At 40.5% G+C, this 144,179-nt stretch overlaps 5 protein-coding genes across 8 annotated transcripts; 3 read left to right on the top strand and 2 right to left on the bottom strand.

The window, feature by feature from the left end:
- Positions 1 to 16,453: 16,453 nt before the first annotated feature.
- Positions 16,454 to 29,710, bottom strand: tes (testis derived transcript (3 LIM domains)). The gene is made up of 7 exons (XM_080874498.1): positions 29,509 to 29,710; positions 25,152 to 25,237; positions 22,339 to 22,915; positions 20,535 to 21,371; positions 19,072 to 19,287; positions 18,772 to 18,930; positions 16,454 to 17,648 (listed from the first exon to the last, which is right to left on the bottom strand). Exons 1-7 carry the CDS (start codon positions 29,533 to 29,535, stop codon positions 17,457 to 17,459), a joined length of 2,094 nt encoding a protein of 697 aa, XP_080730624.1. The 5' UTR covers positions 29,536 to 29,710; the 3' UTR covers positions 16,454 to 17,456.
- A 1,317-nt stretch (positions 29,711 to 31,027) lies between these two features.
- On the top strand, positions 31,028 to 42,828 carry cpa5 (carboxypeptidase A5). 3 transcript variants are annotated; one of them, XM_080876115.1, is made up of 12 exons: positions 31,028 to 31,101; positions 35,798 to 35,996; positions 36,855 to 36,936; positions 37,136 to 37,270; positions 37,365 to 37,466; positions 39,542 to 39,643; positions 39,819 to 39,920; positions 40,054 to 40,164; positions 40,418 to 40,508; positions 40,744 to 40,943; positions 41,070 to 41,154; positions 41,604 to 42,828. In XM_080876115.1, the coding sequence occupies exons 2-12, from the start codon at positions 35,929 to 35,931 to the stop codon at positions 41,789 to 41,791; spliced, it is 1,266 nt and encodes a 421-aa protein (XP_080732241.1). In that variant the 5' UTR covers positions 31,028 to 31,101; positions 35,798 to 35,928; the 3' UTR covers positions 41,792 to 42,828. The 3 variants fall into 3 exon arrangements, with proteins under 3 accessions (XP_080732241.1, XP_080732243.1, XP_080732242.1); XM_080876117.1 differs by lacking the exon at positions 31,028 to 31,101 and adding an exon at positions 31,886 to 31,973; XM_080876116.1 differs by lacking the exon at positions 31,028 to 31,101 and adding an exon at positions 34,776 to 35,055.
- A 184-nt stretch (positions 42,829 to 43,012) lies between these two features.
- Positions 43,013 to 57,593, top strand: LOC308392842 (carboxypeptidase A1-like). The gene is made up of 11 exons (XM_080876114.1): positions 43,013 to 43,150; positions 43,747 to 43,828; positions 44,004 to 44,138; positions 44,245 to 44,352; positions 46,815 to 46,916; positions 47,206 to 47,307; positions 47,435 to 47,545; positions 49,781 to 49,871; positions 56,558 to 56,754; positions 56,913 to 56,997; positions 57,249 to 57,593. Exons 1-11 carry the CDS (start codon positions 43,074 to 43,076, stop codon positions 57,434 to 57,436), a joined length of 1,278 nt encoding a protein of 425 aa, XP_080732240.1. The 5' UTR covers positions 43,013 to 43,073; the 3' UTR covers positions 57,437 to 57,593.
- Positions 57,594 to 61,402: 3,809 nt separating this feature from the next.
- Positions 61,403 to 69,683, bottom strand: cep41 (centrosomal protein 41). The gene is made up of 11 exons (XM_080876118.1): positions 69,599 to 69,683; positions 69,221 to 69,284; positions 69,071 to 69,118; positions 66,271 to 66,332; positions 65,952 to 66,021; positions 65,724 to 65,859; positions 63,901 to 64,067; positions 63,750 to 63,817; positions 63,525 to 63,639; positions 63,055 to 63,270; positions 61,403 to 62,695 (listed from the first exon to the last, which is right to left on the bottom strand). Exons 1-11 carry the CDS (start codon positions 69,629 to 69,631, stop codon positions 62,577 to 62,579), a joined length of 1,098 nt encoding a protein of 365 aa, XP_080732244.1. The 5' UTR covers positions 69,632 to 69,683; the 3' UTR covers positions 61,403 to 62,576.
- A 491-nt stretch (positions 69,684 to 70,174) lies between these two features.
- Positions 70,175 to 121,063, top strand: poc1b (POC1 centriolar protein B). Of its 2 annotated transcripts, none has more exons than XM_080864537.1 (12): positions 70,175 to 70,486; positions 71,013 to 71,097; positions 71,502 to 71,673; positions 71,827 to 72,006; positions 73,200 to 73,307; positions 73,675 to 73,790; positions 73,985 to 74,118; positions 74,203 to 74,271; positions 74,381 to 74,533; positions 74,705 to 74,782; positions 116,568 to 116,876; positions 119,227 to 121,063. In XM_080864537.1, the coding sequence occupies exons 1-12, from the start codon at positions 70,472 to 70,474 to the stop codon at positions 119,383 to 119,385; spliced, it is 1,578 nt and encodes a 525-aa protein (XP_080720663.1). In that variant the 5' UTR covers positions 70,175 to 70,471; the 3' UTR covers positions 119,386 to 121,063. The 2 variants fall into 2 exon arrangements, with proteins under 2 accessions (XP_080720663.1, XP_080720664.1); XM_080864538.1 differs by lacking the exons at positions 116,568 to 116,876; positions 119,227 to 121,063 and adding exons at positions 84,468 to 84,557; positions 84,642 to 84,851.
- Positions 121,064 to 144,179: the final 23,116 nt, after the last annotated feature.

The raw sequence follows: 144,179 nt of genomic DNA on the forward strand, positions 1-144,179 counted from the left end.
CACTGACAGATGATGCAGAGCAGGTTGGCCCAGATGCAGTCAGCCAGTGTTAAACACATGGATTTATAAAGCACCGGATAAACATGACGAGAATTATAAGAATGTGAGACAACAACTGCAGCATAGTTAGGTTTACCAGTTCAAAGGTTTATGTATAGTTCTTTGTCATGCTTGTGTGCGTGTTTGTATGCATATATGTTGCACCTATGCACGACCTTGTCAGATTTTCATATTACAAAACTTTCTGGCTATGGAGCTTAGCTGATAATTATTTGAATGGAAACATGCAGTTGCAGAACTGACAGCAGCCGGACAGTTGAGGTAAAAGTTGAAGTGATTAAATTAAAACATAGAGTACACTGTTATCTTGTTCAATTTCAGATGCATCTGGTAACATTAATAAAATAGTTTTGGAGGCTAATCTGCGTTTTACCTGTGTGTGTTTTTTAATCATAACTCTAATAATTCAGTTGTTATTCAAAATTAACATCTGTATCTAATAATTTCCTGTGTGAGAGTTGATTTAGATTACGGAGCTCTCATAAAGCAGGATTGGTATCTGGGAGACTGTAGGTTTGACTCGTGCCGTACAGCATTCAGCTTCTGTTGTATTTGGCAAAACAGCCTAATCTGTGCCAAAACAGATAATACCACAATGTGACAGCGGTTTATAAAACTGAAGAAACATTTAAAAGATGTGAAGTGAAAAAAAAAAGCACCTCAGGCCCCTCTACTTGTAATACAGACTTGATATCAATTTGTATATTATAATGGAACACATTCCATAGAGTCTTTTATGGGAGCAACAGTAATCTTTTCACATGCTCCTTACGCAAGATAACTTGTCCTTAACTCTTTAAAGCCAAGAGTATCGTATTTGATACGTGTTTTTTGAGTTTTTGAGACTTCTACATCATCAGCGTTACTTTGTTTTACCCTAAAAAATAATATAAATTGCATGACAAATTTTCAGTGACTAAAATGCAAAAATATAGCTTATGTAGCAAATGTGATACAAATTAAAACTCATATATGCTGATTAAAATTTGAAGTATTTTTATATATTTTATCTAAAGGTTCAACAAACACTCCATTATCAAAAAATTAAAGATTTCTGAGAGTTATTTCATGTTTCAGGTTTTAAAGGTTTGTACATGCCCATAAACAACTAAAGCTTCATGGGAATGTTTTGCAGTTGTAAACATCTTCTCAGTTGAATCTCAGTGTGGTATGTAAATTGCTTTAGACTGTGTGGAGTCGCTGCAGTATCTGTAAGCCACTTTGCAACCCACATCCTAGATGCTGTTTTTGACTTAAGCAATGTTATTTATACCTGATGTGTTCGCTAAGATCCCATGAAAACATCCTTACAATATACTCAGACTGGTACACATGAAACATATAGTATAAGTCAGATCTAGACACTGTTCATTGGAAAGCGTGAATATAAGCAGTGTTAAAACAAGTCGATCATTTTGATAACGTCACCTACATCTGCAAGCTGTTCAGCAAGTCCTGTAATTATGAAAAACTAATCTCTTACAGAGATATGACTTTAGACACTACTTGTGCCAGGAAAATGAGCTGCTCCACAGAGATATATGAAGCAATTACATTGCTAAGTGTTCAATCTATGTCTTCTTATCCGCGTCTACATTTCTCTTCACTTGCCAACAAACAGCTGATAAGTGCACACGGAATGGCTCATTTGTTCCTTTTCACTCAGTGTGCATGTGGGCTTTCCTCCAGCTATTCATGAAGAAAGTAGTGCAGGGCTGCCCATGGAAATCTTCACTCACTCAAACAGGAGATGTCTGATTTTGGCAGGTCAGTGCAAAACTGCATCAGCCGGAGGAGGTTTGCAGGGGATGCTTTGTAATGATTGGTGGAGAAGGATTGGGTTAGTGTGGGCTGGGTCAAAGAGCGGAGCTGATTAAATCTAGCAGCAAAGATTTTGGCATTGGTTAGAAGCAAGTAGTAGTGTGTGTAGTCAAAGGTCAGAAGGCGAGTGCTGGGCCCACTCCCTGTGAAAGCAGCGAGTGAAGAGGGATAAACCATTGCAAACACACTTTAGAGTAAAAGTAAAGTCAAATGCAGGGATAAGCCTTAAACAAATTATTGCACCTGATTATTGCAGAACTGCTCTACAAATCTATGTGAATCTGTTTATATGGTGGAGTTACGTGAAAGAAAACAAAGAAAAAAAACAGCAATGTAATAGTACACTGGTTTCCACTGTCTTTGCAATACAATCTGATAAGTAGACGGGAGCCTACACAGGCTTAACAAACTCCTATACACAGAAGCTGTAGGTCAGATTCTACAAGTTTATTTTCAACTACTGCCTTCCTGTTAAGATGCGTGGTATCATCTCATTTGCTTGTTTAATAGAAGCTGATTTAGAAAAGTTTTTTTTTTTAAGTTGCCATTCTCAGCTGTATCTTAGTCTGGCAAGTTTGTACCTTTACGGGCAGAGACAACAAAAATGTATTCTTCTCTCTCGCTGCTGATCAGGATGACAGTGTAAGGGATCATATTGTTACTTTTATGCCTGTAGCAATGGTTGTACTTGTTAGGATTCAGGTGGGGGTTTCCCATGGGTGTAATTAACACAGTTGGCCTGACTAAGCCTGTTGAACCTAATGCATTCTTAAATTTCTGAGGTATTCTGGTAACACATCTGAATCTGGAAACGGATAAACAGAAGTAGGTGGAGTAAAAATTCTATGGCTATATCCATAGCACCATTGATTCAGGTATAACATGCTCTGTATTCTGTGCAAGAACCATATCAAGAGCTATTGATCTAGTATATATATCTCACTGTGGTGAGGCTAAATATACTGGCCAGTCACATTAAAATGATTAATTGGTGGGACTGGAAAGTCTCCACAGTGTTAAGTCTTCACTTTAGGGAACAGAATATTTAGTGCATGCGTGGCACTGGGAGGGGACAAAGTAAATAGTGACACTAGAAGAGAAGTAGGTGTTATGGAGCCATGATCTTAGAGTTATCTGTAAACATCTCACACTCATTACCATCTAACTTACATGTATAAATGACACATTATGTGCTGGGTAAAAGGATTGGCCAGACAATGATGAAGAATTGGACAGAATATTTTAGAGAGAGTTAGACAGAAAGAGGGTTTGTTTCTATAAATGCATTCTTATGATTGACAATATTAAACATGTTGCTGTTGTTGTTTTAATCTAAATCAGGCACCGACTGTAACCAATCCCTATTTGTTACTGTATTCAATTCAATTCAATTCAAGGTGGGACACGTATAGATGAGAACCAGAAGGAGCGTGTTTCTCGCTCCTGAAATTCTGATACTTAATCTCCAAGAGTTTGCCAATTAATAAGAAACATGTAAATAAAAAGTGTTGGAAATGAGGATGTGTTTTTAGTTTTGATACTGAATGACTGGCTGCACCTACCACAATGTAATGTTTGCATGATGCAGTTTGATTGGTTAGAATATGCTTTGGAAGGTTTTAATAGACATAATTTTGAGTGGCAATCACCTGAGAGTTAAAGTAACAGGCCCGCACTTCAGTTTAGGAATCCCCAACATCACACCAGTTCAAAGTGAGTGTTATTTAAAGCCTGCGACGTGTTTTGTCCAGTCGCTTTCTGCTTTTTCTTTTTCCCCTCAACTACCCCTTGCAGCAGGAGTTTTTTTTCAGGTGGTCATGTGATTGTTGGGGTTTCTTTCCAATACTGTAGGATTTTTACCTTGCAATATAAAGTGACTTGAGGCAACAGTTGTTGTGAATTACGACTATATAAATAAAACTTAGTTACATGGGGATAGTATAAGTCCTAGACATTCTTTATGTGGTATCTTGTTATGTTATGTTCTCCTTATTATACAAATCTTTTTCCCAACTGTATGAAAAAGACACCAAAAGTACAAAGACGGTCGAAAGGAGTAACACTGTGTCTTTGTGTATCTGGACCAAGCATACAATAAGGTGCTAAGACAGGAGCTGTGGTACTGCATGAGGGAGTAATATAGAATATAGATAGTGTGTGGTTGGAGAAATAAGTGATGGTGAGATTACATAAGGGACCGGCTCTGAGCTCCTTCCTGTTTGCAGGGGTGATGGACAGGTAGACATAAGAGTGTCTGTGCACTTTGATGTTTGCAGATGGCAATGTGGTTTATAGTGAAACCATCATGGAGAGCAGTATAAAGAAAGCCTTCGAGGGTGGTGGTAAAGTCAGTAGAAGCAGGACAGAATACATGTGTGTGAATGAGAGGGAAACAGGTGTAACAGCGAAGCTGTAAGGAGCTGAGGTAGTGAAGGTGGATGAGTTTAAACGCCTGAGATCAACTATCAACCAAAGCAATGCGCAACGCTCAAGAGAGGTGAAGAAGAGGGTGCAGGCTAAGATGGTTTGGACTTGTGCAGAGGGGATTAATAGATGGTGAAGAATGCTGAAGGAAAAAAAATGGGAAAAGTAATAAGAAAATATATCAATCTGTAAGACCTATACATGTAACTGCAAGCTATTGAATTTATAACTGGAATAGCAGGGAAAAAAACTTTCTTATGGTAGCCTAACTGTTCATTTGAAATATAAATATAATAACCAGAAAAAGTGATGGGAATGGTCAGGTGACACCTCTTTGCTTTGCATTCGTTTACCTCCCATGTGGGCCCACTTCTTCATGAAAGTGAAACAGAACTAGCCCATCCTCAGTGAGGAGGGGAAAAAAAGACATGAGTATAAAAAAAGAACTAGCAGTCAACTTTTATGACCATACAAGGCTGCCACATTCCTGCCTCGGACATTTACAGGCTCTTAAACTGGAGCCTTGTGCTTGCCAAAAGTGAAGAGAGGAATTCTTATCAGTATTTTCATAGTATATGGAGGGAGTTATGGGAGCATGATGAGTAGTGGAAGAAAGAGTAAGTTTATATTAAAGGTTAACAAGAACAAATAATTGTGGAGACAAAATGGGATCAAATAGACTAATGGGAATCTTGGTCTAAAATAAAAAAATTCCTTGCCTGAGGGTTCTATTACACTTTCATAATATCCAGTACTGTGTGTAGCTGAAAATGCTTATAGACAAAAACAGGGAAATTTTTTATTAAAGTGTCTTCATTTTCTATATTTAAAAATTTGCTTCATATTTCATACTGAGGAAAACCTGTTTTCAATGCATGCGTAAAAGAAACTTGACCACAAATGTCTGTACTCAATATTTTTATCATCAATCAGTCTGTGCGTATCATTAATCATCACCAGTATTTGTTTAATTTTAAATTATGTGCAAGAAGTAATAATTTCAAATGCTGTAGCAGGTCATTAGGTTAATCCATGCTAGTCTATGAAGAGATACCAGACTGTCAACTAACACCCACACACTGGCACACTTCAATATCACAGTGCTGTTCTATGTCATGGGTTCAACATTTCATCTGTGAGTGTGTGAGTGTGTGGGCTTTAAAGTTAAACATCTTTGTTGTAAATATGTATTGACAGATTATACACTTTTTTCATCATTATTTATAACTTGCTTCTTGGAGTTCTCATCGTTGCTATTTCCAGCTTCAGAAACCAGCAACAATTTCAAATGTTCTCTACTTAGCACCAGTTAGTACCAGGCAGACAACAGTTGTTGTGGAGACCAAAATCAGTGGAACAAAAGTAAATGTTGCCCTTATACTGTATTTTGGTCAAGTGGGCTGAGTGTCCTGAGTGTCCTGAGTTTGATTCCACCACCAGGCCAGAGCCTTTCTTTGTTGTATTTGCATGTTCTACCTGTTTGTGTGGCTTTTCTCTGGGTAGTCTGGTGTTCCCCCGCAGTCCAGAGACATGCAGTTATTTGGGTTTGGTTAATTCACCCATAGGTCTGAATGGCTGTCTGTCTCTATGTGTTAGCCCTGTGACAGACTGGTGACCTGTCCCAGGTGTACCCTGCCTCAATTGAATTGATAGGCTGTGACGCTGACAAGGATAAGCGGCAGAGGATGGATGGATGAGCCGAACGTCCAACTATCTATCCATCCAGCTTCTTTCAATGTGGGGGAGTAACAGCTCTACACTGAGCTGCTCATCCTGTCTTTTTTTTTTTCTTTCTTCTATTAATCTAGCTAAGTGTAAACAGCAGTAAATACTAAATATTCAATGTTGTTGTGCAGCACGCAGGACAGACAGCGCACAATGTGCTTTGAAGTAGCAGCCAAGAAAGGTGTAATTTAAGTCTACGAACAGTGAACACCCATGTGCACACCTGTGTGGATCAGCGCGCTTGTATTCAAAAGGTTTCCCCCATGTAACGGTCTGCTAGAGGATGTAGAGATCCATAGCCCAGTCCCCCAGGGCATGAAGCAGGCATGGAGGAGATCCAGGCCCCAGAGTGCGAGAGCCCAAGGAGGACCACCGGAGGGGCATCTGTGCCACCCTCATGGGAAGGGCTGAGGATCCCCAGACGAGGTGTCACCCAGTAGCCACCGAGCAGAAGCTAGAGGGGGCTGCACCGGCGTGCCCGCCGGCTCTGCCGGCAGCCAGCTGTGCCAGAGTGAACCGAGCCGCAGGCCCAGAGGCCGGAGGCCTGAGGGCCCCCGCACCCCGGAGGAGGCCTGACCGAGCAACAGACGCCAGGCCCCGCCAAGTAGCCACCGGGAGTGAGCTGGTACATACCTGAGCGCCCAGCCCCGGACACCAAGAACCACCAATGCACCGACCCCTGAGGGCATCAGTCACCGGCAGGGAGTGTGGTGAGGGGAGGCCTTGGAGGGCCTGGGAGTTCCCAGAGAGGTGGAGTCTAAGACCCGACCTGACATATAGACACAGACAAACAGGCACACACAGACACAAACATGCATTCCCACCCTCATGCACACATATACAAACACTCAGCACTCACCCAACGTAAGGATTGACATAAATGGACATGTACACACAATCACACTCCCCAAACATACTCTATATCCCGGGTCCAGGTACCCTCGCCCCCAGAGGGGGAAACAGAACCCAGACCCAAGAGATGTTACCCTTCCCCCCGGGGTGGAGGCAAGCAGACCGTCCCAGGCTCCGCAGCAGCAGGGAGGCCAATCGGACAGCCAACATCTCCTCCCAGCCCCCCCGCCCCAATGGCTAGTAGAGAACGGGGGTGTGTGAAGACCCCATACCTCCCTCCTCCCGCTCATGTGTAGTGTTGCTGCGTGTTGCTCTAAAGTGCATTTAAAACAAGGGAGAGCATGGTGCTGCTGCCAGAGAGCAGCAGGTGTTAGCACGGCCCCTCCCGAGAACCCTCAATGTCTACATGGATTTAAAATTGAGAGGTGGGCACCGGTGCCAGAGGTAGGTTTGAGTACACAGACCGTCCACTGGACGCCGTTAATGTGCCCACCCTCAAGGCCTTATATATATATGTGTGTGTGTTATGAGAGTGTAAGTAATGTGGATGTCTAAGTTGTGAGAAAAAATTGAGGCACAGGTGGCCAGACGGGGACAGGGGGGGATGTCTCCCCTGCACCCTGGTGACACACCCGCACCCCAAGGCCCTACCTGTGTGGGTGAGTGTGGTGGAGCGGGAAGAGGGAGGTAGCCGGGGATGGGGTGGAAAAGGAGGGAGGGGAGGATGCCCCTCCCTAGGGCCAGCTCCCCCGCTGACCCCAGTAGGCACCCCCGTCCTCTGGTACCCACCAAGGCAAGGGAGCCCAGGTCCATCCAGACCGAGGCCTACGGTAGCAGCACTGCCAAGCCCCACAGGACCCGGGGCAGCCCACCCTACCCCACTGCAGAGGAAACTGTACCCACCCCAACATTCAATCATCTCCCAGACTACACACGACAACAGACACCCAGGTTAAGTTAAGCTCATCCTGTCTTTAAATGAGAGCACTTCTCACTTTTCCTGGCAGAGTACTAATTAGGGTTGCCAATTCCTATCCCAGCTGCAAACCACAGACTGTCAGTACACGATCAGCACTCAATTAAACAACAGAACCACATCATCTGCAAAATGCAGGGATGAAATCCTGTAAGGCCTTACTACTTTATAGTTAATATGCTAGAGGCAAGTGTCTTTCACACTGCTGTACAGCTTTTACTGGTCCGAATCGGTAAATAAGTAAAACATAATTTTTGCTATTCTTCCTATTCTCTCTAATATGCTTACAGTTTTTTGGGGAATCAACAGAAAAATTCCCAACCCCAGCCCACTGGAAGACGTGGCCTTAAAATTGCAGATAAATAATGTAGATGAAACTACTTTTGCAGGTATTATTAAGTAAGGGTTGCAGATTGTCAACTTTTCCTTCTCCTTTCTTTGAACTAAATGAAAAGTCAGTGTTAAGGGGGGGAGGGGCATGTGTATAAGGTTGAAATGAGTCATGCACATAAAGTAATGATGCAGTCAGGACGTGATACTGCTTCCTTTGTTCTCAAAATGCTGCTGTTATCCAACAGTAAATTAAAAATTCCAAAATGCCATTTAGCAAAGACAGAAAATTGATGCATATGTGAAAGCCAAACCCATAAGGACCTGTTGAGAGAAATTAAAAGAAAATACATAATGGCCCTCAATTTAACATTTTTAAATCATCGTTTTGATTAATGCCCTATAATCCTGAAAGACTATCACCATCATCATGGTGCACTATAACCTTGAGTGGTATTCTGATTACCTCTGTGAGAATTTAGCTCCAGCCTTTTCGAGCTTGCAGAATGGAAAGGAAGAAGTCTGTGGTTAACAATGGCAGGAAAGGGAAACTTGTTTTGAGAAGCTTGGCACATTAATGGCAGTGCAGGCTTAAAATAATTGGAGACACTGTAAATGTTAATTTCTTGGTTGTAATGTGGTGTCGGTAGCAAACCTATACTTTGATGTCTCATTATATTTTTAGTATTTTGTTCCCTTAATCTCATTCTTGTAGGCATCTAAGTAGATTTAAATCAAACTGGTCATAACTTAAAGTTTTAATTATACTTTATCCTGAGGGTGGAAAAAATGCACAGCTTAACTTATTTTGCAGTACAAACCCACTCAGTTACAGTGCATCCGGAAAGTATTCACAGCATTTCACTTGTTCCACATTGTGTCATGTTACAACCTTGTTCCAAAGTGGATTGGATTCATTTTTCACCTCAAAACTCTCTACGCAGTACCCCATAATCCAGGCAGGCAACTCTTGGTGTTCAAACTTCGCCCATTTATGGACGATGGAGGCCACTGTGCTCATTGCAGAATTTTTTTCTTTATCAGATCTGTGCCTCAATACGATCCTGTCTCTGAGGTCTACAAACAATTCCTTGGACTGCATGGCTTTGTTTATGCTCACTGTCAACTATGCGACCCTACATAGACAGGTGTGTGCACAGGTGGACTCCAGTCACTTCAATCAGACAGGTCAGTGGAAACAGTATAAGCTCATTGTTGTGCGTCATAGCAGTGCCTGTGAATACTTACATACATAAATATTAACAGGCACTATGTCTTCATTTTGCAAGAATTTTAAGCAAACATTTTGTCAGTTTGTCATCATGGAGTATTATTGTGTGAAGAACTTCGAGGTGAAAAATCCATTTAAAACATTTTGAAATGAGGAACATGACACAATGTGGAACAGGTGAAGTGCTATGAATACTTTCTGGATGCACTGTATACCATACTGCTGTCTGAAGTATTTCCACAGTAACTCGAATTACTGCTTTCTCACTAGTATCAGTTTTACTCCCTCTTACAATGTGTAACAGTCCCATGACATTTGACTTAATAAATGACGGATCTTATCTAAATATGAAACAGAAGGCACCAGGGAGCACCCAACTCTAAGAAACCTCACTTGAACACAGACATGCGAGTCCTCGCAGAGCAAATCATATTTCGAATGGCTCTAAACACACCTTATCAGCATGTGTAACTGAAACAAATATTGCCAGCTGTAAGACACAATCATTAACTGGTGACTTATCGTGAAATGCAAACAGTAACCAAGCAACCCAGACTCAATGTGAAGTAGCTGAGAGCCAATAATCCTGCTAAAACAAGCAGGGCTCTTTCCACTCACTATTTTTCTACAAAAGAATAAATTAATTACTTGTTATCTTAGAGACAAAAAGCAAAGCTTGTCAGGTAGAGCAGCACTGTAGAAAAAAAGGATGAGCAGGTGAGATAATGGAGATAATGTTACAAGCTGTGAAGAGAAAGCGCTTTCTAAAAAGGTGCTCCTACATTGTCAGACATTCTTTGAAGTCTTGAAATCCTTCCCTGAAGAAAGGATTTCCAACACAAAAAGTTAGTCCAACAGAGAAACTCCAAATTATAAAGCACAAGCCTATAGGGAAGAGTGACTCCTGCTGGAAACAACAAAAAACTGACTGGTTCTAATGTTAGCCCATAAATGTCTCTTAAAATGTCCTTTGGGAGAAAAATGCCTAATTTTAGGAATGGTTTAGACGTTTATCTTTGTTCCTTCTCACCTAGGCATCCTTTTCTTCTTTTCCCCCTTTCCTGTCTTTCGTTCTATTATTTGTAAGAGCTTCTAAAATGTTCAGTAGTACCAGTGAACTCTATATTCTACTTCAATTTTAATTGCATTCATAGATAAAATCATGTAAGTCACAATGCTTAACAATATGTAACTACAAAACATAGCTAAGCAGCTATACAAAGAAAGCATATTGGAGCTGAATGGTTGTTTTTTGTTTACCTTTGTTTGCATTACCTTCATATAGTGTCAGAATGTTGACACCCTGGTGAACAGGTTCAGTGAGACTGATCACAACTGGGATCTCTGCTAAGGATGATTTTAGCATGAAGAAGAACCATGTGAGCCATACATATAACTTGTGTATCTGGAAGTATCTGTGCATGTGTAATTCACACCAAAATAACCCTGTGAGGCTTCTAGCACTTTAAAAACGAGGAAGACGTTGAAAGTTGATTACAAAATGTGTTATGGAGAAGATGGTAATGATCTGTATAATATTCAGATAGACTATAGGAGAGAGGTTAAAAAGAAGGACGGATATGGTGAGGGCAGATGGAAGGTGGCAAAGATACTAAAGAAGATTTGTAGGTTGGATGATCAGATAAGAGAGCAATGACTATAACTGGGGATGGAAAATAAAAATAAGATGGATGTCTTAGCTTCAACGAGCCACTAAATACTCAGGCTTGACAATTCCCCAATTATTTGACCTACTTTCTCAAATGGATTGGATGGATTATATGGAAATAATCCCTATTCAGGATCAGTGCTGTTTTGTTAGTTTAATGGAACATAGTTTCTTTTAAATGAGATTTATTTATTACGCATATTAGCAAGGATAATGGCAGATATCTCATAACCTTTGTGGATAAGCAGATTTCCTGTTATCCTTTAATCTTGTGTTTTTGTACTACAATAATGGCAAAGGTGAAATGAATCTCAACTGAAGTCTGAGTTTGTGAGCCACACATGAACATAACTTGTCTGATGCTACGATTAAACATGACTGCTCCTGTTGGCTGCTGTTAGCCTGTAATGCCAGGCCTGCTTTATAATGACATTCCATTAAACTGAATCACTCCTGCTCACTGGCTCCCTCCTCATAGGAGGAATGTGGGTGGTGAGTTATCGAAGTTTCATGTATCTGGCATTTATACCATCTGGGTTAAAATGCCTGCCCTGGCTGCTTTTTCTGCTCATCTTCAGCTTTAAGATTCCTGTGTGCAGTATGTCTGGGTTCAACCTGAATTATCCACAACTGGATGTTCTTTTTTAAATAGGAAGTATGAAGGTCTCACATTCTCATTTTTAATATCCTTACAATATTTTTTCCACAAGTTCAGTGAAAAAAAAAAGTATCAAAGTGTATCTCTGCATGTCTCTTCTTTCCACATCTTCTCAAATTCTTTATCATAGTTATAACAAATGTTTTGCATACAGAAACTGCTACCTCAAACATATCCTTAAGTTTAATGACTGGTTTTTATTTTGCAGTCACGACATGAACTAAAGAATGTGAGATCAGATGATCTTCAGGTGCTCTCACCTCAGCGCATTTGGGGCAGTCCCAGTTAGCTCTCAAAGAAAAAACTCACGAGAAGCAGCACTTGTCTGAGATGTGGTATTCATCCAGATGGGCATCTGTGAAACTACACAGTTAGTCTAGATCCTGTGTTGTGTTTAAGGCGCTTATTTTTTCTTTTTGTTTTTTTCTCGTTGACATTTCATATAGTTCCTCCCTTAATTTTAGTTTATGAGGCAGTGGAACTTGGATTTGACTTCAAGGTTTGTTGCCAGTGCAGCTGAGGTGTGAAATTAAAAATATGGATGTAAGCAGGAAGATTTCATCTGAATATATCTCCGAATAATTTTTCTGGAGAACAAAAACAGAGTGAGCATGGGTTATCTAACTGAGCTAAGGAAAACATTTACAAGAGCGCCATTTGAAGGCTTGTGATAAGCTATGGAAGTGGCTCCATGGAAATACTGCAGGTGCTTCCTTACAGTAATTAGAGATGTTAAACTTGAGCCCGCTTATTTGCATTTGCCACTGGACTCAAGCATTACTCTAGAGTATATTCTACAGAATGCCGATTTCTGAAACTGAAGAAATGTAATCTATGCATAGACTCCGTTGCAAACAGTCTCTGGTGCTTTCCATGTGTTTCTCCTCACCGCTCTACAATTCAATTCAATTCAATTCAATTCAATTTCTTTATTGTCCCACAAAGGGAAATTAGTTTAGCAGCAGGAGGATAAGAACAAACAGAACAATACTATAAAACAATAATAACAATAATAATGATAGAAAATTCAAGGACAATTATTTGCCATTAAGGAGACAAGACGCAGTAGGGATAAAAGAGACCTGGAGTCTTTTAGTCCTCCTCGGAGGTACTCTAAAACGGCGGCCGGAAGGCAACAACTCAAACTCACTGTGAAGTGGATGGTTCACACAATTAATAATAGAATGAGCCTTTCTAAGCACATTTCTATTGTAAATGGCCAAAAGTCCATCTTGCCAGCACCCTGAAATTTTGCTAGCAGTTTTTACCAGAAGTCCCAACCGATTCTTATTCTTCACCGTCAGGTTACCAAACCAGGCAGCGATACAAAAAGACATCACAGATTCGATAAAACTTCTATAAAACAAGGACAACATCTCAGATGAGACGTTAAAAGATCTCATTTTCCTTAAAAAGAACAGTCTTTGTTGAACTTTTTTAGTAGTGGCATCAGCATGAGATTCAAAACACAGTTTATGGTCAAGTACCACACCTAGATATTTATAGCTCTCAACGATCCCAATATCGGCAGTTTTAATGATAGTGGGTGATGAGCTATAAGAGGACTTCCTAAAATCAATAATCATGTCTTTAGTTTTTGACACGTTAAGTGAGAGGACTATGGTGAAAAACTACACAAACAGAAAACTCCAATTCCAAGAAGCTCATAAAATCTCATCTTGATGCAATCTTGTATGTCTCCTCATATGAATATGACTTACTGTTTGCATATTGGATAGACATAGATGCTGCCCTACATTCATGCATTTGAGGATTTATGATCTGTAAGCAATCAGTCTGAATTATGGAAATCAGACCTGAGTCAAAACTATTCTTCAACTAGACAACAGCTTTTAAACATATACTCCAACACACAAATGTGTTATTATAGAGACACAAATGTTTTTATTAAAGTATACTGCAGCTGGTTCTATAAACAGACTGACTAATACGAATTCTGGTGACAGCACCATGTAAATTCAGTTATTTATTTAAAAATAAAAAAAAATAAAAAAAATCACATTCAAGTTCCATCCTGTACGTATTACAGGAAGGTGACTTGTCCCCTTTTTTTCTGCTTCTTACAGTTTTAACTGTTTCCTTACTCAAGATACCACGTAAAACAAAACTTGATCAACACTTCAGTGAAATGCCAACAATGACCTGACTTCCTATGACAGAAGAAGTGGCCATGGAAGGAATCTCTGAAATGAGAAAATCAGAACAAGGTCACGGGAAGATGTTGGAAAGAGGTAATGAATGTGTGACCCTGGCCAGGCAATTCAGTCACATGAAGACTGGTAGAGTTGTGGCTGAAAGGGGGGAAATAACAGCACAGTTCTGGGCCGACTGCCATTTAAGACAATGGGCCTCCTCAGAAATGGCACTTCCTTGAATTGTGCACACTTTCCATATTGTAAATGAAAATACAAGCCCCTCAGTGGTGTTTTTTCCATCATGGCCAACCTACCACTGACTTCCCAGAGAGTAACAGGTGATTCATCAGAGAGAGCAACATCGGTCCTGTAGGAGTTAAAGTGAGCTGTATTTGGATTGCATACTGGTTCTCCTACAGCGGATAAATACTGTTCCTAAATGTTTGTGTACACTGATCACGCTCTGCATACTGTAGCATTTAGTGTACAGCACATGTGTAGTGTGGAACAGTGACAACACCTTTACAGTATCTTCATCAGGAGTAAATCTGCATCCACAGGTACTTGAAACCATGCTGGAAGTTACACGAGGCCAAGACAATAAATCTAAAAGATCCTTTTCACACAGAAAAAGCATCACTGTAGTTGGCAATTTATGGTAAGCAGCATTAATGATGCATTTAGTGAGTCACTGTGATGATTTAACATTTCAAAGATCAACCTGTAATTTTGAGAATGTGGCTGTACAAAGCTATTTTCACACATAAATTTCAGAAAATGTATTGTAATGCAGTTGGGATACAGCTTTAGAGCCACTCACAAACATAAAACTGAACACACTGATCAATGTCTCATCTGACTGACTACACAGGACATTTGCATGCACCTTTGACAAGAGAAACAGGAGTGTGCAAAAGTCTTGAGCCACCCATGTCTACTTTATACTGTTGAGGTCCATGCTCACGGGGAGACCAACCCATGACTGAGATATGCTTTTACTGCATTTGCAGTGTGTTAGGGATCATTGTCACACTGAAAAATGAACCTATTGTCAATCAGAGGCTTTCCAGTGAATGGTGGTGCAAACTCTGACTGTTCTTTTCTGTGTTCATAATCCCATCAATTTTGACAAGATCCCCAACACCACTCGTTAAAATGCAGCACTAGACATTTACAAATAGCTGTAAGCACCATCTCCTGACCTCCTCCATACGTGTCATCAATGATTTGAACCAAAAGTTTAAAATTTGGATCGACCACTCTGAAGACCTGCTGCCACCGATTTTCATTCCAGGTCAGTCATATAGTCATACACTATCCTTTTCTCCCTGGTTCCCAGTTCAACAATATAAGCAGATGGTTAACAAGCTATATAGCTGATTTCCATCCCCAGACTTTAAAACTAGTATAAAAGGAAGCATTTGGTGAGTAAATCTAATAAACATAACCTTAAAGATACATTTATGTCTGCTACTGGTTAATGTAACACTGAACAACACACCCTGCTCTGCACCAGTCCAACATCACGGTGAGCGTCACCCTAACCAGTTTAGCCTTCACTAAGCTGTACCAAACTTCCTAGTACATTTTCCTGCATTCTTTAAATAACGTATAATTATTATACATCACATAGTTTCGCAAGACCTCTCACAAAAACATAATTCAGTAACACATAGATCCAACATCTGACATAAAAGCTCTAAAAAATGGGCCATTGCATGTAGGCTTTAAAATTCCATTGTGTAAAATTCTACTTTGAGAGCAGCCCTTACCTTTGAACATTGTATCTCATCTTTAAAATTTAATTTTTTTTCCTCAATGTAGGCAAAACAGCAACAGTACATAATCTAGCATACACGTTGTGTGACAAGAAACAGTTTGTGTTTTTTTGATATTTGTTATCTGCCACTTAAAAATACTTTACTCCATTTATGCATGCTGTTCTTCTGTGCCGCTAGATGGCTGAAGTACTGCAACTTTCTATACTACGAATGCATCACAGTGATAACAAATGATGTTATTATATTCTCATTACTGAGCAAGCATCTCCATGCCAACACTGGAAGAAACACCAGGCAGCAGCACATTAAAATGAACTAGTTTGACAGTACCCTGATTTAATTGCTGGTTAATTGAAGGTTTCACAATGTCATTCCAGATAGTTTCAGCTCACTTTAATCCCTGGTGCTGAGGTCCCTTCCATGACAAGATAAGTATAATGCAAAAACCTCTGGGTATTGCAGCCTGGATACTTTGGTTAAACTGCTTTTTTTCCTATAACAGTAGGAGGTGAACAAACAAAGCACGTCTGAGATTCAGTGTAAGGTATGAAGTCACTCCAAACGAGAGTTTCTGGAGATATTTTTATCTCCTAAAAGCTTAATGCCTCTGACAACCAGTCAAGCTGCAGTTCATTTGTGTAAACACTTTATTACTGTATCCTTTGAGACATTTGTGGGATTTTCATTTCTCATAAACTATTGTGATAGTTTCAAGTTGCCTCAACATTCCTTGTATCCAAGAAAGCATTGTATTAAATGTGACAAAACCTCCTTCAAGGTGCTCCTGAGATACTGTGATCAAGAGCATGGAACAGATGGATAATCTGAAAAGAGCCACATTAAAGTCTAAACTCCGTAACAACAAAGTGCTCTTCAATTGTTGTCATCCAATAGTTTTGTAATCCAAGGTCATCCAAATAGAAGAAACAGCAGAACAATCAAAGGTTAAAGCTGTAACTATATTTGTAGAGATCCTATTAAGACCTTGAAAGGCAGGAATTTAACCATTTTAGCATTTTGTTGTATGTGAGAGAAGTAATTTTAGAAAAACCTGTTTTTAATACCACAAATAAACTAACAAGGAGCTATTTGCAACACCTTGTTGCCTTGATATAAGTATGAAAATACTATGATATAACATTGCTGGCTGACAATAAAACAAGACAGTATATGCCATTTGTAGACAGAGATGGAAGAATTTACTTTTAATGTCTCGTTGAAAGCACAAATTTAATTCATCAAAACTTCAAATTTAGCTACAGACTGCAAGTTTGATATTACATTGATTATTTACTTTCAACCAGCCTCAAATCTGGCTAACACTGACAGTAACGTTGGTGCATGGAAAGGGAATGTCAGTAGTTTTTATATAAAGTAGTAAAAAGGTGGCAAAAAACAACAACAAAACAAACAAAAACCCAGCAATAGGTTAGTGGTCACAGGTTTAACAAGAAAGAAATCTCATCTGTAAATAATAACAGTGCACGAAAAGCAAACAAGAAATTTAAGGCTGGAAAAAAGTGGAAACCCCCTTTTTTTTTAAAACTATCTGAGACTACAAGATATATCAGTGCTGCGATCTTTCTGGACTTACAATAAGTACCTGAATTCAAACGGTTTCACTGTTACAGTAGATCTCCATACTACAGAGATCAGGCACTATTTCTGTTAAAAGAACCATAACAGACTATTGTAGCTGTACCAGTGTTCTCTCTGTACGATTCCTGGTTTCGCAAGTGATCATGAAGAAGATGAAGGACTTGTCTTGGCCCTTTAAGCCATGATTTTCTTCTTGCACTCCACAGAGCAGAACAGGAAGTTCTTCACTGCCATGAAGCGCTGGCCAATCAGGCATTTGGAGCAGCCGGAGCACTTGAAGCACTGTGGCTCGGCATGCCAGTGATAATCACCATAGGAAACCCTCTGGGCCTCAGGCTCTACTGCATTCTGGCAAGATGAGCATTTCTGGCAAGAGGTAGGAAATAATGATGTCAAGTTTTTTTAAGTTAAGTTTCAGATATCTAGGTTTTCCACAATTCATTTTAAAATTATTATTCAAACTCTTCAAGTTTCTATATTATTTCTATGTAGTTTCTTCCCCTAACAGCTTTAGCCTCCACTGCAGTCAAACTATGTATGTATGTGGTTTAAACTATAAGGTGTCCTCATGGTGCCTAATTAATACCTGACACGTTGAAATATGTTTCGTTTAAAAACTTTTAAAAAATGCTTGGCAGCACAGTGTAATTACTATCTCAAACAAAAAAGAGATTCCTCAACTCTTACAAGCAAAGGCAAGTATTTGGTTATATGACAACATAAGCTTTGCTGTGGATTATGTTGGAAAAAACACAGTAAACACACACCGAGCGCTTCACATTCTTGGCTTAGGGTGGCCAGCATATATTCCCCTATCAATTTTTCACAAAGTTTGACTTGGGTGAGACGATTTTGCACGAAGCCCTAAGAATCCCTAAGTAATTTGCTTTGGTAACAAGTAAAATGCTATAATCATTGTTGGTGTGTTATAATGGCCTCCAAAAGAGAGTGATCAGAGTGAAATGTGACAATCTTCTATTTTAAACATCTGGTTTTAGATCAAACCATAACATTCCACTGTGTCGTCCAATATAAGATGTTGTTGTTCTTGTTAGAGCTCATTAGGGTGTTTAAGGCCAAAAATATGCACTCAAGAATCTGAATTTTGGTATGGCTACAGCTCCCTGATAACAAATCCTTCAAGTTCAATTGCACTAATCAGCCAAAACAATATGACCTTCTACCTGGTGTGCTCATTTGTGTGCAACAAAACAGCTCACTGCGTTAAAACTTCAAAGGTACCCCAAGACATCAGCACCATAATTATTCTTATAGTATTGTATATAATGAGCTGTAGCCTCTGCATATCAGACTTGCTGACTAGTGGCCATATTCAAAATGTTGATTACGCAAACAGACTACCCACTTATGTTCTACTGTATCCCAGACCATCACATGCATCTCTGAGAGGTCATAATGTTATGGATCATTGGTGTATTTAAACCAATGAGCCAATTAAAGAAAGAAACCCAGAGCAACAAAGACTTACCACAGCATAGTTCGTCATGTAGCAGGGCTTGCAGACAGGCTTGTCATTCTCCATAACATACGTCTCTCCAGCCAGAATGCAGTCACATTCAAAACAGCAGAAATGCTTCAGATGCCAGTTCTGGCCCTCAGCCTGAGTGTACTCGTTACTGAAGATCAGCTGTAAACAGACATGCATCAGAATGTAGCATCAACGGTGCTAACAAACTCTCAGCTATGAATGGTCACACAGATGTGTATGAAATGCAATTTTTTTTAACCAAAATCAAAAGAGAAGCAAATGATCATATCCTCATCTCACCTCATCACAGCCTCCACATCGTGGCTTCTCGCTGTCTCCATAGTGCCGTCCACAGTACATCTTGCCTTTCTTCCAGAAGTAGATCATGTCCACCAGCAGTTCGTTACAGGTACAGCAGACGAAGCATGCTGGGTGCCACATCTTGTCATAACCGGCCCGCTCAGCATAGACAGCTGGCTCACCCTTACGCATGGGCTGCTGGCACTGATGGCATGACTTTAAGGGAAAGTACAGTACATTAGTACAGCTGTATAGTTCATTATGAAAATATATTCTATTGATATTTTATTATATAGGAGAAAAAAAATCAGAATAGTTTGTTACATCCTCTCCTAAATATTTGATTTGAACAAACTATCACTGCACAGTATTTCATAACAAGTTTCCATCAATGGTAACTTTGCTCTTTGAATGTTGTTGGGTTTGTTTTTATTTTACATGAATTGTAGTAAAATTGAAAGCAGGATGAAATAAAAATCCACAAAAAGAATTAACTGCACATGGTAATGATAAGAAAAACAGTACTGCATTAAATAAAAACCCAGCATCCTCAAATGGGATGGTTGGTCTATGGCTCCACCTAGTGTTAAGTTTGGAAATGACTGAAAACTGATAAATAAACCAAGTCATACAAAAGTTAAGATTTGAACTTAGTCAAATGTATTAACTTGAACTATGGCTATTTACATATTCTATTAAAAATCTATTTTTCATATATTACCAGCAATTCATCACATCTTTAAAGAAACATTTTGTGCATGATTTCTAAGCTTAAGACATCAAAGGGTTTCCAGATGAATGGGATGAGCAGAAAGGGAAGGAAATGTGAAATTATAGAAACATTATATTATAAAGGTGTGTATATAGGTGATTTGTATTGCAGGGTGGAGTGGGTCCAACTCTTATGAGATGTGAAGGTCACAAGTAGACGCTATGTAATTTCAAGGGTTTATATAAGTGTTGATCGGGCTTCCCGATGAGCCCTAGGGCAACTGTAAGAGGAGTGTGGCTGACCAAAGGAAAAATATATTATGAAACTAAGTTTGACTTACACACAGGAAATAAACTAGAAAACCACTAAATGAAACTACAACATGTGTAATTCCCCCGTTTGAGGGTATGCTAGAAGATAGGAAGGGAACAGGTATTCTGACCATGTTTTATTTTATTCATGATATTATAATAATATATATTTTTTTTTAAATAAAGTTCCTCTTAAAATTATTGTCTCCATCTATTAACTAGATGTCAAACATATCATTGTGTTCTTGGAACTTGTTCTATTGGTAAAGACTTTCATCTTGTATTATGCAAAACTGTGAGTGAGGATTTTTTTTTTTTTGCTTTGTATGTTTTCCTCCCATCTGTTATAGTGTGACATGTCATGTGTTTACCATATACATTTTTATTTAATTTAACTTTAGTGCAGATGGTCAGTGAACTGAGGGGGGGAAAAAACTTACAAAGTTCTGTTGTGGTAGTCCAGCTTGCTGACCTCCAGGGACACTCATGGCTCCAGCGGTGGCAGTAGTACCCATGGCTCCTCCAGCTGGTCCAACGCCAGGCCCTGAAAGTGGTCCACCACCAGCTCCAGCTCCACCAGCTGCAGGTCCAAAACCACGACCAGCTCCAACTCCACCAGCTGCAGGTCCAAAACCACCACCAGCTCCAGCTCCACCAGCTGCAGGTCCAAAACCACCACCAGCTCCAACTCCACCAGCTGCAGATCCAAAACCACCACCAGCTCCAGCTCCACCAGCTGCAGGTCCAAAACCACCACCAGCTCCAACTCCACCAGCTGCAGATCCAAAACCACCACCAGCTCCAGCTCCACCAGCTGCAGGTCCAAAACCACCACCAGCTCCAGCCCCAACACCAGGTCCTGCAGCTCCAGGCCCTGAACCAAATCCAACTCCAGCAACCCCAGCCTCTGGTTTATAGCCAGCACCTCCACCCCCACCAATACTCCCAGCAGCAGCACCACCTCTAGGTCCAAACTCAGCCCCTCCTGCACTAGGTGCCCCTCCAACCCCAACACTAGATCCACCCAGCCCTCCTGCCTGAACCAGAGCCATCTCTTCAGGCAGCATGACATCTCCAACCCCCAGGGCTTCATCCTTGTACTTGCGAACGTATTGCTGCATCAGCTTGACCTCAGCAGGGCTCAGCTCATGACACCTGGACGGGTCCTGGTCGTGTTCAGGTAGCTGTCGGGCCATCTGCTGCCGACGGTAAGCAGCTCCCTCTGTACCAACCACTGGGCGTTTCTCTGGTGGGAGCAACTCAATATAACGCACAGCCTACAGAGAGACAGACAATAAAAGAGTCACCTCAGAGGGAATGAAGAAAAATGCGAAGGACAACCAGAAGAAGATCAGAGAGACAGATTAGATATAGACTAACCAGAAAGAAAGTGAAGTTTTGTTTTTTAGTGAGAAGACAAGGAATACATGGGACAGATACAAAAACAGACTAAACAAAAGACGAGAAAGTTGAGTTAATGTCAAACATAAGATTAATGTGGTGGTGAGAGATGCTGGCATTAAAAATGACATCCTCTTTACTGTAATCACCAGTGCTTCAAAAGTCCCCGCCACACATTTAAGACAACTGAATAAAACAACATTTTGTAACATATTTCTGAAAGAAATTGCTACTGAGAAGAAACAGACCTTTTAAACAAAAAAAAGACCTAAACAAAAACAAACAAACAAAAAACTGTTGATTCAGTGACATCAAATGTGCAGACCTTCTGTTCTGCAGTAGCTAGCCAAGGGTTTTCTAATACCTTGAACTTTAGGAGGCATAAACAAACAAAAATGATTCGGCTAATCTCCCCTTCAAGGTCGTCTTTCTCTGTGCACCTGAACAATGCCAGGAAGTCTAATTCTAACCATCTACACTCCAGTGTGTTAAAATGGTAACATCTTGCCTTAAATTTCACTTTGGAGACAAGCACAAGGTTACAGGAAAGTGTCATAAAGGAAGAGGTTGACTTTGTTAGTTGACTACACCTACATCGATCTATGGTTCATGTGTTTTTGCCTATTACCAAATCTTAAATGATGCAATACCACCAATACTTCCTGATCAAGGCAGGAATATTATCTATTAATATGTTAATTTTTTTATACCAATGAATCCTTTACCATATGATAATGCTTAAATGCTTTTTGGGGGTTTTATGAGGGTGGGGAATGAAAAAACAAAAAACCCCAACTCAATTTAGACTTGAAAAGTTATTTTCTAACTAATATGAACTCTTACCAGGTACTTGTTAGCCACTGGTGGTGCCCACTCATAGGTGACAGTCTTCATTGGTACATCTTTAGGAACTGGCACTACGTTGGCTGATGTGGCACTGACAGTGACTGGCACTTTGCTAGCCCTGACTGGTGTGGCACTGGCTGGTACAGGCTGAACCCGAGCATGACCCTGAACCCCAATGCCTGTCGAACCTGCAGAGGCTCCAGCTGAGGGTACAGAACCAGCTGTGGCAGACGGGGACACAGAACCAGCTGTGGCAGACGGGGACACAGAACCGGCTGTGGCAGACGGGGACACAGAGCCGGCTCTGGCAGACGACGACACAGAGCCGGCTCTGGCAGAAGGGGGCACAACAGTAGAGGTCGCACTGGGTGGTACCGTGTAAGCAGTGGCAGGGCTAGGCAAAGTGATGGTCACCATGTTGCCCTGGTAGCTGGGGATCCCATCCGTCTTCAGCTTGGCGATGAGGCCGGTGTACTTAGTGTCCTCAAACAGCTTGCCTACCTTCTTGTTCTCCTCCGAGTTCATCGCCACATCATGCTCTGTGAGGCCACATTTGCAGTTTCGGCATATCTTTCTGCAAAGAAGAATTTAACAAAATGTTCAGGACTTTGACTTTTTAAACCTTGATACTAATAAATTACCATTGCTTTATTCAAACTAAACAAGCAATGTCTCAGTTTTTTTTACTACATATTCTTCTTTATAGCTGGTATATTTGATAAATTTGAATAAATCCTCACTTCATTCACCTCCCTCTATTTTTAGAATATTAAATAAAAACTCCTACACCATTATACCAACACAATAAGTTCTGTGTTAAAACTGAACTACTGGCATTTTTATCATGCCTCAACACATCTTTTGATATAACTATGACATAATTTGTAACTAGAAGGCATGCTCCAGCCCAAACAGGCCTTCAGAATTTTAGTGGAATAGGCAATACGTTATAGCAATACTCATAGGTAACCAGATGAAAACTCTGTAACACTGAAATAGAAAAATATCTTCTCTTTTCTTTATGTTTTTTTAACTTCATTTTAAAACTGATGAAGAAAGAGCTTCTCAACTTTGGGATAAATAACATATTTTAAAGAAAATGAAAGGTATTTTCATCAGTGTTGCAACAAAAAAAAAAAAAAGTGTCAGAGGATTGCTGTATTATTATACAGCAATCCTCTGACACACATAAAGTGAAATGACTTACAATAGAGTTTTGTTTTGTTTAGATTATGTTTACCTAGCTTGATTGTTTAAGACCCATTAACTTTAGAATTACAAAAAAACTCTATAACTATAATAAATGATTATGACAGGCTCTACAATCAAAACTAACTTGTAGCTTTAGAGGGCAGGTGACAACCTTTAATTATAGCGTCTTCATAGAATTATGATAAAAACCTTGCCTGAAAATTCAGCCCCGGCCGCATTAGACTAAATTCTATTCTCAAGAACAGCATGTTCCCATTAGGCCGATGGCTCCTGCTGCTATAGGAATCCTTTTAATTAAGCAAGCTGGGAAGTTGACAGACTGGGTCAATGAGTGAAATGTTGTTGTCATGCAGAATAAGCATGCTTTTTTAAATGACGGCTCTGATTCATAATGGTATTCAACATTACTGAGTTGAGTTTTAAAATATATAGTGATATATTTCTACATAAGATACAGGAGGAAAGTAAATATTTTATATAAATATAGCTTAATATTGCATCAAAATTTTTGTAAAGAGTCTGCATTTCTCCTCTTACTACAATTACCATCTCATGCAGCTCCATCTCTATTTACTGCCCTCCTGCACTGCAAGCTCAACAATAAACTAAGCTTCAAAGTTAAGCTCTGAGTAAATATTATAATTACCAGTATTTCAACAGCTAACAAACAGTATGTCATTTCTACTATATAAGTCAAACAAAGAAAGAAACTGCTCATTTCCAAAGCCACCCATCTCATTTGACTAAAACAGTAGATTCTACATTACAAAGAATAGTTTCTGGAGTTTTTGGTGTGCCGATGTGTTTTAACATGTTAGTTTGGATCTGAGAGAGTTTAATAAATGCCAAAGTAAACCAACAACAAAAATAATCAGCAAGTTCTTTGTTGTTATGAGGTAAAAGTGTTTTATCAAAGAACTTTGGCAGCTTTTACAGGAGCAATGCTGCTTTCATTGTTTTCCAACAGCACATAAAGCACTGAAAATGTTGCAAACATGGGATACAGCTAAAGCAGTAATTATTTCTTGTAGATGACTAAAATGCTGACCATGACCACACCAGCGCTTATCTTCAGCGCAGGCTCTTACTCCTGTCTGTTAGCAGGCGTGTCACCTACCATCCACTATAAATAATACGCTGCCTGCAGTTCTCAAGGGTGAACAACTCCATTTCAAAGGAAATATATTATCCTTCAATGCAAGAAAAGCATTTCAGAAGTCAAACACTAATTATCAGAATTATTATTATCAGAAAGAATAATTATCAGAAAGAGACATACAAGAGATATACTCCTGCCAAGTTTACTGAAAATGGCAGCCTACTGCCTAAGACATCTTACCCATTGCATGAAAATAAGGAGGTATATTTTGTTTATTATCATTCAGCCCAAAAAGCACTAAAATATGGTGTTTGTTGACTGAACCTTACTAAACACTATTTTTTGTTTGTTTGTTTTTGTTAAACTAAAGTCGTACTGAAGAGTTCACAGCTTTGCTCAAGACAACAGCGACTCACTCTTTAATCAGCAATTTGGACACAGGAAGCAAAGAAAAGGAAACTTGTGAAACTGTGATGATGTGCAGAGGAACTGTTCAAACCTCCAGAAATGCAGCTCAAAGCCCTCACACTTGTCCTTGCATTTCAAACAGGCAGCTCCAGCACCAAACTCATGGCCAAGCGTCACCTGTAAATAAAGCACACAAAGGAAATGACACATACTGTCAGTGTTTTGTTTTCTATTGAGCAGAATACGGTATTTAAATGAGGGAAAAAGTTTATGATGATACTTGTGGGAGAAGAATCAGAATAAGCTTCACTGGCCAAGTATATGTACACATACATTTATTATTTAAATAACAGGACAGACAAACAGACAATAGCAACATGACAGAGACAATAACATGTTTAACATATTTATATTTGCATTGTTGCAAAGAGATCAGAGTGCAACAATGTTGGAACAACTTGTGAAAGAATAAGAAACAAATAAGTGTCTACTTATATGGGAATGTGACAGCATATTATCTGAATAAATAAAGTACATAGATATTTACAACAAATGGGTTGTTTTGGTGTACAGTGCTCTGTAATGCCTATCAGAGGGGAGGAGTTGGAACCTGTTGTGTCCAGGGTATGATGTTTGTCTGATTCTGAATTTGTCTTGAAATCCTGAATGGAGAGAAAATCTGCGCCAATCTTTTTTTTTTTTTTTCTGCAGTCCCAACTGTCCGTTTGATGATTGATGTGCAAAGAACAGACTTAAGTATTGCAGAGTACATTTTGATCAACAGTGCCTGAGGCAGATTGAACTTCCTGAACTAACACAGGAAAGACATCCTCTGTTGGGCCTTTTGATCATTTTGTCTATGTTGGACGCCCACTTCAGGTCTTGGAAGATTGTAGATCCCACTGCAGAGAGATTCCTACTGAAGACAGAGCAGGAGCAGCTTAAATGAGATTTACGTTTTGCTACTTTGTAGTACCACCATAAATCATGTTGGAACAACTTAAATTGGGCTTTTTAAAATCTCCCAGGGGAATTAAGTCTCACTCTGGAAATTGCTGCAAGTTTCACTTTTAAACAGCAGTCACTGTCTGTCTGCATTCCTCAGCAGAGAATGTCTTTTTGGGTCAAAAACATCTCTTGACAGCAGGGTGCCTGATGGGATCCCACCAGCCACTTAGTGTTATTGAATAGTTGCCTATATATGGTCGCAAACCATCCTAATGGCTTAATGTGTACATGAGTGAGAAATGCAGACAGACAGTGGCTCCTGTTTAAAAGTGAAGCTTTGATGCCAGACTTTTAACATTCACCACAATTTCCAGAATGAGACGTTTGTCCTCTGGGAGATGTTAAGAAGCCCAATTATAAGTTGTTCCAGCATGGTCCTAGAAAGTACTAAACACATCAGTAAATCTTAGTTAAACTGTAAGATGTACTCGCCTCCTGTGTCTTTTGCAATGAGCAGCTTAAACAGAACTTAAGGAGCAGCCTGGAGTAGCCTGTCACAGGGAACTAGGGAAGATGAGAGTTTCTGTGTAATTAAGCATGATTCTTTTGGGGTAGGACTGTGTATGATTTTACTTGCATTTTAATACTGATGCAGAAATATTTGTGGAAGGCAGTGTTGTCTAAATAAAAAGTTTAACCTGAATTATGAAAAAGTAAACAAGATTACAAAAGGTGTGCAGGCATCCATTGCTAACTTCCAGTCCTTGATTCTCAGGGGGTTTCAGATGGTACTACAAAGATGTTCAGGCTCTTGCAGAAAGTACTTGAACTTTGAGACAAAAGAACAAATTATTTAAAATGTCATTTTACACTACCAACTAAAACATCATTTTCAACTTTGCAAATGCAAACGTTTATCGGTATGCTTTAAGGGCGGACAGGATAAGTGGTTGAAGCCTAAATATTTATCTCAAGCATAGGGAGGACGACTGTTTTTGGCAGAGCTCATTCAGCATGTATACATGCTTCCCTGGAAGGCAGCTGCACCATCTGGATTCACACTTCAAGTTAATCAATGACTTTGTTTCATGACTAAGCCTGTGGGGTGATTAATTTTGATGACAACACTTTTGCTACAAGCCAGCTTAGACACAAAGTCTATGATTCAGGTCCAGTGAGTCATAGTTCATGAGTCACTTTACTGGAGAAGGGCAGAGCTGCAGGCCAGTGGCAAGGAAGTAGTCGCTTTAGCTGGAGCTGACCAGCTACTTTCAGACGCTGGACACAGTTTCTGTAACATCATGAAGATGATGTAAGATATGTAAAACACATATTTTTAAAAAGAATGTTCAATTACTTACATGTATACATCTTGTTTCTAATGCTTTAAATAACAGACGGTGTCAAAGAAGTTTCAGTCAAACCACCCTTAAATTTATGAACAACTTTTTCTATTTTTAAGGCAAACTTTCCTCTGTAAAGGTGGAATACGGTCATAAAAAATATTACTATTTTTCAGTTCGCTTACTGCTGTTTTAGACAAAGATTTAATTGGTTTCATGATTCACTGGCTTGAACTGAAATTCAGTTCATAACACTGTAATCACTGCAGGATTTAAACAAACAGAGAAATCCTTTGGTGTGGTTCTATTTCTACCACAAAGTCATATGAAAGCTTTAATGATGGTTTAGGTGTTTAGGTAATAAATAAACCTAGCCAGACCTCCACAGACTTCTAAGAGTCAGCAGAATGGCAATGCTGTACGCCGCGACCCTATAGTCACAGCCTATTACGTCAGACGTTCTGTTAAGTAGAATGCAGCACCTTAATTGAGTATAATATCACCTAAACACAATGATAATGTTTCCTGAACAAGCGCAACACAGATCACAGCAGCATCTCTGTGAACTTGCAGCCTCCTGCAGACAGAAATCCTGCAGCGGTGGCAGGCTGATCTCCCCCAGGGATTACAGGCAGATGTCAGACTGTTTGTCTGGGTTATCCAGCTGCTCAGACCTATTTAAGGAGAGGATTCCCTCATCTTCACTGAAACAGTTTGTCCCTGTAAAATTCTCACTCTTAGTCAATTTTTCAGAGTGAAGCTGAAAGCTCTGAAATTTAATGCAGGAAAAATGTAAACCATATTTTTACAAGTGGCTGAAGACATTAAATTGCAGCTTAATAACTCATACAAAACAAACCACCAGTCTGTGTAACCACCTTCACTGCTACCAAATCTCTGCAGGTCTGTGCAAAGACCCCCCAAAGCTCAAGTTAACTTAGTAGCATAAATTAACAGTACAGTACCAATGTTTTTGCACCATGCCACCAAAACACAATCCTTGTTTGTGTATAAACTTGTCAATAACCATAAATAACAACAACAACAATAATAATAATAATAATAATAATAATCCATATAGTTTGATTCTGATAACTACAAAAGCTTTAACAGATGTTAAAATGCATTTTTCTTTTCCTAAACTACTTAAGAGGTTATAATAGCTTCTATGGAAAATGCTGACTGGTTGATATTCATGTGTATTCACTACATAAACCTGGATTCCTCGAACAGAATTATTTATACAGATTATCTATGGACCATAAGTAAACTAAGGAGAAGGGGTGCATAAGAGGAATCTAGTGAATGCCAACAACGAGTATCTACAGTGATCCATGATGATGAATGAATGACTATTCACTAGACAAAGCGTGTACTGTAAAAAGGTTTCCTGCCTGTCCTGACTCTTAACTTTTGTCTTCTCCCTTGGATGGCCAAACTCTATTTAAAAAACATTAGATTTTGATGCATCTGGCTTACAGTCTTAAGTGCATTATGAGTGACATGAGCCTTAATATTCTTGAAACCCTGCTGACAGTTCAACACTCAATTCGGCAGCTGTAACGCCAACATTTACTTATGGACAAATTAACTATCACAGCTGGTTTGCATTTTACTGTCATAGTGATTTGTTCCACTTAATAGAGAGCCGAGGACGCTGAGCACCGCGGATTAATACAGTATCAAAACCCTGAACAAGGAGGACGACTTTGTACGTAAAATGGGTCCGTTAATGGGTCAAGCTGTTCCGCTATTAAGTTACAGAGGTTGGGGGTTTGGTTGATACGCAGAGTGAGACTTTGTCACATTTCAAACGCAGTTTCTTACATCGGAACTTATTCTGAAAGGGAAGTAACTAAAAAGGGCGCGACCTATGTTTTCCAAGTTTGTAAACCGATCGACGTGAGTTTGTTCCAGCAATATCAACTACCCAATGATGTGAAATAAGCGTATTTAAGCGAACTAAGTAGATTTTTAATTGAAAAAAAAAAACATAAATAAAGACCATTAATATCTCGAAATTAAAACCGAAACTTAAACTGTAAAATAACCTGCAGTACTGTAACTTTTCTGCCACCTGTCCCTTCCTCTGCACACCTTAAGGGCGTTCCCCGAACTGTGCGAGATATCTACGAAGAACACGGGGGCAAAGCTTACCTTCTTTAGCTCCCTCTCTATTTCCATTTTTGTGTTCAACGTTTTCTTATTCCAGACGTGCTTCTCGTAAAAAAAAAAACAACAACTGTCGAATCCAAACACAGACAACAGGGAGAATGTGCCGGAAAAATGTAAAACAAATCCTGCTGCCCTCACTGATTTCCCTTTGGGGGTCCTGCTTCTACTCCGCACAGGTGATAACTTCGCCGGAATCAAGTCGATAGTTTCCGTTTGGGCATTTCAAAATAAAACGTACGTTGCCCACTAATGAGTCGGGTCTTATTTGTGTCAGTATGATGAAGTATTTAAATACTTGTGCATGTATTTTCAAAATCTATGTGATAAATTACAAATTGACTTTTTGTTTTAAACTCTAGGGGAGCCTCTAGGATTTTTTCATAGGGGTGGCCACTAAAATTACTGCAGTGGCACACGCCAGAGTGAAGGGGGCGATGAAATCACGAGGGACATACAAAATGACACAATATGAATGATAAAAATTGTATATGCAGGAATTAATAAGAAGCGAATGTTTCAGCTCATTGTAGAGTGTCTTCCTCTCTCTTGCGCTCATGTTTATTAAAATTATTACCTAATTTTGGGGCGTGGCCAGTGCTGGTCTGAAATAAGCAATGTCGTCCATTCACTAGTTTTCCATGTGAAAATATTAAGATGTGATCTGAAATTTTAAAATTAGCCTGGGGATCTGTGTTTTTAGACAAACAAATCAAACTGTCACTGCGCTCAACTGCTGAAGTGACAGTTCCATCTTAATGAATTAATGACACGTTCAGATAATTATTTAACAATGTATATATTAATTTCATTCTGGCACTCCTGGCACTCCAAAGCAACAAAGACGTAAAACCAAAAAAAGTGGTCTCAGAAAGGACTTTAAAAGGAAAACACAACAAAAATATTTACTTTTAAAGATTGATGAGGCTGCTTCATTACAGAACCCAAGATAGTGAAAATGAGGTATTGGACAAATAATAATTGGTTCTGTTGACTATATATTTATTTTGGCATGAAATAGTAAACATGGGCACAGTAATCACATTAATTAACCAAAACAGTATTTATTGTAAACACCTGTAAACACTTGGGTATGCTTATTATTGGTCAAAATTAGTATGTCTATCAATTTATAATCCTCAAAGACATATAAAAGATACACTGTGATGGAAAGACCTGCTTTAACTATCTTACTTGGAGCCTGGTGTTAACTAGTCACGACACTGCAGTTATTTAATCTTTTCCAACAATTTGGGCTCATCTGGCGCTTTTACTGTGAAAAAAACACTTTCATTACTTCCGGACTTGCCTCATTTCTTCTTTCTTTCCTTTCTAGCTTGACTTTACTTTCACTCGGGAGGTCCCGTACACTTTTCATTGATGTTTGAACAGGGCGGGACTTCCGTTTTGACAGATTTTCCGTCTTAACCAATAAGAGTACAAAAAAGAGGCACTGGAGGACAGGGTAGCCAACCAGGAAACAACAGGGCGTGTCTTTACCTAACAAAGGATGTGAGTGTATTTGACACATTCAACCTGCTGCAGTTACGGTTTTTCCTCCGACCCTCATCTTTATGTGTAAATACATTCTAAATTATTAAATTATCTAATTATACACTGATAACGGTGTGGTAATTTGTTTGTGACAAGACAAGAAATTTAATTTTTAATCACATATAGCAACTGAAATAATCTTAGGACTCGTTGTCCGCAGACTTACAGCTGGTCCGTGTTTTGAACTAATGTTTGTGGTTTGAACCGAAACAGCTGCAGTTTTGACTCAGTGACAGGAAACAATAGTCGTTATCAACTTCCTGTGTGTTGGTTTAGTGGAAGCAGCACTGTCACACCCGGCCACTTGATCTGTCGTGTTAACTGTTAAAGAACCGTGTTTTGATGCAGTTTTTTCGCCGATGCTCTCATTCCCTGTGATGTCTGATCTATGTTTTCTGGTATGCCTGTAAACTCTCAGGCAACTGTTTCATTCAATCGCTGCATCCAAACCCTAATAAAATCGCATCATGTCCGAAGACATGCTGTTAAATGTGACTCCAAGATGGAAAGTGGGTCACTTAAAAGTGACCCTGAACCAGAATACACCAACTATAATACTTTTTAAAAATCACACACATAAAATGAGAGAGTAACTAAAGTTAAAAAGTTCAAATGAGTGTGCCCCACCTTTCACCCTACAGATAACTGTATGGATGCATGGAAGGACTTACCCTCCCATGCTGATTTTCAGCTCCCCCCACCCAAACACGCAAGAATATCAGGAAGCTGTACACTCTCAAAGTGCTGCATCACTGTGACCTCAACAGATTTTACACTCTTTTGTATAGTTCACATTTCATGCACTTATTATCTCTCTAAACTTTGGTAGGGGCTAAGTTCAGTTCAAGGAAACTTTAACAGACACATGGATCAAAGATACTGCCTGCTTTGTTTTTGTAAGTCTGTGTGAATTCTGCAGATGCTTTTTACTGTTTATTTTTCCTCTGCACTGAGCTTATCAGCTTGGTTGCATAGGAAAAACTTGTAGATAGCAGACAGAAGACAGCCAATGGAGGGAGGTGGCATTAGTGAGTAACGTTACTTTGCTACCTTGTAAATTTCCTTTCAATTCTTAAATTCCCAAGTATGTCATAGATATCTTTTAAATCAGGCATTAAGAAGGAATCCAAGATGCTAGAATGCTGGAATTTTAAAGGCATTTCAAATTGTCAAATGTCTTAGCTGTTCAATACTTACTCCTCAATAGGTCAACATTCCCAAGAACTACATCCACTAAAGGTGACTGTGTAAGGGAAGAAAACAAGACAAAAGCTGGGTATTGATGCCCAGCATATTAAAAAAATGATTTTGATGCCTCCTGTCTTCACAGGGAAAATTCAACTAACATTTGGTAGGTGTCTTTTTCTTAATGCCTCACACCTGCTAAAACGCCAGATGTAAAGTTTTTGTACCATTACAAAACAAGTTATCTCATGTCTGGAAATATTTTTATTGACATGCAGGGTTCACAGTACATGTGTCCAGGCAGCTGGTTTGAATTTAGCTCATTGATGCAGTTCATCTGTGGAGCTGCTCCACCAGTAAGAGAGAGGAAGCTCAGAACACTGCTTTGTGTTGAACAATGAGATTCCTTCCTGAGCTGTAAACAGCATTTAAGCCAGCCATTCAATACCAGCTAATAGTGGATTATGATTTATTAATGTTTCATTGTTTTTTCATCCAAATAATCTGTCTATTTCACATAAAGTACCGTTTTTGTTTTTCAAACAATAAAATGGGGAAAAGCAATGAGGATGCAGTGACTAAATATGGTTGTATAAATATATTATTCAACAATAAAGTCATAAAAAAAAAAAATTCATAGCAAAATTAAAGCCGTGTATTCTGATGATGATGTCTTAGTGTTTGATTAATAAATTTTTGCCAGTTTATATCATAAACACCCACAGGTTAAATAAATCTGTGGAAACAGCTATCCTCGCTCCATCAAAAGTTAGCAAAATCTGCTGACCATCACCTCTATTTGCATATTATAAACAACAACAACAACAACACATACGCTAGAATGCTGTTTCAGTTCAGCATTCAATACAATACACCCCTCACAACTCATCAGGGAACTGACAGACCTGGGCATCAGTTCCCTCATCTGCAAATGGTTACTGGACTTCCTGACCAACCGCCCCCAACATGTCCAGCTGGATAACCACTGCTCATCTCCAATCACAATGAACACCGGTGTACCGCAAGGCTGTGTGATGAGCCCTTTCCTCTACTCCCTCTTCACCCACGACTGCAAACCTGCTGATGGTTCCAACACCATCATTAAGTTTGCAGATGACACCACGGTGATTGGCCTCATCAGTGACAACGATGAGGCCGCCTACAGGGAGGAGGTGGATCGTCTGGCTGAGTGGTGCGACAGAAACAACCTGCTGCTTAACACAGAGAAGACCAAGGAGCTCATCGTGGATTACAGGAGGAATGCTGACCCACATCCACCCATCCACATTAAGGGGACGGCTGTGGAGCGTGTGAGCAGCTTCAAGTTCCTGGGAGTCCACATCTCCGAGGATCTCATCTGGACGACCAACTGCTCCAAGCTGGTCAAGAAGGCTCACCAGCGCCTCTTCTTCTTGAGGACTCTGAGGAAGAACCACCTGTCCTCAGACATCCTGGTGAACTTCTATCGCTGCACCATCGAGAGCATCCTGACCAACTGTATAACAGTCTGGTACGGGAACTGCTCTGCCTCGGACCGGAAGGCGTTGCAGAGGGTCGTGAAAACTGCCCAGCGCATCGCCGGAGCACCACTTCCTGCCATAAAAGACATCTACAGGAAGCGGTGTCTGAAAAGGGCTGGGAAAATCATCAAAGACCCCAGTCACCCATCACATGGACTCTTCACCCTCCTGCCCTCTGGGAGGCGCCACAGGAGCCTCCGGACTAAGACCACCAGGTACCGGAACAGCTTCTTCCCCACAGCTGTCAGACTCCTGAACTCTGCCTCCTGACATCTGACCCACACTAAACTCATGGACTGAACATACACACACCCACAATGGACAACTGTACCCTCAAACACACAATAATAACATGGACTGAACCACCACTCACAACCACTTGGACTTTATATAGCCTTTGTAGAAATTATCCACATATCTCACTTATCTTAACTGCACTACTGTATAGTTCTGTGTAAATAATCATTCTGTACATACGATAATTTTTAATCCTACAACTGTTTATAACTTGCATAGTCCCCATTTCTGTATAACTGTATATCTCAGATTTCTGTATAGTTTTTTTTATTTCAGATTTATATCCTGTTCATAGCCTGTACATAGCTTGTACTCACTACAGCCTGTACATACTTATAGTTATAGAACATTCACAACATACTTCATACCGTGTACATTATAACATACCATAATAGACCCATTCCTGTAATATACTTACATATCTATATTATTGCTAATATATATTGTAATATATCTATATCACTAAAGCACTTCTGGATGGATGCAAACTGCATTTCGTTGCCCTGTACCTGTGCATGTGCAATGACAATAAAGTTGAATTCTATTCTATTCTAAAACCAGAGCATAAATAGGCCATGCAGGAAACTGAATAGGAAGTTAAAAAAGCACATTGACCGTATGCAGTGTGTGCACATAGTTCCCAGTTATTGCATGACAACATTACAGCAACTATGGGAGGAGCTAAGCTGGCTAGCTTCACTGCTTCTCATGAGAAAGCAAGTTATCTTATTTCCCAAATATCTTGTTAAAATCTCTTAAAGAAAAGTGTGACAGGTTTTATTTTTACTTTTTATTTTTTTATCTTTAAGCAACTAATACATCGACTAAGCCATCAAACAAAATTCTTGAGGATTTGCTATTTGCTTTTCTTATCATGCTTTTTGCTTTTTAAGCTGTAGAGGCTGGTGAGAAACAGTATTCCAAAAAAAAAAAGAAAAAAAAAGAAAAAGAAAAGAGAAACAGTATTCCATTTCAGGTAGGGTGTCACCATACGAAATTACAATAAACTTCTTGAGTTCTTGACTTATACAATTGTATATATATATATATATATATATATATGTGTGTGTGTGTGTGTGTGTGTGTGTGTGTGTGTGTGTGTGTATTGCTAGCATTTGTGACAACATAAACGGTTTGAAGATGTTAGAGCATTTTTTACATGAGTATTTTTTATAATAATAATAATAATAATAATAATAAAAAGAAAGTTTACAGAGTGACAAATTTAGGCATGAAATGATTAAGCTGTGTATTTCTCCCTGGTGTTTTAATGAGCTCTTTCTACACTGGACGCATTCATAATGAAGCAAAGCAAAGGAAATGCATTGGATTTTTTAAAATCTTTTCCTCCTGTGACCTAAGTTGTTGTTTGTGATGCATTTGTAATTTCTCCTACCGATTTGGGATTAGATGGACCTGATAAGTACCAAAGGTTAGCATTTCTTTCCAAGGTTTTTGTTTGTTTGTTTGTTTGTTTTAAAAATCATGGGGACAATTGTGTAACAAAGTATTAAACACTTCGTTGAGCAGAATGAAGGAGGAGGTGCAGAACAGCCTAAATGTAATGTCCCCATATGAGGACCCATGTTAAAAAAAAGTGTTTTCAGTCAGACTAAGATTGAATTTAGCACCAGTGCTTTTATTTTGTAAACTAAACATAAATTCAGTTTGTTCAAAATATGTGTGTATGATGCAACTTCTGGTTCTGGTATCTCTAGGCTGGTGTGGGAAAAGGACCAGCCGGTGACAGAGCTCTCTGAACTCTGGCAAGGTCAACCTTTGGGCATATATCAGGTGGCAGAGGCAGCCATAAACGTCTGTTTCTGGCCCAACGTTCACACTGTTGCTCATGATGAGGGGGCTGTTCGTGTTCGCTGCGCTGCTTGTGGCAGTTTTTGGCAAAGTGACATTTGAGGGGTAAGTGGACCTGTCGACTAAATCTAAGACTATCTACTAAGTAAAGACTAAAGTAAATCAGTGTTTTTGAGCAAACGTAGGCACTATCATCAGTTTCCTTAAGAAGAGTTATGAATTAGTCATGATTGAATTAATCAGTCATTAGCAATGCTTCTACTTCTTGGGTTTTGATATTGACCCAGGTGTCATCTATGTATCTGTAGCTGTGGCTAGCTGCTGTCCCTGTGAAAGACCAAGCGCTTTACTTTCAACCTTTTTTTACTTTCGGACACTCCCGATTGGAAAAAAAGAAAAGCTGCATCATACATTTTTTGATAAGGACACAAGGTTATGCATGTGTAGAGATCCAAAAACCAATATTTCAGCCTGCAAACTCACACAGATTGAAGTGTGGATCAGAGAACAGAATTCAGGTTTATGCTATCAGTCCCAGCAATGTGTGGAATGACAAACAGTTTTTTTCTCAAACTGAAAAATAGTTTATAGAGGAAACACTGGCAAGCAGTCTTTTATAACTTCCAACTTTATGAAGCTTAAGGCTTCTCACTTCCTGTTATTTAAAATAGTGCTGTATGTATGTAATTTATCCGACACCCCTCTGTTGCTACAGCATGAATAAAACCCTAAAATCTAAATTTTCTTGCAGTTTTACATAGTATATATACATAGTATGTGAAATAGCTAATATGCAGTGCCTAGAAAACCTGGACTGTTCCTGCATCCAGTTGATGCCTGCCGATGAGAACTGGTTGAGATACCTAAACTGATAACTCTGGTTTCACAATAAATGACTTTTTTCTGCACAAGCAAGATACGCTGAGTAGAAGGCTGTAAAACTTAGCTGTTTGCTGTTTGCAGGCACAAAGTGCTTCGAATTGTTCCCAAGGATGAAGTCCAGCTGTCTCTTATCAAGGATCTGGAGGAAATGATGGAGTTCGAGGTAATTTATCAGCCACTAAATGACATCACCAGCCACCACTGTTTAAAATAAACTTTAAAAAGAAGAAGAAAGAAGAAAACAAACAAAACCACAAATTTTTAAAAATGCCTTAATAGCTCTATTTTTATCTTTATAAGTTTTCTAAATTGAGTAGAAACTTCTTTTGTATGCTTTGGTTAATATATTTTTGTTCTTTCAGCTGGATTTTTGGAGGGGGGTGACTACTGTGTCTAATCCCGTGGATGTCAGAGTTCCCTTCCATGTCTTGAAGTCAGTCAAAGATTACCTTGAGACACAGAACATTGACTACTCCGCCATGATTGAAGACCTCCAGGTTGCTTATAAGATCAGAATACACCCTGGAGTTTTTTCTGTTAATAGTTTTGCTCAGTAACTCTAATAGTATGAAATCTATCATTGTACTGCAGATGATTCTGGATAAGGAGCAGAAGGAGATGGCTGCTGCTCGTGTACCTCAGGCCAAAAACACTGATAGTTTCGACTTCGCTAACTACCACACCCTTGAAGAGGTAAGTACACAAAACTCCTCTGGCTACTGTTATCCAGTGAATAGATTGTAGCCAACTGTGTATTTTCTTTCACTAACCCATGCAAAGCAGTAAGAAAAAGCAAATAAACTCTTTGAAAGTTTTTTCAAATGTGCTAAATTTGTAATAAAATATAGCATACAAATATAGCATACTGAGTGTCAGGATCCCTCAGCTGTGACATTTTTCTTTCTGATGCTTCACACACTATTACCAGTATCTCCTTTTGTCTGATTAAAAGCTATCATCTTTGGCTAAGCAGCTTAACCTGATGCTTCATTCTATGCAGTGTTTTTGCTAGCGAGTGGCATGACTGACAAGGAAGGGCAAGGAAATGGAATTGTATTTTTATAGCAATTCTCTGGTCTTAGAGACCACTGAGAGTATTTAAGATTACAAGCAGTGTTGGGACTAACGCGTTATTAAGTAACGCGTTACAGTAACTACGTTATTATTGTGGTAACGAGCACGGTAACTAGTTATTATGCTAAAACCGGGAACGCGTTACTCGTACTAGCACTTTTAAGCTTGATCAGCTGTTGTTAGAATTTATTTAATATTAATTTCTAGTATCAGCTGATGTTGGCTGGAGCCACAGCTGTAAACCTGTTGGTCATGATATCGGTTTGGATATGTGATGAGAGGGAAACATGAAGATGAAACCAGGAGATGTCCTTACTGAATCATCAGAGCTGTGATGGAGAAACAGGTTTACCTTTTAAGTGACATGAATGAGTTGAAGGGAAGTTATGAACTGTTTCTGAGAGACAAATAACACCAGGATCCTTTTCTAAGTAGCTGACAGCTGGTAACTGTGCAGGGACGGGTCTAGCAAAGTGTTGCCAGGGGTCCATGTAGGGCATTAACAGGGAAATGGGGGCACAAGGAAATACTTTCTTATTCTCATTTAAAATGTCTCACTTTTAAAAAAAATAATTATCTGAGTCTTACAACAAACGATTGATAGATTGATACATATATACCATCAGAACAGTGTACATCACTGTCACAACAGTGTTTATTTTCATTCAAAGGCTTTATGATTTTTCCTATAATCTAGTCAAAATGCCCGGGACGATTTTTTTGTCCCAGTCCAGCCCTGTAAGCAGCTCATCTGCAGTCTGGTGTTACCTACATCTTCCTATTCAGAAGGCAGAATTTCCGAGTTCTGAGTACAATCGAAAGCACCACGACTGCAGTTTTTGTGTTGGATGTAAAAAGCAGGCCAGGATAGAATCAGGTGTGGGATTTCTCTCGTGGAAATGTGCACATTATTTTTTTCTTTCTATTGGTAGGTGGCACAGTGCAGTTGTGGCAAGTAAGCAAGCTAGAAGACTGGCAATCTTGCTGGGTATCCAGTTACGGAAGCAACACATAAACAAGAGAATTCTGAGTAAAACCAAAGTTACTTTCCCTAGTAACTAGTTACTCTGAAAGTAACGAGTAACTTGAAGTAACTGAGTTACTTTTGATAGAAGTAACTAGTAATGTAACTAAGTTACTAATTTAAAGTAACTTACCCAACACTGATTACAAGCCACATTTAACCATGCATTAATACAATGCCTTATACATTTTAAGAACCATTGTACCTCTCATTCATGGCCAATTTAGAATCATCAATTTACCTAACATATAGAGAGCATATCGAGAATATCTATAGGGAGGCCGTGCAAACACCCCAGTTGGGGTTCAAAGCAAGAACCTTATTGCTGTGCAGCGACAGTACTAACTACTGCACCAATCACTATGGGAGGAACTTACTTGTACTCTATCTGTTCATGTGAACAATGTCAATTACATTTTTGAAGCACAACAAAGGACATTTATTTCTAAAAGTATGGGGCCATGTACAGTGTGTAATGTGCCAACACTGGAAATTTGGTGCTCAATATTTCAGTGACATTTAAACTGAATGTTAATAGCAATCCTAGCATTTAACATTTCCCTATTGATCTACATCATGTTGCAATCCCCATGACATTTGAGGCCAGACAGTGGTACAGAATCATGTCGCACTCAACTGATGCTTATGCATTATTGTGTCTTTCATTCAGATCTACAGCTTCCAGGACATGCTGGTGGCTGAGAATCCCAACTTTGTCAGCAAGATAGTGATTGGGCAGAGCTACGAAGGCCGTCCTCTTAATGTGCTCAAGGTAAAAAAAAAACAAACAAGCAAAACTACAACTGCACAATAGAGCTGAACGAACATTAAAATAAAAAAAAAAAGACAAAACCTCCTATACTCTTCTGGCAAGAGTTTTCACCCTCATGCTGCTCTTCATTTTTTATTTGTAATGAAGTTTGCTACTTTCCTTTCCTGTCTTGTAGTTCAGCACTGGTGGAACCAACCGTCCTGCCATCTGGATCGACACTGGAATCCACTCCAGAGAGTGGGTCACTCAGGCCAGCGGGCTATGGTTTGCTAAGAAGGTGGGTTTTTGTTTTTTTTTTTCATTTTCTTTAATAATATTATTAACATTTGTTGCTTTTGTCTGTGTCTCTGCCACTTCTCACAACTTACAGGTTGCACTGAATATTGTGTCCTCTGCTTTCCTGTCATTAGATTGTGACTGATTATGGAACGGATCCCGCCCTCACTGCAATCCTCAGTCAAATGGACATCTTCCTGGAGATTGCCACCAACCCTGATGGATACGCCTTCACCCACAGCAGTGTGAGTCTTTCATACTGTCTACTGTCTGATTTGTTTTAGAGTAATTTGCTGTACAACCAAATGTCTGTTTATAACCTTCATTTTACTTTTAAACATTTTTTTCAGGGCTTATCCCAATTAGCTTAAGCTGACAAGATGATACAGATGAATTAGTAATGGTGTATTTAGTCGGTTTTGCACAATGAATTAAATTTTGAGAGTCATATAGAATAAAATATCTTTCTTCAAGCAAAGACTAACATTACTGTTTCAGAATCGTATGTGGCGTAAGACCAGGAAGCCCAATCCTGGTTCTTCTTGTGTGGGAGTTGATCCCAATAGGAACTGGGATGCTGGTTTTGGAGGTAATATTTTCCCCTGCCATTCACTTGTATTTAAAGCCACTAACAGCCACTGTATGAGGTAATAATGATCATGTGTGTGTGTGTGTGTGTGTGTGTGTGTGTGTGTGTGTGTGTGTGTGTGTGTGTGTGTGTGTGTGTGTGTGTGTGTGTGTATTGCTTATGTCTTTCATATTTTTACATTCTAATGCTTTACCACAGTGTCTGTTTGTCTGGTTTTCTTTATATTAATAAATAGAACCTGGTGCCAGCAGCAGCCCCTGCTCAGAAACCTATCGTGGACCCAGTGCACACTCTGAGTCTGAGGTCAAGTCTATTGTGGACTTCGTGAAGTCTCATGGCAACATCAAGGCCTTCATCTCCATCCATTCCTACTCTCAGATGCTCATGTATCCCTATGGCTACAAAAGCACTCCTGCCAATGACGCGGCAGAACTGGTATAAAAAAGATCTTTCTGATTTAATTTCTTTCTTTAGAATTCTTATTTTTATGATAGTTCTTATATCTTCTTTGGGCTCTGTCAAAAGTCCTTATTAAAAAGTATGATAATATTCTTTCTACAGCACAAGGTGGCTCAAAAGGCCATCAGTGATCTAACCTCCCTGTATGGTACCAAATACACATACGGCAGCATCATTGACACTATCTGTAAGTTTAAGCAACACTACTTACCAGTACAGACTTCTTTTACATTATTTTGCCTAATAATGACCAGATATATGAATATTTCTCTTCTTTTCCTATAACTTTAATTTCTTCAAATGCAAATATAGTGGTATTAAATAGTGTATACAAAAAAAGTTGTGGCAGGGATCTCAAACTTGCTTTAAATTGTAGCCATTTGTATAAAAGTAAAACGACACAGGTCTGTACTTCAGACAGTTTTTTGGTGTTTATGAACCAACCAACCACCACTCATGCATAAGTATAAACTGTGCTAAAATTAAATGTACAAATGGTGCAAGGTTTTTTTTTTTATTTATTTAAACATTATTGCCTTGAAATTAAAAGCTTTTTCAGGATCTCCATTTTTTTCTTTCTTTCTTTTTTTTTACAGTACCGTTTCATTGTTTTAACAATGCCTATTTTAATTTTAGACCAAGCCAGTGGTAACACCATTGACTGGACCTACGAACAGGGCATCAAGTACTCGTACACCTTTGAGCTGAGGGATGAGGGTCGCTATGGCTTCCTCCTTCCTGCATCTCAGATCATCCCCAACGCTCAGGAGACTTGGCTGGCTCTGATGTCCATCATGGATCACACCTCCAAGAACCCATACTGATCTGTGTGCGTGTATAAAAGTGGAAATCCTACATTTGGGAAATGTGCCCCCTTTTTTCCATCCTAAGAGTAATTCAAACCCATCACGATCGAGGGCTGTTCAAACTTTCTCAAAACCACAAGACAAATAAACACAATCCAAAATCAAAGCTGAATTTCTTTGTGATCCTGCTTGCACTGTAGCACATTCAGGCCTCAGGAGTGTCCCTACACTGTGTGCTGGGTTGCGTGCTTCTTTTATTATTTTTCTCAATGTAATGTGACTTTTCAGACGTTGCAAAGCGTAGCTGCAGCATCATTGCCAGCTGCTCAGCATACTGTATCGCCTTGGTCCCAGGGCACTACTGCATAAATAGGAGAGGCAGAATTAGAAAACATATCCCACCTGTGCCAGCCAGGCTCTCCACAGCCCCCCGAACCTTCCACTCCACCTCTCCCTCTGCAGCTGAGACACCACCACACACCACCATCCAACCCATGTATTTCATGCACTTTATGCCACTCACACAAAACTGCAGCGCCACCGTGATCATTGCAAAAAGGAAGATGAAACATTAGACATATACAGGAACTTTTGTGGTCAGCAGTTTATTTACATTTTGAGCTCCAGACAAAATATTTTCAAATTCTGAACTACGAAAACTGTTGCTTTTTTTATGGCAGGCCCATGAATGCCGTCTGTTAATATATTCTGACAGATGAAAGAAAGCATTTAAATACATTTATCCCCCTGATAAATTCTATTAAAGCAACAACAATAATAATAAAACATGTAACAAAAATCTATTGATTGAGTTGCAAATTGTTCCACATGTCAATGCAATGAAGAGGCCTTTAAAAAGAATGCAGATCTTTCTGTTAATTATTTAGTTAATCGTATAGCTAGATAGCTTTCTACTGAAAAAGCTTATCTTGGGGTCAAGCTTGTCAGATATGACAAGATATGTCAGATATTTTTTTTTAGATGTACATATGAGCAATTTCAGGATGCTGATTAATGATCAATTTATCCACAGATTAATCAATAATGATGGACTTCCACATAATCCATGTAGTACGTCACAAGCTGTCTGTAAAAAAATAAAATGAAAAAAGCAAAAGAGTAATCTTCCCTTTTTTTCAAACTGGTCAGAACTTCACTGTGTCAAAATCCATGATGCAATCGTTCTTGTGAGTCAGCCAAAGATAAACATGTATAACCATGAACTTCAACAAGGCTGTGGCTTGATCACATGACTCTGCACACTTAAAAAGATGGTGTTAAACCCTGAACTGGTCGCACAATGCTGGCCACGATGAGGAAGCTCCTCGCATTCGCTGTGCTCTTTGTGGCTGTTCTTGGAAAAGAAACGTTTAATGGGTAAGTGGGCCAGCCCGAACCTCTCGCTGCTGTTGGAGTAGGGTGAAAGTCAGCTGTATACATGGGAATGTGTAAAAGCTGTGAGCATTAGAAGTAAAGTAAGGATGTGTTAAAAAATAATGACAGCAGCATTTTTGATTTAAACCACCCTGACTAGTCACTGCATTTAAAACAGCAACATATCTCCTGGGTGCACTTGTGCAATTTTTGCGTTTGAAAACTTTAATAGAGTACTGTCGCTATATTATATGTATATTTGTACATTTAATTATTTAAAGTGTAATGCTTCCCCTTTGATAACCTAATGCAATCAGCTGAACACTGGGAAGTCATGAATTCCCATTCAAAGCAGAATAGTTTTATTTAAAGAGCACCTTTCATACAAAATGGCAGCTTGAAAGAGCCTAGGACATTGGAAAACACTAACAACAACAACAACAACAAACGACAAACGACAATTTCTCACAGTTCAACTTTTGAAGAAGCAGCACCCACCAAGCTTGAGAAACCATTATTTCACCCTCTCTGTACCAATTTCTTAGCAAATGCTTGAGTTGAGTAAAAAACGGTAAAACAGTGTGGTTCTCTTTTTGCAGGCATCAGGTCCTTCGACTCGTTCCAAAGAGTGATGGCCATCTGTCTCTCATCAAGGACCTGCACAACATGATAGAGCAGGAGGTTATTTATCACCCATGACATCACTGTCAAGACAAATCTAAAAAAAATTTAAATAGAAAGAACAGATTCAGTTATGTCACATGACACGCCATTTTTTTTATGCCGAACCTTTTTTTCTAATAAACTGATTGCAATTCAACTCAGTTTGGGGAATAATGACTGTTTGTTCTTTTAGCTTGACATCTGGAGGGAAGTGAGTGATGTGGGCTTTCCTGTGGATATCAGAGTTCCAGTACATCAATTAAAGATGGTCAAACGTTACCTGAAAGCCTACGATATACAGTTCTCCACCATGATTAAAGACTTGCAGGTAGCGTATGACACCTGGAATCAACCTGGACTGACTCATGCACCTGGATTTGAGATTGAGAGTACCTCTCTGATAGAGGTCATATAACTATGCTACTGTCCTGCAGGTGTTGCTGGATGAGGAGCAAAAAGCAATGGAGTCTGCTTTAGCCCATGTCCCTGAGCCCAGAAACACTGATAACTTTGACTTTTCTAGCTACCACAACCTCAGTGAGGTCAGCAAACACTTTTCCTTTTCATAAGTAAAAAGTAAAAGGATAATTACAAATATTTTGAGACAGCAACTTTTTAAAAATAATTTTGACCTTAGTCTTGGCACTAAAGGTGATGAGTATTGTTTTTTTTTTCTTGGTTATATACAATAACATATGCAATATATTCTTATATGTCTGAGAATAGCAGGTATTGGAGCCCAGTGATTTTTGAAAAGGTGACGTTAACTGCTTATTATTGTTGTATGATTTTTTCAGACTTGCAAATAACTTTGTTACTCACTTATGTTTACCATATTTTTCTCAACATATACACTATATGGACAAAAATGTTTGGCCATTTCGCTCAATAGTTGAATTCAGGCGTTTTCATTCCAACTGTCACCAGCAGTGTTGGTTAAGTTACTTGAAAAAAGTAATCAGTAACTAATTACTGATTACTTCCCCCAAAAAGTAATCCCGTGACTTTACTGATTACTTATTTTCAAAAGTAATTAATTACTTAGTTACTTAGTTACTTTTTAAAAACACGATTTACAACCTGAATAGGTAATAAAGTGATAGATCTTTCAGCCCAATTCTACTTTTTCTACATAATCCATCATACAAAATGTAATCAAATGGAAAGGTCCCCTTTTAAAAGTTGTTTTATTAGTTTTAATCTTTTAAAAAATTGTTATTATATGCAACATTCTGACTTGAATAAATTAGTTTAACATTTAAACCTATTTTCTGCACATTCCAGCACATAAAATAAAATATGTTTTGTGTTTACACTCACTCTTTCAAATAGATGCAAGTAAAACACAGCAGAAAATAAATAACATCAAAGACTCAGCGGTCCTTTTGCTCTATTTTCACCTGTATAGCAGGAGTAGGGTAGGCGGAGGTTTACCCTGGTGCAGGTGTGCTGCAGCGATCAGTGGAAGAATCTGCGAGTTTCTCTGTGAATTTCCCATTACCTCTTAGCGCACTCGGTGCTTGCTCGGAAGTTTAGGGGGTTTTTTGCTGTAAAAAGAAGTTTTCTTCCCACGCACAACGGACACTAATGTTTTTGTCACTTTTTATGGAATCAAACTCAAAGTAAGGTCAGTACTTTCACGCTTTAAACGCTGCAGGCTCACACTCTCTCCCGCACTCGATATATTATCCATTGTTGATCTGCACACAGCGGTTGTCACCAATGTCGCACTCGCTTACGTCACTGTCATGAGACGTTCTTGCAAAAAAAAATCACGGTTTTAGTAACGCAGTAACGCAGCGTTCCTACAGGAAAGTAACAGTAATCTAATTACCGTTTTTGCAATAGTAATCCCTTACTTTACTTGTTACTTGAAAAAAGTAATCAGATTACAGTAATGCGTTACTGCCCATCTCTGGTCACCAGTGTATTAAATCAAGTGCCTAGCTGTGCAGTCTGCCTTTAAAACATTTGTGAGTTTGTAAAATGTCTTTCCTCCTAGATATTCTCTGTTGTGATAAGTGATAATATTGTAAAGAGGAAGCATTTAGGACCCATAGCAACTCAGCCACAAAGTGAAAGACCACATAAAGTCACAGAGTGGAGTCTCTGAGTGCTGAGCTATGTACAGCGGTCCCTCGCTACAATGCGGTTCACTTTTCGCGGCCTCGCTGTTTCGCAGATTTTTTGTGCAATTTTGCATGCTTTTGTTTTTGTTTTGTTTTTACAGTGCATTGTGTTCTGCGTCCTGATCGGCTGTAGACCATTGTCAATCAATCTCCGTGCCGTGTCTCCTGTACAGTACAGAATGCGTTCAGCTTGTCAGATTTGCATAAATCTTCGATCGCTAGCAGTGTGACTGAAGTGCTGTACTGTATGTTTGTAAGTTTTCTCCCCAACAAACATAACACTGTCGACGAAACATTTTGCATGGCCAAAGGCACCTGCGGTAGCACCCAAAAGACAGAGGAAGATGCTAACCATCGCACAAAAAGTTGGACTTATGAACATGCTAAAGGAAGGACCATAAGGCACACCGGATTATAAGGCCAATTAAGCGAAACCAAACAGTCAGATAAGTCAAACTTTACTCAACTCATTCTTCTTGCGTCCTCTACTTCCGTACCATTGACTCATTAATATTGAATTCTCTCGCAGCTGCTCTATTCCCATGTTCTGGACCTGGAAACAGGGTTTGATCTTTGGTTTCATTCTATAATACTGGACTTATTTTTCTATGAAGGTTTGAACTTTGAGAGTGTTTAAACAGGAGAGAAAAGTGTGAAAATGTTCACGCCTGTCTGAGAAAAGTGTATAAAGTGTCTAGTGACATCTAATAAATGTAAAAAATAAAATGAAATAATAATAATGATAAAGTTGGCTACTTCGCGGGTTTCACCTATCATTCACGGGTCATTTTAGAACGTATCTCCCGCGATAAACAAGGGACCACTGTATAACAATTACCTGGTGCTTATCTATTAAGACTTCACTTGTCTTTCAGATCTACTCCTTTCAGGACATGCTGGTGGCTGAGAACCCCAACTTGGTGAGCAAGATAGTGATTGGTCAGAGCTATGAGGACCGTCCCCTTAATGTGCTCAAGGTAAACCTGCTATTGAAAAAGAACTGAATGAATATCATGGCAATGAATGCATGCTCTTTAAAAAGAACAAACACCCTGTTATTACAACAAGTACCTTTAAATTTATTAGCCTTTAGAAATGGATGGATTATTATTGTAGGGCATTTACCTTATAATATAAAGCGCCTTGAGGTTGCTGTCGATGTTTTTTGGCAGTATATAAATATAAATGGAATTGAACTGAATTGAATGGCTAGCTGGGTGCATGGATGGATGGACGGACCTCATGCTTTCCTTTCCCATGTTTTAGTTCAGCACTGGTGGAACCAACCGCCCTGCCATCTGGATTGATACTGGAATCCACTCAAGAGAATGGGTCACCCAGGCCAGCGGACTATGGTTTGCCCAGAAGGTGTTTTGGCAGTCTGGCTATTAGCATCAATACTTTTTTTGTTGTTGTTTGATCTTCTCTGTCTCTTCAAATTCCAATAGCTAACTGATTACACTCAAAATTGTGTCCTTTTGATTTTTATTGTTAGATTGTGACTGATTTTGGACGTGACCCTAAACTCACCGCAGTCCTCAATCAGATGGACATCTTTCTGGAGATTGTGACCAACCCTGATGGCTACGCCTTCACCCACACCAATGTGAGTCTGTCATAGTTAGACTTTTCACATCATAGTTTCATTTTCAGGGACTGACATGAATTTGTTACATTTTTACAATATTATCTTCAAACAAACAAAAACTAGCTGTTTAAACCCTGTAAAGTCCAGGACATCACAATGATTCTAACCCTAACTCTGTACTATCAGAAGGTGTAATATCCTATATATTTGTACAATCGCAGTGAGAGCTTGGTCTGTATTGACAGTAATACAGCAATAATTTAAAAAAAACAACAATTCCTGGCCGATACTGGACACCAGCACTGCTGTCCTCTGTCACAGTTTTTGTTCACAATTTATATGGACAGTTTAACTATCTTGGGGTCTTATGATGTGGGGTGAAACGGGAGGTTTACATATGAACTGGTGCAATCTGTTGTGGTGAAGAAGGAGCTGAGCTTAAAAATGAGGCTGCCACTCTATGTTTCCACCGTGGGCAGATTTATCTTAGTGATAGGCTGAGAAGCTCAGTCATTCACGAGGGGCTCAGCTACTGTGTTACCTGTCACATATACAGGATTTAGAATTTGCAGTTAAATGAACATGTCTTTGGGTGGAAACTGGAGCAGAAACCAGCAAAAGTTGAAAATTGAGATCATACAAATTCCACACAGCATTGCCCGTAAAGTTCACACAAGGAATGTCCTTGGTGCACTCTAAAAACTAAAACTGACATTTACTTAAAATTTTTGAGGCAACACTTTTGCACTTAAAAATATTGAGTAGTTTCGAAACCAGTCAAATCTGTTCAATATACTTGATCAATTGAATATAACTAAAGCTTAAACATGTTAAGTTGAAATGAATAATTGTAGTTGTTACACAAACATGAAAAAATTGAGTAAATAACACTGACATGCTTGGTCAAAGTAACTGAAATAGAGATGGTCAGTTAATCCGAAATTTTGTTCCATTTACTTAATATTGTAAACTGAACGTAATTAAAATTGTACTTAATATTAAATATGGTAAATGGCCTGTATTTGTATAGCGCTTTACTTAGTCCCTATGGACCCCAAAGCACTTTACACTACATTCAGTCATTCACACTGAAGGTGTGTGTGAATCATTCAGTCATTCACACTGAATGTGTGTGTGAATCATTCAGTCATTCACACACACATTCACACACTGGTGATGGCAAGCTACATTGCAGCTACAGCTGCCCTGGGCACACTGACAGAGGCGAGGCTGCCGGACAGTGGCGCCACCAGGCCCTCTGACCACCACCAGTAGGCAACCAGTAGGCGCCCGAGACTGTCGGTGCCGGGGCTTGAACCGGCAACCTTCCTATTACAAGATGAACTGCCAACCTTTGAGCCACGATCTCTTGAGGACTCTTGATCACCCCCTAACTTTCAAATATGAATGTTATTGTATTTCACTGGTAGTCTAAGTCTAAAAAAACCAAACAACCTAATATGTAGTTGTGTTTTTCATAATACATGTATGAAAAATGACCACATGTTAAACATTTTTCCAAATGAAAATGTAATTTTCATAAACATGGCAATAACTCGAAATAAACAAGCACTAAAAAGACAAGAGCCTTTTCCCTTTTAGCTCAAAACCTTACATACTTGAAGGATAAATGGCAAACCAGGAGAGCAAACACAAAAGCTCAGAGTATTTAAAAAACAAAATGAACAAAACAATGAAAAAGGCTCATGGTACTCAATTACTCTACGATATCGTGTTTTACTTACACTTTTCAGTTGTAGTTGCTGACAATAAATAATATTGATTTGAATAATTAATGATTTTGGTACAAGATACTGATGAGTATAGATACCTATTTCTTTTGATTCAATTTTAAACAAAAATATTAAGTACATGCAAAGAAGGTATTCTGTGAACCACATGCTGAATTTTTGTCTGAGATAAATGTAAATGAATACCTTAATTTAACACAAACATATAAGTTAACATTTTAGACATTTATTTCAACTTATCAAACTCAAATAATTACTAAAAGAATATTCATAGATTTTATCAGGCTCATCTAACTTATACTGTATTTATAGTGATATTTACTAAGCCTCTGAATTACTTTTTAGAGTGTGTGAGGCAACAGTCTTAACCACTGCACCATAGTAGTTGATGACTGAATGGATAATGGATGTGTTTATTTAAAGTTAAATCAAAGCTTAACGTAAATATACCTAACAATTAAACTAATAACCCACACATATTGGGATGCTTTGATGTTTCCAGTCCCGTATGTGGCGTAAGACCAGAAAACCTAATCCCGGGTCCCTTTGTGTTGGTGTTGATCCCAACAGGAACTGGAAAGCTGGTTTTGGAGGTATATCTTTTATCTAAATATGCATGTATTCATGTTTTCATGTAACAGGTTATTGCAGTTTTACTTTTACTGTGAATACATTTTAGAGCGAGGCATTCCTGACTTCCTCAGTATTGTTCTTCAAAAAATTTGAACTTTAGTAACATCACCTTTTTTCCAGCCTCAAGATGGAAATAAATAAATCAATACATTAGTAAAACCCCACAGACAAAGAGAAAGTGACTTTAAAAAGTATTTCTTAGTTTTGTCTTTCTTGTCTTTTTGTACAAATTATCAGCAAATACACACAAATAATGAAGTATTGTAAATAATAGAGTACTAGTAAATGTTTGGACAATGCATATAATTTTTTCTTTATTTTGATTAACAACAATGTCTTTGCAGCAAATTACAACATATAGTTCAGTATGTACTACAGTACTGTGCAATTCATTCTTCATATTTTTGTAGGAAAGTGGGAAATAGGTGCAGTGATTTATTGAACACACACTATGCGGACATACAGTATATATGGTAAAAACAACTTAAAGATTAATATTTGGTATGACTGCCATCACTGTTTAACACAGTATGACATTTCTTAGCCAAAGTTTCTTGTAATTTCTTTAAGTGGTCTTGAGGAATAGTTCCTGCTTCTATTTTTTAATGGGTTTTCAATATACCTTTCCAATTTGACCATTTCTGCTGAGATTTTAATGAATTATGAACTGAAAGGTCAAGTGCATCTCTCATGTCCTATGTCAGGTCTTTGCTTGATTTCTTCCTGTTTCAGATATTGTTCATCAGATTTTTTTAATATATATATATATATATATATATATATATATATATATATATATATATATATATATATATATATATATATATATAACACCCAGCACGCCCCTGCGGGCGGTTTATCCTTCAAGCTCGGGTCCTCTACCAGAGGCCTGGGAGCTTGAGGGTCCTGCGCAGTATCTTAGCTGTTCCCAGGACTGCGCTCTTCTGGACAGAGATCTCCGATGTTTTTCCCGGGATCTGCTGGAGCCACTCGCCTAGCTTGGGAGTCACCGCACCTAGTGCTCCGATTACCACGGGGACCACCGTTACCTTCACCCTCCACATCCTCTCGAGCTCTTCTCTGAGCCCTTGGTATTTCTCCAGCTTCTCGTGTTCCTTCTTCCTGATATTGCTGTCATTGGGAACCGCTACATCGATCACTACGGCTGTCTTCTTCTGTTTGTCTACCACCACTATGTCCGGTTGGTTAGCCACCACCATTTTGTCCGTCTGTATCTGGAAGTCCCACAGGATCTTAGCTCGGTCATTCTCCACCACCCTTGGGGGCATCTCCCATTTTGACCTCGGGACTTCTAGGTTATACTCGGCACAGATGTTCCTGTACACTATGCCGGCCACTTGGTTATGGCGTTCCATGTATGCCTTGCCTGCTAGCATCTTGCACCCTGCTGTTATGTGCTGGATAGTCTCTGGGGCATCTTTACACAGCCTGCACCTGGGGTCTTGCCTGGTGTGATAGACCCCAGCCTCTATGGATCTTGTACTCAGAGCTTGTTCTTGTGCTGCCATGATTAGTGCCTCTGTGCTGTCTTTCAGTCCAGCTTTGTCCAGCCACTGGTAGGATTTCTGGATATCAGCCACCTCCTCTATCTGCCGGTGGTACATACCGTGCAGGGGCCTGTCCTTCCATGATGGTTCCTCGTCTCCCTCCTCTTTCTTGGGTTTCTGCTGCCTGAGGTATTCACTGAGCACTCGGTCAGTTGGGGCCATCTTCCCAATGTATTCTTGGATGTTCCTTGTCTCATCCTGGACTGTGGTGCTGACACTCACCAGTCCCCGGCCCCCTTCCTTCCGCTTAGCGTACAGCCTCAGGGTGCTGGACTTGGGGTGAAACCCTCCATGCATGGTCAGGAGCTTTCTTGTCCTTATGTCAGTGGCTTCTATCTCCTCCTTTGGCCAGCTTATTACCCCAGCAGGGTACCTGATCACGGGCAGGGCGTATGTGTTGATGGCCCGGATCTTGTTCTTACCATTCAGCTGACTCCTCAGGACTTGCCTGACCCTCTGCAGGTACTTGGTGGTTGCAGCCTTTCTAGCGGCCTCTTCATGGTTCCCATTTGCCTGCGGGATCCCCAGGTACTTGTAACTGTCCTCTATGTCTGCAATGTTGCCTTCTGGTAGTTCAATCCCCTCAGTTCTGACTACCTTCCCTCTCTTTGTTACCATCCGACTACACTTCTCCAGTCCGAACGACATTCCAATGTCATTGCTGTATAGCCTGGTAGTGTGGATCAGTGAATCGATGTCTCGTTCACTCTTGGCATACAGCTTGATGTCATCCATGTACAGGAGGTGGCTGACAACTGCTCCGTTCCGTAGTCGGTATCCGTAGCCAGTCTTGTTAATGATCTCACTGAGGGGGTTCAGGCCTATGCAGAACAGCAGTGGGGACAGAGCATCTCCTTGGTAGATCCCGCACTTGATGGTGACTTGTGCTATGGGCTTGGAGTTGGCCTCTAGTGTTGTACGCCACATCCCCATTGAGTTCCTGATGAAGGCTCTTAGGGTCCCATTGATCTTGTACAATTCTAGGCATTCCAGTATCCAGCTGTGGGGCATTGAGTCATAGGCCTTCTTGTAATCAATCCAGGCAGTGCACAGGTTGGTCAGTCTGGTCTTGCAGTCTCGGCTGATTGTTCTGTCTACCAGTAGCTGGTGTTTTGCGCCTCTGGTATTCTTGCCAATTCCTTTCTGTGTCCCGCTCATGTATTGACCCATGTGCCTGTTCATCTTAGCCGATATGATGCCTGACAGGAGCTTCCATGTAGTACTGAGGCAGGTTATTGGTCGGTAGTTGGAGGGGACCGGTCCCTTCTTGGGGTCCTTGGGGATCAGGACCGTCCGGCCTTCAGTTAGCCATTCCGGGTGTCTCTCGTTAACTAGCAGCTGGTTCATTTGTGCTGCCAGACGCTCGTGGAGTGCAGTCAGCTTCTTCAGCCAGTAGGCGTGAACCATGTCGGGCCCTGGTGCTGTCCAACTCTTCATACTGGAGACCCTTTCTTGGATATCTGCCACTGTGATGGTTACTGGACCCTGTTCAGGGAGGTCGCTGTGGTCTGCCCTCAGATCCTCTAGCCACTGAGCATTGCCGTTATGGGTTGCATCCTTCTCCCATATGCTCTTCCAGTATTGCTCCGTCTCCAGCCTTGGTGGTGCTGTTCTCTTATTGTTCTCTTGCCACTGAGAGTACACCTTTGCTGGTTCTGTAGAGAACAGCTGGTTTATTCTCCTGCCTTCTATCTCTCTGGTGTACCTCCTCAAGCGGCTGGCCAAGGCTGTGAGTCTTTGCTTGGCAGTTTCCAAGGCCTCAGGTATGGACAGCTTGCTGTATTTCTTAGGCACCTTATTTGTCGCACCTTTCTGCAACTCCGTTAGTTGGCTAACCTCCCTCCGTGCTACTTTGATCTTGCCCTCTAGCCTCCTTCTCCATGGAGGGTACTGCCCCTTGTCGCTGTTCAACTTGTAGCCAAGCATCTCACTGATCACTGTTGCCGTATTGTAGATGAGCTTGTTAGTGTCGGTAATCGTGGTTGTAGGTATTGCCCGTAGTGCTGCATTAACATCATCTAGCAGACCTTCTGAGGGTACTTCACGTAATCTTGGTAACCGGCTACGGGGGATCCAGGTTTCAAGCTTGGCCATGATCCTATTTTTCAGGTCAGTTCCTCTCGCACTCAACGATCCTTCTCCTATCGCACTTGGGGCTATGTACCCAATCTCGGGTGATGATATCTCCCCCCTGACCTGGCGTCCTGACTCCTCCTTGCCGTAGCATTTGTGTTGTACCTCGTCAATCTCTAGCTGTGAGAGCAGTCCCTTCTTTCGAATGTTGGAACACTGAGCTACTAGTTGTTTCGCCGTCATTGTGGATGTTGGGTATCGAAGAATCCATAGGTCCCTCATCCTATTCATGTAGCCCCTTCCGCCAGGGTTACTTGCGTAGTAGCATTCCAACAATGCCCTGTTTTCGTCTCTTGCCCACCGATGCCTTCTTGTTCCAGTAGCCCACTTTTCGTCAGGGTGCCCTGGTTCCTCAACACCTGACGCGGACCTTGTTGATCCGGGCGACGTACATACATATATATATATATATATATATATATATATATATACACACACACACACACACATATATATGTATGTATGTGTATATATATATATATATATATGTGTGTATGTATATATATATATATGTGTGTGTGTGTGTATATATATATATATGTGTGTGTGTATATATATATTTTGTAAAGCCCTATCACTTATTTGAATGCTATGATGAAACTGGCTCTGAAGAGGGGCTCCCTGGAAAAGGCAAAGGAATAAGGCTGACCTCTGTTGCAAAGGATAAGTTCATTGGCAATATCAGCCATAATTTTACAATTACAGTGGGGCAAAAAAATATTTAGTCAGCCACCGATTGTGCAAGTTCCCCCACCTAAAATGATGACAGAGGTCAGTAATTTGCACCAGAGGTACACTTCAACTGTGAGAGACAGAATGTGAAGAAAAAATCCATGAATCCACATGGTAGGATTTGTAAAGAATTTATTCGTAAATCAGGGTGGAAAATAAGTATTTGGTCAATAACAAAAATACAACTCAATACTTTGTAACATAACCTTTGTTGGCAATAACAGAGGTCAAACGTTTACTATAGGTCTTTACCAGGTTTGCACACACAGTAGCTGGTATTTTGGCCCATTCCTCCATGCAGATCTTCTCGAGAACAGCGATGTTTTGGGGCTGTCGCCGAGCAACACGGACTTTCAACTCCTGCCACAGATTTTCTATGGGGTTGAGGTCTGGAGACTGGCTAGGCCACTCCAGGACTTTCAAATGCTTCTTACGGAGCCACTCCTTTGTTGCCCGGGCGGTGTGTTTTGGATCATTGTCATGTTGGAAGACCCAGCCTCGTTTCATCTTCAAAGTTCTCACTGATGGAAGGAGGTTTTGGCTCAAAATCTCACGATGCATGGCCCCATTCATTCTGTCCTTAACACGGATCAGTCGTCCTGTCCCCTTGGCAGAAAAACAGCCCCATAGCATGATGTTTCCACCCCCATGCTTCACAGTAGGTATGGTGTTCTTGGGATGCAACTCACTATTCTTCGTCCTCCAAACACGACGAGTTGAGTTTATACCAAAAAGTTCTACTTTGGTTTCATCTGACCACATGACATTCTCCCAATCCTCTGCTGTATCATCCATGTGCTCTCTGGCAAACTTCAGACGGGCCTGGACATGCACTGTCTTCAGCAGCGGAACACGTCTGGCACTGCGGGATTTGATTCCCTGCCGTTGTAGTGTGTTACTGATGGTGACCTTTGTTACTTTGGTCCCAGCTCTCTGCAGGTCATTCACCAGGTCCCCCCGTGTGGTTCTGGGATCTTTGCTCACCGTTCTCATTTTGACCCCACGGGATGAGATCTTGCGTGGAGCCCCAGATCGAGGGAGATTATCAGTGGTCTTGTATGTCTTCCATTTTCTGATGATTGCTCCCACAGTTGATTTTTTCACACCCAGCTGCTTGCCTATTGTAGATTCACTCTTCCCAGTCTGGTGCAGGTCTACAATACTTTTCCTGGTGTCCTTCGAAAGCTCTTTGGTCTTGGCCATGGCGGAGTTTGGAGTCTGACTGTTTGAGGCTGTGGACAGGTGTCTTTTATACAGATGATGAGTTCAAACAGGTGCCATTCATACAGGTAACGAGTGGGGGACAGAAAAGCTTCTTACAGAAGACGTTACAGGTCTGTGAGAGCCAGAGATTTTCCATGTTTGAGGTGACCAAATACTTATTTTCCACCCTAATTTACGAATAAATTCTTTACAAATCCTACCATGTGAATTCATGGATTTTTTTTTCACATTCTGTCTCTCACAGTTGAAGTGTACCTCTGGTGCAAATTACTGACCTCTGTCATCATTTTAAGTGGGGGAACTTGCACAATCGGTGGCTGACTAAATACTTTTTTGCCCCACTGTAAAAGCACAGACCAGCTCAGATTAGAGCACACATAAGGATTTTCCAGAGTTTCTTTTTGTGATTCATGCCACGCAAATAAATCCTAGCTGAGAGAACCAAGTGCTGCTTAAGCTAAAAATACAAGAAAGAAAATTAGGCCAATGGAAACTTAGACCTTGAACGGTCCATTCTATGACCAAAGTACCAGCAGGAAACAGCACTGTATCATGTGAGCTAGCCCTTACAAAACACCTAACTTTAATCCATATGAAACTTTTTGGGATGAGCTGGACCAGAGAGTAAAGGGAAAGGAGTCAAGAAGTGCATGTATTTGAATTCCTTCATGACTGTGGGAAAAATATGTGAGATGACATTGTCATTGTTTTTTTTTTCAGGGGGAATAGTTACTTATTTGTTTATTTAGTTAGTCAATTGGTTTTGATATATTCAGCTTTGTTTTAGTATTTTATTTAAAAAAAATTTAAAATAATTTACAATATGAAAATGGCACTGAATTTATTAATGGATGAAAATGTGTCTAAGTTTTGGTGTTTTTGCAGAGTATTCTATACCAGGTTTTAAACCCCATTAAACTTAGGATGTGACCCAAATTTAGACGTTTTTAAGATAGTTTCTTTTTTTTCTGTTTTATCATCATGTGTAGGACCTGGTTCCAGTGGCAACCCCTGTTCACAGACCTATCGTGGACCCAGAGCTCAGTCTGAGTCTGAGGTCAATTCCATTGTGAGATTTGTGAACTCTCACAACATTAAGGCCTTCATCTCCATCCACTCCTATTCTCAGTTGCTCATGTTTCCCTATGGCTACACCAGGACTCCGATCAAGGACTATACTGAGCTGGTAAAAAAATAAATAAAGAAAAGAAAACCTTAAAAATGTTTTCATGATCAAACTGGGTCTAGTACCAGTCATTTAACCTCTTAGACCTTGTGTTTGCCTGTAATGTAAACATGTATAACATTAATTTGAAAAAGTTTGATGGAAGTCTCTTGATATAGGATAACCTAGCACAAAAGGCTGTCACTGATCTGGCATCCCTGTATGGTACTTCCTACAAATTTGGTAGCATCATCAACGCCATCTGTAAGTGTCTGCAAAACATCTTAAAAGGGAGACATGTTTGACCACACTGAATATTTATGTTTTTTTCTTGCTCGCTTTTGTCTTACAATATGACTGGTGAAAGGAAAACACTTACCAATCAAAACTACTACTACTTGTGTTCTACTGCTATCAAAATCAAAATGTAAAGTAATTATTAGATATTGAAAACTAGTGACTTAGCCATCAAAAAATCCCTGTTTTGTACTTATGGTAAAACTGCTTGTTTGTAGACCAAGCCGGTGGTGGGAGCATTGACTGGGCTTACAACCAGGGAATCAAGTACTCGTACACCTTTGAGCTGAGGGACACTGGCCGCTATGGCTTCCTCCTCCCTGCATCTGAGATCATCCCCACCGCTCAGGAGACTTGGCTGGCTCTGATGACCATCATGGATCACACCCTCAAGAACCCATACTGATCTGTGTACAAATATAACCACTTAAGCATCATCTTCAAGACTAAAATCACAGTTGTTATATTCAGTGGATTTTTAGCCATTGTGAAAGTTACAAAGAAATAAATGATCATGCATTGAAATTGGTACTTCCATGTATTATGATTTAATTTAGATTCTATTGCACAAATACAGTATTTATGCAAGATCTTTTTTTTTTTTTTTTTTACAATTACTAAAGGCAGTATTGAACCTTTTTTTAAACTACATTTTACATTTACAGTGGTGTGAAAAAATGTGTTTGCCCCCTTTCCAATTTCCTATTTTTTGTATGTTTGTCACACGTTATTGTTTCAGATCATCAAACAAATTTAAATATTAGACAAAGTTAACACAAATAAAGACAAAATGCAATTTCTAAATGAAGGTGTTTAATATTAAGGGGTTAAAAAATGAAAATCCACATAGTCATATCCTTTGAACTCGAGTCTATCACTAAGGCTGATTATGTGTGCACCGCTACTATGTCCGGTCAGTTAGCCATCACCATTTTGTCTGTAACTGGAAGTTCCACAGGATCTTAGCTCGGCCATTCTCAACAACACTAGGGGGTATATCCCATTCTTGTCATGGATCGCTGTGTGGCAGGCAGGAGGAGGACCCAAATTGCAAAACTCACAGACTCGGGGATGAACTCAAAAATCACAGCTTTAATGCTGGAGAGGCAGAACGTAGGAAATACAAAACTTAAACTGGGAACCATAAACTAACACTCGCAGAGAGACACAGGGAAATCCACGCAGCATGAGGGAGAACACGACACAAAACTGAGGGAGATGCAGACATAAATACACAGAGGGTTAACGAGGGAAGTGGGAGCACACGGGGAACACAGGTGACACTGATAATCATAACAAGACACAGCAGGAGTGAACACCACACTGGCGGGAGACGGGCAAAGTAAAACAGGAAGTACAGAGGTTCAGACAGGAGGAGAGAGAGCACGGGGAAAACACAGACATAACGGGCTGGGGAAAACATAGAATAAACACAAAGAGAGATGAGGGCTCATGAATACACAGAGGGGCACACAGGGGGTAAGAGTCACGAAGGGAAAACACTTAGGGAACAACACACCAGGGCAACTCAGGAAACATGGCCTAAATAAGGAACAAAATACAAAAATACATGAAAACTAAGAATACTGGGCCAACATGGCCCAGGACCATGACAATTCTGACCTTGGGATTTCCAGACCATACTTGGCACAGATGTTCCTGTATATTATGCCAGCCTCCAGTTATGGAGGTCCATGTATGTCCTGCCTGCTAGCATCTTGCACCCTGCTGTTATGTGCTGAACTGTCTCTGGGCCATTGTTGCACACCCTGCACCCAGGGTCTTGGCCGATGTGGTAGAGCACAGACTCTGTTCATCTTGTGCTATAGAGTTTGTTCCTGTGCTGCCATAATTCGTGCCTCTGTGTTGTCTTTCAGTCCAGCTTTGTCCAGCCACTGGTAGGAATTCTGGATTTCAGCCATTCCTCCTATCTTACGGTGGTACATACTGTGCAGTAGGACCTGTCTTCCATGATGGTTCCCCCCTTTGCTCCTCTTGTTTCTCAGGTTTATGCTGCCTGTGATGTTCACTAAGCACATGGTCAGCTGTGGCAAACTTCCTGATGTACTTTTTTTTCTGATCCTGGACAGTGGTTCTGATACTCATTAGTTCTTAGTGAGTGACGTCTCATGATGCTGGATTTGGGGTGAAACCCTCCATACATGATAAGGACTTTCTCGTCTTTCTCGTCACCTCCTTTGGCAAGCTTATTATCCCAGCAGAGTACCTGATGACAAGCAGGGTGTAGGTGTTAATTGCGCAGATTTTGTTCTTTGCATGCAACTGACTCCTCAGGACTTCCCTTATTCTCTGGAGGTATTTGGTGGATGCAGCTTTCCCAATAGCTGCTTTAGTGTTCCTATTTGCCTGTGGGCTTCCCAGATACTTGTAGCTCCCCTCAGTGTCTGCAATGTTGCCTTCTAGTAGTACAATCCCACCCCAGTGGGCGCAGGAGGGATTCTTGGAGAAGACCCATTTTATTTCCCAACAAAGATGACATCTCTTGGTCAACCTTCAAACACTGCTATCCTGTGTGATGATATTACACAATCCAATAAACTGCTTGTTTTGATAAATCAAATTAAAAACAATTAAGAGAAAAGTATGTCATAGCTGACAGCGCCAGATGCCTTTTTAGGTCAAGAAACGCTGCCCCCACAACACTATCATCATCTAAAAATTATTTAATATTTTCAACAAAGTAGAAATTTGCAGTTTCTGTAAAACATTTTAGTCTAAAACCAAACTTCCCAGAGGAACCCACCTGAGGGATTAATAAAGTTCTATCTTATCTTATCTATACTGGATGAAGATGTCGCTTAGTCTCTAATTGATCAACTGTATGTAGCGACACTTTTCTCAAGTATCTTCGACAGAACAGGAAGTATGGAAATTGGATCATAGTTGCATATCAAATCATTGTCCTCTCCTTTAAAAACTGGAGTAATTAATACCCCTTTCCATTCATTTTCATCTTCTATTTCTAACTGACAAATTTTAAAGCTGTAAATGTCAGTAAATTCCTGTATCTTTTAATGAAACAACCTTTATCTGTAATAACTGTACCATTTAAATTTTTCCTTAATTTCCTTCCGACTCGATGATCTATTTATTAAGTTATTTAAGTGATTCCAAAGTGAAATATTATGATCTTTAGCTTTTTCCATAAGAGCAGTGCAATATAAAGCTTTAGCTTTACATAATTTCAGGACTACTTTATTTCTCAGGCTTTTATATATCATGTGATCAGTGTTGATTTCGGTAGTCAATGCTGTTTTTAAAGCAAAATCTTATTTCTGTTTAAGTTTGTGTACTTCACTATTCAATCATGGTAAAGCTGTCTCCCTTTGCTTGCATTTGATGTTTTTTGTTTGTATATATTTAATTGTTATTTCACTCAAAACGTCATCATGGAATAACAACACAGATCCAAATTATCTATTGATGTAATATGATCGCAATTAATATTTGCAAGGTCATGTTCACATTTTGCAATTTCAGACAGAAATAATCATCTTTACTTGGTCAGAGTTTTTGGCACAAAAATACAGTCAGGAGTACATACCCTGCACGGTATGCACCACTGTCAGATAGGAGTGGTTGACATTCCTACCAGTGGCTGGACTGAAAGACAACACAGAGGCACTAATCATAGCAGCACAGCAACAAACTCTAAGCACAAGATGAACAGAGTCTGTGCTCTACCACATCGGCCAAGACCCCGGGTGCAGGGTGTGCAACAATGACCCGGACACAATTTAACACATAACAGCAGGGTGCAAGATGCTATCAGGCAGGACATACATGAGGCACTTTAGCCAAGTGGTTAGCATAGTATACAGAAACATCGGTGAGGAGTATGGCCTGGAAATCCCGAGGTTAAAATAGAATACGTCACCTAGGCTAGTTGTATGAAGTGATGTTCCATGTGCCACATGCCAATTTTGGAAACCGGGGATCAGAGGCCCAGGACTTCCACCTCTGACTGCCGCCCCATTCACAAATCACTGATCCCCTATGTCCACTCTTCTGGGGTAGTTGACTCACAGCAGGACTGACCCAAGTAGTTTCTTCAGGCTCAGCTCGGCCAGGCCCCATGGGCCAAGGCCCAAGCACCTAATGCTTGCCCTCGAGGCTCTACCCAAGGGATTCCTACAAGGTAGGACCTGTGGGATCACTTCTTTTGTTTGTTATTGGCTACCAGCTGCAAATAGAAACTATGCTCAAGTTCAGACATGTGTCTGAAATGGTCATATCAAACACTGAAATCACCGGCATCATGAAGATTCACAAGAAGAACACATTGCATTAAGCTGAAGTGAAGACTGCATTATTGTCTGTGTGGAATAAGACTCGCTTGAACCTTGTTGTCATTGCCATTTGGCCATATTTAATATAAACATTCACCACTGCAGTAGTACATATAATGTATGTGACATTTTAATTACAAAAGGTAATTTTATGCATCTCAGATGAAACCACAGCAGTACCTATGTGAAAGTAGGTGGTGGGTCAAATAAAACAAACAAAAAAGGTACAGGAAAACCATTTTACCCTTTATTTGATATTCATTACAAATAAAATCATGTAAACAATTTAAGACAGATGGTGAAAAGATGGTTAGAAAAAAATGCACTTGACAGGGAAAGCACATGTAAAGTCACTAACATGCAAACAACAGGCCACAAATCACAATATTGCTCTTAAGATGTAGGCAATGCTTGTAATAAATATGCTCTGGCCACGACAAAAACGATCATATATTTTCTTTAGTGACTGATCTGTGTCATGCATGTCAGTGTGAAGGTTTCCATTAATCACACAATGTGAACATTTCACAGTACTTTAGATTAAAAAAATACACTAAAATGCTGAAACTGCAGTTAAAGACTGTTGGTGAACTGTCATAATAGAAAGACAAAAGTTACAAAAATACAGCACAACTTTTCAAAACCTAATAAACTGGATTAAACTCTATAACATCACTTGTCCAATACATTACACTTCATTTCATAAAGAGATTTCCAGCATATGCTTCATGTCATATTAACATTCATTTTTTTCCTGGCTCCAGCCGAAATACCAAAATATGACCAGACCATGCACAGATTTATTTGTGCAGATTTATTAGCTGGTGAAAACTGATGAATAGTGTTATACGTGTGAGAAAAGTCCTTTGATCTCAGGTTCACTTTGAAAGACTGTTAAGAAATCAACTGGAAACCGTTCAGAGTCTCAAATAAAACATCTGTGTTGTTCCTAACATAGTTTTTATATGCAGAGTCACACAACTATCTAGATTTGAACGTCTTACTAGTGTGCTGGTTGTAAAGTGATTAGCATGATATTTCCAACATACAGAAATATATTTAAGGGAAATGTTAGCATTCAGAGAACATTCTGGAGGAAAGCTGACTTTTTATTTAGTTATTTAGTTTCTTCCACAAATGATACTGGATCCAGCTGAATGCTAGATTTAACTGAAAGACATGGACTGTTATTTAGAGGTATATTTGTTAACATCTGTGGTTAAGAAAGGAGTGGGGTTATTTCCAGGATCTACTGCTCTGAACTCGCGCAGTGCCTCTACCACTTGTAGACGAACTGTAACGACTTGATGCAGTAGATCGGGCACTGCTGGTTGACATTCGGCTGGACATTCGACCTGCAGTAAACATGGGCCATAGCATCACTTTATGGAAGCAATATGGTAATACTATTATTTTTATTGTTAATAATAATGATAATAATAATAATAATAATGATATTAATAACAACAACAACAACAACAACAACAACTGGAACAATCAAATAAGTATTTAGCTTCAACCTCAGTAGTCTATGAAATAGAAAATACTGCATATGGGACATAAGGTTTTAAATACCGTAATACAGGAACAAAAACCGTTGTTTTAATAGTTTAAAAGGAGAAAATTCTGGAAATGCAGCAAGTGGCTACCAACTGCTGTGTTCTACAAATTGGATTTCCAGTTGGATTTTAAATCTTTAACAGTGTCTTCTTACTGTTAGAGTTACTGGGGATGAGTATTTCCTCCAGCTGTTCCTGGATCTTGGCCAGCTCGTCTGATGTGAACCGCCACCTCTTCTCTGCTGCTCGTGCCGGATGATGTGACGCGTTGCATTTTTTCCCTTTTGATGATGTAGGAGAGGACAGGCATGAGGCAGGGATGGAGCCTGTTGTCATACCGCTTGGAAATTTCTGAGCGATTACTCTGAGACCTGGCAAGGCAAGACACATGAAGACAAAGGCTTGGTTTTACAAAACTTATTTTTAATAATTGTAGACGTTAGTGTTTACATCCCAGAGCTGCTGCAGAAAGGGGCAACGGTGCATTTTGGCCACAGTCTCTGAGTTCATTGGAAAACATATATGCTTGGCAGGTTCACACCTGGACACATATCACATGTTCGCTATGAAACGGATTACTTCTAGAGAAAGTACTTTAAAAGGCTCCAGTGATATTAGAGCTTACCTCCACTGAGCATAAACAGATTCTCAAACCCTCGTTCACACATGGTGGTAGCTGCCTGGCTAGCTATTCTCTCATCCTCATCATATACAATGATGATCTTCCCTGGGGCATTTTTCTACACCGCTGGTGGGTTAAGGTACAGTCAGTAGTTAAGTGTTGCTATTCACATTTGTAACATGAAAGATTAACAGCTGCCAAATTTGCGATGTGACTATAAAAGGATACGTATTCCAGCACTTCTTTGGTGTAGGGGTTCATTGTCCGAGATAGCATGGCAATTGGAAAACTGTGTGCTGCATGAAAGACAGACAATTGAAATTAAAAATGTCATTTTTTTGTACAAGGAGTTCAATGATCCAGCTTCATGTTTACCTACCGCTAATGATGTGGCAGCAGTCATACTCGTCACGATCTCTCACATCCAGCAGCAGGTAGGGGCAATCGGTGTAGGGCCTGTCAGTTGGCTCTGGGCTGGACACCAACTCACTTGCCATCTTTTGATTGTTCCTGTCTATATTCAGCTCTCCCACACCACTAATGACACTGAAAGGTCAAAGATTGGAGAGCCTCAGACTGTCTGCAGCTTCTTGCATTTTATATTGTAGTTTTTCTGAGTCTGGCAACTGTCACATTTATAACTCAGGGATGCTAAAGAACTGAGTATCCAACATATGAAAATAACGGATAATTTAATTGTAAGATCGGAGGTATATATTGTGTGGACAGAGCACATTATTATCTGTACACTGAGGCAAAGACTAAAACCTGATACTGACACTATACTTTTTTCCTGATGTGATTCACCCAGTTCACCCACTCGACACCCTCTACAGTTAATTTTAGTCTAACACGGGCTACAAATCATTTCCACTCATTTAACTTCTCCTGACATATGACTATAAAAGCCTGGTGACAGCAGTGTTGAGTCAATATAGTAGAGTAGTCACTTTGTCTCATAAAGGACAGAAGGCCTAATAAGAGTTTGTCAAACAGCGCATCACAAGTTTAACCCAGTGCTGCCCTTATTTCTGTCTCCATCTGTCCCCAAGCACAGGGTGACGTATGCTCCAAAGGACTCCCATTACAATGGCAGTCTGTCTCCTTCAGAGAGGCCACCAATAGAATTACACCTGTGGGATTCCTATTTAAAGTGCACGATGATGATAATGATGATAATGATTGGAGAGTATGGGATGCTAAGAACAGAGTGAGGGAGGTCATTAAGTGTGAAATAAACAGGGATGTAGGGTTTTTGGACAAACAGATGCCCTTAGGTGCAAAAAGCATGTTGTATGTAAACAGATAATGAACAGTGGGTGTAAATTTCAGGTGTGCTTGGGGTTAATGTAGCGATTGTTATGTGCTGGGTGTGACAGAGGCTGATAATGTAACGCAGGTTGGCTGTCAACAAACTCTCTTTGTATCGTTCTACAAAACACTTCCCAGAAGAAAAATTTGGGATGTTGTGCAAAATGTAAACAACGACATAAGTCAATATTTAAATCACTTAGAAAAAAAATGGAGGCATCCAAGGACAACAAACCTATCACTTTAAAAAAAAAAAAAGTGTCAGTGCAATCCTTTGCATGTTTTTGTTTCTGCTATTTCTGTATCTCATCCGTCACCTTATTGTGTCCCCAGAAACACATCCATTTTATTTTGGAATGTTTTAGCATTTTTCTTTTTATTTCTGTTGTTTCATTCAGCTTTTGCTGGGGGTTTTTTTCTACTTCCGTTGTGTTTTATTCAACTTATGTTGTGTTTTGTGTGCTTTTTCAATGTTTTGTTGCAGTCCATTTGACCTCTCAAGGCCACCATAGAAAGTTCAATTCTCAAGACTTTATAAGCCATCTATTAACCATGAAATACATGTGGGTAGATATCAAAAGACATCTTGAAATGGGTGAACTCACAATGTAATACCCATCCAGATCTGATCTATCTGCTAGTGCAGTTGCAAATACAAATTAGACTCCTGGAAAAAGAAAATTGACTTCATATAGAAGTCAGATACTGCATCGAGAAAGTTTCAAAATCTTTAAAAAGGAAATACAATGTAATGATATTTACTGTTGCCTTAGGATACATTTTAATATAAACAGTAATAATAATAGTAAATTTTGTCATAATAAAGTTTGTCTGTCCAAATACAAATAGTATGGTATACTCTGTAAAGGTTTACGGAGTGCTGTAAATGACCTTAGAAGAGTTGACCTAGCAGTGTAGCAGACTTCATTGGCATCTCCTGTCTCCTGACAGTCTGATGCCAGCAAAGAGCCATTGGTGTGTTCAGACGCGAACTCTGAGTCTCCTCCAGACTCCAACCGCAGACCATCTACAAATCAATAACCATACATTACAATACACTGTCAGCTACTGTCAGTAAGTCATGCTAAGTGAACAAGTAATTCTGACTGCAACTATTACCTTCTGGACTGTGAGATTCACTATCTTTTTCATTTTCATTCAGGTCGGAAACAGAGGCCACCTGCAGTATCTGGTGTGGAAAAGAACATTTTGAAGATAAAGGAGAAGAAATTTTTTTAAACAAAATTATAAATGAAAGTGTAACAAAAGAAATACACATCCTGAAGCTTGTGGAAAATAAAAGAAGAAATATCAATAAACAGAGAGCCATTTGTTTAATCACCATCTATGATCAAGTTGGTCGGTAGACTTTCCACTGATTGCAACACCAAACTTACAGAATGTTACAGTTCTGGAAAAAGTCAATTTTCATGCTTACCAGTTGTGCAAATGTTGTCACTTTTAATCGTTTGAAGATTTCATCTTTTCGATACCTGTAATCTTAAATGGAAAGAAAACAAATGCATGAATCTAATATATATGCAACGCTGAAAACCATCAGTCTTGATGATAGCTGCTCTTTTTGAATAACCCTTGAAGATGAACGTAAATGCTTCCTGTGAAGTCTAATGTAATTGATAAGTGTGAACCAAAGAGTATAATAGAGTTAGCCACTGCGTGCAGCCTTAGTAGTTCAAATTCACCTGGGTCTATCAGGTCCTGTATTTCTTTATCCCCTTCCATTGCTTCACAGAGGCTACGTCCACACTGGACCAGATAGATTTGAAAACGCCCCGCATCCACACTAGCGTTTTCAGTCGCTATGCCCACACGTACCCGGGTATTTTTGAAAACGCAGATTTTTCTATGCGTTTGCACCTTTCGTCCACACGTAAACGGCGTTTTTGATCACTGAAAACGGAGATTTTTAAAAACTCCGGCCAGGGTGGATATTTTCTAAAACTCCGTTTTTGCATTTACGTGTGGACGAGAAAAACGGAGAAAACGCAGTGTCAAAGATGTGCGCCTTTTTTGACGTCACACTGTGCGCCACGTTATTGTTTCGGTGAAATGAATTTCTACAATACTGTTACTGTTAATTGTACTCTCTGCAGTGTTTAAATGCTTACATATACACACAGTTACTGTCCCTCCACACATACCACTCGGTTCTGCTTCTATGCCCCAGCTTTGTTTACTTTTTCCCACCAAGGCTTCTAGACTTCTGATTGGCCAACATTTCTACACGGTTAGGAATATAGCGCCACCTGCTGCTTTGGCATGTTCCTAGCAGCGTTTTCCTTCATTTCTGCCTTTATGTGTGGACGGGATTATTTTTTAAAACGAAAACGGAAAATCTCTGTTTTCAAAAATACCCGTGTACGTGTGGACGTAAACGGCCGAAAACGCTTACGTTCCAGTATTGCGCATGCGTGAAACGCAAGACGATTCAGCCTGCCTCATTTCTGTTTGTCATTTATTTACTTTGCCGCTCTTTGAAATGTTGCGGCAAAATGTTGAGGAAAAGCACCGAGTTTTTTTTCAATGGACTAACATTGAGGTGGAGTTGTTGCTGTGCGTAACACAAAAGTACAAAGTTGTAAAAGCGAGTGAGAGTTAAAGAATTTGAAGAAAAGCTATCTGGAGCATGTACAGACTGATATTAATCTTTAGTAGGGCTGTCAAAATTGAGAGCAAACAAAACATCTGCCCTCCGCTATCTTAGTTTAATTGGCCACATGACTGCATCACATGACTAAAATGTGTCATCGTTTTCAAAAAGTCTTCGTTTTTGCTGTGACGCGAAAGCACTGTCTTCAAATGTATGCGTTTTCGAGAGCGTTTTCAAAATGCTGCATTTTCCTTCAGCAAAAACGCCGTCTCAGTGTGGACGGGAAGCCAAAACGCAGAGAAAATGATGCGTTTTCAAATGAAAAAACGCATTAGTGTGGACGTAGCCAGAGCCACAACTCTAACGTGTCTGTTCCCATTCTACCTTACCACTAAAGCTACCACCCCAGTGCTCAAATCAAACTGCTCAGCCTGTTTTTATCAGTGCAGCTAATGCTGGTATTATTACCATTCAGACCTCAGTAATTCGCACTGTGACAAAAGACCCTTGCTGGCACCTTGCCAGTATGTCCCTTAAGACTGGGTTCAGTCCCGCAGAGGAAAAAATGTGAACAGTGGTACAATCTGCTTCAGAGAATGGAGGGATCAGGGTCTCTTACCCCTGAGAAATCAGAAGGAAAAAAAATCACTGTCCACAAATTTGATTTATTAAACTGGGCTATATCAATAGGTTAGCACCTCACTCTTTTACCTTTTGACAGTACACAGAGAGCAAGGAGACACCCATTGATTATTAAGAAATTGGGAGTGCCAGGTTGGGAAATCTTGCCTTGAATGTACAGTAAACAGGTCTTGTGCACTTAAGGAAAGTGCATGGATCTTAGAGTTCTGCCAAGGTGTGCTATTTGAGCCATGTTTTCACTTTATAAAGAAAAGACCTCATTTGTAACTTGCCACAAGGCTGAACTGATGTTACATGACCAATAGTCAAAAGTAGCAGGCTAGCAGACCAGTGGGCAGAACAACTGTTTTGTACTACTTGGGTCAAAAATGTTGCCATTGTCAAGGAAGACACTGAAACTGTAAAAATAATCGATTTTTATTGTAACTGGTGAGAAAGATAAAGTATAGATCTCGGTTATAGAACATAAAAGAGTAAGGAATAAGTATAGTTGGTTATCGCCTAAGAGAGCTGTTATTTTTGATGCAACTGTGTGGGAGGTGGCACAAGGGGGCGGTACATTAAACAGGGATTTTGTACTATTATGACCAGCTGCCTGGAGGAACAGATGTTTTGTGTTTCACTTAGGCCCAGTGGAGTAAGCAGGTGCACATCTCAGTCCATGAGGGTGTTGGCATGCAGAGTACTTGTGTGCAGGAACACTGATATGTGAGTTTTAGGACTGAGAGTGACTGGTAGTCATTAAGAAGCCAGATAAATGTATCAGAGCATTAATGATCCACGTTTAATACCTTTTTGTTGTTCTTTTATTGGGTGTTTGTTTGTCCAGAAAGGCTTTTGCATGGATGCTTGTTTTCATGGTTTGCAGTCAAAAGGATCACATATGGAATCATTCAGAGTGCTTTTAATATTGATGCACACTGCTGTTATGAGAACGCTTATAAGGATACTGCAATCACGAAATTCTTAAAGACAGGTTACTCACTTTTTTTAATCTCCTCCAGTCTTTCCATATACTTCGTGAGACTACATCCTGGGAAATAAACCGTGACATTAACATATATAAGGAAGTTAAAGAGCATTCAAACTGTGTGTCAAAATAAGCTACACAGTCACGTAAATCTTGCATATGTACCTGTGTCAAGCCTCGTTTTCACATGCTCATACTTTGCGTTTTTCGGTATCTTTTTCTTCATGTACTGCAGGGAGAAAAGAACGACACGTTAGCGTTAGCTGTGATAGCTTAAACGCAAATCGTACAGTCTAGAATAAAGAGCACCTTTTCAATAGTAGTGAGTAATCTAGCTAATGCTGTCATTTTAACAGGTGCACTACCGTTGATACGGTAACACTGACACCAATATAGCCGACTAGCTACCTCTTTGGAAGGGCTACATTATTTTTTGTTGCTCATGCTGTAGCCGCATTAAGTTAATGGATTTTTCGACAGTGCAGTAATGCCACTTAGCGTGTAAATAAAATAACTAGTGCTGTTTTTCTTCCCCAACGTTACCTCTGCGTTGCCGATGCTCCGATTCAGCGACATCTTTTTAAACCGCAATATCAAAAGTCCAGTTTCAAGGTTAACAATCTCAGTTTTGATTCGTCAATGTTTTTTCCCCGACCAATCAGGTAAGGTTATACTCTGGCGCTCTGTCGACATAGTGGTTTGGCTAGTTGCTTAGCAGCCAAAGACGCTCCACCCATGACATGGCGCGTTCAGGTCTCGTTTTTTTTTAGGTCAAAAGCACAACACATACAGTTTGCAGAATATTTCCGTGGTTTATGAATTTGGTATGTTCTACCCGATATTTTTACGCAGTCTTTCCTCTTTGTTGTTTAACACAATATGCTATGCTCGTTTTTTATATTTGTACGACACGTAATTACAGTAAGCCCTTAAATCCTTAATATGACACCAGAGTTTGAATAGAATAATTCAGCAATACTATTTTGTTCACTTTGAGTGATTTTTCTGTATTTGTGAATGGTTTTTGTGCATAAGTATTATCTTGTAAAGATGGTTTCCAGTGAAGATTTATACGTTTACTATTTTAACATGTGTCATGAATGCAACACCAGTCTTTGCTACAGAACACGGGTTGTTTTTTGTTTTCGTTTTAGCTTAACGCTGCAGATGAAAGGTTCAATTCTGTTATGCGTTTAACGAAACTCATTGTTTATTTTTGACCTCGGAAACCATAAAGTACGACGTGAATTCAGCTTACTGAAAAAAAGTGTTGAGCTATTATATCTGAGTTCGATAGGCCAGGTCTGAACGAGTTGCTGGACGCGCAGTGCTGTGTTGACAGTCATGGAGGTGCAGATGAGCGGGTTAGTTCAAATTTCCTTCAGACAACTTTAGCATTTTTACTCAACACACACAATGGCGTCTGTTATGGTAAGTATATTTGTTTTAAAACTTGCGTTAAAAGAAATGTGCTAAACTTTGTGTACATAACGTCATATGGCGCTAATATTAGCCGAGTCGGCAAGTTTCTTTTAGCTACGTCTGCTAAGAGGATTTACTGATTGGGCTGTCACACGGGGTCCTCTATATTAACTTATTAAAGCATCGCTTACACCTGCCTTTCTTCAGCTTCGCCAAGCGTAATGTTTGTAGTGTCGGACGACCACGCAGCAAAGCAGGGAAGTAAAGACTACCACGCTTATCCAGCAGTAGACTTGAGTCTGAGCAAGTTGTCCCTAACGACACGAAAAGAGTGAAAGTGTTCATGAAGCAGAGCAACGCCAGAGTGTCATTCGAAAATCAAAGTCAAATGTTTTACTATAATCGCTGAGTTTTCCTAGTTCGAAGAAGTTAGAAATTATTTATTGTTTACACAGCCTACTTTCCTGTCAAGATGATTTTTTTTTAAAACAATGCACGCAGATTTTTCTACACTAATTGAGCTTTGTAATTGAAGGAGGATCCTACGTTGGAGAGGCACTTTAAGGGACACAAAGATGCTGTCACTTGTGCAGACTTCAATCCGAACCGCAAACAACTGGGTAACCCTTACTTTTCAAATGCAGACATGCTTTTAACATCATGCATATATTTGCTCTAGTCTTGTGTCATTCTTTTGACCTTGAAATAACGTTATAAAAAAAGAGAAAGAGCATGTTGACATTGCTAGGTATTTCAAATTTTTATTGATAATATTTTAACTAAAATGAACAGATTTAAGCTATTTTTTTAGAACTAGGCAAGTAATATTGAAACCACCTATCCTGTGTTCCAAAAAGGGCTGTTTTAATGGGTGGACATTTAACCTGAACGTGTCCAATTTTTCCTATGTTTTTGCATTATTTCTCTAACAAAGGCCATCTGTACTGATTGTACTGACGGGAGTTTCATTTCACTTTTTGTTTGAAATGTCTCCATGTGTCTTTGTTACCTTTTGTCCCTCCAGCCTCAGGGTCATTAGATAAAAACTTGATGATATGGAATTTGGCTCCCAAAGCGAGGGCCTTTCAATTTGTTGGGCACCAGGATGTGATCACTGGGGTGCAATTCTCTCCATCTAGCAATCTGGTGGCTTCTTCTTCCAAGGACAGAACAGTCAGACTGTGGACACCTTCAATGTAAGCATCAGTCACTTTATCCAAGACATGTTTAACCTGTGAATTAAAACTCGGTCCAATAACATGCAGTTTGGTGTATAAATTAATGTCTTGCAGAGATTTGGCAACAAAAATAAAATGGCTGTATTTAGTTATTTTCTGTGCATCTCATAGGAAAGGCGAGTCGACAGTGTTCAAAGCCCACACAGCTGCTGTACGCAGTGTTGCCTTCTCCCATGATGGCCAGAGACTGGTGACAGCATCAGATGACAAGTCTGTTAAAGTGTGGAGTGTTCACCGGCAGTGCTTCATCTACTCCCTCAATCAGCACACTAACTGGGTGCGCTGTGCTAGGTACCAAAGACCACATAAATCCCTATAGTCTATTTTCATGCAGTTGTGTTATAACTTACTTGACATTTGGTTTGTATGTTTGAGCTCGTTTGAATTTCCAATATAGTCAAAGAAGTTAATATGTTACATAGAGTTGTGATTAAAAGTTTACATACAGCTCATTGGCATAAATCTCAGCAAACCTTTTAGTCTTTTAGTGATTTCTTTGAACTGTTCTTTTTCCCAATCCACTCAGGGTTAGAGAAGACCAATATTTATTTGAATGTCATTCAGAAAGTTGCACATCAACCAGATATTTTTGGTAGTCATCAACAAAGATGTTTCACCACTCTTCCTGAGTTCATTTAAATTGCTTGTTTTTTGGCACAGACCTGGATTTTTAGGGGAAGGTGACAACTTTTCAGTAGTGTGAGGTCGTGACTTAATGTTGGCCTGCTTTATCCATTCTAAAACAAGCTTTGTTGTGTGTTTGCAATCATTTTCCTGTTGGAATACCTAATTGCGGAGTTGCAGAAATTGGAGGTAGCCCTCCTTCATTTTTTACTTTTATCTACTTTTTGCAGTCTAAGAGTACAGCCGGCAGCAAAATGACCCCATAGCAGGATGATACCACCACCATGCTTGTGCAAAATTGTTTGAACTAAGGATTTTGGAATCTGCAGTTGTGTAGAAATGGATCCATGACATTCTCATTGGATCTTAACTTGGACTTTTCCCATTGTTCTTAATATTGATCAGTTCAATAAGTGCTGTCAAAAAAGTCCAGTTGTAGTTAATAGGTAAGTTAATAGGTTTTGGTCTTTTTAAGTTAGAAAACATTGTAGAACCTTCAGCATCCCCTTATTAAAATATTTAAGTGATTAGGTGTATATATTTAAGCCTGTATGTGTACTTCTGTACACTTAAAAATGAATCCAAAATAAATGTATACCCAGTTCTGTTTTTTTGCCTTAATTTAATCTGTTTGCTGTACAATCATTCCACCCTGGAAAAAGAATAGTTCAAAGCAGACATTAAAAACCCAGAATTGAGAGTATTGAGGAAAAACATTGAGCAAACGTCTGATCATAACTGTATAAACAACTCACTGATCAACTGAGTGTTTTTAACTATATGAGTGTGAAACAGCACAGTACTGCAAAAAGTGGATTTGAACTTTTTCTGTATTATCGTTGTGTGTTTATTTCCTGTAGATTTTCTCCGGATGGCAGAATCATAGCTTCCTGTGGGGATGACCGGACTGTCCGGCTTTGGGACACATCTACCAAACACTGCATCAACTGTTTGACCGACTGTGGAGGGTAAAATCTCTCCAAAAACTGATCTAGTGTTCTCTTTTCTCAATATGTTTCATATAAGTTTTGTGCATCAGTTACTTGAAATTCAAAATTCAATTTGTTGTGTTAATACAGTCACATTTTCTCTTTGATGAATTTTGCGCATACACTTTTCAAAAATGTATTAAGCTGCATATTTTTCTTAATGAAGAGATATCCCGATTTGAGGGTATTGGTTGTGTTTGAAAATTTAGAAGCTGGATTGTAAAGTGGTGAAAGGCCAGAACATCATTAGATGTAATTTGATGTGAAAACTAACTCGCCTATTTTTGCTCTCCTATTCATGGCCACTGATTGACTTCTTTTTTTGTTTTTGTTTTTTAAACCCCAGATCAGCAACATTTGTTGATTTCAACTCCAGTGGTACCTGTATTGCATCGTCAGGAGCTGACAGTACTTTGAAAATCTGGGATTTACGGACCAACAAGCTTATTCAGCATTATCGTGGTACGATAATGCTTTTTTTTTTGTCTTTCATCTTGTATAAACAAGTGTCTAAAATATCCTACAGTTAAGACTTTAATTGCATTTCTAGATTACTAGGTATACAATTAATTCACCTGATTTAAGTTTTCATTTAAAATTCAATTTTATATGTGTATTTTTGTGGTTGTGGCTTATTTTTTGTACAATTGGATCAGTTCATAGTGCAGGAATCAACAGTTTTTCCTTCCACCCATCCAACAACTATGTGATAAGTGGTTCGAATGATGGCACTATTAAGATATTGGACCTGTTGGAAGGGCGTCTGATCTACACTCTTCATGGGCACAAGGTGATGCTTAAAGAAATGTCCATTTTATTAGTTCTTCATAGTGTTTGATTGTAGTCTTTGACATTCTTTAATATATTTTATTAGGGTGCTGTGATCACTGTGGCCTTTTCCAGGGCTGGAGATGTCTTTGCCTCAGGAGGAGCTGACAGTCAGGTTCTGCACGATGACTGAACAATGAATTACCCAAATCATTCGAGGTCATATCTTTACTGTTGGAAAATGTGCTGAATTTGGGTCATGTGGTTGCATCTTGGTTGCTTAGGTGCTGCTGTGGAAGACTAACTTTGACAGCAGGTCATATCAGGATGTCTTACTTCAACACAGCCGGAGGTCGACACCAGATCCCCCACCCCACCTGTCTGACATTCATCCCAGGGGACCACACCTTCATCACCCACAGCCTACAGCCATTCAGGTCAGTCTTGTTTCACTTCATTAATACTAACAGACCATCAAAACTCTGTGCTATTAAACATTTTTTTAGACATTTGCCATTTTGATATAAACAGCAGATGTAAACATTTAAAGATCGTACTTTGTTTGGAAGGCACAGTGCTTGCTGCTTAATTACATGTTTTGTTGCCAGGTCAGTCCAGCAGTAAAAGACACCAGATCAACTGAGCCACATGTCATACAGCTGGGACAGTCTGTCCATGGCAACATGGTAAGCTAATGCAGATTTCAACACATCTAAACCGTAGGATATTTAGTTGGGTGTCTATGTAGATTATTATTTAGTGTGTGCATAAAAATGACTTGAAACACAAACATATTGAAATACAGAAACAGCAATATTTAACTACTACTCAAGATACTGATGAAAAATGTTCTTATAGTGTCTATGAGAACATTTTATAGACGACTTAAACTAATTCATACTTGTATCATTTGGAGGGGATGCGCATATCACCACCAGGTGGCAGTGCAGACCAGTGTTTAGTTTTGAAATCCTGAAGCTTTTCTAAAACTTGCTTCAGCGGATGTTAAGGATGCTGTGATGTATATCATTGTTTTATTTATTTTTGCTTTGTGTTTACGATTAGAATGACTGTAAACTGTTCATAAACAGGCTGTAGTATAATGGTGCAGTGTACACAAATACTGTAAGTAGACAAAGTAGGTTAATATCATGATTAAAAATAAACTGTAGATTAGATGGAGGCTTCCTGATTGTGATGGATGCATACCAGTTTGATAAGCGTGAAAATCATGGGCCAAAGTCTCCTCTTTAATGTTTGTCTTAGGATTCCTCAATTCTGCATAAATGGGAAGAAATGTTAATGAAGATGAGTAGTAATGCACATTTTCACAGAACTGAGACCGACTGATTTTGATTTGATTGTGCGGCAAAATACCTCATCCACTGTTACGTCAAAGACTGCACAGTGCTTGATTTTAAATCGAGGCTTTAGATTATTGTGAGAATTGGATGTGGATTTCAAACAGAATAGTTTAAAGGCAGGAAATTTAATTTCTAGACTAGAATCCAAGAATGACTCTTCCTCAATCCTCTGAATCCATTGCATGCATTATTATGCACTAGTTTTAATCACTGCACCATGATGTCACCCAAAATTTATACATGTACGTCAGTTTTATCGTTGCCAAAAATGGCAAGATGAATGAATGTCACACACAGACACAGCTTCTGACTTATTATAATATATCATCACTTTTCAGTGGCTTCTGCAGGTTGTCTTTGCATGAATGCATGTGCATATTTATGAGCATTGAATGAGCATTTACAGCGTGTGAATGTGCTAGTGATTTCCCAGTCGTTTGTGTGTGTGTGTGTGTGTGTGTGTGTGTGTGTGTGTGTGTGTGTGTGTGTGTGTGTGTGTGTGTGTGTGTGTGTGTGTGTGTGTGTGTGTGTGTGTGTGTGTGAGAGAGGGCCATTCCTGTTTAAATTGGTTCAGAGCAGGGAGCCCTCAGTGCTACTCCTCCTGTCAGCTCTCATCTCCTGATAGCAATCTCTTAGAAACCTCATCTTTCCTCCCCCTCTGCCTTGTCCTCTTTTCCTCTCGTCTTCCCTTCTGGTTAGTTTCTTTGGTCTCTCACTGTTGTAGATGTCCTCAGAGAGATTTCCCTTCCGCTCTGTGTCCATGTTTCCCCTTCATCGCCCTAATGGGCCCAAGTAAAAACGAAAATAGAGAGAACGAGAGTGAGAGAGTGAGAGAAAATGACTGGGACATGCAAGTTGCCTGAGGTGGCTACATGGGTGGCCCCATGGGAAGGTTGCTATACTCTGGCCTTCCTGCTACCATTGGTAACCTCCCTGTCTATAATTTAGGGCCATCTCCTCTTATCACTTATGCTTTATTAGCTTTTTTGACTAATGGCCTTTAAACCTGCTAGTATTCACTTTGGTTTGCTTTTATTCTGAGTGTGTATTAGTTCCCTGGAGAGAATCTGACTGAGCTGCAAACATTCAAGTGTTTAAGGGGAAAACAACAATGTTATTCACACTTGAATAACATTGTTGTTTTCCCCTCTTTCGAAATATTTTTTTTAACTGGTGAAAATGTTTGTAGTTTTGCAAAAGTGCTTACAAAACTATACAATTCTGCATGATTACCTTCAGGATGTTTGTATGGAAGTGCAGGTGTCAGTAATGACATGATCACTCTCCTGGGGCATCAGCTGTTTCGTCTTCCTCTTTTACATGACTAATTCTGAGCGCTGAGCTAGCAGCACTAGCAGGATAAGGTTTTGAGCAAAAATTCAGTCAGAATCTGGGCCATTCTCTGTTTTGTAGCAACTATCAGCTGACATTAAAAAACTTTGATAGACACACCAGTTTCACAAAATGATGTATCTAATCATCATCAGCTGCCATCTGCTGGTTGTCTCTGTATGATTGAGGAGGCTATAAGTATGAACATCTTGTTTCAAAGTTCTGTTTCTAACATGGTAACTTTATCCATTACGTTTCCGACTAAACGTGGAATTTGTTCAGGGACTGGGTCTCATATTTGTCTGGAAACCACACACTCTAAAAAATATTCATGGTGTTTGTAGATAGAACTTAACAAAAAAGCATTTTTCTACTTAAAAAAGTAAGTTGTCTACATGTACACGTTTCAGTGAGTTGACTAATCAATGTTAAAAGTCAGTGCAACACAGAAATTAATAAACACCTCCTTAACTTAAATGTTTTAGTATATTGAACAAAATACTTTTGTCATCAATCAACAAAAGAAAATATTAAGTTTGTGTAACATGTAAAAGTGAGTTGGAACATCCTTCGTGTTTGAACTGCCCATAACTGGACCATAACGAAAAAATAATTACAACTGCCATAAAAAAAGAAGAAACGGAAAAAAACAGAGGTTGGCACCACTACCTGGTAAGTTTCTTGTTTTATACTCTTTTATAAATATGTACTAGTTACAGGAATTCACTGCGTAAGTTTAGTCTGACAATGGCAGCTACATGATGTGAATTGACACTCTGTGTTATGCTAGTTGTTACTCTATAAAAGTAAAAGCATTTGTATTTTTTCCCTGTTATTAATGAAATCTGTCAATTAAATCTGTCACTCTGGTGGTTACCTTGGTTAGCCATAGATGTGTATGAGACCATGCATACAGCAGAGGGTAACCCCGTAGCATATGTTCGTATCATCACAGGCGTAGCAGTTGTCTTCATTCTTATCACTTTGTGGGAGTAGAGGTGTGTTTCACCTAGACTGTATTCGGTGAGTTAACTAAGCATTGAATTCTAAATAGATTAATTACAAGTTATATTTGTACACTTTAAATTTGATGGTTTTAATCATAGTTTAACTTTAGCAACTTTACTATGCTAAAGTTGTTAGCTAGCTTTCTTTTAGCTAGCAAACGTTCCTCGCAAATATGAGAGTACATTGTCAATTTTTCCACTTATACTTAAAGTTTGTCACTTGTCAGGGTGCATTTGGTTAGCTGATAGACCTTGCAGACAGCAGAGCATGTTCAATTTGAACCTGTATATGTTCAAATTAACCAGTCAGCAGCTGCCTGCATTTTTATCATGGTGTCAGAGTAAATTTGTGTTTCGACGGTCTTGGGTGAGGTAACTAATTACTGACAGAGTGAAATGTGGGGAATTTATGCCAGAGTATTTATGTGAGTAAAAGTATTTCTATCAAATGTATTGATATTTTAAGCTCGAATGTGAAATATGCCTGAGGTTAAAGTTAGTTGACCTAGCAAGAAAAAACAAAATTGTGTGTGTGCACACGAATTGCTTTCGTTACCTTCTGTAATTGTAAGCATAATGTGAAGTGTGGTATTGTGGCATGTCAACAGTGGTCTTCAAATAATTAAAAAGAAAATTCTCTCACACATATGGATATGACACAATTTTTCCAATTTTAAACTACAGTCTGTAGATTTATTTTATTATTTTTGGATTCATCTTTTCAGTGTTTCATTGTAGTGTTTTAGAGAAGGTTTTATACTTAAAATAACTTGTTTACTCAAAAGCCTCGATAAGTCTTTGCATTACCAAAAGTTGCAATAAATTTCAAAATGCACTGGACTTGCAAAATTTGCAAATTTGAAACACCAAGAAGGAATCAGCTCTTAAAGCATTACAGGCTTAGACATAGCCAAGGTGAACTATTTATGCCTTGTCTATACTGGGATTGTTACTGCTCATTTAAAACATGGAATAGCTTGCGAACCCATTTATCAAGGAGGTAGGAGGTATATTCCACCACGAGTAAAATTCAGAAGCTAAATTCTGTTTTGTTTTTTTGTTTTCCTTTTTATATAGGTACCTCAATGTCTCATCCTGCTAAACTTCGGATCATACTCAAAGAGCATAACATTCGAAAACTGGACTTACCACATGGAATCCCTGGAACAGTGGAAGAACTTGAATCTATTGTGAAAGAGACTTTTGAGATTGATGGGAAGTTTACTTTGCACTATAAGGATGCTGACTTTGGAGAAGAATATTTTTCTCTGACATCAACAGGTGATATCAAGGACAAGGACACACTTAAGGTGGTTCAGATTATTGAACCTCTCACAATTACTCTGACATTTAGTGATGTAGACAGTTCCTTCAAATCTGCATCAGAGACCTTGGTCAATGCTTCAGCAATTTCAGAGACATCAGTCTCAGAGACATCAAGTGTGTCCTGTGGCACCAGTTGCTCATCTGGATCTCAGGATACAGTCATTCTTTCCTCACCTGAACATTTGAGTCGGCGTTTACAGCGCTGGCCTACCAATTTTTCTGTTCCTCGCTTTGCTTATGACACAGAGCTTTTACTTGCTTCAGGAAATGAAACTTTCAAAAAGGATGGAACTAAACTTAACTTTACTCCACTTCTTCCAGACATCCTTGAGAAACTGGCTGAAACGATCTTTCAGTATGTTGCCTACCCAACATCTGCACAATTAGCAGATGTAGCTGAAGCACTTGTTCAACAACATCCTTGCCTTAAAGAACCGGGATCCTATAATGGATGCTATGGATGGCAACAAAGACTGAAATATAAAATGGGCAATTACAGAAGTAAACTCAGAGGGCTTGGGTGCCCTGAGCTGGATGTGAACTCTCTCAAAAGAAAGCAAGCACATGAGAAGACACCTTCAAAGAATCTCAAAAAGCCAAGAAAGGCTGAGGTGAACTATTTGCCACCTCACCCACAAGGAGAAACAGAGGAAAGCTTGGAAAAGGAAAGATTGGAACTTCTTGATGAAGTGAAGAAGAGGAACAACTATCGGATCATCAGTGAAAAAATGGCCAAAACATTCTCGAATCGCAGACAGGAAGTTGTTAATCTGGCACCACCTGTGAATGACTTCAGAAGTAGATGGCCTGCGCTTTTTGATGCAGCACAGGTGATTTTATTAAATAATTTATAGGATAACTTATAATTGTGACATTGTGCATTACATTAACACATTGTGCTTTTAATTATGTCTTTTTTTTATTTTTTACAGATAAATGATGAATTCCAAAGGATCACCACTGTTAACTTGGAAACAACATTCATGGCAAAACTGGACCAGTATTCCACAAGAATAATGTCCCTGGTCTCTTCAAAAGGCGGTGCTGCAAAAATTAAGATTGAGCGCATCAGGAACATGTTGCAAGAATATAATTGATAATCTTACACACCTTAAAAGTTAATTATCTAATTCATTATCTCAGGAGCATTGTTGGCTATCTTTTACTGAAGAGTGAAAAAGTGAACATCAGAGGTGGACAGAGTAAAAATTTGCTAAAGAAAACATCACTCAAAATATATTTGTCTGTTTTCTTTGTTGTAAGAGTCAAGGATATAGTGATGTATTTGTAACTTGGAAACTCAGATTGAAGAGGAAAAAGTAAAACTCAGATGCATAAGTATTTTGCACCTCATAAGTGAGATGAAAAGACATTAATGTAACTTTTGGTCACATAATTGCAAACTGAGGTGGGTAAATTTAAATAGGTACTTTCCATGTCACATGTAACTTGACAATACATTAAGGTAAGTATGGGTCATATTACAAATAATGTGAGGAGAAAAAACTGAGGTAATAATTTGGAGTGTTACAAGTATCTTCATCAACTGCACAATAAACGTTTATGAGGAAGACAAGTTACACAAATACATTAAAGAGGGTAGATAGGAGCTTTTAATGTTTTAATCACATCATTACAAGACTTGTCCACAGGTGGCTTTTTCCAGTTCTGCATCACATATCTCACATATAACTATTATAGTTGAATCCATAGAACTCAACAAAAACTGTTTGAAATAGTCTCCAAATCTAGGTTATATTTACTTTCACTCACCTTATCCTACTGCTAGCAAAGGGTGCATTGAAAGCAGGGCAGTATGTAACAGATTAAATTAAAGTTATAAAAATTAAATTGTTTATTTGTTAAAAATTCATCCATCCATCCATCCATTTTCATCCGCTTTGTCCGGGGCCGGGTCGCGGGGGCAGCAGCCTAAGCAAAGAGGCCCAGACCTCCCTCTCCCCAGCCACCTCCTCCAGCTTATCCGGGGGAATACCAAGGCGTTCCCAGGCCAGCCGAGAGATATAATCTCTCCAGCGTGTCCTGGGTCCCGGTGGGACATGCCTGGAACACCTCACCCAGGAGGCGCCCAGGGGGCATCCTTGTCAGATGCCCGAACCACCTCAGCTGGCTCCTTTCGATGTGGAGCAGCAGCTGCTCTACTCTGAGCCCCTCCCGGATGGCCGAACTTCTCACCCTATCTCTAAGGGAGAGGCCAGCCACCCTTCGGAGGAAGCTCATTTCTGCCGCTTGTATCCGCGATCTCGTTCTTTCGGTCACTACCCACAGCTCGTGGCCATAGGTGAGGGTAGGGACGTAGATCGACCGGTAAATTGAGAGCTTCGCTTTTACACTCAGCTCCCTCTTCACCACGACGGACCGGTGCAGCGTCCGCATTACTGCAGCTGCAGCCCCAATCCGTCTGTCGATCTCCGGCTCCCTTCTCCCATCACTCGCGAACAAGACCCCGAGATACTTGAACTCCTCCACTTGGGGCAGGAACTCATCCCCGACCCGGAGTGGGCACTCCACCCTTTTCCGGCTGAGAACCATGGCCTCAGATTTGGAGGTGCTGATCCTCATTCCCGCTGCTTCACACTCGGCTGCGAACCGCTCCAGTGCGAGCTGGAGGCCCTCACCCGATGAAGCCAACAGAACCACATCATCTGCAAAAATCAGAGATGAGATTCTGAGGCCACCAAAGCGAAAGCCCTCCGCCACTTGGCTGCGCCTAGAAATCCTGTCCATAAAAATTATGAACAGAACCGGAGACAAAGGGCAGCCCTGGCGGAGCCCATCACCCACCGGGAACGAGTCCGACTTATTGCCGGCAATGCGAACCAAGCTCTTGCAACGGTTGTATAGGGATCGAATGGCCCGTAGCAATGGGCCAGACACCCCATATTCCCGCAACACCTCCCACAGGACACCCCGAGGGACACGGTCGAATGCCTTCTCCAAGTCCACAAAACACATGTAGACTGGTTGGGCAAACTCCCATGCACCCTCAAGTATCCTGGAGAGGATAAAGAGCTGGTCCAGTGTTCCGCGACCAGGACGAAAACCGCATTGTTCCTCCTGTATCCGAGGTTCGACTAACGGACGAACTCTCCTTTCCAGCACCCTGGCATAGACTTTCCCAGGGAGGCTGAGGAGTGTGATCCCCCTGTAGTTGGAACACACCCTCCGGTCCCCTTTCTTGAAGATGGGGACCACCACCCCGGTCTGCCAGTCCACAGGTACTGCCCCTGATCTCCACGCAACATTGCAGAGGCGTGTCAACCAGGACAGCCCTACAACGTCCAGAGCCTTCAGGAACTCGGGGCGGACCTCATCAACACCAGGGGCTCTGCCACCAAGGAGTTGTTTAACTGCCTCAGTGACCTCGCCCCCGGAAATTGGCGGGTCATTCCCCTCATCCCCAGACTCTGCTTCCTCCTCGGAAGACGTGTCAGTGGGATTAAGGAGGTCCTCGAAGTATTCCTTCCACCGCCTGACAATTTTCTCAGTCGACGTCAGCAGCGCTCCGCCAGCACTATACACAGTGCAGGTAGAGCACCGCTTTCCCCTCCTGAGACGTCTGACGGTTTGCCAGAATCTCTTCGAGGCAGTCCGAAAGTCTTTTTCCATGGCCTCTCCGAACTCCTCCCACACCCGAGTTTTTGCTTCAGCCACTGCCCGAGCCGCATTCCGCTTGGCCTGTCGATACCTGTCGGCTGCCTCCGGAGTCCCACAGGCTAACCAAGCCCGATAGGACTCCTTCTTCAGCCTGGTGGCTCCCTTCACCTCTGGTGTCCACCATTTGGTTCGGGGATTACCACCACGGCAGGCACCAACCACCTTGCGGCCGCAGCTCAATGCAGCAGCTTCGGCAATGGAGACGCTGAACATGGTCCATTCGGACTCAATGTCCCCAGTCTCCCTCGGAATGCTGTTGAAGCTCTGCCGGAGGTGTGCGTTGAAGATCTCGCGGACTGGGGCCTCTGCTAGACGTTCCCAGCACACCCTCACTACGCGTTTAGGTGCACCAGGTCTGTCCAGCGTCTTCCCCCGCCACCTGATCCAACTCACCACCAGGTGGTGATCAGTTGATCAGTTGACAGCTCAGCCCCTCTCTTTACCCGAGTGTCCAGAACATATGGTCGCAGGTCTGCTGATACGATTACAAAATCGATCATCGACCTACGGCCTAGAGCATCCTGGTGCCACGTGCACTTATGGACACTCTTATGTTCGAACAGGGTGTTCGTTATGGCCAAACTGTGATTAGCACAGAAGTCCAATAACAGAGCACCGCTCGGGTTCAGATCAGGGAGGCCGTTCCTCCCAATCACGCCCCTCCAGGTCTCGCTGTCGTTACCCACGTGAGCATTGAAGTCTCCCAGCAGGACAACAGAGTCTCCAGGTCGAGCACCCTCCAGCACCCCCCCCCCCCCCCCCCCAAGGGACTCTAAGAAGGCTGGGTACTCTGAACTGCCACTCGGCGCATAAGCGCAGATGACAGTCAGGACCCGTTCCCCGACCCTAAGGCGCAGGGAACAAACCCTCTCGTCCACCGGGAAAAACCCCAACGTACCGGCAGCAAGCCGAGGGGATATTAGGATACCCACCCCAGCCTGCCGCCTCTCACCAGGGGCAACTCCAGACTGAGACAGAGTCCAGCCCCTCTCCAGGAGACTGGTTCCAGAGCCCAAGCCATGTGTAGAGGTGAGCCCGACTATATCTAGGCGGTACCTCTCAACCTCACGCACTAACTCAGGCACCTTCCCCACCAGAGAGGTGACATTCCATGTCCCTATTGCCAGTCTTGGCAGCCGGGGGTCAGTCCGCCAGGGCCTCCGCTCCTGGCCGCCACCCGGCACACAATGCACCCGACCCCTATGGCGCCTCCTGCGGGTGGTGGGCCTGCGGGAGGATGGGCCCATGTCTCCTCTTCGGGCTGTGCCCGGCCGGGCCCCATGGACTAAGGCCCGGCCACCAGACGCTCGCCCTCGGGCACCCTCCCCGGGCCTGGCTCCAGGGCGGGGCCCCGGTAACCCTATCCCGGGCAGGGTAAACTGTTCCCTCGATGTCCTTTTCATAAGGGTCTTATGAATCGCTCTTTGTCTGGTACCTCACCCAGGGCCAATTTGCCATGGGAGACCCTACCAGGGGGCAAAAGCCCCCAGACAACATAGCCCCTGGGATCCCTGTGACACACAAACCCCTCCACCACGATAAGGTAGCGATTTAAGGAGGGGTATTTGTTAAAAACAAAAATGAAATCAATAATTAGCAAAACGCTAGTCCTATAAATGTAATATGTTTGACTTTTCGCCTAGTAAACTTTTTTTATTCTCCAGAGTTCGGTGGAAACAAGAAGAGAGGTCGCAATCCGTTGCCTGATGGTGTATCTGAAAGAGAAAGAAGAGGATCTCTTCAGAGAACAGCTGGTAGGTAAATATCACATTGTTTTGTGTTATATTTTTAAATAGCACATAAAATACCGACATGTTTCTTTTTAACCTACTTGCCAGGATGGTGAAGAACAGTTCCCAGAAGAAGTGGTAAAGATCGTAGTCACCAGACATGCAGCAGTGTCTCTTCCAGCCGTCGCTAAAATTGTGATTGAAGGAACAGCTGTCCTGGAAGACCTTGATGTGCCCAGAGCGTGTGCCTTAATGATGGGACTTACAGTGGGGCAAAAAAGTATTTAGTCAGCTACCGATTGTGCAAATTCCCCCACTTAAAATGATGACAGAGGTCAGTAATTTGCACCAGAGGTACACTTCAACTGTGAGAGACAGAATGTGAAAAAAAAATCCATGAATCCACATGGTAGGATTTGTAAAGAATTTATTCGTAAATTAGGGTGGAAAATAAGTATTTGGTCACCTCAAACAAGGAAAATCTCTGGCTCTCACAGACCTGTAACGTCTTCTGTAAGAAGCTTTTCTGTATAAAAGACACCTGTCCACAGCCTCAAACAGTCAGACTCCAAACTCCGCCATGGCCAAGACCAAAGAGCTTTCGAAGGACACCAGGAAAAGTATTGTAGACCTGCACCAGACTGGGAAGAGTGAATCTACAATAGGCAAGCAGCTTGGTGTGAAAAAATCAACTGTGGGAGCAATCATCAGAAAATGGAAGACATACAAGACCACTGATAATCTCCCTCGATCTGGGGCTCCACGCAAGATCTCATCCCGTGGGGTCAAAATGATCATGAGAACGGTGAGCAAAGATCCCAGAACCACACGGGGGGACCTGGTGAATGACCTGCAGAGAGCTGGGACCAAAGTAACAAAGGTCACCATCAGTAACACACTACAACGGCAGGGAATCAAATCCCGCAGTGCCAGACGTGTTCCGCTGCTGAAGCCAGTGCATGTCCAGGCCCGTCTGAAGTTTGCCAGAGAGCACATGGATGATACAGCAGAGGATTGGGAGAATGTCATGTGGTCAGATGAAACCAAAGTAGAACTTTTTGGTATAAACTCAACTCATCGTGTTTGGAGGAAGAAGAATACTGAGTTGCATCCCAAGAACACCATACCTACTGTGAAGCATGGGGGTGGAAACATCATGCTATGGGGCTGTTTTTCTGCCAAGGGGACAGGACGACTGATCCGTGTTAAGGACAGAATGAATGGGGCCATGTATCGTGAGATTTTGAGCCAAAACCTCCTTCCATCAGTGAGAACTTTGAAGATGAAACGAGGCTGGGTCTTCCAACATGACAATGATCCAAAACACACCGCCCGGGCAACAAAGGAGTGGCTCCGTAAGAAGCATTTGAAACTCCTGGAGTGGCCTAGCCAGTCTCCAGACCTCAACCCCATAGAAAATCTGTGGCGGGAGTTGAAAGTCCGTGTTGCTCGGCGACAGCCCCAAAACATCGCTGCTCTCGAGAAGATCTGCATGGAGGAATGGGCCAAAATACCAGCTACTGTGTGTGCAAACCTGGTAAAGACCTATAGTAAACGTTTGACCTCTGTTATTGCCAACAAAGGTTATGTTACAAAGTATTGAGTTGTATTTTTGTTATTGACCAAATACTTATTTTCCACCCTGATTTACGAATAAATTCTTTACAAATCCTACCATGTGGATTCATGGATTTTTTTTTTCACATTCTGTCTCTCACAGTTGAAGTGTACCTCTGGTGCAAATTACTGACCTCTGTCATCATTTTAGGTGGGGGAACTTGCACAATCGGTGGCTGACTAAATACTTTTTTGCCCCACTGTATATACGCTCTCAATCTGAGCTACCCCAAACAAGTAAAGAACACTCTAGAGGTATTCCAGGTGTTTCTGGAACTTGATGGGCTTAAAGCCAGCCCACGGGTAATGTCTCTTAAGTACAAACTTCTGTCATAAAACAAATGTAATTTAGGCTGCAATATTCAGATGTGCTGATGCTTGTGTTTTTTATGCAGTCTTAGACAAGTGTAGTTTTGAGAGTTCATAATGCGTATAACCTTACCTTTGGATTGTTGCGTTGTTAAATATTAAAATGTTTTGTAATTTTCTTGATTCTATGATATTTACCAAGTTGATAGGTTAAAGTTAATGCTTAATAATAAGCAGATTTGCAAAAACAAATTGCCTTACGTTGCAATGTTTGTTTTCTGAGGTATTTTAGAAGGGTGTGATTTAAAATTATTGTTATTTGGAAGATTTTATAAATATATATTTGCTGCTTTATTTAATATACCTTTACAAATCTTTATAGTGGTTCTCAAAGTCAGTCATCAGGCCCCACTGCTCTACTTGTTTCTATTAATAACTAAACACTGTTGATTGGATGGTGTGTTCAGTTAATCAGAAGTTGTAGACACCATTGTGGAGTAAGAAAAACGAAGTAAATTGGCATGTTTTAGCTTCTGATTCAACCTTGTCCAGGTAATAAACATGTTACATTTTCTTTTGTTGCTGAGGTTGTTTGTGGAGGAATTGTACTGAAATACATTGTTTTTGCCCACTCATTTATAATTACAGGGCTGCTGTAATGTTTGATTTATGTTGTATGACACAGAAGTGTATTTCTTCGAAAATGTTATGCAATAAACTGTTTCATCAGTTGGAATAATTTAAATGGCTATGTTTGCATGGATAATTGTGAGTAGGATATATGTAAAAAAGTAAGTTAGATTAACTCAACTAATGTAATTTGTCAACTCAATATTACCAGGAATTCTAAATTAATATTAGGTTGCTTAAACTTAATTATGCTTTTAGAGGTCAAAGTAAATCATGTTGGTTTGTTGAACCAGTTGAGTTAGCCAAACCTAAAAATTTCTTGCTAGATTTACTTAATAATATGCAAAATTTGTAACTTAAAAAGCTGAGTGGAAATTGTTACCTCAATTTTTTTAAGTTAAGCCAACAAAACATTTTTTAGAGAGGTCACTAAGAGGCCTCTGGTTTTGTTGTTTGAAATATACAGCTGCACCATGCAACTACCTTGCATGGTGCAGCTGTATATTTCTACGTTTCTTTAAATGTAGCACAGTCCCTCCTTGCGTCTCTTATAGTTAAGTGGAAATACAGCGCAAGATATTACATGGAGAGTTTTACCATCCCATTGAACAGATTCCAGTCAGCAGTAAAAGAAATACAATGAATGGCAAATGTTTTATTAGTTAGAGGTGGGAATCACCATACATCCCACGATACGATATTATCACAATACTTAATGCACGATACGATATTATTGCGATTTCTTTTTTAAATATCTGCGATATTCAGATTCTGTACATAAAGGTAAACTTTATCAATATTCATTTTATCTAATATCAAAGTCTCGCACTCAGTCTTTCTCTCATTTCAGTCAGTTTTATTGTTGACAAACTGAACTGTTTGTATTACAGTCTAGTCCAACTTAACTGAATGCAGCCATCTGGTATAGCTATTCTGAACTATGCAATTTATGAAAACTATGCAGCCCATTCAGCAACTGAAGAATTTGAAAGTAAATTAAAACAAAATATAATTTTACATTAAATAAAAAAGTTTTAAACTTAGTTAAAATAAAACATGTCTTAAATTAAAATAAGTAAACTGTCATGTTTATTGCTGCCAAAAAACAAGTTAAACACATTTGGACAGTGAAGGAATGTCAGGATTCTTGCTCAGAAAAAGGAGCTGATCAACATGCTCTGAAGTCAGAGCACAAAAACTTTTTTTGTAACAAAATATCGATTTCTGCTGTCCCTGTATCGATACATTATTAGCAAACAAAATATCACGATACTACACAGTATCGATTTTTTTCCCCCCACCCCTATTATTAGTTAATCGAAAGCAGAAGGTTTGATTTGGTTACTTGTGCCAATTCTAGTGTTCCTGCAGACGTTAGCAATACCAGTTTAAACAGACAAGGTGTCCTCTACTAACAGGCCGCCTACCATCTGTGTGGGAATGTGCCTCTTTTGTAGCCATGTATGGTACACTTCTATGTGAATAAGTGTGCAGTATTGATAGTATGTTAATTTATAAGGAACATCTGTCAATTCTCAACATGTTGGCCATGTGCATTTGTGTGATTGCATAGAACACAGAAGACCCTGCCTCTCTACAGTCCTCTCTGGCTTTCTGTGCAGGGGAAGTACAGGATATTGGATGGCCCGGAGGTTTAGATACCAGATTTAAGTGCTGTAGAGGAGAACACGAGTGACAAGACACGACGGAAATGAGCTAAAGATAGTAATGGGTGGAGGAGGGGTTCACTTTCCACCAGGACACAGACTCCCAGAGGCTGCATAACAGCCTCACATTCACACATACCCACACACAAATACACACTGCTGCACTTGGGCAAACGTGCTCTTGTACACTTGGTCCAAGCACTTTCATTCATACTATATCCTCCCATAGTCTGTTTGGTTCACACTGTCTTTTACTCACATGGTTATGAAGGGATATACTGATAAAAATGCAGGAATATAGAACATTTATGCACCTAATATAAATTTACATGTAATGATTATTTGATTTGTGTGATTTTATGTAATTTAAGAACTTTACAGGTGTGCAAATTTTTGCCCCTTAGGTTGCAGTTTTCACATTTTTACAAAGCACTATTCATATGTAAACTAGCACTGTGTTTAAAATGAAACCAGTGTCCAGTGTTTTTAAATACATAATGTATACAGGAGCATTCCTCTTAAGAGATGAGCTAAAAAGATTTAAAATCGTATACTGACCTGTTTTGTGTTTATTAATTTTTATTTTATTTATTAATTTATATGTTTTGTTTTTAAATGCTGTTCTGTCTTCTAGTCAGTAAACCATTAATAGTCATAAAATTAAGGAGTCACATATTTAGCCTTGAGAGGCCAAATATGGGCAGCAGTTTCCCTAATGCAGCTCACAGAGTGGAGCACAGTCTGTGCAAGTGAAATATTACTTAAGGCTTCCTGAGCATATGACGACTCCATGCAGTCACAGCGGAACCCCTTCTTCAGACACTGTACACGTCACATAATGCTGCGAGACTCCCCATGGCGCTTCCAGTCTATCCGATGCTTGCATGTAAGTGTCCCAAAACTTGATCCTCCTCATCAAAAATACAAGAGAAAGGCAAGCCTTATTACTAATTCACAAGGTTCTCTCTTCAAGTTCACATCTGTCTTTTTCCCCTCCTCTCCTCTTTCCCTCCTCCCTCTTTCCTTTTTCTGCTTGCCTTTAATCTCAACCTTGCGCAACACCGACTTACAGGAAGCACTTTGTGGTGTCCTCCAAACAAAGAAACATTTTTTTGTAACTCTTGATTGCTGTGTATAAAAATGGTGTTGCTTCTCTGTTTCTTAGATTAAATATGTTGCATAACCACAATTACGGATAGCATTTACATGCTTTTGTCAAAAAGGCCACTGTGTAAACGGTCTGCTCACGCTTTAACTTGACGTTCTCTAAAACCTGTCTACTTATGTAATGATCAGTTTACTGCTGTTTGTCAAACAGTTGTTTTCCAACATGAGCAGTTTGACAGATAGTGATTCACATAGTGTGGCACTATGTGAATCACTATGTGAATCACTATGTGGCTGAGCATGTACAGACATTAACACTTTACTCTTACAATGTGAACTTTTTTTTGACACTTTGCCTCCTGTAGGTTTCAATGAAGAAATCAACATACTTTTTTTTTTCTTCTTTTTTTTAAATATATGTCTTTGTACTCTTACGTCAGATAATTTTCAGCTCTGTGTGCTTTTCATTGATTGGATGGGTCATTTAGTTGCGGTATGTGTCATAGGAGTTTAGTGAGTAAGTTTGATATCTGCGTTACTAATTGCATAAGATTTTTCATTGTTAGATATTGCTTGGGACATTATCGATTACTTGGTATTTAGACTTACTTTAGGTTTATTTTATTGACAGTTTCATTTTTTTTCGAGGCACTGACTTTTCAGATTCTTACCAGGGCAAAAGGTTTTTCTTGTAGATCATTTATTTATCATCTGAATTAAATAAGGTGTCCTTCTGATTGGATTTTTTCACTTCTGTGTCAGATCTACGTTGTAACTTGCACTATAACCGGAACACTGTACCCTACGCCGTTGTCTTCTACGTAACCTGAGGTTCACCTCCAAAGAAATGTAACCGCTGGGTTGACTTGCCAACACTGTTTGGATCAGCTGGTTGTTTTGTTTGTGGCTTTCTTAACCTTTTGCCAACACGAACATTGCAGAGTGCCCTCTGGTGGACAAACTATGAAACAACTCATAATATGGTTGTGCACCGTGTTATGCGGCTAATTTTGTTCAAGATGAATTTGTACGATGAAGGTATGATACCAATACAGCACAACTACATCCTGGATATAGATCCATTTTTAAAAAGATGACTCCCTGCACAAACCTGTTACTTCCAATGCCAACATCTGTAAATTGCTAGTTTATATCTGCTCTCAGTATAATCGTTTTCAAGGGTGATTTTGTGTAGAATCCATGTAGTACAAATTGCTATTATTAAATTAACTGTAATTCTATAATTGTCATTTTTCCACAAGGACAATACAACTATTTCTGAACTTTCATTTTTGTCATTTGAAACATCTTATTTTCTGCCACCTACCTCAAACAGTTCTTCACGTTTGACTAACTCTCTGCTCTCTTAATGCTCTCTGAAGGTTACACCAGTATCCTCAGGTGCCACTGGTAGGAATGTGCTGACAGTCGGTCCTTGCAGTAAGCTAAGAATAGACTGTGAGGTCTATTACAAGTATTACCAGGACACCTGAAAGGCAAAGATGTGTTGCATTTTATTTTCCTGCTTGTTGTGAGAATTAAATGGAGGCTAAGGTGAGAGATAAAAATAGAACTTGGATGAGACAAAGAAGGACAAATTTGATAATGATGTCATCCTTCCAATGAGAATCTGGCCAGAAGGGAGAAGGAAACACATATTGAAACATTAGTTGCACTTTAATTACACTTTTTATTAGGCTTTATGTTTATTTTTTGTTTGTTTTTTAATAATTCCAAACTTGCTAATTCTAAATAGGGAAGGATTCATTCACAGTTTGTTGAATATATTTTATTGCAGTGCAGTGTTTTGCTGGGAAACCTTGGGTCCAGGCATTCATGTGGGTTTTCCTTGACATTGGTATTGCTTTGACCAGCACACTGTCTACGGCAGCAGCAAGACATTGTAAAACAGCTTTAGGGAAATTAACAAAAACTTAAGGCCATGAACTGGAATCTATACAGCTGTCACTTGATCTGGTCAGGTGTCCCTGGAATGCGAGGAACAAGCAATCCACTACCAATGTGCTGATGCACAGACTAGTGAAAAATGTTTTTTCACTAGATGTATCAAGTGGGTAGTTTTAATGTTGTAGGTGATTATTGTATTGGTATTTTGATTTAAAATTGATTTAAAGTTTAATAATTTCTGATTTTTAGAAATATACTTTGACTTGAATCTAATGTGCACTCACACATTTGCTTTAACTGAAAATACAGGCTACAAATGTATCTAATATATTTAAGTTCATCTAACAGTGGTGGACTCAACTGCAGCTAACCCATTTAAGAGAACCAGTGCATATGTCTGTGGAAATAACAGGCTACCTTAATGTTTGGCTGTGTTGCACGTTGATGCTATTTTCTCCCTGAGTGGAGGCAGAGAGGATGTGGCCTGGTGAACTGTGTAGGCAGATCAGACGCCTCATGGCTCTGCTGCTGGCCGAGTCTATTTCTGTATAACTCATCTAGGCTTGCAGAAAAAGTGGACATTGATTTTTTTTCTTCTTCTTCTCCTGAACAGTTTTTTATATTCTTTTCTTTTTTTCTTTCTTCTTCCCATTGAGAGGCCTACCTGCCGACCTTGAGTGACTAGGGGCAAGGTTAGCTAAAACAGGACTGTGCTTTGAATGGACTCTAAGAAATTGAGTTTTAAATGTGTTAGGCACTGGCTGCTTAGATAAAACCCAATATAATGCTCTAACTGAATCAGTATGGTGTGTTTTTGTGAAGCCTGATTTTGTTTACAACAGTCTCAAAGAAAATGTACCTTCTAGGGTGGTTTATAAAATATACCAGTAGAACATTTTCTTATTTACCTTTCTGTTTTCATTAATGCCTCATCCTCTTAGATAACTTAGTTGCTCATTCTACTGCTATAACTTTCTCTCTGTTTCTCTCACACACAATTATGCAGTATACCTCAGTAAGTAAACTGGTTTTCACCAGCTATTGCAGAAATGACTAAAATGTTGTAAGCTGGCTACTGCACGACTCAGAATCAGCCCTACACATAAGGACTTTCAGTTCAGGACTTTTTGGTGGAAAAAATAATTCACCTGGAGCTTGATCCCTGCAGTGGAAGTGTAGTGATTCCTAACAAACGTCACTAGTTCTTCGGAAACATTCTAAAACTTGGAATGACATGTTTGTAAAAGTGGCTGTGCGCCAGTCTTTTATTCACACATGGGTGTGTATGCGCATTACTCTGTATATGCGAACCCCTGTGCAATTTTTTGCACACCCATGCATATGTCTGCAAGGGAGGATTAATGGAAAGGGCTCAGAAAATAAATCCATTTCCTGTGAGATGAGAAAGCCACTGGTCACGGTTTCTCTCCGGAGGTGCAGCTGTAACCCAATACCTCGTCACTCCCAGGTTAAACCCCACCATCTCTCACTGCTACCCCCCTCCTGTTAAGCTCATAGTCCACCTGTGAGGAAGTCATTCATCTCTCTGCTCCCAGGAGAGGGATAAGTGGATCCCCCTAGTCTGGCCACAGTTGCCCTGATGCCAATAATGGGCTTTTATTGTTTGATGTAACCCTTCTCTTCCTCTTTCTTTTCCAGACCTAATCTCAGATCTTAATACTTCTGTTATAAATACTTCTGTTATAAACTATTCCATGTACTACTGTTCTACACATGTCGGGGTTTTTTTTCTCAGTCTTCCATGGACATTTCATACATTGAGCATTCACATCTGTTGCATAAGTCCAGTTTCCTCTTAAGTCATCTTCACGCACATTATACATTGACATTTTTCCCCCCACTTCTGTCTAATCAAATAATGTGAGGTAGAATGTCTTTAATCATGCACACTACAGTGCAAAATAGTGGGTGTTTTTAGGAAAACAAGCACTGACTCCAGAATTCACTCAGAAAACATGTTAAAAAAATGGAAATGGATTAGATTTCCATTAAAACCTCAGAGAGACAAATGGTTCAGGGATTTGTCCAGTAATCAGGATGATTCTAACTCAACTTTTGCTGCCGTCCGTTCCGGTCACGTTTTGCTACAAAGTTTTTCACTCGCAGCAGTCACGTTGCACATGATTGTTTGGCTCTTTGTCTCCAGACTTTGGGGGGATACCTGTTTGATCCTTTGAGAAAGTCATGCCTTAATCAAATTTAAACCCAAACAGCAAGGAAACATAATGAAGCTTTTGTGCTAAAAGCTGTGACTGTGTGGTTTCTTTAGAGTGATTATTAGTGATATTGTTGAATTGTGTGTTTTACTGTATTATTTATCTTATTATTTTTCTTTAATTGTTTGCCACAGTTTAGATGCAGGGATTTTGGTTAAAGACGCTTAAGTATTTTGTGGAGGCTTAGCACACAGTATGTGTGGGAACACAGGAAAGGTTAGGTCGCCACTATAGTCTGAGAGGTTGCATTGTTTTACAACGAGACTATGAGCAATTAGCTGTGAGGTTGTTCTGAATGGCAAATGCCTTTCCCACAGGTGCTTTTGCAGTCCTTTTGGTATTAGCTTAAGAGCTAAAGCTGATTAGCAGGCATTTATGTGGCAAGGCAGTTCAATCAAATCTTTCTCGTGGACATCCATCGATGCTGTTTCTGTGCGAGTTGTAGCTTTTGAAACGTCAGTTGTAATAGTTGTGTGAATTGTGTTTAGCAGTATGATGCTTTTAGCATTCAGTGCTCCAGGGTTTCTAACTTTCAACTGCATAGTTGACTTTCTAAGATGTAAAAGGATATATAGTGGGATATGTGGCATGATTACATGCAAGCAATATGTAACTGCTGAAGTTTAAGTGATGCTATGAAGCGTCTTAGAAAATGTTTCTTAGTTTTCTCATATTTTTTTTTACTTGGCTTTTCATCCATTTTGGTGTTTTCAGATTCCAGTGTTTGATGTTCTCAGCTATAACACAGATGTTAAATTAACTGCTTGCTGAGCTGCTTGTTGAACTTATAGTCTATAGTGCAATTATGGGACACAGTACCAATGTTTTTGGTTTTTCTCTGTGCTCCAGCAGATTCCAAATTAAACAATCAATATGCGATTAAAGTGCAGATTTTGGGGCATCATTTCAAGGGGTTTTATAAAAAGTTTGCATAAACTGTTTGTCCAAACATTGTTATAATTCTTAAAAGTGGCCCCCCCCCCCTTTTTTTTTTTTCAGAAGTTCAAAATTAATGGGACAACTTAGTTGTCTTCTGTGATATTTCAGGAATTTTGTTGTTGCTGAGATTCAGTAATGCAAGGGAGAGAAGAAATGAAAATCTCTTGGGATGGTAAGGTGGTGAGGTGGTCTTATAGTTGAAATCGGGTTCTCTGACATAACAGCAGGCACATCCAAACTATAATTTATTTTTAGTGTGTGTTATTCAACAAAATTGGGATCTAAAGTTACTCATGGCGTCATGGTTTCCACATTTTTATAGCAGTAATTTAAAACTGCTTTTCAGAGTTCTTTTAGAACATCCTCAAATTTAGCCTTCCAGTGTCATAGAATTCATGATCTATGAACAAATGCCGTATTAAAAAGAGTCTATAAAACTGTTTAATTTGAGCAAAAGCATAGATGTCCTCATTTTGTCCACATGCCACCTTTTTGGTTGCAAGTCCCCTTGTGACCAGCTATATATGGACTCATAAGTGAGCCTAATGAAGGGAAGTTGCCCATTTATTTCCTCTCCACAGTTAGTTATTCTTAGAAAGTCCCAATGCTGCACCACTTCAAATGCCCCAGTCTAAACTGACATCCAGGACCCTTGTCAAGAACATCTTGTGACACACATCAGTAGCTATGTTTGGAAAAGCTCATGTGAAGCCAATTGACAAGAAGTCTCCTCAAAAACAAAATGCTTTACAAATCCGCTTGAATTCATGTAGGGTTGTGTGTTTTATGTTCTAAGGCTTGTTAACTACCATCAGCACCAGGTAAACTTATGCGGTATAGACACATCAGCTGACTTGTGTGCTCCATCTTTGAGCAGCACCACAGTTGCAGTGATAGTAATTATGGTGTCAGTACTGCTGCCTGGTACAGTGGCAGCAGCGTGGGTAGGTGGATTGATGGGGTTGTGAATAAAGTCTGTTAATCTACAGTTAGAAGATTAACTGTTTTTGAAAAATGATTTTGTGGTTTTGCTTCAGTCAAAACTACAAAGTTAAACTATCTAGTATAGCTGTGAGTTATTTGTGTAAAGGTATCCAGGCTTCTTACTGTAGTAACTGCTTTACGTAGTTAGACTGGACAAACTGTACGGATGGAGAAATTGTGGCACGTTTGGGTTCACTCTCAGCAGTGCAGAAATCAGTCCATTCGTTGCTCCTGTCCTTTTCTTCTCTGAAAATATCTCTCCTGCTTTTCGTTGCCTGACGCAGTTTGATTTTGTTTGATTTTATTTTTTTTAACTTGGCAATACACCATGTTTCCTTTGTTCCTACCACTCACTGCAGAACACAATAGCTTTGGTGTTTGGGATTGCACAGGAGGAAACACTTGATGGTCTCCACAATCACCTTTCGCAGGAGAGAGTGGGCTGAAAGGTTTGGCTAGTTTGACATTAACATTTGACCCATGTGGAGGTGGTACAATAAAATCACAAGAAAGAATCAACTGTCTACAATTTTTCCTTGTCCCTACCGTTCCTACCTCTGGAGTCATTTAACTCCTCTGCAATGGATGAAGCCCTATATTTGCGTACCTTCTGGCAGAATAACTGGTACCTCCTAAAATAAAAAAATTACATTGTTATTATAACTCACACACTCAAACTCACACTTTAAATGGTCAAATGATTAATTTCTCATCAAATAGTGATTTAGAAATTGCCAAGGCTTAAATTTGCAGAGAACCAGGCTAACCCTGAGAACCTTTTGTTCTGGCCTTATAGGCAGAAGTGGACGAGACATTTTAGCAAGACACACAGAATCTGATGTAACCATCCGCTCTGGTATTTAGACTGGACGCCTACATAAAAACCTGGCTTTGATGTTAAGAGGAGTTGGGTGAACCCAGGAATGTCATTGGGGTTACTAAATAAGCATGTCTGCTGCCAACAAATCCTGTCACATCTTCAGAAATTCAAGAAGCACATTCTTATTGCTCACCCACCTCCTCCACCCACATTAAGGTCCGTTCGACTCGGAGCACACCTATACATTTGTCTACACAATTGTGATACTGCTCCTGCTTTTGAGAAATTAATACATAGCTCACTTCTTGGGAAGTTTTGAGTTTTATACCATTCAGTTTGTCTGGAGTAGCTGGAGGAATCGGAAGCGATGTTCTACTTAGAAAAATAGGCAGTATGTTTGCTGTTGAATTTAATCAGCTTTGGGAACACTACCAAGTTACTAATCTGTGATTTGGCAACCTTTTAAAACACATAGAATGCAGGCTTACCAGCTGGCAGACAGAGCTTCATTAAAAAACTACAGACAAATTAATCAGATTAAATATTGTTAAAGAGGAGGAAGTTTTATTTGAACTGGGATCTGAAGTTTAATATTTTCCAGGAAGTGAGTATTTATTTATTTTAGGTCACAGGGTGTCTGATAACTTTTTGTTAAAGTTGTTTTAAATAATAAAAACCTTGAATGTTTTAGTACTTTAGTAAAAAGTTCTTAAAGCTGAAGAACATAGAAAATGTTACAAACTAACACAGTTTACTTTCAAATGTTGTTGGTTTTAAAACAATCAAAAATCATTTTCCCTATTAAACGTTGTGTTAGCTGAATGGCTGTATGAGATAGCTAATGTTTGTATAGCATATTGGGTTAGGGTTAGAACAGGATCCTGTATAAGTCCATATACTGTACATGAATAGTGAAACAGTATGGAACATGTAGCTTTTGTGTGAGCCAAAAATCAGCCTAAATATGTCTACAAAGGACTTTAGCCTGAACAGACAGCTGAAGATGTACGGCAAATTTACACATACACTATTTGCTTACTGTGTTCACCTTAATGTGTCCCTCCTCCACCTTTTCAAATCCTGGTTTGTTGTCTTAAAGCTGCTGATCTTCTGGTGCACTGTCAAAAAAATTGAGCATCTACCTAAAAACTGAAGCTAATTTTAATCTTTAAAGAAAGACTGCTGTGAAGATGCACACACTGACTAATACATGGACACATGTGTGGACAGAAAAGGCCTGCTTGTTGTTTGTCTCTTTGATAGAGGGTTGACAGGCAGCTGGGTGCTACAGGGCTCATGAAGACAAACCACAATGCCCACCTGTGGCTGCCGGTGCCTGGGGGAAGTGCTCTGCTCCCTCCTGCCTGTACCGTTAAGGGCAGAGGCACAGCACGGCCTCTAACCCCCTGCTGCTGCAGCAGTCAGTCAAACAGTCTAGCTCTACCACCTTCTTTGAGTGCTCCCTCTGTTGCTCCACATTGATGGAAGCACTAGCTGCTTCCTCTTTGAGGACCTCTCCAGCACAATCAGCTGGCCTTTCTTGTCATTCATTTAGCCACCTGCTATCAGTGTTTCCCACAGGTTGGCATTTTGGAGGGGGTAGATAGTGTTAGAGCTGTATGTGAATTATTGTTGACATTTCAATAAGGAAGCCCGATATTTTGAACTATATTAGATTACGTTAGGTTTTATTTTCACAGCACCATTAAATTTTATATCCTCACCTAACACTGCTGCTTCAGTGAAGTATAGCAGTACTTCAGGTGAATGTCAAGTCTTTGCATAGCCTTGTTGAATACTGTCCTGTGCTTTGTCATCTGTGATTGTAACTGAAGCAACTGTAATCAGTTGCATTACTGGTAATGGGCAGGATTTTTTTTTTTTCTGTTCAGCAGCTGTTCCATGTAGCATGGATGTACAAATAAACTCAGAGCTTTATACTTAAAATCGGGGTTTTTTAAATAACTGTTTTTCAACATGATGCATTTTTAATGAAATTTTTATTGTTTTATTTATTTTTTTGTTGCCAGTACAATACACTTTATTGTCAGTATTATTTGAAGCCACATTCAGTTTAAGTTTTTGTCTTTTTTACTCTTGAGTGAATTCTCTGTTGTGCCGTCAGCCACTCATTTGTGACTGTTAATGGATTACTGTAAGGGAGCAGAAGAGCGCCAAGAGCATGAACGTCACATCCTTTGAATTTCTGTGGAAAGGCCATCTGCATGTGGGGAGGGTGTCTGCCATTGTAGAAGGTCATTCAGTTTAACCAAGGACCTTATGTGCGCTCACTTCCTGAATGATTGCTCTGGTGTTTACTCTGCATTTGTTATGGTTATGCTTTCTGATTAAAGTAGTTGCAATATTTATACACCTCTCCATTTTGATCATTTCACTGCTATAATTTCAATTACACAATACTTACACTTGAGTAAGATCAATGAACATTGGTATTTCCTCCTTTGCATTACACCTCTGCTCTTATTTCATTCCTATGGATTTGTGATTTTAGCCGGCATGTGTATGTGTGGGTGGGAATGGCCATTAAAATGTGAATAATGTGGTTAAATCTTACTAAGGGGCTTTAAAATGGGCTAATCCTGTGCAAAGCCACAATGACGCTCATTCACTTCCTCGCTGTGAAAGCACTCGCCTCCTCTTGAGACTTTGGTGGGAAAGAAACCAAAGGCAGTCCTCTGGTTAGGATATGAGTTTCTAAACTTCTCAGTGAAAGGCTAATTTCCTCTCTAACAAGAGTCTTTCTTAGGAACCTTTGCTGTGATGTATACCTATTCAAAGCCATTTAAATGAAAGCTGCAGGTGTATGTCATCAGGATGGAAAGTTTTCAGATTGGTTTGCAAAGAGATTTTCCTAGATTTGTTATTTTATTTTTATCTAATGTTATTTTTGGCATTAAAATAATATAGGTTTAGAGTCAACTCAAAACTTAAGATGGTGATGAATCATAGCATACAAAGATTTTTTTCAAGATACCATTGACTGCTGCAATGAAACTGTCAAAACAGACAGCGCTCACTATTTCTGTTTGTGGTCCTTTTTAGTGTCTGCACTGTTTAGTCAGATCTTTGTACAGGGTGTACCAATATAATCAGATAGCAGAGACTCTGCCATTTGGCACGTAACGGAGAGAAAAGTGGAAGTATAAAGAGGAAATCCAGTTTAAAAAAAGAAAGAAAAACAACACAACCCCCCCCCCCCCCCCCCCCCACCTCCACCCCATACATAGGATCTACAAGACCCAATGAAAAGTAAGGAACTGGGAGTAAAACAAAAGTAGAAAACTGACTTTGTTCCCTGGCATTGACATCAATGACGTAAATAGTTTTGGGGTTTTTTTTTTTGGTTTTTTTGTAATTTGATTTAGTTAAATGAGTGTGCCTCGGGTTATGTTGGTACCTCCTGTTCAGCCCGGCGATGCATTGTTAGCTCAGGTTTTGGCAAAAAGATCTCTGTTTAATGATATCCGCATGTGCAGCATTGATTAAATCTGTCTACAAGTGAACCCAGAGAGCTATGTTTCATGTTCAGGCCCTCATGACGGTAAACATCCTCCAGAAGTGTCCTTAAGCCAAGTGGTGATTTTTATTTTTTTAAAACTTTTTTTCCCCATGGGTACTGCTGTTGGCTCTTACTTCAAATCTCCTGAGGGGAAGCAGTTTCAAAAAAGGATTTTGCTTTTCAAATTGACATAAATGAGAACAGTATGCAACGGCTAGGGAAATACAAAAAAAAAAGACTTATTACTAATTGATCTTTGGTGATTTAATAGAGATGAATATTGAGGTCTCGGAAAGGCCACTGACTGAGCGTCAGTTGTAATCTAGAAGCTTCAGTTGTGGTGAATCCCTTGGGATTCATAGAAAACTTGGGCTCATACAACTAATATATTTAAACTCTCAGTGACTCTGTCTTAAAATTGTTATGTTGTCTTGTCAATTTTGGAGGTTTTTTTTGTATTATAGCTATCAGTCGGTCTCTTAATGTGATATTTAGTCTCTGATTAGTTTGCTCATCATCAAGTGGCAATATATGGACTGACAAAAATTCTCTCAACCATGTTTACAGGTGTTATGTAATGGGTGAGCTTATTCAGCCATTACAAAAAAACTGACTTATTAAGTGAAAAAGTGCCTTCATATCCGACAGCAATAACAATTGCTGGCATGAAGACAAGAACTGAAATGGTGTGTGGGCGTATTTGCATGGGTGTGATCATTTATGATTCTGTCCATTGATGCCTCAATTTTGAAAGCATCACAAATGGTGCGCGAGTCCTGCTCATTTCAGATTCATGTTTACTGTGTGGGCATTTGAGAGTGAATTACAGCCATGTCAAGAAAACATGTTCCTGCCTGTCTTCATCATAGCATAAATTGGAGGTCGTCTCCACAAGAGCAAAACCAAAACAGACCCAGTGTTTTTTATGTTGTTATGACCTTGACTCAGTAGATTAAAATCAACACTGTTTGGTGTAAAACCTTTAGTGCCCTTCTGTTGTTGCCATCATAATTCAGTTGAGTGGAGGACATGTTGACTTTGTCGTCTTATCTTAGTGTGAAGAAAGTCGTGGCAGGAACCAAATGGTGTTCGGCATTAATGATTAACAAGATTCATGTTAAACATTATTTACGCAGTAGGAAGGGTTTTCATCAGGGAAACCATTAGGCCCAGTCGACCAGCAGTTTTTAGGGCAGTGTGGTGCTATTTAATGTTACACTTATATATTTTTTCCTTTTTACACTTTTTTTTAAACCTCTATTTAACTAGAAAGTGAAATTATTTACACTGTAACACCTGTAACACTAACACTATCTGCTTGCTAACTGTTCAATTTGTAGAAACCTTTTAATACAGACCATAAACAGAGCGAGAGTTGTTTTATACTCAAAACTTGAGGATGAATAGGTATTTTATTAAAAATGTAGGGAACTTGGAATGTTCAAAGGAATGCATAAAAACACATAGAGGTAGAACAGCTGTGGATAGAAAACTAACTAATAATCAGTTATCCACAGTAAGGGAGGGCTTGGACATGACCTTCTCAGAGGCAGCAAAATTTAATTTCCTGCCCCTTGGTTGTCTTGTAATGCCATGTTAATAGCTTCCTGCTCGCATGCATTGTAGCCAGGCTGCCACTCGTGCTTGTCTATTTCCGCCACAGCATGCCACCCTTGTATATACATGGGTGACAAGAATATGGACACAGACAAACACACACATATACCAGTTACATGACAAGAATTTCTTTCCTTTGACAGGTGAATATATTCATCTTTGAAATACATTCATTAAATAACCGACTGTATACAGTCGTGTGAAATTCACCCCAAGGTCAGACCATAGGGAGTGCAGAATGATTAGGCAAGTTGTATTTTTGAGAAATAATTTTATTATTGAACAACAACCATGTTCTCAATGAACCCAAAAAACTCATTAATATCAAAGCTGAATGTTTTTGGAAGTAGTTTTTAGTTTGTTTTTAGTTTTAGCTATTTTAGGGGGATATCTGTGTGTGCAGGTGACTATTACTGTGCATAATTATTAGGCAACTTAACAAAAAACAAATATATACCCATTTCAATTATTTATTTTCACCAGTGAAACCAATATAACATCTCCACATTCACAAATATACATTTCTGACATTCAAAAACAAAACAAAAACAAATCAGCGACCAATATAGCCACCTTTCTTTGCAAGGACACTCAAAAGCCTGCCATCCATGGATTCTGTCAGTGTTTTGATCTGTTCACCATCAACATTGCGTGCAGCAGCAACCACAGCCTCCCAGACACTGTTCAGAGAGGTGTACTGTTTTCCCTCCTTGTAAATCTCACATTTGATGATGGACCACAGGTTCTCAATGGGGTTCAGATCAGGTGAACAAGGTGGCCATGTCATTAGTTTTTCTTCTTTTATACCCTTTCTTGCCAGCCACGCTGTGGAGTACTTGGACGCGTGTGATGGAGCATTGTCCTGCATGAAAATCATGTTTTTCTTGAAGGATGCAGACTTCTTCCTGTACCACTGCTTGAAGAAGGTGTCTTCCAGAAACTGGCAGTAGGACTGGGAGTTGAGCTTGACTCCATCCTCAACCCGAAAAGGCCCCACAAGCTCATCTTTGATGATGCCAGCCCAAACCAGTACTCCACCTCCACCTTGCTGGCGTCTGAGTCGGACTGGAGCTCTCTGCCCTTTACCAATCCAGCCACGGGCCCATCCATCTGGCCCATCAAGACTCACTCTCATTTCATCAGTCCATAAAACCCTAGAAAAACCAGTCTTGAGATATTTCTTGGCCCAGTCTTGATGTTTCAGCTTGTGTGTCTTGTTCAGTGGTGGTCGTCTTTCAGCCTTTCTTACCTTGGCCATGTGTCTGAGTATTGCACACCTTGTGCTTTTGGGCACTCCAGTGATGTTGCAGCTCTGAAATATGGCCAAACTGGTGGCAAGTGGCATCTTGGCAGCTGCACGCTTGACTGTTCTCAGTTCATGGGCAGTTATTTTGCGCCTTGGTTTTTCCACACGCTTCTTGCGACCGTGTTGACTATTTTGAATGAAACGCTTGATTGTTCGATGATCATGCTTCAGAAGCTTTGCAATTTTGAAACTGCTGCATCCCTCTGCAAGATATCTCACTATTTTTGACTTTTCTGAGCCTGTCAAGTCCTTCTTTTGACCCATTTTGCCAAGGGAAAGGACGTTGTCTAATAATTATGCACACCTGATATAGGGTGTTGATGTCATTAGACCACACCCCTTCTCATTACAGAGATGCACATCACCTAAAATGCTTAATTGGTAGTAGGCTTTCGAGCCTATACAGCTTGGAGTAAGACAACATGCACGAAGAGGATGATGTGGACAAAATACTCATTTGCCTAATAATTCTACACTCCCTGTACATTGCTTGGAGAAACTGCAGGAAAATCCAGGTGAAAAAAATCCAGGAGAAAGCTGCTACTCTCCAAATAGAACAGCATGGCTTAGCATTTCAAATTTTCTTCTGAACAAATCGCAAAACCTCTACAATAGAGTACTTTGATTAGATGAGACCAATTAAAACAAAACAAAAAACCTTTAATTACAGGACAAAATTTGGGTACATTGCTCTTTATATCTAGATAGAAAATACAAACAGATCAACACACAAGATGGTGTCACGCCTGCTGGACATTTCTACCTGATGCACCTCCAACAGTGCTCTTTGACGGGACTACCCTGGGGGAGCCACGGTAAACACCTGTAGAGCCTTGATTGGGTCATCAGCTGAGGACCACCAGTCGATTACGATTTGCTTTAACCTCAGTACATCTCCTGGTGGTAGAGTGATGACCAGGATCTTTTCCTGGCACCCCTTGTTGCTGCCTTAGGGTTTTTTTTTTGGTACCCACATCTCTTTAAACACAACCAGAAACTAGCTTTTCCTGCTTCCTCCGCCAGTTCCTTGGTTACTCTTCTGTGTCCTGCTTCTGTGAAGTGGAGTAGATTTGAAGTTGAGAAGCTGACGAAGCCCGACACCGTAGTTCCACTGGGAATACTACAGCATTACAGCCGGCCTACCTGCACTCAGCTGCCAGGTCAGGGTACTTGGATTGCTTCAGCTCATGGGCAGCCTCTGAATAAGTACCAGCTTCTTTCAGCATGATTCTATGGCGTCACTAATGGTTTAAAGTTCCACAGCTAATATGACGAATGACCAAAACTGTCTAGATCCTTCCGTCCGTCCATCCATCCTTCAGCCTATCTGAGGCTGCTACTACAGGTGTTGTAGCCTAACCAAAGACACAGACCTCCCTTTCCCCAGCCACCTCGTCCAGCTTATCCAAGGAAACACCAAGGCATTATCAGGCCAGCCAGAGATGTCATCTCTACAGCTTGTCGTGGGTCTTCCCCAGTGGGACATGCCTGATAAAACTCATCCAGGAGTCGCTTTTATAAAATGCCTGAACCATGTCAGCCAGCTCCTTTTGATGTAGAGGAGTAGTGACTCTACTCTGAGCCCCTCTCAGGTGCTGAGCTCCTCACCTTATCTTTAAGGGAGATGCCAGCTGCTCTTTGGAGAAAGCTCATTTGTTTGTAGTTGTGATTTCATTCTTTCAGTCACTACCCAGTGCTCATGACCAGAGGAGAGGGGAGACATAGATTGGCTGAGCTTTGCAGCGCACCCTCACAATACATTTTGGTGTGCCAGGGCTGTCTGGCATCCTTCATCGTGCCACCTGATCAAAATCCCCACCACGTGCTGATCAGTTGACAGCATAGCTCCTCTTGTCACCCAAATGTCCAGAACCACAGATCCAAAGATACAATTACAAAACTGATCATCATCCTACAACCTAGGGTGTCCTCGTGCCACGTGCACTTATGGAGATCCTTATATTCGAACATGGTGTTTGTTATGGACAAAGTGTTTGCATAGAAATCCAGTAACAGAATACCGCTCAGGTTCAGCTGCAAACGCGTCGTTTTACAGGAAGCAAACAGAGGTGATATAATACTCACCCCTGCTCGCAGCCTCTTACTGAGGGCAACTCCAGACTGGAACAGAGTCTAGCCCCTGTCCAGGACACTGGTCCCATTACTCAAGCTGCGCATTGAGGTAAGATTGACTATATCTAGTTCGTATCTCTCAATCTCACACACTACCCCGAGTTCCTTCCCCACCAGAGGTGTAGTTCCATGTCCAGACAGTCAGGGATCAGTCCAAGAGCTGTGTATTTGATTTAGGTCAGGTGAACATTGGGGTTAGTCAGTGGAATGAGTTCATTCATCCTCCAGGAACTGCCTGCCTTGAGTCTCATAATGGGTCCCACAGTGGGTCCAAAGATTTCATCCTGAACCCTAATGTCAAGCAGGGTGCCATTGCGTAGCCTGTAGAGGTCTTAGCATCGCTGTATGGATATGCTTTCCTAGACCATCACTGACCCACCATCAAAACCTACTACTGGTGCACTTTGTTTTTCACTGATGATACCAGGTTCACCCTGAGCAGATGTAACAGATGTGAAAAGGTCTGGAGAAGCCAAGAAGAACATTATGGTGACTGTAAAATCATACAGGACCCACACAGGAAGGAGCTAGTAGTGACGTGGCCATGGCTTCTTCAGGCCCTTTCACATCTGTCTCACGTCAGATTAATTTCTCACCTGTAAAAAGCACAGTGCGCAAATGGTAGACATGTCAACTCTGGTAATCTATGGCAAATGCCAGTCAACCTTAATGGTGCTCCGCAGTGAGGACAGAGCCCACTAGAGGATGTCGGGTCCTCAGCCCACCCTCATGTTCTTACTGCTTGTTCAGGAACATTGACACCAGTGGGCTGCTGGAGGTCATTTTTATGGGATCTGGCTGTGCTCATCCTTCAATGACCTGGTCAGACTTTCCTACAGTAACTGTCTGTCTCTTTCAATCTCCATGGTCTGAAGACTTTCCTGGGAGACATGGCAAACCTTCTGGCAATGGCATGTATTGATGTGCCATCCTGGATGAGTTAGACTGGTTTTTACACTTCTGTAGGTTCCAAGTATTGCCTTACGCTGCCAGTAGTGATACTGATCCTAGCCAAATGTAAAACTAGTGTGGGGGGAAAAAAGCAATCAGAAAAAATGAGGAGAGGAAAAAAATCTCAGTGGCCTCTTCCTGTAAAACCATTCCTTGTCTCATTGTTGCCCTTCTAGTGTACCTGTTAATGTAATTAACTGATTTATAATCCCATTTGCTACTCTATGTACAGTGGGGCAAAAAAGTATTTAGTCAGCCACCGATTGTGAAAGTGCCCCCACTTAAAATGATGACAGAGGTCAGTAATTTGCACCAGAGGTACACTTCAACTGTGAGAGACCGAATGTGAAAAAAAAATCCATGAATTCACATGGTAGGATTTGTAAAGAATTTATTCGTAAATCAGGGTGGAAAATAAGTATTTGGTCAATAACAAAAATACAACTCAATACTTTGCAACATAACCTTTGTTGGCAATAACAGAGGTCAAACGTTTACTATAGGTCTTTACCAGGTTTGCACACACAGTAGCTGGTATTTTGACCCATTCCTCCATGCAGATCTTCTCGAGAGCAGTGATGTTTTGGGGCTGTCGCCGAGCAACACGGACTTTCAACTCCCGCCACAGATTTTCTATGGGGTTGAGGTCTGGAGACTGGCTAGGCCACTCCAGGACTTTCAAATGCTTCTTACGGAGCCACTCCTTTGTTGCCCGGGCGGTGTGTTTTGGATCATTGTCATGTTGGAAGGTGATGGTGACCTTTGTTACTTTGGTCCCAGCTCTCTGCAGGTCATTCACCAGGTCCCCCCGTGTGGTTCTGGGATCTTTGCTCACCGTTCTCATGATCATTTTGACCCCACGGGATGAGATCTTGCGTGGAGCCCCAGATCGAGGGAGATTATCAGTGGTCTTGTATGTCTTCCATTTTCTGATGATTGCTCCCACAGTTGATTTTTTCACACCAAGCTGCTTGCCTATTATTCACTCTTCCCAGTCTGGTGCAGGTCTACAATACTTTTCCTGGTGTCCTTCGAAAACTCTTTGGTCTTGGTCATGGCGGAGTTTGGAGTCTGACTGTTTGAGGCTGTGGACAGGTGTCTTTTATACAGATGATGAGCTCAAACAGGTGCCATTCATACAGGTAACGAGTGGGGGACAGAAAAGCTTCTTACAGAAGACGTTACAGGTCTGTGAGAGCCAGAGATTTTCCTTGTTTGAGGTGACCAAATACTTATTTTCCACCCTGATTTACGAATAAATTCTTTACAAATCCTACCATGTGAATTCATGGATTTTTTTTTTCACATTCTGTCTCTCACAGTTGAAGTGTACCTCTGGTGCAAATTACTGACCTCTGTCCTCATTTTAGGTGGGGGAACTTGCACAATCGGTGGCTGACTAAATACTTTTTTGCCCCACTGTATATGTTTTTGAGCACTATATTTTAAAAACATGGCAGACAAAGGATTACATGTAACCACTGCCACTGAAACACAAAATTGCAGGTTGTCTCTGAGTTGCTGCTGTGACACATCTTTAATAAAGCCAGTCAAGGGTTTTTAGTCCATTCATCAAGTAATTAGTTATTTATGTTCGAACCACACGACTAATGATAATGATAATGAGGGCTTTACTCTGTGACTCATTACCCTTAAAAATGAAGACATCAGGTGACAAAGCTGCTGTTGTGCTGTGGTTTTAAAAAAAAAAACCATCTGCTTCATGATGTGCAAAGCCTGTTTCCACACCTACGCTGCAAGTGCTTGACCATATTTAATGAACACTGAACAACCTTTTTTGGTAGAGGCTTTCATGAAAAGTCCTCTGATACCACTGTATCCACTTTTAGCATGAGTGGTAACCTATAAACACTATTCATGTGAGTGCTGTGCTTTACCCATTAAGCAACTCCTACATATTTCACATTTAACAAAGCTAAAACTTCTCAAACCCTATTCAAACACTATCCACAACTTATAAGTGACAGAAGGTTTGGATTGCATAATATTTGTGAGATTTTCATGAGCTGGTGAGGTTAGTTTTTTTTTTTTTCTTAATTAGCTCAACTCTGTTTTTCTTTTTGTTTTTCTTTTTGTTTTTCTTGTCCACTGTGGGCATTGCAATACATTTTCGTTGCAATGTTTTTGTAATATTGCCTTATTAACGGTTTTGTGAGTATGTAAGCTGAAGTGAAGCAATATCAACACATGTCGTGCCATGTTTCTGAGATCCTTTCATCCTCCTTTACTTTTTTTTTTCATCCTCCTTTTTTGTTCAGTTTTGATCTTTATCAAGTTCTGAGAGAAATCTGATCCCAGAACTGCTTATTCCATGTCAGTTCTGTCTGTGCAGCTTCAAAGATCTTGATAGCTCTATTAAGGACTCTGCTATTCCATAAATAATACATCATAAATTCAGCCAGTCTAGCATTTTATTTATACTGGTTACTCTTAAACTGTTTATTCTTTATCAGGAGCATTCAGCCAGAACTGTTCACCTTTTTTGTGTGTTTCACTTTATTTCCTTTTCTCTTACTGATGATTTTTTTTTCTTTCCTTTTTTTTTTCTCACTTCTGCATTTGAAGGGACTGCACACCTTATTTAAAAGCAGCACACATTCATTTCAGCACCAGTTTTAATAACACAATGTATGTGTGTGTGTGTGAGAGCGATTATATCAAATTTGTTTTTCTTGTACTGTATGCTTGAGCTATGACATGGAGCATTTCTTGTAGGAATCACTTCCGTGTGTATATCACACATTTCTATTTAAGATATGTGTTGGTGTGAGGCAGGTTTCAAGCTGCTGTTTAGTGCATTCTGTGTGGTGTTATGGGTCTAACCATGTTATTCTGTGTGTGTGGTCTTCTGAGAATGACTATGCTTTCATTTGTAACAGCATAACTATTCCTTTTTTTCTTCACATTACCCCGCTTTGTGTGTTCAAGTGCTTTTAGCTTCTGTGTGTCTGGGTCATCTGCCACTGAAACATGGCAGGAAGCTACGGTTTTTCTATTAGCTGTGGTTGAGGTGTTTACAGTTCCATTTATGCGTGTGTGATGTGGACAGAAAACACTGCATCTAATGGCAAGCAGGATATTTTCGTTTGTGTGTGGGTGGCTTCTGTGCGGATGTTCGAGGCAGACAGAGGAGAGCGAGAGAGGGGGGGGAGGGTGAGAAATCAAGTGGATATATGCACTTCCTCAAAGCCACATGAATGTCCTCTTGTTTCCTGCTCATCTGTGCTTTAAAAACATCAGTGTCGCCACACCTTTGACAAACATCTGTGCTAATTCATGTGACTGTGTGCTTTGCCTATTTTCTCTGTGTGTTTTTTGACACGTCACTGTGTGTTCATAGGTGGATGTGAACGTACTTAACTGTTGTGGGGGTTTTTTTTTATTCATTCATTTCATTAATTTTGTTTGAGAAGGCACAATTTTGTTTTGTGGGTGTGGTATAGAGCACCTTGTCAGATGACAGTTAGGGGTGACAGAGATGAAAGGACAATGAGTCGTCTGCTGTGATGTCTTGGACCAACATGAAATGGAGGCTTCAGATGACCTGCCAGGTTAAATGTTAGGGGCAGATGGGAAGAGTTTTAGAGGAATCTCTAAAAAAGTGGTTTTCTTTTTTGTGAGGGGGAAAAAAATCAATAATTTCATATCACTTTCAGCAATCAGTACTAAATCTGATGCAATAACTATCGTTAGTCTGACTTTAAAGGCTCGTTAGAAACCAAATCACTGGAAAGAGGTTTCACAGTTGTCTTGGAGTCATATAGCCTTCACATTAAAGAACAACCAAAATTGTAGTAATTCCACATATTTGATTAGCTAGTTCAGCGCCCTTTCACTGAGTTATTTTGTGTGTGTATTTTCATGTCATTATTGAAAAAGCTAATCATCCTTGGCATTCACTGTGTCAATGTGCTGGCCTCATTCAAATGAAGAAGATGAGATTTTCACACAGGGCTAAGGCCACATTCAGGCCAGCAGCAATCTGACACAAAAAAAATAAAAGATAAAATAAACAAAGCCTCTTCGTTTAAACGGAGTCAGTCCATTGAATCATGGATTTGTACCACAATTAACATTTATCATTCTACAATAAAAGATGTACATTTGTTTTGGCTTTGGTCCCAATATATAGTGTTGTTTTTAGCTGTCTTGAGTATATCAAACCATAATCAGGATTCTGATTATATATAGCAATGTGCCAACGCCACTGCATTTCAAGGATTTCAGGAACGTTAACAGTCAAGGGAAGACTTCTGGACAGTGACTGTATCTTCGTGAGTTGGTAACAGTTGCTGGCCTACATGTGTGTACGTGCCACCTATAATGCATCCAGAGGCAAAACATTTGCTTGTGTGTGAAAATGAAAAAAGTGAAACCAGGGTGGAGGACGGTAAGAGGGGGGTTAAGGATTTCCTCCTGCCATGGAGTCTGCTTTATTAACTGCATTACATGGCATCCTGTGACTACAGAATGTTCTCTTCCCATTACAGGAAAAATATCGGTGGTGCATAAACTGTGTGATACAGGAAAGGCGTGCCAATGTTACATGATGGGTACTGATGTACTCTGTGGGATGTCACGTAGTAAGACTTTGTATTTTTTTTCTTTAAGATTTGTAAAGGCTGACAAAAAGCTTTGTGTATAGTTTAACTTTTTCTCATTGTCTACAATTTTCCTAAAATTTCTCAGCTTGGTGATAAAAGCTTTAATAACTACAAATGTACAGTCAGTTTAAAACCCAACTTCACATGTTATGCTATATATAGTAGGGCTGGGCGATATGACCCAAAATTCCTATCTCGATATTTTTTAGCTGGATAGCGATATAAGATATATATCTCGATTTTTTTTTTTTTTTAAAGCCATAAGTTAAGAACAAAAAGAGAGTTCTTAGTCACACTGTGTCCCAGATGTCACACGGGCACTTTTATTTACATACAGCGTAGATGTACATGAAGAAATTACTCAAAAATAAATTATCAGCATATATTAAATAATCATGGTCCATAAATAAAAGAAAACAATGTTGTTTTTGTGCATAACAAAAAGCTCACAATTGTGCAGTCAAAATGTAAACTAATAGACGCTGAGCATAATAACAAAGAGACAGATTTCACAGCTGCACCACGTCTCTGAACAGGTGCCATTTGTGGTCCTTATACACACACAGTACGTATCACTCCGCGAGGCTCCTCCTCGGTAGCCGTAATCCTCCGACAATCCATCAAGCGGTGCAGCTCCGTAGCTTAGCAAAGTCATATTAAAACATTTTTTGACAGATTGCTGAGCACTGTGTACCACATAAAATCTGTTCGCGGTCAGTAAGCACAACCAGAATTCATACATAAGGCGCACTGTCGATTTTTGAGAAAAGGAAAGGATTTTAGGCCGTGCAGCCCCTCCGGGCTGCATGTCGTTAGCACGGTTAGCTCGTTAGCGCGGTTAGCTTGCTAACATGTTGACGCCGTCCAGCCCCACGCACGGAGATTTTCCGCTTTCATCTTGTCATTGCCTGCAGGTGAAGTTATGGGGGAGGGGGAGTTGGGTTCAGTGAAGGAGAGGCGAGGCCGAGTAACGTTGCGTAGAGACAAAAGTGGACGAAAGAGAGGCAAACCTGCGGCCCACAAGTATAATTCTAACGTAACATAGACTATATCGATATAAACGATATTGTCACATCTTATATCTCGTATGAAAATATATCGATATTTTTAAAAAACTCGATATATCGCCCAGCCCTAATATATAGTACCGAGAGTGTGTACATGCAAAACAGCAGTCGTAAACTAATGAGAGAGATGCAGATGATGTTGAAACTCTTGTAAAACTTGATGCGTGTGCAACAAATTCAGCATTGATGTCAGGCGCACTAATGCCAGTGAATGTGTCATGCTTGGCAAATTTGAAGAATGGAGCCATGAACCAAACGGGATCCTAATGTTGTTTTTATGCTCGTCCATCGCTGGTCTTGCCTGACAATTTTCACATCCATGTGTCATGAGACACAATCTTTGTGGCACGTCAGCCAGTTGTGCGCCTCCTTGGTTTTTTGGGGGGGAATTTTTGCGGCAACCCCTGTCATACCTGGATTGAAGACACGAGTGTAAGATTATGCCAGTTTTTACCACCATCTTAGAGACAGACACAGAGGGAGATGTTGCAACTGTTTGTCAAGTGTTGTTGTTTTTTTGTTTGTTTTTTTTTTGTTTGTTTGTTTTCCCCAAAGTTCTTTAAAAAAATCATGTTTTCAGTGTCTTGGCTTCTGGTTTTGTCTTCTCCTCCGTATCCGTGCGTTTGCTGCGATATTATCTGAGTGGCTTCACTTATCGTTTAGGAGAGTAACGCAGCGGCTTCTTGCGCCTTAACAGCAGGTGTAAATGCCTGCATCTGTGTGATGACGATGCAGCAGTGAGCCTTAATGAGGAAGAGGTTAGCTAGTGCTTTTCCAGCTATTATGAAACTGTCTGGTGGATTGAATATTGGTAAAACAATTACAGTGCCGCTTTGGTGAACCCTTTGCCTACCTACTTCATAAGGAGGATTTTCCATGTTAATTAATAAACATCAGGCAGGTTTTGAAGATGCGCGTGTGGCTTCACAAGTGGTAAGGGCAGGAACATCAGAGACGCCCTCCAATTAAGATCAAATGGCTTGTTATACAAGGGTCACAATGCCCGAGGTTTCCTGCCAACAATAGAGAGCGCAGCTAATTCTGGTGCTCATGGAAATGATGTTTTTGATCAGACATCTGTGATTTGATTTAGAAGCGGAGGTGAGGCTATTTGTGATCTGTTTTCTCCTGGGGATCCTTTTGATCGTAAACATCACAGCCGCCGTTAGCATTTTAACCTGGATTGTGGTTCTAATGAACTTCCCTTTTTAAGTAAATCTGCTGCAGTCAAGTTATCAACAATATCGTTGAATAATCAATGATTAGCATTTAATAGTGCTGGTTTGCCATTAGACACTCACATTTGTGTCTTTTATATTGCATCTCATTACTTGTGGAGTAAACTGTGGCCAAATTAGGAAGCACTTCATAGATTGGACAAGCACATGTACTTTGAGTACAGGCTGTGTTGATATTCTTGCCTTCCTATCAACACTTGAGCACACTCAGCTCACACAGTCTGCCACCTCATTATCATAGTGTCTAGTTTTTCCCCTGCTCTGCTTGGCTCAACCAACCAAACCCAACCAGCTACTCCTATCAAACAAAAAACACTGCCAGCAGAACTGTTGCAACATTCCTGCCATGACTGACCTCTGACATAAAGCGTAGTAGACACGATTTAATCTCTGAAATTATCGTTATCGTAAACTGTGAGTTTTTAGCTCCACTGACCCCTCTACATTAAACAATCCATGTTTCCGTGATTTTGTATATCTTTTATATACCTGATAATGCCGTGCACCATCTTTTAACATGCTTCTAACAAATTATAGTTAGAAGAAATTTCCTGTGTGTGTGTGCGTGTGTGTGTGTGTTTTTTGACTGGCACACTGGAGTGCCTTGCCTGTTAAACGTTAATTGTATCCAAACTGCCTGGTGGGGGAGGGGGTGGAGGGATGTTAACTGTAAATGAGCTGAGCAGATGTTGACAAGATGTATCAACGAGGAGTGAAAAGGTGTTCAAGACTCCACGAGACTCACCATCCACACACTGACAGCTATGTTCACCTCCTCCCAGCAGTCGATCCTAACCCACCCTCTCTTTCTTTAGACATCCTGGTATATTCTTCCTCTCTTCCCTCCACCCTCTCCTGCGTCCCCATACTCTCTTTGAAGTGAGGACAGTATGCAGGAAGTAAGCCGGAATCGATTGCTCCATGCATTAGGCTAGGAATGTGTGACATCCTCCTCCTCCTCTTAACCCTCCTCTTCCTGCCTGTCTTGATCTTCCTAAAACATCTCTCATTTATCCCCTTGCCTTCCCCGTCCCCCTCCTTTTGTTCTCTTTGGTGCAACCCATGCATCACATTATTATTGAGTACAATTTAACTTCTCATCATTTTTGTCTGGATTATTGTTTTTCTTTTATTATAATGTGATTGGCTAAGCAATAACCATTCTACAACATAACTGTTTGGACCAACAACAAATCAGTTCATATATTTATTTAGCCAAAGCTGTTGGTTGTCAAGACCAAACAGTTTTAAGATGCCACTGCTGTAGTTTTAGTTGTGGAGTGAACTTAACTTTAACTATTGGTTGTTGTTGTTGTTGTTGTTGTTGTGTTTTGTTTGTTTGTTTTTTAAAGCCCTGTGTTAGACTGGCAACTTGTTGACGGTGTAACATCAGCCTCTTCTTTGTGACTTGTAGGATAGGCTTCATTCCCCCTGTGACCTTGAACTAGATAAGTGATTCAGAATATGGATTGAGGTATGGACATTTTATTTAAAATTAGTTGATTTATTGAAAAATAATGGAATAATCATCCAAACAGGAAACAATTTGCTTGCCCCGGGTCACTGATGGTTCATTGTTACGAGGCAAATTAACATAATCCTTCGTTCTAATTGGTATTTGCTTCAGTTGTTTGCGTCTGAATTTTGTAACTAGGGACCTGCCCACTTCACTTCAGGCTATTTTGCCCGTCATCACTTGATGTTACTAAATGTCACTGCTAGCCCCTTAAGGCATGTGATCTGCAGAATTACAGTAATGTTTGGAAAGAGGTTACGGAGCTATGGTGGTTTTTAAGCAAAAGCTTTTGAAAACTAAAACATGCTAGTTTGAATCCCGACCTCCTAAAAGTTAGGATAGTTGCCCTTGAGCAATGATTGGTTCTTTAGAATAGATATTTATCTGCTGTATAGCTACTGTGTTAAATGCCTCTGCTGTAATGAATGCACTGTCTCTAACTCTGATTACACTGAATATAATGACCCCCCCCCCCTTCTTTTCTCTCTCTCATTGTTCCATTGTTCACTTTCCCTTGTTATGTTCTTCTTGTGAAAGGAAAAACAAACAAACATTGCATACAAAATCAAAGGTCGCATTAAATACAAAATAGTTTTTTTTCTGCTTTGCTCTGTATCTGTAGCTCTTCAGTGCAAACAGCCTATGAACTTGTCTTTAGCTAGCAAGGTAGTCAGGTGGTCACAAAGTCTGCCTTTCAGTCAGTAATCCAGTAGTGTGAGTCATCCACCTACTTCAGTCTGCCAAGTTGCAACAGGCTCAAGGCCTCCTTCACTGACAGAACAGTGAGATAGCAAGCATGTTGGCTATCTCTGCATAGTGTTATGTATTATGATTGCATATCATCCAGGATCATGAAAGCCTCTGATGTATTCTTTCTGTCACTGTTTGATACATGTATATTTCAAACACGGTAATCTACTAGTATAGTAGAACTTTAAGTTCAAAAAGTAGTTACAATTAAACTCCAGTTGATACTTTGGTAACATCCAATACTTCAATTCATATTCCAGTTGATTTCTGCCATGAGTTCAGCGTCATTAAGAAGATGCCAGGTACCAACAGTGTTTGGAAAAGACAAAAATAAGGGGGGGAAGCTGCTCCATGGACTGCCAAGACAAACGAAGACCAAATGTTAATTTGCTTGAAAGAGCACTCCTTTTGGCACGTTGTGTATGATGTCAGATAATGGAAGAGAATGTAATTCTGACATGATTTATAGTATTCTTTGAGTGCGCTGATGCATCCCAGATAAGGCCCACTGTAACTAATGTTAAACCATCCCCTGTGCCACAAACTTTTGTCTGGTTGAACTTTATTCTTACTATGAGGATTGAGTGATACAAAGGTATCTTATCAACTCTCAACTTAAAAATTAATTTCCCACATGAAATTAGTTACAGGAGGCCGAGCCTTTATTTTTCAAGACTTTCATTTCAGCCTGAACCTATTTTTTTTTTTTTTTTTTTTTTTAATCAGGTAGATTTCAGCTTACATGTCAGACTTAAAAATAAAAGTGACTTAATCAGTCATTTCACTGCAAACTGAAACTTTAATTCCTTTAACAGTTTGACATTTAACGTCATTCAGATGTTTCTTCTACTGTTTTCTATTTCTTTCTGACTCCTTTGCTGTTCCAGCAGGATGCTGAAGCAAGCACTTGGAAACACCTTGTATTTTTTAAGAGTTCTTTGTTTTCAGTGGCCTGTTCTGAATTAAATGTCAGAGAGTCACAATGAGTGATTTGATTTAAAATGGGTTTCTCGTGTGATACAGTGCATTTGGAACATAAATGGAACAAAACAATATCCACACAGTTTGCGTTTTCTCCTGCTTTCATCTCCAGCTCTTAAACAGTTGGCCCCGCTTGACACCCATGCAGTCTGCTGCTGCTAACAGTCACCACTATAACGGTTTGCCAGAATGTCATGTTGCCAATTCAAGACTGGACGGATGGATCGAGGGTGGAAGTGCAAGTAGGGCAGAATCGACTGCTGAGAATGAAACGAGGGCTAACAGAAAAGAAGGAAAAGGAAGACGAGAGGAAGAAGTAGAGATGTCGCAGACACACCCACTGGAAGTTCTCTCTGGTCATCCATCAAGTGTGAGCTCTACCCTGCGGCACATTGTTCAACAGCTGGATATTCTCACACAGGTCAGTTATCAGGCAAAGCTTATATACAGTGGGGCAAAAAAGTATTTAGTCAGCCACCGATTGTGCAAGTTCCCCCACTTAAAATGATGACAGAGGTCAGTAATTTGCACCAGAGGTACACTTCAACTGTGAGAGACAGAATGTGAAAAAAAAAATCCATGAATTCACATGGTAGGATTTGTAAAGAATTTATTCGTAAATTAGGGTGGAAAATAAGTATTTGGTCACCTCAAACAAGGAAAATCTCTGGCTCTCACAGACCTGTAACGTCTTCTGTAAGAAGCTTTTCTGTCCCCCACTCGTTACCTGTATGAATGGCACCTGTTTGAACTCATCATCTGTTTAAAAGACACCTGTCCACAGCCTCAAACAGTCAGACTCCAAACTCCGCCATGGCCAAGACCAAAGAGCTTTCGAAGGACACCAGGAAAAGTATTGTAGACCTGCACCAGACTGGGAAGAGTGAATCTACAATAGGCAAGCAGCTTGGTGTGAAAAAATTAACTGTGGGAGCAATCATCAGAAAATGGAAGACATACAAGACCACTGATAATCTCCCTTGATCTGGGGCTCCACGCAAGATCTCATCCCGTGGGGTCAAAATGATCATGAGAACGGTGAGCAAAGATCCCAGAACCACACGGGGGGACCTGGTGAATGACCTGCAGAGAGCTGGGACCAAAGTAACAAAGGTCACCATCAGTAACACACTACGACGGCAGGGAATCAAATCCCGCAGTGCCAAACGTGTTCCGCTGCTGAAGCCAGTGCATGTCCAGGCCCGTCTGAAGTTTGCCAGAGAGCACATGGATGATACAGCAGAGGATTGGGAGAATGTCATGTGGTCAGATGAAACCAAAGTAGAACTTTTTGGTATAAACTCAACTCGTCGTGTTTGGAGGACGAAGAATACTGAGTTGCATCCCAAGAACACCATACCTACTGTGAAGCATGGGGGGTGGAAACATCATGCTATGGGGCTGTTTTTCTGCCAAGGGGACAGGACGACTGATCCGTGTTAAGGACAGAATGAATGGGGCCATGCATCGTGAGATTTTGAGCCAAAACCTCCTTCCATCAGTGAGAACTTTGAAGATGAAACGAGGCTGGGTCTTCCAACATGACAATGATCCAAAACACACCGCCCGGGCAACAAAGGAGTGGCTCCGTAAGAAGCATTTGAAAGTCCTGGAGTGGCCTAGCCAGTCTCCAGACCTCAACCCCATAGAAAATCTGTGGCGGGAGTTGAAAGTCCGTGTTGCTCGGCGACAGCCCCAAAACATCGCTGCTCTCGAGAAGATCTGCATGGAGGAATGGGCCAAAATACCAGCTACTGTGTGTGCAAACCTGGTAAAGACCTATAGTAAACGTTTGACCTCTGTTATTGCCAACAAAGGTTATGTTACAAAGTATTGAGTTGTATTTTTGTTATTGACCAAATACTTATTTTCCACCCTGATTTACGAATAAATTCTTTACAAATCCTACCATGTGGATTCATGGATTTTTTTTTCACATTCTGTCTCTCACAGTTGAAGTGTACCTCTGGTGCAAATTACTGACCTCTGTCATCATTTTAGGTGGGGGAACTTGCACAATCGGTGGCTGACTAAATACTTTTTTGCCCCACTGTATATCAACTCACAATATCGACAGCAGTGGAAAAACATTGAAGGAGGACAATTTTTTCCCTCTGAAGTGTTTAAGCCCAGCATCAGGTTGTTTACTATTCAACATTGCTATGTTGCACAGGTCTAATAAAAGGTAAAGAAAAGCAAACGGTGGAGTGAGAATATTTGATTTAGCTGCCCACTTCTTTGTCTGTTTGAGAAGTGTCACCATTAGATGGACAGAGACATTTCCTCATTTTATGTTTTATGACATTTGCAGACAGAGAAGAAAAAAATTGAACACATTTTCAGTTCTGCAGTTTTATGAGAATTGTCTCCAGAAATAAAAAATGTGCTGCTGAATGTACTTTGTTTCACAGACATTATCATCTATAAGAAATATTTGGTGCATTTTCTGATTCCCAGAAACAAATGACACCTAATGAACTATTAAATAATCTTTGTAATATAAATATTTAAATTTAAATCACTTCTGCTGTCTCTACTATCTCGACTATCTCATGCATCAAGGCCAAAATGAATAATAATAATAATGATGATAATTTGAAAGCCATGACGATTTCTCATTTACTTTTGTGTTTTGTTTTGTTTTTTTCTACATTGGGAAAGGATTGATTTCAGACTGAACTTTGCTCTGCTTAGTTTCTACATGTATAATTATTCTCTGACTTCTCTGTAATTATCATGCTTTCCCACCCCCACCGCTTCACCTCATGCAGACTGTTTCAGTGCTGGAAGAGCGTCTCACCCTGACTGAGGACAAGTTGAAGGAGTGTCTAAGCCATCAGTCTCAGATTCTGAAAGACCTGCGAGCATCTAGAACGAGGCGGAGGACAGAGAGTGAAGGGACAGATGAATCTTCTGTTCATTCCACTTGAGGACAACTTTGCCTCGTCTCAGACAGCAGCACAAAGACATGAAGTGTGTTGTTCTGCTAAGCCCCCAGATTGCCAGATGTGTGTGTCAATTTAAATGCCCTCCATGGTGGTCTTTCTCATAGGTCAATCAGGATTCGATCAGTGGTTGCAGTGAGTTTGTGTCTGACTGCGTGCTTGTACGTGTGTAGTACCAACATAGTTTTTCCATGCCTTTCGGTACCTCTTAAAGACATCCAGCTGCACAGAAGAGCTGCAGCTGAATATATATATGTATTAAAAAAAAAAAAAGTGCTTGTCTGCTGTGTGTATTTACCTGTTCATTTGCAGGTGTTTTAGCAGTTCACTGCTTCAAGAATAACATCTGTTTTGATTGTAAATGCTATGCCATGCCATTTTAAACCCCAAGTTGTGTGCATTTTTCCTAAAATACATGTAATATAAATTTAATTTTTATGAATAGATAGTGCAGCAGGGTGTACTAATTGGTTATTACTTACTGTATCCAGACAAAAGGAGACAGCCTTGTACTGAGAGAACCTCAAAATGGTCAAAAATAAAAACTGAGATGACCAAAATATAACATGATGTGCTCAATTTTGAGTTGAATCTCCACTCAAATATCCGACAGTTGGGATATGTGTTAAACTGTTTTCCATAGGCAAATAAAAGTCTATAAATGTTTAGATGCACATTTTAAATGTGTCAAAGAAACTGATTGTTTCACTTTCAAAAATGCTTCCCGTGCATACTTTTTTTTTAATCGTTCCTCTCGTTTTCATCATGAAATGTAGGTGCACTTGATATGTCTCTATGGATGATACATTTGTGCTGATTCTTTACTGTCTTAGCAACAAGTCCTCAAATGCATGGTGCATTCAATTGTTAGTGGAAAGCTGGGATATTTGGCCTATTGGTGGATTAGTATATAATTTCACAAGACATCTTTAACAGCTTGACTAAAATGTATATTTACCAGCTATAGACTGTACACAGTCATACTATTCAAAAAGTATGCCACTTAAGAACTTTCCGGCTTGTCAACTACATGCATTCGTAGTACTACCAAATATTAAATAGCAATAATTTATATGTAACCAGTAAGATTTTTTTATTAGTATTTTCTTATTGAAAATTTTTGAATTAATATACTCATAATTAATCAATTTTAACCTTGTATCTGAAAAATAATTTACTTTCAGTTCAGCAAGCCCTTCCTGTATTTTGTTTCTATGTGCCACTGTGCCTGAAATGTTCTGGCTTGCTCTCGCCCAGTCTATGGTCTCTAGCTGTTTATGTTGTTCCAGCGGAGGCCATGCGGTGAGCGATGCGGCTGGGACGGGAGGAAGCAGTAAAAAAAAAAAAAAAAAGCCACACAAAGAGGGAGCTATCAGAGGCTGCCATTTGCTCCCTCCACCACATCCTTTGCTTCCTCTTTGGCTTCATTGGTGTTCATCCTCCTGCTCCTTGTTCTCCTTTCCAGTTACATAACGCGGTTCAGGCTGCTGAGAAACCCAGGTCCACTTTACCTGAAGCACAGTGAAGTGTTGCAGTGGTCAAAATCCTGTTGTTCAATCCAGTTGTATCATAGGTGCTGATGAAATCTGAAGTAAAATGACTTCTACATGAAAAATCTTCCAGGTTTGCTCAGTACTTATCCACCTGTAAATTTCTCAAATGTCCTTTTGCACTCACCAGTAAAAATCCCTATTTATACACTCACCGATCTCCTTCACTGACACATTTGTGAAAAGTGTGTGATTCATCAAGAAGATGAATGTTTAAGTCCCTTAAAATAATCTTCAGTTTCATGACGGCTAAAAATGGAAAATGAAGACGGTGAAATATGATCAAGAGCTCCTGAACTGCAAGAAAGTGGCTCTTGAGTGGTGATTCCTTTGAAATGCATTAGGTCTTAAACAGATGCCTAACACTGAATGTAACTCTAAACTGAACCAGAGGGCTGATGAAAATGACTTCACTTTGCTAAAATTTGCTCTCACAGCCTGCAACTCTCATTACTTTGTATAAGTGAAAACACACAAACCAACAAACGTAGTCACAAAATCTTTTGTGCACTGAAGCAGGAGACTCACATGCAAACATTTAATGACCAGCTTCCCCCTTCACTTCCACTTAGATCTCGTTAAGTGCACACAGAACTTGCTTTACAGTGAGCATAAGCGCTGTGTGTGTTGTTAGTGCATTGTGAACATGATCCCATAACATGTTAATAGCTTCCTAGAGGAGGGGCTTCCTGTTTATATTGAGGAAGGAGCTGTAACAACCGGACTTGCCACCAGGCAATTGCACGGTCACAGTTTACTACTGAATGATGATTGTGTGTGTGTACGCATATGTCCTTCAGTTAATTAAACATGGAATTATTTGCGGAAGCAATGCTCTGATGCCTATTTGAAGGACTTGTCAAACCAGTATTGACTATATTATTAAATGAGCCTTATCTGCTCTTCTTTGTCTGCTGTAAATATGGTGGCCGGTCAAGAAAAAAAGGATGTAAAGCTAATTTAAAACGGGGATGTAAATCTTTATCCTTCAGATTTGATCTTTTTAAGGTTCTGTCAACCCAAATCCCCAAAAGAAAAATAGAAAAAAGCTGGTGTCTTTATTTGTGCAGAATTTAAGAGATAAACTGTCAACCCCAGCACAACAGAGGCGTTAAGTTTACAGCACTGAAAGCTGACATTAAGAAACAGCTAACATACAGTTTTCACTTCACTTATTTTCTTTAACATTAAGAAAAATCAATAAAACACAAAGTTGAACAAAGTTTTTAAAATTCTCCTGCAGTTTAACAGATCAAATGTGTGAAAACCTGTGTTTCACAGGTTTTTCAAGAATGTCAAGAAGATAATTCTGTTTTTGCTTTAAAATATGCCCTGCTGTTAAAATAACTCTTCTGTTTTCAGATGCTAATCTTTGCCACAAACCTTTTTTCATGTAATATTATTTTACCTGGTAAACCTGCTTGTTGCCCCAAACCCAGCACAAGCTGGAAAGCAAACGCCTTTAGTGCCCAACTGAACAACTTCTCTTATTATTTTACTGCTCCTACACCATTTCTAAAAAAAACATGGGATTGTCTTTTCAGACATTCCATGGTAACCCATGCGAGGTGGATGAGGTGATAAATGGAGGCCAGAAAAAAAAGAGAAAGGAGGGGAAAAAGAAGAAAGACTGCGGGGGAGAAGGGGGCCCTCCACCCACGCCTATTAAGTTGCAGTATAGTACTGGCTCTCACTGGTCTCATCATATGGCTTTAACAGTTACTGATTGTACTTTATTTAAGATGCACATGCACAGAAAGATATTCATGCTACTTCATTTACTGTATGATGTGACACTTGTACAGCCCTTAATCACTGCCTTTGGTTCAGCATCTAAAAATGAGGACACATGTTGCTGGTAGGAAGATGAAAAAAATGTTTTTAAAAACAGTGTTGAAAAGATTCTCTGAACTGACCTTAACTAATTGTTTATTTTCATTATTTTATTTATAAGGAATCATAAATATTTGGGAATATGTCTTGGCAATACAGATACGCAAAGAAGTTATCTTAAGTGGTTGCTTACGCTGGAGGTCACAACAGAGACTTTGGAATGATGGAAATAAAGCCACAAGTAAAATTTGATTATAAAAGTAATTCCAGTGTGAGCTCCAACCTTTGGGGCCGTCATCTTTTTAAACAAGGCCATGTGTATTTGCAGTCTTACTCTGCCATGCAACTAGGAATCTCCCCCCTGTGCCACACACTACAGCAGCTTGATGCAGCATCACAAATTAGGATATCTTTGCAGAATGGTCTCAGCTTAAACACTTAGGCCTGTTTTTACAGGGTTTAGCATGTTAAAGCTTATCTCCGGTAGAAAGGGGGGCAAAAAGAAACGTAATGAAAAAAGAGAGCTCAGAAGAAAAAAAAAACAGTTTACTTCCGCACTGAGAAGGTTCAAAGCAACCTGTAGATCTGTTTGTTGTCATTTGATCCCTAAGCTAAGTTTCTCTCCGTCTGTCTTTTAGCCTTCCTGTTCCTCTTTTTCACTTACGAGAAGCACAGATGCATGTACACAAGGTTCAGCCTTTTCCATCCCTTTGTGTGCCAATAAAATGGAATTTGTTTCTCCTCAGACTTCCTGTATCCTGGGCACAGCGTGTATCGAATCCTAAATAGTTGTGCTTACATGACATATTTTTATCCCATATTTAATACAGGTGACTATTTCAGCAGTGCTTTTACAATGCAATTATAATGAAAGCTCTTATGGCTGTTTTTGAGAGAAAAACATAATAATCAAGTCTTAAGCACTTCCTAAGGCTTCCTGCTTGCACAGATTGGGTTAAGACTTTCAATTTAACTGCTAAACAGGAGTTGTCTTCTTTTTTTTTCTGCCTGTAAACACATTGTGCAGCTAAAAAGAGGAGCAGCTCTCTTAAATAGCTGATAATGCAAAGTTAAAAGAAGTAAACTTTATAGGAATATTTCAGCTTAGAACGTTTGTTTTCATCTATTTAAAAAAGCTATGACTTCCAAATGCAACCTTAATCTCAATATTGTGTGTGCATGACTGTAAAAACACAGGACTAACATCATTTTGTTAGATCTACTTTCTGGCAGTGCGAAGGAAGATTTTTTTCAACATTGTAAAGTACAGGAATCATAATTTGAGACGAAGACCCTGAATACCTCACAGTTGCCTTATCAGGCTAATCTCAAACTCAGCTTTTTTTTTTTTTGACTTCCCAGAAAACGAAAGAAAAAAAAAAACATAAAATCAAATCACAAATCAAATCAAATCACTTTTTTTTTATTTTTTTTTTTATTGTCACATCACATGTGCAGGCACACTGGCACAGCACATGCGAGTGAAATTCTTGTGTGCGAGCCCCACAAGCAACAGAGATGTGCAAACACAACAACACAAACGAGCAAAATACAAGAATGGCCAACCTGAAACTAATAAATATATGTACAATATATAATAGTGTATGCATTTCTGGATGTGTATACTAAATATTTTCCTGCGTGTGTGTGTGTGTGTGTGTGTGTGTGTGTGTGTGTGTGTGTGTATACACATTTTTACAAATTAAATAGTAAAAAAATAAAATAAAATAATAATAATAATAATAATAATAAAATATATAAAATATACAGAGTTGAATATGTGCAAAACAAGTGGCATTTATATACAGTGTGGAGTGCATAATGTTGAAGTTCCAGTAGTGAAGCTGAGGTGTCTATGACGTGTTCATCAGTCTGATGGCCTGATGGAAAAAGCTGTCTCTCAGTCTGCTGGTACGGGACCGGATGCTGCAGAACCTCCTTCCTGATGGAAGCAGTCTGAACAGTTTATGGCTGGGGTGACTGGAGTCCTTGATGATCCTCCCCGCTTTCCTCAGCCAGCGCTTCCTGTAGATGTCTTGGAGGGAGGGAAGCTCACCTCCAATTATCCATTCAGAGCACCGCACTACTCGCTGGAGAGCTTTGCAGTTGTAGGCGGTGCTGTTGCCATACCAGGTGGTGATGCATCCAGTGAGGATGCTCTCAATGGCACAGCGATAGAAGGTCCTGAGGATGCGGGGGCTCATGCCGAATCTTTTCAGTCTCCTGAGAAAGAAGAGGCGCTGCTGCGCCTTCTTCACTGTTTTGTTTGTGTGTACTGACCACGTAAGATCCTCAGCCAGGTGTACTCCAAGGAACCGGAAGCTGCTCACTCTCTCCACAGCAGCGCCGTTGATGGTGATGGGGGTGTGTACTTCTCTGCACCTCCGGAAGTCCACTATCAACTCCTTTGTCTTTGCGACGTTGAGGGTGAGATGGTTGTCTTGACACCAGTGGGTCAGGGCGCTGACCTCCTCCCTGTAAGCCGTCTCATCACCGTTGGTGATAAGACCCACCACTGTAGTGTCGTCCGCAAACTTCACAATGATGTTGGAGCTGTTAGTGGCTGTGCAGTCGTAGGTGTAGAGTGAGTACAGGAGAGGGCTCAGTACACACCCCTGTGGAGCACCAGTGTTCAGTGTGATGGGGGATGAGGTGATGCTGCCCAGTCTGACCACCTGGCGTCTGTCAGACAGGAAGCTAAGGATCCAGCTGCAGAGGGAGCTGCTCAGTCCTAGATCCTGCAGTTTCCTGTCCAGCTTCGAGGGAACGATGGTATTGAATGCTGAACTGTAATCTACAAACAGCATCCTCACATACGTGTCTCTCTTCTCCAGGTGTGACAGGGCAGTGTGTAGTGTCAGGGCTATGGCATCATCAGTGGACCTGTTGTGGCGGTATGCAAACTGTAGAGGGTCCAGTGAGTCGGGTAGTGCAGAGCAGATGAAGTCCCTGACCAGCTTCTCGAAGCATTTGCTTACGATGGGGGTCAGGGCTACAGGTCGCCAGTCGTTCAATGAGGAGATGGTGGAGGATTTGGGTACAGGGACGATGGTGGCCATTTTGAAGCAGGCTGGGACTACAGACAGAGAGAGGGAAAGGTTGAAGATGTGCGTGAACACTCCAGCCAGCTGAGCCGCGCATGACCTGAGGACGCGGCCGGGAATCCCGTCCGGACCAGTAGCTTTGCGTGCGTTCACCTTCCTGAAGCACCTCCGCACATCCTCCTCAGACACAGTGTGCGCACTGACGTCATCCGCGGTGCGCACACTGTCCGGTCTCATGGTGTTCGCTGTGTCGAATCTAGCGTAGAATACGTTTAGATCCTCACACAGAGAGGCCGTGGTCTGCGGTGTGCTGGTTTTCCCTCTAAAGTCTGTGATCGTGTTTAGTCCCTGCCACATACTCCGAGGGTTGTCAAACTGTTGTTCCACCCTGTCCCTGTACTCACGTTTGGCTAAAACAAAACAGAATATAAATCTCTCCAACTCCCTTCCCACAAATCCTGCTGGACTTCCGATGTGGCTCCGTTTCAGCGTTTTTTTCCCCCCTGTTCTTTTTTCTTTGGAGTAAGGGACACAATGTGGGAACAGGTCGTCTCAGTTCCTCAGATAAGGAAGCGGTGGACTTCCTGACATCATGGGGTGTTATTGCTCCTGGGCCATGTGGGTTGAAGGTCATTCTAGTGGGACACGCATCCTTCCTGCTTTGCCTCAACCGACTTGGTGAGCCTCCAGAGTACATTTGATCTGAAACCACTTTGTCTTTTGACTTACTATTTGCCGTTCTGGTGAGCACACTTAAGCAGCGACTTGCTCCAAACTGTGTGTGTGTGTGTGTGTGTGTGTGTGTGTGTGTGTGTGTGTGTGTGTGTGTGTGTGTGTGTGTGTGTGTGTGTACGCACGCATGCAGAGGAACACAGATTTATGGGAAGTGCCATCTGGGCTGTGGGTAGCAGCTCTGACTGCTATATCCTATTAACCCTTCTCTCTCTCTCTCTCTCTCTCTCTCTCTCTCTCCCTCTCACACACACACACACACACACACACACACACACACACACACACACACACACACACACACACACAGACACACACACACACACACACACACACACACACACACACACACACACACTAAATACAATAATTTTCTGGCTGTTATTCACCTTGCGAGGAATGATCCATACAGTATATTAGGAGTTTAGTCTTTTACAGGCTGATTTAGATACACCACAATGTAAGGGACAAACACAGACTGGGCCAAAACTCAATTTACACAATCTCTCTCACAATCTTACCATAAATGGGCAATGTTGCCTCTCTGCATGAATCATTAGCCTGAAATGTCTATAATACCTGCCAATATCTACCAGTGCTGCTGTGGCCAAGTGTAACAGTTTATTTCCACCATGATGTATTCTGCTGATGTCAGTTTGATCTCAGTGAAACAACACTGTAGCTGTAGTAGATTTTTCTTCCTCCCTTTCTCGTCTCATATGTCTAAACTAATAAAAATGATTTAAAAATGCAACATTGATTGACTTTTTCAGCCTCCTGGCAGGATTTTTTCATATCTCAACCTCTACATTAATGTTTTTGATAAGGAAAAACACACCTATTGAAAAGCACTGCACTTTGTCAGTGTTTCAGAAGAATATTCAAAGACCTTAACGCCAGATTTGCAGTTTTCTTGAAGGTGAGCACACTTAAGCAGCAACTAACTCTATATATATATATATATATATATATATATATATATATATATATATATATATCTTTAGTTGTGGATTTTTCAGGATTTTCTGACTTTTGCTTTACTTAAAAAAAGAAAGAAAGAAAGCCATATTATATTAATAGTTAAAAGAATCCCCACATGCAGTGTGGGGATTTACAGCACTCCAGGAACACTTTCTGTTAGCTGACAGATGTCATAAGAAGCTTAACGGGTCAGGTAGACATGCTTAGCACCTTGCCATTGATAATCTCAAACATGCTGGTACTTGTAACACTGCCAAATACAGAAAGTTGTGACGGTTACCCAGTTGTAGTTATCTAGGTAGGCTGAGTTACATTTAAATATAAGAAACCAAATGTTGCTTTTGAATCTGAAGCTCCTTCCAAATGAATACTTGTCTGAGGTTTACTCGTGATTTACTTGGTCTCTCCTCCTTCATCTTTTCCCTATTGTTTTACCACACAGAGTTTCTACAATTATTTTGGTTGTTCCACCCTTTGCCATTTCAGCTAGCTACTATCTGCCAGAGAAAACACAGTCTGTGTTACTCCTGATTTGGTAGTGTAATATTTATTTTATTTATATGGCTGAATAGTAGAAGCAATGCTTATGCAGTTAATTACCTTGTGAATTACAAGTTAAAGGACAAGATTTTTAACACTGCCAGTGTAATTAAAAGCTTCTTGTTTTAAGTTTTTAAGCAAACAGCTCACATGTTGTCTTTATCTTTGAGATTGACAGACAGCTTAACAGATCCTGAAAGTGTGATACGCTCTCTTCATGTGGTAACTGTGTCACTACTCCTTTCCTATCAGCTCTCCATGTGTCTCTTTAGTCATGTGTTTGGCTCGCGACTCAAGAATCCTTTCCTGGTTAATAGTGTTTTCTCTAAGCCTGTTGTCACAGCCGGGCCCTGAAGATGCCAGGACATCCCACATTCCCTGTCACACTGGGTCAAGTTCTCTCAAGCTTCACATTTGATTCAGTGTGTGAAAGTTAACATGAGGCATGACAAAACAGTGCAAGAAAGTACATGAAAAACACAACTTAAACCTTTCAACTGAAGTGGCTTGGTGGAATTAAAATTTCATCATTTACAACAAGTTTCTTATCAAAGCTAATGGAATACATTTTGTGGGGGAAATTTACTATAGTACCAACCTGTAATAATTTTAAGGCCAAATGTTTCCTGTATAATGGCAATCATTTTTGGTTTAAACATACAGTGATAGTGTGATTATACATAAACACATCGCCTAAAAGGTTGCAGTACAAAATGTAAATCCTCAGTAGAAAACATGTTCAAAAATATCCCCCAAATTACACTAAAACATATAGGAAAATGTAGTTTTTCAGCAATCTTGACAAGCAGCTAAGACTTTAGCAAGTTGTCATCTTAGACCATCAATAATTAACAAAATAATCGTAATGTATGCACTTTTATTTAAATTTCCATGCTTACTTAGGGGCAGAAAAATCAGTTAATAAGATTTAAGAGTGCAAAATTAAAGCATTTAATAGGACAGAGTAAAAGTTTTTTTTTATTCTGAATGGATGCTTCTGGCCTCTTTTTACATTCTAGTGCTTTCAACACAGCACCAAACCAAAGCTCTTTATTCAGCGTTTTTGAGCCTCTGTGTCAACTCCCACAATGCACCACTGTGTTGCCCACTTCCTAGTACGTGACAATGATGTCTCCTGACTCCATTCCTCTGATCCCTTTCACCCTATCTTATCCTTCCACCCTCGTTATATTTACTCATCGGATTTACATAGCACCTGCCTGCCTTTCAACCTGCTGTTGATGCACCACTTTTGCTACTGTTCATTGTTACACTTACACTATACTCTTACATACAGTATAAATATGGGTTAACACAAAAATAAGGGTGAAGTGATTTACATTTATAAACATCCCTGACACTGTCATAACCAAGAAACTAGACATCATTGCTCAGTCAGAGCTTTTGTCTTAAAAGGTCTGGATGTGATTCACGTGTGTTAATACGGCAAACAAAAACCCACAAAGTTGGGGAACTTTACATAATGTAAAACTCAGTTCATAATGACTAAAAATACAACAAGAACAATAACAACAACAATATTAATAATAATTATTATTATAATAATAACGAATAAGGCAGTTTAATCCTGTCATACTAGCTGTCAGCCCTGCAATTAAAGCCTTTCCCCTATTGCACAAAACTTAGAGAAACAGCTGCACATGAATAACAAACCATCTGCACAAAAGCAGAAATGCAAGTGTTGGACACACTTTTATAGCTCACATGTTTTTTCACCCTTTGATTTAGCTTGCCAGAGTTAAATACTCAAGGGAAAGATTTTAATAAGCAAGCCCTAGTGTCATGCCACTGTTTTCTTTTTACCTTTTCACTAAATGTCAAATAGCAAAGTTGCTCCTAATTTTCTGCTTAAACTTGAAAGGTTTTCTCTTCTAAATATCTTAAACCCCATAAAACTCAAGTTTAAGTCCCACATATAGATATAGGTGTGAGTGTGTTTGTTCATTTGGGGTTTAAGTTAAGATAATCTTATTTAAGAAATAGAAACTTCAAAGCAAGTGTTTTGGAAAAACCCTTCTTCCCCACAAACACTTATCTGCAACCTGCCAAAACAATAGAGTCTTTCCTTTAGTCCCACCCATCATCCTTCATCTAATCCCTACCAGGTGTTGGTGAAGGCCCACACACTGCAGACTACTCTACTGCCTCCAAGAAGAAACACTATTTTCATTTTTAGTTGCTAATGTGGCTCGGTGGTGCTCTAACTGCGCTACTATATTGGAAGTGTTTCCTGATGCGGTAGGAAACACTTTACTTTAATAGTGAAATTTGTGTAGCTTGCTAAACAACTTGCTAACTTTTAAATAGTGCTCACTTTATTTTAAGTCCCCAGCAAATTATATACATACTCACTCATTTTGTCTTTAGGGATTCACTAGCTTAGCGTAGCTATTAGCTTAGATCCTAATCGAAACACCCGCAGCATTGCACAAGCAACTGTCTCACCGGCATGTTCCTGCTCAGGTTGTCAAATGTTTAGTTACTCCTCTGTCTCCTTTAATGTTAATGGAACTTGTAATAAATGTTGCCAGGTTATAAATTTAGAGGCCAGACTTGGTTCTTTGGAGACACAGCTCCACACCTTTGAAAATAACCCTCTAGGTAGCTAGGCCCTTGTAGATGTTTGAAAGCAGCTGGGAAGCCAGACCTAGCTGGGTGAAAGGAGGCTTGACTGAAACTGAAGTGCCCGATACACCACTGATATGTTCACATTTGTGACACTACTTACAAGGACAAAAATCTGGTCACTGGTGACTCAAAAAAACTGAAACTAGAGATATCACCAGTGGGTGTCTCTAGGGTATCTGTCTAGTTAATTATATTGCTGGGGCCAGAGCAGGTGACACTGGTCTGAAACTGGTGGCTAGGGATAAATGTGGATTTGGTAAGATCATAATTCATCTGAGCAGTAACGACACACAGTTGAGTCAGTTTGCAATTTTGCCAAACAATGTCAAAGTTTATAATTTTCTCTGGGTGTAATTCAACACTGTAGCCACACTGAATCGAGTCAAAGCTCTGTTGAGCTGAGTTTAACCTAAACTAGCATAAACTAGTTTAATTTTTTTTAAAGAAGTTAAATGACGTCCTTACTAAAATTTTAAGAGGAGTGGAAAAAAATTTCACAGCCATTCCTCAGACAGACCATTATTATCAGACACACATATCAACCTTTAAAACCACTTATATTTATGTAGACTCTTTATCTCCAATTGATCTTTCTGAGTTAACTTGTATTCAGTAATTCCATCAACATATTTGGCTACATACCACAGGGTTTTAAGGTGGCAGTGTTTAAACCACCACTTAAAAGGCCTTTACTTAACCAAGCGTATATTTTCATTGCTATGCAGATGATACACAGCTTCATCTATCCAAGAAGCTTATGGCTTTTTCTTCTTCACTCACCTCTTTTCCTTCTTTATGTTTTTACACCACTATTTTATCATTTGTAATTAACATTAAACTCTGGCTTTCTCCCATATATGTATATTTGTCCGGTCTCTCTTTGCTCTCTTAACTTTCCCCTAACCCCGAGATGGTTACAGCAGATGGCTGCTCTTCAATACGTTTCTTCCTGTTAAATGGGAGTTTTTCCCTTCCGCTTTTGCTTGCATGTAGGCAGTCGTCTGACTACTGGGGTTTTATGCTAATATTATTATGGACTTTACCATACAATATACAATTTAAACAGCCTGGAAGTGAGGGTTGTTTAGTTACAATTTTGTGTTATATAAATTGAATTGAATTGAAATAGTCTCTTTTGTGGCTTCCTTCCCTCTGGGTTCATCTTTCTCTCTCCACTCTCCACTCCGCACTCCTGTTTCCCTCCCGCTTCTACATCCAATTATTCTCCATCCATTTGTCAATGTCTCTCCTCTGTTGTCTGTGACCAAGAAGAAAGTGGTCACAGACAACAGAAAGCAAGGAGCAAATTGTGTTGTCAGAAATATTACTGTATAATTCCTGTACCGATTAATGACTGAAGTTGTAAATGTCAGGTGCCCTAAATATGCAGGAAAAACCTTTGTTCTTGCTTAGTCAACAACAGAGGAACCTAAACCTTGGACTCTGCGTTGAAGTTCAGTTTTTACCTGATTATTTTCTATTATTTTTAGACAAAAAGGTTGTCAAAATTCCATAGAAATTTTGTAGACAGATATGAATTGGAGAAACATCAATCTTCCCATGGGATAATAAGTGTCTTCTCCTGGTTTACCGCTTTGAAGCCTTGATTTCACGCATCATTAATCTTGACCTGTGTAACCCCATAGGAAGCCTTTGTTCTTTAGTTCAAAGAGCTGGTCCACAGATCAATCAGAGATTAATAGCACAAAACAGATTCCACCCATTTGGAAAGCTATCAGTGTAGTGACTAAAAGAGGGGAATCCCTCTTTGGTAAACTGATTGATTTCATTAAGTCTGCTCTCCATTCCATCAACAGCTGTGCCTCGCCCCTTACCTTTCACCTTTTACCTTTTAAAATTGTCATTATTTTCTTGTTTTGTGAACTCAGAGGTGGTTCAACATTGTTCTTCTTTCTTGGAATCTTGTTTTATGTCCATATAAGAGTTTTCATTTTTCATTTTTAGCTTGCAGTATTGGATCTAAACTTGTGAAAAATTTGTCATGCTCTATCAGAAGTGCTCAGTTAAGTCTCTGTGGACTGCCCCTCTGCTAAACACACTGTAGCCCCATGACCTCACAGACGGTTTTCCTAAGCAGTGAAGGGGGGGGGGGGGGAGGGGGGGGGGGGGGGGGCGCGCTGTGTTGTGGCTAAGTCAGGAGCAGGCGCCAGGAAGGCAGGAAGTGTTTTTTTTACATAAACACTAAAGATTCTGTACTTTTGAAGCAAGTTGTACAACTGCTTGCTCACATAAACGAAATAAAGAGGCAAAAAAAATAAAGACAAGCATGTAACAATAATTTTCACAGCAGTTCTGATGAGCTCTAGTCACTGTGAATATCCACCCAAGCCCCAAACTTTATCTTCAAAGTTACATCATGCAGCCTGCAGCGCAACTAAATAAATAGAGAAGATTGTTCCAAAGCGTCTCAGTACCTCCGCTGGCTTGCTTTCTTTCCATAGTGCTTCCTGGTGCCATGTGTTCCCCAAGTAAGCAATGAACGCACCCGGCCAACGACGTGGTATAAAACATGATTCATCAGACCATGCCTTATTCATGACAGAGGTCAGCACGGGGGCCTTGAATGGTCTCCAGCTATGCAGCCCCATGCACAACAAACTGTGATGCACTGTGTCTTCTGACACCTTTCTACCAGAACCAGTATGAACCTTTTCAATTTGAGCTACAGTAACCAATCTGTTGGACTGGACCACAAGATCCAGCCTTCACTGTCCGCGTGCATTAGTGAGCTTTGGCCACCCACCACCGGTTGTTGGTTCACCACTGTTTCTTCCTTGGATCACTTTTATTAGATGCTGACCACTGCAGACTGGGTACACTCCACAAGAGCTGCAATTTTGGTGGTATTCTAAACATGTCATCTAGCCATCACAATTTGAAACTTGTCAAACTTGCTGAAAACCTTTTGCTTGTCCATTGTCCTGCTTTTAACACGTCAACTTTAAGGACAAAATGTTCACTTCCTCCATGTTATTCTATTCCACCCACTAACAGGTGCCATGTTGAAGAGATAATCATTGTTTTTCACTTCACACATCAGTACTCATAATGTTATGTGTAATATATATGTAAATAAACATTTTTATGTTTGCTCCTAATGTTTGATATTAATGAAATTGCTACTACTAGAAGACAGATTAGAAAACTGATCAGCTGCTCTTCTTTTGCTGTGTATCAGTAAAATTTCTTATTCAGTCAGTGAAGTGAATTTCACTTTTACTGGATGACAAACTGAAGTGATTTCCATATCTTCTTTATCATGCTGTGAGAGAGTGTCAGACCTGAAAACACAGAGGAACACTGAGTAACCTTTGAAATTTGTCAAAACATTTGGAGTTTGAAGGTGCAGCTGTCATGTTGGAAAAAAACAGCAGCATTAAAACTCAGCAGAAGCAAGCCAGAATACATGCACGTGAATGAGAGAAAGGTGTAATGGTGAAGCTGCAAGGAAGAGAGGTAGTTACTTTAAATACCTGGGGTCAACCACCCAAGAAAAAGGGAGTACAGCCAGAGTAGAGTGGGTGGAGACAAGGGGTGATTTGGGACAAAAAGACAGCAGCAAGCGTGAAAAGGGAAAGTTTATAAGACGTTAGTCAGATCTGCTATGATGTATTGTTTGGAGACAGTGGCACTAACAAAAAGACAGGTTAATGGACATGCAGCTGGACAGTTTGCCTATCGCCTCTGTCAGTGCGCCCCAGGGTGGCTGTGGCTACAATGTAGCTTGCCATCACCAGTGTGTGAATGTGTGTGTGAATGGGTGGATGACTGGTTGTGTGAAGCGCTTTGGGGTCCTTAGGGACTAGAAAAGCGCTATACAAATACAGGCCATTTGTTTTTGTTTTTTCAGCTTAGCTTACCTGAGGACAATTATTTTACCACTTCATTGCAATGGCAATTTTATTTATATAGCACATTTCATTGTACTCAAACTCTGTGTGTTTAATGTGCTTAACACAGACGACAAAAACATATTTAGGTTTATAATGAAAATGGAAAAACTTTTCAAAAAAGTACAAGATAACATACACACTTAGCAAATAAGTGTAGGCTTATGAGATTCAAAAGGTTTCATGTCTGTTTTTGAATGTAGACACTGTTGTATCTGACCTCAGGTCAGCAGACAGCTTGTTCCAGAGAATCCACAGTAATTGAAAACTCCCTCAATTCTGGGGACAGAATCTGCTTTATGAACTAACCGAAGGAATAGTGATTCTGTAGTCTAACCTGCTTGGCATAAAAGCGTGGACCAACTGCTCAAAATCACTTTGGGAGAGGAACATATAAAATACCTACATTCATTTTAAAATTAAGCTCCTTATGCTATAACATTAGGTTTTGATTTATTGAGCTCTTCACAATTTAGAATTTTTATTTGAGTGCTAGCGTACAAGATTCCACATGTTGTAATCACTAATTTCATTTGAACACAGCATTTTTTAATTGTTTGAAGGAGGGCGCAAAATATCTTGTCACCAGTTTATGAACCAAATTTAACAAAATGTAATGACTGAAAATCAGTCCACAGATATACCTCAGAGATGCAGTTCCTGTTGCTATGGTGACTTGCAGGCGCTCCTGGGTGACTGGCACTGTCATTTGCAACCACACAGTTGCTTTGCTGTTCCAGACAGTCCACTTCTCCCACCTCAGTGAGCCAGTTGTTCCTCCCGTTTATCGCTGTACTGAATCAGAGCAGCAATGGCACAAACCTTGGAAAGCTGTTAGTTTTAAAACAGTGCACATGCATGATATGTTGACATTATGTCAGCTAGATAGCTGCCATACAGTAATATTTAACACCTAACTCTGAGGTATCAGCCAGTCAGCGGATATCTGGCTTAATCTGCCATTGTATTGTAATAGAACAGAGTAATATTACAGGTTATTTATAATATCGTTTAAATTTGTTTTAAGTTGATATTCTGTGTAACATGTCTAGTTACTTGGGCTGCATTACCTGACATTGTGTGTAACGCTGTCACAACGAATACTACATAGCCACCATATTCTTAAATCAGCATTTAACGTGATTTCCAGAAATGTTTAAAGGTGCATATACATCAGTCAAAAGAAGCAGGTGGACCTCTGTGTGATCTCTGTGTGGTCACATCAAATCCCATTAACTTTCAGTCTTTCCCTTGTTCTTTCTGCTGCTGGCAAACTCCCACAGCCCTTACAGTCATTGCAGGCTGTGGTACAGTAACCCCCACCCTTCCTGTTCCAGCAGCTTGCTGTAGCATGCTGAGCCGGAAAAGGGCCAGCCAGCACACAGCCGGCTGTGGGATGGTGATGTTTGATCTACAGGGAGGCACTGTCGGCGCTGAGCCTTCCTCAGCTGAAGTGCTTTGTGCTTAAGTGGCATTAACGGTAGGGAGATCCTTTAAGACGGCATAGCCATGCACGAGACCTGTGGGCAGCCGGCCCTACGCAGGGATGATGGGATTGAGGGAGCCAGGGAGTGCTGGCTATGGTGGGGGTTAGTTTGTATTGGGATTTGCGAAGTGGAGAGTAAAGTGAGCAACTGGATGTGTGGGTGCTGACTTGGTCTGTCAGCATTACCAACACTGACTTGCTCCATGTTTATATCATCATTATCAAGAATGGCTGGGTCAGACGGCACCACAGATGAGGACAGGAGTGGGAGTGTGTTTATCAAAAGATGTAGAGAGGAAATCAAGTACATGGCTGTCCTTGGATTAAAGAATATGGTACATGTTCTCCATCCATATGGTACAATATATGAAAAAATGCTCCGTTTGGGTTTAATGTAAAGAATGTAACGAGGGGCTGTATATCGTAGGTCTTTGCAGATTGGCATGTGTAACTAGGCACGTGCCGCCTTGCCTTGTGCGTGATGTAGCTCAATATAGTGACAGTTGGTGGCCCAGGTTGTGGAGCAGTGACAGCGGTAATCGCTGTATCCCAGGCTGTTGGCTAACAGCTATCTGCTCTTTGCGTAAAGCGTCCGTCTGCTCACTGTCACTCTGTGTCACTGTCACAGCTGGTGAAGCACTGAAAGAAAATCTGTCAGCTGATTTAAACTGACCATACTGCAGGTCTCAGCTGATAAAATGACGCAAAGCCAAACTGGTGAGTCTTTAAGCCAGAGCACTTGAGCACATAAGGTGCTTTTTTAAAATAGATACATTTTGCCAGTAAAATGGTTTATCCATCACTGATAAACTTCCATATTATTACCGTTTTGTTTTGTTTTTAATTTCCACATTATTAAGCTGTGATAGAAAGTGCAGCCTAAGGTGAACCCAACCTAATTTTTAAAATAGTTTTCAAATGTGAAGTTTCTTTAAATTCCTCTTTTCATGCTTGATATGTGTGATAATCCACATTATATTATGCAAAGAATGACAAAGGTCAATTTATTTAATTAAACTATTCAGTATCTTAGATTACAGTCTTCACATTACTCATGAAAAACTTTCACAATTTGCGTTATTTCATTCAAACATTATTTAACTGAGAACGTGTAGTTAATAACTTAAACATACCAGCAGACTAATACCACCACAAAATGACAGCGAAGAACAGTTTATGATAACCCTCATAAATAAAGTTGTTGACAGTACTGCTGTCTTTTGAACAAAGATTTCCCAATACAAGTTGTTCAAAGTTCAGCTTCTCACTAAAAATATTCCAATGCCTTCTTTGATATAGTTAAATGGAGATCAGTTATTTACTTTTCAGAAGCTAATTAACCACTTTCTTTAAAACCCGAGTTATTGTTTATCTTCAGAGGCATGTACAATTCAGGGCTTCGTGATCCTGTGTGTCCCTCAAAGGTCAGTTCTTCCCTATTGCTCAGTGGGTCAAAGGTCATTCCTTGTGCTAATTATTCCAAAGGAGGTGGAGTGGAGCGAGGCCTGTTTTCCTGGATCGACTCCAGACATCTGAACAATAGTGAGCCAGTGTATGTGTATGTCTGTGTGTGTGACAGTCTGGGTGGTCCACAGCCGCACTACACTGGAAGGGTGGGTGGTGGTGGTGGTGGTGCTGGTGTGTGTGTGTGTTCTTGTTTTGGTGTGCAGAGCAGTCCCCTGCTTTTTTTGCTAATATTTGCAGAGTACCCAATACCATCCTGAGACTCTTGTCAAGGGTCACTGGACAGTTGAGTGCACTCTGGAGTTTGCCAACTGTGAAATATATAAATATGAAGCATGTGTAAGATTTTTCACATACTAGTTGTGAAAACACATATGCTAGTATAGAATATATGGCCTTGGTATAATCTACCAAGACCATATATTTGAGTGTCTGGGCTTTGGGGTTGCCCTTGACTAACTGATCTCTTCTTGTTTTACTGCTTTTAACAATGATTTCCTTTTCTCACTCACCTTCATGTCACCTGAGTCACGGGCGATCGTGGCTCAAGAGTTGGGAGTTCGCCTTGTAATCGGAAGATTGGACAGTCTCAGTCGTTGTGTCCTTGGGCAAGACACTTCACCTGTAGCCTACTGGTGGTGGTCAGAGGGCCCGGTGTCGCCAGTGTCTGTCAGTGCGCCCCAGGGTGGCTGTGGCTACAATGTAGCTTGCCATCACCAGTGTGTGAATGTATGGGTGGATGACTGGATGTTTAAAACCCTTGGGGTCCTTGGGGACTAGAAAAGCGCTATACAAATACAGGCCATTTACCTGCTCTCTCTGCCTTAAGACATTCGCATGCTTGCTCTCTCTCTTTCTCTTTCTGTCTTTCTGATCAAGTAAGAGCTTTTTAAGTAATGGTTAATCATGAGCACCTTAAAAGCCTGTGGTATGTGGTTTGAAGAGAGATTCATCATATTTAAATGTGATGCATTAATTAATGTTTTAACTTCTTTAAGCAATACTTGTTAAGTGGGTCTAAAAGGCATATTGATAATTTAGACGAAAGCATTATTGAAATTAACTCAAAGATAAATAGGAAAAAGTAAATAACAGCAGTTATTAAAGTTGCTGTATTTAATGGCACAGGTTGTGAATATCTGATTCTCTAATAGTTACAGTTTTTGTGAACAAGTTGAACAGCCACAAGGAGACTAGAGACCAAGATCAAAGTAGCATGGAGGGAGTTAGCCAACTATTGGAGCTGCAGAAAGTTGCGACAAAGAAGGTACCTAACAAGTATAGCAAGCTGTACATACCTGAGGCCCTGGAAACCCCCAAGCAAAGACTCACAGACTTGGTAAGAACAATATTCGGGCTATCAACACCTACACCCTGCCTGTGATGAGGTACCCTGCTGGGATAATAAGTTGGTCCAAATTCCTTTGGAAAAATAAACCCCCACGTATAAGCTTAAAAACACTACAAAAGACCAAGGATAAAGGAGGACTAGAACTGCCTAACTTTCAGCACTACTTCTTAGCCAACAGGCTTCAGTTTATCTCAGGATGGCTAAAACATACCCTCTTAGATGAACCTTGGCTAGATGTAGAACAAGCACTTTGCAATAATCTAGAGATCTCAGACCTACCATTTATCAGCTCAAACATCCAACGACATGAATGCTTTAAAAGCATCAACATCAGCTCTTCTCTGACAGCATGGTGGGAGTTTCTAAAATTGACGGCGTCTTCATTAATCCCATGCAAACGTACACCTATCTGGAACAACCCTGACATATTACAAAACAATAATATGATAAACTTTTCAGATTGGAGTGGTAAAGGAATCGAATATTTAGAACATATACTAGAAGGAACAGAATTTATTTCATTTGACGGACTAGTTACACAATATGGGATCAACAAGAAAAGATTTTTAGAATATCAACAAATTAAATCCATAGTAAAAAAGAAATTTAAACCGGGTCAAGTTGAACTACAAACACCACCAAGTGTGGTTCAATTTCTTACTCTTAAAACCCCCAAATTACTATCCAAAATATACAGAATGCTTTCTAAAACAGATGAATCAATATCACTTCCTATTGCAAAATGGGAAGCGGATTTATCAGTTAACTTAGACCTAAACTTCTGGTCTCAGATTTGCTTAAAAACCTTTCATCTAATTAGAAATCCCAGTCTTCAATTAATTCAATACAAAATATTACATAGAGTGCACTATACAGGTCATCGGATGTTCAAGATGGGCTTTACGTCTACCAACAACTGCTCACACTGCCAAACCAATTCACCGGACAATTATATCCACGCTCTTTGGTTCTGTCCACCAGTTCAGAAGTTTTGGCGCGAGATATGTGAAGACTTATCGAAGTGTCTGAAATGTAACATTCCAACTTCCCCCTTAGTGTGTTTGTTGGGCAGCTTAGATAATGTCACTTCAGAAAAGAATATCGCCCATATGGTTTTCACTGCCCTATGCATAGCCAAGAAAACAGTCCTCATGAACTGGAAAAATAAAAATAATCTTAATTCTAACCAATATAGAAATTATCTATTAGATTACATTAGTCTTGATACAGCCTCTGCCACCACATCAGATCAATTGCTCTGGGCTCCTTTGATCAGCTCCATCACCTAGTGGGGGTGGGGGGTCATAGTTTGGTCCCGCCTTCACTGTTGTGATTGGTGTGGGGGGCGCTCCGTCTCTGGGCTGGGCCCCGGGCCTCGGGGGCTTGGGTCCTGGTTGGTGGGTTGCCGGGGTTGTGGGCAGGTGGGTGCATGGGGGCCCGGCCCTGGAGCAGGGTGCCGCCGGTGCATCGAGCCACCTGGGGGGCTCTTCAACTGGTGGGGAAGATTGTCACATCTTGCAGGAGCTTTCCTCTCCTCAGGGGCTCTCTCTGCAGGAGGGGGAGATACAGGAGAGGTGGAGGAAGATCTCAGCCTGGGTGTTTATTGTCTTATGTAGTCTGGAAGAAGAGTGGATGGTGGGGTGGGTGCAGTTTTCTCTGTGGTGGGGTTGGGTGGACTGTCCCGGGCTCTGTCGGGCCGGGAGGCGCTGCTGCGCTGGGCCCCTTTTCCCTGGCGGGTCGCGGAGTATGGGGGTGCCTACTGGGGTCAGCGGGGGAGCTGGCCCCAGGGAGGGGTCACTTGCCCCTGCCTTCCTTCCCTCCCCATCTCCAGCTGCCTCCCTTTTCCCGCTCCACCACAACCACCCACACATGCAGGACCTTGGAGTAGGGGTATGTCACCAGGGTGCAGAGGAGGCCAACCCCCCCCCCCCCCCCCCGTCCCCTTCTGGCTGCCTCTGCCTCAATTTTATCCCACAACTTAGACATTCACATTACTCACACTCTCATTACACATACATATAGGATCTTGGGGGTGGGCACGATACACGGAATCCAAATTACCATCAGGGTGTACACCCCACCCCTGGCGTCGTTGCCCACCTCTCAATGTTAAATACACATAGACATTGAGGGCTAACAGGAGGGACCATGCGCTTACCTGCTGCTCTCTGGCAGGTAGCTCCATGCCCTCCTGGGTTTTAAATGCACCTTAGAACACACATGCATCAACACTACAATGAGCGGGTGGAGGGAGGTTTGGAGTCTTCTCTCACCCCCATTCTCTGCGACCTGCTAGAGCGGGGGGGCTAGGAGGAGGAGTTGGCCGTCCGACTGCGGTCTGGAGTGTGGGGCCTCCCTGTATTTAGTATTTATTTATTTATTGTCATTGTCAAGAACAATGAAATTGCGTTTGGGGCTTCCATACAACCCAAAAAAAAGAAGAAAATAATAAATACCCCTTAAAACCCAAGTGTACATATTTAACCCAGTGTGACTCCAATGCAATAAGACAATCCTTAGCAATAATGTTCGTAGAAATTCAGACAAAGACCTGAGAAACATGACAAAATACAACAATGCAACCCATTCAATATTATTGTACTGTGAGATATGATATCAGATATGATAGTTATCTATTTAAGAAAGAGGGGGGGGGGGCAGGAGGGGGAAGAGAATAAAGATATGATGCACCAATGCAGACCAGTTCATTGCTATTAAGAAGTTGGATATGGTTATTGTCCGTGAGAGGGGGGCAGAGAGTTCAGGAGCCTCACAGCCTGTGGATACAGGCTGTTGGCCAGTCTGGATGTTCTGGCCTGTATAGACCTGTACCTTCTCCCTGAGGGCAGCAGATGGAAAAGGTGGCGCGCAGGGTGATGTTGGTCCCGCAGGATACTGTGCACCCTCCTCAGACAGCGAGTGGGGAAGATATTACTGATCTCTGGCAGACTTGTTCCAATAATTCTGCCAGCTTCTTTCACCACCCGCTGGAGTGCTTGCTGATCGGCCTTGGTGCAGCTGGGGAACCACACTAGAAATCCATACGTCAGAACGCTGCTGATGGCACAGTTGTAGAAGTTCAACATCAGAGATCTGGGAATGTGTGCGCTCCGCAGTCTCCTCAGGTAGTAGAGGCGCTGTTGGGCCTTCCGTACAACTGAGGTGATATGGTTGCCCCAGGACAGGTCCTCGGTCACAGTTACCCCCAAGAATTTAAAACTGCTCACCCTCTCCACCGCCTCACTGCCAATGAAGAGAGGCAGATGGTTGTTATGACCCCTCTTCCGGAAATCTACAATGATCTCCTTGGTCTTTTTGGTGTTTAAGACCAAGTTATTGTCGTGGCACCATGACTCTAGTTGTTGCACCTCTGTCCTATAGTTTGTCTCATCATTGTTGGATATAAGTCCGAGCACTGTGGTGTCATCTGCAAACTTAACAATGAGATTGGACGCGCAGGAGGAAATACAGTCATGGGTGAAGAGAGTGTATAGCAGAGGGCTCAGAACACACCCCTGAGGGGCACCGGTGTTGACCACAAGGGTGGAAGAGGTGTTCTTACCCACTCTGACACTCTGTCTACGGTTAGTGAGGAAGTCCACAATCCAGTTGCACAGAGAGGAGTTAAGTCCCAGTTGGTGGAGTTTGGGACGGAGTTTGTATGGCCGGATGGTATTAAAAGCCGAGCTGTAGTCTACAAAGAGGAGCCGTGCATAGGTGTTCCTGTGTTCCAAGTGCTTCAGTAATGTGTGCAGCACTGTGGCGATCGCATCCTCGGTTGACCGGTTCTCCCTGTATGCAAACTGGTGCGAGTCCAGGGATGGTGGAAAAGCAGCTCTGATGTGTTTAATGACCAGTCTCTCCAGGCATTTGGCGGGAATGGGGGTGAGTGCCACAGGTCTGAAATCGTTCAGACATGTGACATTTGACTGTTTTGGGATGGGAACGATGGTTGCTGCTTTGAAACAGGATGGTACCAGTGAACAGGACAACGAGGTGTTATATATAGAGGTGAAGACGTCCGCCAGGTCCGCAGCACAGTCTTTTAGCACCCGGCCCAGCACTCCATCCGGCCCGGCCGCCTTCCTGGTGTTAATGCTCCGGAACACACGCCTCAGCTCATGAGTGCTCAGGACCGGAGCAGGGTCGGTTGAGGGGAGAGGGGACAGGACATGGTTGGTGTTCTCCCTGTCAAAACGGGCATAAAAGAGATTTAGATCCTCAGCCAGAGTAGAACTGTCGGCTGAGGGTGATGGTGTTCTTCTTTTGTAGTCCGTGATAGCCCTGATGCCCTCCCAGACCTGCATTGGGTTTGTGTTGTTCTCAAACCTGGCCTCGATACGCCTCCTGTGCTGCTGCTTGGCAGTCTTGATGCCTCTTCTCAGGTTGGCCCTGGCAGCACTGTATGCCTCCTGGTCCCCGGATTTGAAAGCGTTGTTCCTTGTTCGAATAAGTTGTTGAACTCCGTGTGTCATCCAGGGTGGATTATTAGGGAACACACGGAATCGTTTCCAAGTTGTTACATTGTCCACACAGAAACAGATGTAGTCCAAGACAGTGGAGGTGTAACTGTCCAATGCGACACGATTGTCAGTGTCCTGCACCTTGAATACATCCCAGTCTGTGCAGTGGAAACAGTCCTGAAGCATCGGAATAGCATCCTGCGGCCATGTTCTCACGGTTTTGGTTGTAATCCCAGTGCTCTTGATCTTTTGTGTGTATATTGGGTGTAGCAGAAGGGAGAGATGGTCTGACAGACCCAGGTGGGGATAAGCCTGGGCTCTGTACACATTCGCCATGTTGGTGTACACCTGGTCCAACGTTCTATCTCCTCTGGTAGCACACTTCACATTACGGTGGAAATTGTGAAGTACAGATTTCAGGTCCGCGTGGTTAAAATCCCCAGCCGCAATAAAGACACTGTCCGGGTGTGCTACCAGGCTGTTATTGATGCTGCTGCTCAATTGTGCTAACGCTAGCTTAGCATTAGCATCTGGTGGAATGTAAACAGCGCAGATGTAAACGGCAGAAAATTCCCGAGGGAGATAGAATGGACGGCACTTTAACACCAACAGTTCTACCTCTGTACTGCACAGTTTTTCCGTTACCGTGACGTTCGTGCACCAAAGGTTGTTAATATAGATGCACAGCCCCCCGCCAGTCTTCTTACCCGAGTCTGCAGACCTGTCGGCTCGATAGGCGGTGCGGCCTGCTAGATCGATAGCCGCATCGGGAATG

Source organism: Rhamphochromis sp. 'chilingali' (assembly GCF_963969265.1).
Source record: "Rhamphochromis sp. 'chilingali' genome assembly, chromosome: 2".
NCBI classification, from domain to species: Eukaryota; Metazoa; Chordata; class Actinopteri; order Cichliformes; family Cichlidae; genus Rhamphochromis; species Rhamphochromis sp. 'chilingali'.

Excerpts from the sequence above, each read along its gene's own strand:
- tes (XM_080874498.1), bottom strand. The coding sequence starts at position 29,535 with ATGGAAATAGAGAGGGAGCTAAAGAAG. Across the intron at positions 25,238-29,508 it reads TAGAGAGGGAGCTAAAGAAG|GTGACGCTTGGCCATGAGTT; the intron begins GTAAGCTTTGCC and ends CTTTATTTACAG. Across the intron at positions 19,288-20,534 it reads GACTACCACAACAGAACTTT|TCATGCCATCAGTGCCAGCA; the intron begins GTAAGTTTTTTC and ends TTTCCCTTAAAG.
- cpa5 (XM_080876115.1), top strand. The coding sequence starts at position 35,929 with ATGATGAGGGGGCTGTTCGTGTTCGCTGCGCTGCTTGTGGCAGTTTTT. Across the intron at positions 40,509-40,743 it reads CTGGGATGCTGGTTTTGGAG|AACCTGGTGCCAGCAGCAGC; the intron begins GTAATATTTTCC and ends ATTAATAAATAG. Across the intron at positions 40,944-41,069 it reads CCAATGACGCGGCAGAACTG|CACAAGGTGGCTCAAAAGGC; the intron begins GTATAAAAAAGA and ends TTCTTTCTACAG.
- LOC308392842 (XM_080876114.1), top strand. The coding sequence starts at position 43,074 with ATGCTGGCCACGATGAGGAAGCTCCTCGCATTCGCTGTGCTCTTTGTG. Across the intron at positions 44,139-44,244 it reads CCATGATTAAAGACTTGCAG|GTGTTGCTGGATGAGGAGCA; the intron begins GTAGCGTATGAC and ends ACTGTCCTGCAG. Across the intron at positions 44,353-46,814 it reads GCTACCACAACCTCAGTGAG|ATCTACTCCTTTCAGGACAT; the intron begins GTCAGCAAACAC and ends CTTGTCTTTCAG.
- cep41 (XM_080876118.1), bottom strand. The coding sequence starts at position 69,631 with ATGTCGCTGAATCGGAGCATCGGCAACGCAGAG. Across the intron at positions 69,285-69,598 it reads GGAGCATCGGCAACGCAGAG|TACATGAAGAAAAAGATACC; the intron begins GTAACGTTGGGG and ends TTCTCCCTGCAG. Across the intron at positions 66,022-66,270 it reads TGACAACATTTGCACAACTG|ATACTGCAGGTGGCCTCTGT; the intron begins GTAAGCATGAAA and ends TTTCCACACCAG.
- poc1b (XM_080864537.1), top strand. Across the intron at positions 71,674-71,826 it reads AGACTGTGGACACCTTCAAT|GAAAGGCGAGTCGACAGTGT; the intron begins GTAAGCATCAGT and ends TGCATCTCATAG. Across the intron at positions 72,007-73,199 it reads AACTGGGTGCGCTGTGCTAG|ATTTTCTCCGGATGGCAGAA; the intron begins GTACCAAAGACC and ends TATTTCCTGTAG.